Here is a 144179-nt window from a genome sequence, read left to right on the forward strand (position 1 = left end):
CGCTCTTCGGCTCGCACCGGGCGGACCGCTGCCCGGCGGCGCGGGGTTGGGGGCGGTGCGGCCGAGCCCATCATGCAGGCGGCGGAGCGCCCGGCGCCGGGACCCCCGCGGCGCGCTCGGGGCTCGGGCTGAGGCGGGGCGCGCCATGCCCGCCTCCGTCAGATGAAAGTTTGCGCCGCAGCCATGGAAGGACCGCGCTGAGGCCGCCCGCCCCCCCCCGCCAGGTGAGCGTCGGCCGCTCGCGGGGCCCCGCCGCAACTTGGCCGGGAGTTGGCGCGCGGCCGCGGAACGCGCGCCGCCGTGACCCGACGGTCGCGCCGGGCCCGAGGGGCCGCGCCGCGGTCCGCCCGGGCGGGACTCGTTCGGCCGCGGGGCCGCCCGGAGCGGCGCGAGAGGCGCGGGCAGAAGTTGGCGTCCCGGCGCGGGGCGGAGGGCCGCTGACATCTGGCCAGCATTGGAGCTATGCGCGCCGCCGGCCTCCCCCGCCCGCCCGGAGCAGCGCCGGTCGCCTAGCGACGCCATTGATTGGCTGCGCCGCCGCCCAATGGGCGCTCGCCCCCAGCCCGGGCGGCGAGTGCGGTGGGAGCGGTGAGCGGGGGCCGCCTCCCCCCCACCTCCCCACCCCGCGTCGTCTCAGCGGCCGCCGCGCAACCCAGGCGCCGCGCGGGGCCCCGGCTGCGGGCGGCACTGCGGATTAAAGACGTTCCCTCCGCCGCGGGCCCCCGTGTGAGCGCCGTTCCTTTGTCTGGCGGCGAGGAGACGCGGCCGCCGAATTCCTTTCTCGCGTCCGCGTCACCACCACCACCACCCCTCCCCTCCCGGGCCGAGCCACCGGGAAACGCGGCCCCGCCGCCCCCGGGCCGGGTACCCAGTGCCGCCGCGGGGCTCCCGCCCGGGAACGGGCAGAGCAGACGCCGAAATAAGCGAATTAAACAGAAAGAGAGCAGTGTGTTGCCATGGCAACGGCGCAGTTACATTACTTTACTGTCAGCGGTCGCGTAATTCCCTGTTCGGAAGCTCCCGGACGCAACTTCCATCCGGAGCCGGAGTTGCGCTGCGGGGCAGTGCCCGCCCGGGGCCGGCGGAGCTCCGGCGCTGCCCGTCTCAATTCCTCCGGCGGCCGCGGTCGTGTCACGGCTGTGCCTCTGCCGTGCCTTTCTGTTTCGGTTATGGCCGCGTCGATAGGAAGTGTTAGGGGAAAGACCAGAGGAACTTCCCTTTCTCACTTTTCTGAAAGAACTCCATTGCCTTTCATCCTTCGAACGGTTTTCCTCCCTTTTTTCGTGTTAGATACACCGCTTGTTTTGCTGCTAACTCTGCTTTTTGCCCATTGGCACGGTATTGGGTGTGACTGTACGTAACACGTCTCGAGTTGTCCCCTGATTGCAGGGGATCTCTGCCTTCACCCTACGCTTGTTCAGAAGACTGCCCGTTGTTGAAATACATTGATCCTCACCAATGTTCATTTCTCTGTTGGCATTGTCCTCTGTCCTGGCAGTTTTTCTGCATGGCAGGGAGGCTGTGCTGCTCCTGTAGGGCTGCTGCTGCTCACACGCTGCTCCCCGCCCTGGTCTCCCCCCAGTGTATCCATCCCCCTGTCCCTGCCAGCTCTGCCTGTGCTCAGCTCCCAGCACACGGCCTCCCTCCTGCCTTGGGCCACAGCTGAGGGCAGCTCGGTGCAGGTTAAAGCCCTCTCTGTTTACACAGACTCTTAAAGTGCTTTATTCCTCTGGTGTTTGTTTCCTTGTGTCTTGGCCCTGGTCCCGAAACTACTGTGTGCTGTCTTCCCGTGTCCTTTCCATCCTTCCTATTCTGGTTTGCAAGTTGTGGTGTAATTTTTCAGTTCTGCTGCAGCACTGCCTCAGGTTGGGTTTGGTGCCTGTCTGCGTGAGCCCTCAGGCAGTGCCTCTATCGTAGGGCTGTCGTGTTGTCCTCAAGGGTGAAACAGCTGAACTTAATCTGAAGCAACTGGCCCTAAGCCCCTCTTTTTTTTCTTCTTTTTTTTTTCCTTCTTAAATTTACATGCTTATTAAAGCGATATTGTCAGAATATTCGATGATTTGATACGCATATTCGTTATTAAAGGAGTGTGTCTCTAGGATTTCCTGTGTGGGGCTTCAAGTTCAGGGAGCACCAAGGCATACTGGCACTCGTATCATTCCATGCGTTGAAAGTTGTTTAGCTGCCCTGACTTTGGATTACTTTACCCAGCACTTTGGGAGTGAGCGTTAATTTAAGTCTGTCGTTTTTAAAACAGATGGCGGGGGGCCAAGCAGCTGGTGGGGAAAGGCTGTCAAAACGTTACGGGGTACCTTCACCAGCTAATAACTTTTTTCTCTGTTTCTTTCCCCCTCCCTGGTGTCAGACTCCCAGGAGCCTCTGCCTCAATGGGTCCAGTCATGCCGCCCAGCAAGAAGCCGGAGGGCTCAGGAATCAGTGTTCCCAGCGGACTGAGCCAGCGTTACCAAGATAGCGATTTGTCAAAGGCACTTCACGATGACGAGGACCTAGATTTCTCTTTGCCTGCCATCAGATTAGATAAAGGGGCCATGGAAGATGAAGAACTAACTAACTTGAACTGGTTACACGAGAGCAAGAACTTGCTGAAGAGCTTTGGGGACTCGGTGTTACGAAGTGTCAGCCCCGTTCAGGACATTGGTGATGACACGCCTCCGTCCCCCGCCCACTCGGACATGCCCTACGATGCCAAGCAGAACCCCAACTGCAAACCTCCTTACTCCTTTAGCTGCCTCATATTTATGGCCATCGAGGACTCGCCAACCAAAAGACTGCCCGTAAAGGATATATACAACTGGATTTTAGAACACTTCCCGTATTTTGCAAACGCACCCACTGGATGGAAAAATTCTGTGAGACATAATCTGTCCTTGAATAAATGTTTTAAGAAAGTGGACAAAGACAGAAGTCAGGTAAGCTTGCAGCTGTGGAAACCTGTCTGGCTCTGACAAAACTCACCTGTTTGTCCTAGAATGCATTCCTAACTGCGAAGTGCAGAATACACAGTGCTGTCCTTGGTAATGCAGTTCATTGCATTTAGAAAGCCAGCATTTCTTTCGCGTGGCTCATTCTGATTTTATTAAATTCATTGTCTAGACATCAGTAAGAAAATAGTTGGTGTGTGTGTTTTCTTTGCTCCCCAGCTGGTGTCTTCATGCATAGTGGTTAAATATTGTTTGTAGTTACCGTGCTGCGGTAATGGTTTCCAGCTCCACTAGATGAATGTAATCATGTTATAAATAGGCTGCTTGCTGTTCTTGGCTTATACAAACATATAGTGGAAGGGTATGCCTTATGTAAGAGGTCATCTTTTTTTCCTGGTCTGTGTTGTAATCAGAAAAGAGGGTTTTCTTTTCTTTTTCTTAAATGAGCAGAAGTAGTATTGAATGGTAAGGGTGAAGCTTCATTTTCCTTCGGGTAGAGACTCTTCCAACAGAGCAGAATAGGTCTGGCATCAGAGGTGAAAGTTACCAGAAACTCAGCTGTTCTCCCTATGGAGTTTTTGCCGCTTCTGAGAACAGTGCAATGGCAGAAGTCTGGGGAACAGATTGTTGCTTTCGGATCTCTGCTGTTGCTGTCTGGTTTCATCGCTGAATCCTCAGCTGCATCTGCAGAAAGAGGCTGTGAGCGAGGGAATGGGGAAATGAGCCACGCCGTGGAGGCAGGACTTTGCATAACCTTCTATTGCATAAACCAGACTGGGAGCAGATAGCACTTTCCGGAGGGGGCGGGCTCCAGAAGCTGTGATCTGGGCTGAATCTTTGGCAACGTATAAGTGTACTGATAAAAATACCAGCTTGCAGATTAATTTCACAGTCCTTCCCACAGGTTTGTGAACTGAATAGCAGGTAGAATCACGTCGCTGGCTGCTCTGTAGTTGGCCGAAGAACAGAAAGGGAGTGTTTTTTTTTCTGGCAGAAATAATAGATGCACTCAGCTGCTGTAGTGCAGTGAAGTTAGCGCTGTGATAGTCTTGTAACTGGTTACCCCAGAGCAAGACTTCTGTTGGTGGTGCTGTTCTCCCTGCTTTGAGTACGATTTCACTTTAAATGCTCTGGAACAGAAGATATTTTCTAAATGAACACTCTTATGTTACCCTAAGCCAACAACTTTTCATTTAAGATTACTTAACTTTCTTTTTCTTGGAGCTTTACTTTCTTAAAAGGCTTTTTATTCATTCATTCATTTATTTATTTATTCAGTGTCATTCCCTGAAGTCCACTGTCCACATACTGGAGATCACACACTGTATGTTGGTATTTTTATAAATTCGTTGCTGTGAACGATTGTGTGCAAGATTAAAAAACCTGTTCCTGAGCTGGATGTTGTTTCGTGCAAGCCGGAGCCTCAAATTCTTGTTTGGAAGCAAGACTATAATAGCAAGTGCCACGCCAACCTTTTATGATCCTGTCCCAGGCCATAAGAAACCTTAACACACTGCACACGGTAAAAAAAAACAACAAAAAAGAAAACAAAACAACCAGTACTGTTACTGGCAAGACATGTTCAGTGCTGCTGTCCTCTGTTTACAAGTGGTCTATTTAAACTACAGTTTCCTTCCTCTGAGGAACTTGTTGTCATGCGTATCTGTTGAATACCCGTAGCCTTTTCAGATCACAGGAACCATACCATGAAGCACTTCTCCGTGGGGAATGGGAGAAGCACAATGCATGAATAGTAATCTACGTCTTGAATTCATGATTAGAGCCACAGTTACACAGCGAGACAGTAAGGTATGGGGGAGCCCTTGAATGTGTAAGTAACAAGGTGAGCTTTTAGTCTTCCCTGGAAAAGCATAGGTTATGAGAAAGAATTCCTTCCATCTTTTCATGCTCCTGAGCTCTTAATAACTATGCAGTCACCCTGCTGGTAGCCAGCATTAAGGTAATTGAGAAGAGAATCTGAAACTTAAAATGCACAAAGTCAGGTCACTTAAGTCGCGTCCTGGCCAAGGGACGTGGCAGGTGGGGACGGGAGTGCAGAGCTGGCTCTGGGGCCGAGTTGCTGAATCAGGTGCCTGACAGCTAATTGTGGACTTGGAAAGCACTAACATCCAACTGCTGGCTTTGAAAAGACGTTCATGCGCTCACGCACACCTCCAGAGTTGGTTGGAGTGTTTTACAGCGAGCAACTCTGTTGTTGCCAGCAGCCTGCGAGTTTCAAAGGGTCCCTGGGACCTCAGGGTGGGGTTAACTCTCTGTTACAAGGAATCATTTTGTGCCACTTCTTCCAGTGTGCTGCTACATTCTGCAAGTTGCAGGTTTAGAATGTGCCTGTCTGTTTTTATGTGACAAGGCATCTCAGAAACACTAAGGAGCTGGGCTCTGAAACGTGGGGCGCAGGGAAGGAGTTAATCGGTGCTGGGAATGGCAGGCATTTGCTTGCTGATGTGTGCTGACACGCTGAAAAGCTACAAGCTTTCCTCTCCGAGTTGTGCTTCCCAGTGTTTGTTTGTAGAGCCTTTCAGTAATCGTTTTTCTAAAAAAAGTTCTGCTGAACGCTTAATTCTTTTCTGGATTCCCTCTGCATAGTAGTTCCCTCAGTCCTGGACTCACTCATTTACATTCACGGGGCTAAATATGTATTTAATAGCCTGCCGCTCCTCCTGCGTGTGTGTGTGAATGCTCACGTTTCCTGATGCGAGATCCTCGCAACAGAGGAACTTAGAGGCTGCATCGCTCTGTTTCCAGCTTGCCCTGTTGTGGGTCTTCTGGGGGAGCAGACATTTTCTCCCCAGCTGTGCTCACGTGTTGCTGCATTGCACGGAGCTGCCGTGCCATCAGGCTCCCCCAGCAAGGCCACGGTGACCGCGTGTAACTCTGCGGCGAGGCCGATGTGCTGGCTCGAGGCAGGCAGAAGGGCTGAAGAAGGGAAAACGCTGAGCCCTTGATTGTGCAAACCTCTTTGCATTGAGCTCAGCAGTTTAATAATAGTTGGCCGGAGTATGAAGTGTCACATGATGGGGAGCACAAGAGGAGTTCCCAGGCTTTGTTTATACTGCTAGACTTGTGAATTCAGTCATTCAGATTAATCCTATTGTGAGCACGCCGATCTAAATGTCCTCTAGTGTGTCCCGTTTAGCGCAGCCCTCAGCCCATGGTTTCTCTGACTTCCCTGCCATCTGGTCCTTGGCTGTGGAGAGGAATTTTTCTTGTATATGTGTCTCCATAGCAACGCGTTTGCAGTTGATATGGAAAGTAAGCAGTTGCCTTAGCAACAGAGTTACTGATGTGGCAGCTCCTCTGCTTGCAGGGAAAGGGCTAAGCTAGTTCAGACGCATTATGTAGGTTTGCTGTAATTATAGCTGCGCCCACTAGTGCTGCTGTAGCTAAGGGTCTCTTGAAATATTTTGCGATAAACCCCATTTCTTCCCCCTCAAAGGGTATTATTATCCATGTAGAGATTCCTGCTTTGAACAAAGGCCACTCAGGTTGTGTTTTCAGGGCGTGTGACCAATCTGTGCCTTTTACAAACGCAAACTTTGTTGATCATTATTATCAAATGAGTGGATGAAGGAAAAAGATGCTTGGCATCACTGACTTCTCTGCAGTTTTTTGGTCTTGCTTAGCAGCCCAGTTATGGAAGAGGAAGCTCTCATCCTGTGCATCGTGCTCTGCTGCCTTTGTCTGCCCGGTCTGTGCTGCTCTGGGTATCCCTCCTATGGAGCAGGCTCCTCTTTGTGTCTGCCCTGCTTGTCTGAGGCAGAGAAGTGTGCATGTGCTCCCAGCTGGGAGCGTACTGGGGAAATCCAGGACTCCTCAAGGTTTGTTTGGCACTTGTGCTGAGGGATGTCTCAATAAAAATGTCTCAATAAAAATGTAATGAGAGTAAGGGATGTGTCCACGGGGATGGGAGAAGAAAATTCTCCTCGGTTGATGTCAAAGTTATTCTTAGAAGTACATGGACAATAACTGGGTCATGGAGATCCAGCAAGGCTCCTCCTCTGTCTGGAGCGGGCTGTGGGACCTGAGGCCTCTTGAGTGTTACTGGCATGTGCAGGGTGTCCTTATCTCCTGCATGGCTTGGGCTGTGTGGGCTTCTGAGGAGGCCCTCCAGCGGGCGTGCTTCCTCTGAGGTGATACTGCCCAGGCTTTTGCAGATAAAGCCCTGCAGGAAGGTAAGAGCTAGCTGGAGTGAGACAAGGCAGCCTGGTTGTTCTTTATCTAAGATCTCCTAATCCAGTCTGCACAAAGGTGATGGACCCGTGGTAGTATCCCGCCTCTGCTAACATGGTTTGGGAAGATCTCCTGTGAAAGCTGTGTGGCCCTCTGGGTATGGAAAAGCTCTCCTTGGGTTCTGATACTGTTATCACCTAGCCTGACCCACATAGCACAAGCATCAGAATTTCATTGTGTCTGTAATGTCTGGTTGGACCTAAAAATGTAAAAACCCCCAGACTCATGTTAAGGACTTAAGTGATGTTGACGCCGTTAACAAAATGACGTCCTAAAGCAGCAGATCCAATTGTTAATTTCCCACGTGATTAAAAGAAGAGTGTGGGTTTTTTGTTAGAATTTGTTGTGTTTAACCTGAAATCCATTTTTTTATATCTCAGTCTGTCATATATGTGCTCTCAGCCACCGGAAACTTTCCCCTCAAATTGTTTTTAACACAAAGTCATCTCCTTCCAGAGAAATCATAGCAGTCTTTAGAACCTTCCTGTAATATGGGATTTCCAGATATCACACAGTTTGTGGAGAGCTTTCTTGAGCCCTTTCAATTTTGTTTTTGAAGTGCAAAAGCAAGGAATTATACAGAATATTTAAATAATAGATTTCCTAAAGCTCTGCATGGAAATGCTCTTCCATTTAACTGGCTTCCAGCTGGTTGACTACATCATCACTTACTCTTTGCAGTAGTCTGTGTCTGTGAACTGGTTTGGAGCTGTATGGTGCATAATTAGTGGTTTTTTTTCAAGTAGTGATAAGGAGCTGGTGATACCCAGAGACCTCTGGGTTTCCTATCTCAGTTGCTGGTGTTTCCTGACTCATAGGGAAGATGGGCAGTGGGCTGCCCCTGTCCTGGGGAGCTGTGGTGGGCTCTGACTGTACCCTGACAGGCAGTTGGCCTGCTAGTTATTTGGGGTAACTGATCCATGCAGACATGGAGTGAGGTGTGTTAGTGCTGCAGGGGCCTGGGTGTGAGGGCAAAGCTGGGGCTGCTCCCCATGCACTGGGCCTGGGCTGTGAGGGTCGGATGGAGCTAGTTGTGAGCTGCAGCTCCTCCCTGTTCTGGGCTGCATGCTCCAGCAGCATGCAGACACGCTCTGGCATTTCAGTGACCAGCCCTGGATCTGGTTGCAGATCGGATCCAGCTGGACTTTTTTCCTCTCTTTTTGAATTCTCAAGTTGCTTTTCAGCTTAGTTCCTCAATGCAGGTCACAGCCCAGCAGTCAGTGTGCTGACACAACCAGGGGAGCTGTGACAGGGATGGCTGGGGAGTACCTTTGGTTGAGATGCCCAGGGGGCAGTGACAGCAGAGGCCTGATGGAGGCCAGCCTTGCAGAGAAAGCAGATCTCACGTGGGATCCCAGGGTTGGGGCTGGGTGGAACCCCAGGGATCGTTCAGTTCAGCCCCTGCTCAGCAGAGCCACCAGCAGCACAGAGCCGTGGCTGGGCAGGGTCTGAATGTCTCCAGAGAAAGACTCCCTTTTCTTCTTCTGAAGATGTTGGCTTTTGGTTTTCTCCTGGGAGCAGTTGTTCAAGGAGCCAGTGTTGAGGATACTTCACAGCTGGTTTAAACTGTGAGTGTGGGCTGCCAGCACCGGGCACAGCCCACACAGCCTATAGATGAACCCTTTACCCCAGGCTGTTCTGTGAGCCCCTACCAGCACCTGTGTCACTGAGCACTGAGCTGCTGGAAAACTGTTCTCAGTGGGATCAATTTTCAGTGGGCTGATTTGGTTGGTTCTTTTCCAGCTCCCTGCTTAGCTTGTGGTCTCTGTGGTCGGTTGGTACCTGAGGCAGTGCAGCCATGGGCTGAGCTCCATTCAGGCATGCAGCAGCTGGCAGCTCAGAGCTGGGGCAGGGGGCGGGCAGGGCTGTGAGATGTGAGCAGTGGGGATGGCTCTGAGGGAGCTGTGCTGGGGGTCCACTCAAAAGCTGTCTTTATTTCCTCATTGCCATGCAGTGCTTCTTCCTGTGGAGCTAACAGAGCACTGCAGACCCACAGACCCAGTCTGGCTCTGGGGCGGTGCTCTGCTCTGAGTACAGCACTGGGCCAGAATTCAGCACTGAGCAGTGCCTTATGTGCCCACAGGGAAATGCCGACCTATGGGAAACTGCAAGGAATCTCCTCTGGGGAGGAGCTGAAATGGAGCTGATCAGAGGGCTGGGCAGTAAGGACTCACTGATCTCTTTCATCTGGCTGAGCATTCACAGTTCAGTTCTTCACCAAAACAGCAAAGAACTCTTTAGCTACTCAGTGTGCATCCCTTGGACTTCTTCCTTCTGTGAAAGGGAAGCAGAGTGCTGGCTGAAGCAGAGCAGCGGGTTGAGCTGCTCAGCCTCATTCCTGGGTAAAGGCCTCTTGAGAAGTGCTTAGGAGAGCTGATGGTGATTGAGCCGCATGACTGCAAGTGCAGCTCAGGCAGCCTGCGAGGTGCTCAGGAGCCTTCCTCCCTGTGTGCAGGATGGGCTGGTAGCAGGTTGCTGTGCTGCTCTGTGTTTCCTGTACAGTTGTTCAGATGTTGGTCGGCTGGGCCTGCAGCTCAGTGCTGCCTTCTGAATTATTTTCAGCTGTCTTACTGCCTTGTCTTCATGTTAAATCTAGTTCAATAGTCCAATCTGAAATCCTTGTGGAAAAGAAGCCCAGTCTGACTGTATTTTTAATTTTTGTTGCATCTGTGTATTGATCAGCAGTGGTTCATTGTGTAGAACCAGAAGTAGCTGACTTCTGTCCTGTTGAGACCGGGCAGAACACTGCTGGGTAAGGCATTGTGCAGACAACCCATGCAGCTGCAACAGCGCAGTGCACCGTGGTGCAGTTAGGTGTGTGGACACAGATTTCCCTTAAAGCACCCCACACAACTGTGTTTGGTTAAGTATTGCTCAGTAAGCCTCCAGGGAAGCACTGTGATGTGCTGGAGTGTATTTTTTTGAGCTAATTAAGATTTTCCTCTCTAAGCATTTGCTCTTATCGTTTGATTCCTTATCCGAAGTTTTGGACCAGTGCAGGTTTCCTGTCTGCCATGCAGAAGAAGTCAGTGAAGAAAGTTTGCTTTAATGAGATATGTATTGACGCTGCTGCTTTTCTGGTGCTTGTAGCTCAAGTAAAGAGAAAATGTGTTAAGAGCTGTGAGATTTTGCTTTGTTTGGAATCAGTAACTGGCTTGTTAATGATTCAGCACTTGTGCTTTGGTTCTCTGGTAGCTAACTGCTTTACCAGGAGCTTCTGTTCAGCCCAGTTTCCAGTTCTCAGCCGTTCCCCATCTCTTGTGCCCCAGCGCTGCCCAGAAGCAGGATACCTGCTCAGTTCAGGGATAGAAGATGCTGCAGACAGAAGGGAGGTGCCAGTGCTGTCAAGATTGATACACACAACAACTGCTCAACTTTGCCAAAGCCCTCCATATCTTGTGGACGCGAGTGGCCTCGGGCTCACCATTTCACTGAGGTGCATGAGTTGTGGGAGCAGGCAGGAGCAGTGACCCAGCTTCTTCAGCATTACTATTTTTTCCTGGTTTTGATAGGCTGTTTATAGCCTGGAATGTCACTTGCGTTTTTTCTGTTCTCCCACCAGTTTGGTCTCCTGACTTCAAAGGAGCTGCTTTTGGTTTACTCTTGGGTAAATACCAGAGAGCTGCGGAAAGAAGCAGTTGTAACCGTAAATGATGTGTCTGGCTCTTACTTGGTTATCCATAACAGTCATTCTGGAGACGGTACATTTTAATTTATTAGTTATGTTTTTCAAATTCCATTCTGGGTGTTATGGAAACTTTTCCCTGGAAACCTGTGTAGGAATTTGTGAGAGAACTCATTTCAAGGATCTTAAATGTGAGTGGGTTTTTCCTTGTTACAGTAGGAAAGAGACCAGATTGCTGTCCAGTGACTTAAGATACCCAAATGCTATCTCCAGTATGCTGAATTGCTGCATGTCATTGCAGCAGTGAACAGCAGCAGTTTGCCAGTAGCTGAGTACTAAGTTGCTGAAAGATGCCTGTCGGTAAGCAGAGGAATGAATGGGCGTCTGTATGGGGAAGTCTGAATAGCAAGGAAGTGTCTGTGGCACTAGATGGAGCAGAAACTTATTTATGGGATTTTGCACAAGAGAATCTGGTTGAATGCTAACAGCAGAGTTCACACTGATTCATGCTATCAGCAGAAAATTAGGCTCTTTTCCAGAGCTCTGTTTGTGAGATCCCATGGCTGCCTACTGTGGGAGGGTACTCGTTGGGATGTGGCAGCTACAGAAAATGTTTTTATGATTTTAAAGTGGAAAGAAAAGCCTCCAGGGCAACCAGTAGGAGCTGTGGGGGTAATACAAGGCTGGGGTTAGGTACTGACACACCTCATCTCCAGCTTTCATTTCCATATTTTTCTCTTTTCCTCGCCCTTTTATTTGAAAGGTGGGGAGTGGGAACACATTGTCCTAAGATGTTCTTTTTAGATTGGGAAGGAGTTTTTGAAATGCTCTGCTTTTAGATAAGGAGGAAGGAGGTCACTGTCATTAGGAGTAAGTGATACAGAATGTAATAAAAGCTGCAATTTTGCACTTAGGTCTGTTCTCCTTAGATTGTTGGGTAGAACGAAACATTTCACGTGGTTTGTCTTTAAGAATAAGATCCTTTCCATGCAGGAAAACTGCTTTTGCAAAACTTCTTTTTAGTGTCCCTATCTTGTACAGTCTGTATGTGTGCAGCCTTCTCCAACCCTACAGCAGCAGGGAAACCTCATGTTCAGGGATCCTCGCTGCTCTTAGGAACACTGCCAAGTCTTTGGAGAGGAATGCTTGATGGGTGTGAGAACTGCATGCTGCGGGCTGAGCTGGAGCTACAGTTATACCCAGACTCAGAGAGAAAATGGTATGGAGCTCCTGGGTCAAAAGGCATTTCATCCTGCAGATCGCCTTTACAGATTACGTGCAATTGTAAACTTCACTGAAAATAATGGTAGGATTCTTGCGTAGTTCCACCTTTCTTGAAGCACTTCTGTGCTGTAGATCGGTGGTGTAAATGATTCATTGGTTTACAGGAATTGCAGATGTAGGAGTTGTGTTGGGAAGGACCAGAAGTTATGGGGTTGGTGTGGCTGAGATACTGGGACATCAGGCAAGTGCTTTGGTTTTTTTTTCTATTCTGGCAATTGACATTACGTATTTATTGTTACATAATTGCCTCATTGCACTAATTAATTTGGCTTTTCTTTCTCTTACCCCCCTTCCCTAGAGATCAATGTTTTCTCTTAGGGCTCAGTGCTTAATATGCAGACTTCACTGTTGCAAGAGTAGGGCTGTTTTTTGGTTTTGTTTTTCCAATTTATTTCAAGTTCTAGTGCTTTTTAGACTTTGGGCTGCACGACAGAGAGGAAAGAAGCTGTCATAAAGAGATAAATTGCATTGAAGACTCAGTACAGAGCTAGCTCCCAGCTATTGAAACAAATGGGATTTTATTGTTCAGCTTATATCTCCTCTTCTGATTAAATTCATTTATTTTTGTATCTCTCTATCCCTATGTGTATTTGTATGTGTGTGTATATGTGTCATAAACACTACATAATCGTTTTGGTTTTCAGATCATCAAAACACTTGCGAGGTGAAATGGGAGCAAAAAGCAGTACGGATCTGAACTGGCACACAAAGCTTTCTACCTGCTTGCATCCCAGCATTAGGAGAGCAACGTGCTGTGGTAGTGGCATGTGCAGAATTTCCTTAGGACAGATGTGCTCTGTTGCTGCAAATGGTAACCAGTCAGTCTAAACAGATCGCTCTAAATCATGATACTAACTAACCTGATCTGTCTCTCTTAGCTTTTGTTTTTGTTTTTTCTTTCAGAAACCAGTGCTTACAGTGTAGAAAAAAACCAACATCTCTACTTCTGTTCATTTTTACACTTTTAGGTTTTGTTAAAACACCTGTAAGACTTGAATGCCTTTTTAGGCAGTGCTGCTTGTGTTTGGAGGAATAAAGTTCCTTGTTCTTAGCTTAAGAAGTCTACTTTGGTCTGTCATTTGTTATTGGCATTTGGAGCTGAGTAATTTTGAATTTGGGAAAACAGAGACGTAATTATGACCATCTCCATGAGGAGATGAGCTTTTCTGTCATCCCTCTTATTTGAGAAGAAATACAACATTTTCATTTAGAAAGCCTTGATTTTAATTTGTAGTATTGAAATGGAAAGAAAGATCTTGCTTTCTTATCCTGTTTTTCTGCTGACTTGGGAAAAAGCAGAGGAAAATGTATTCCCCTTCCCCCAGCTAAAATATTTGCGTTATTTTGGTTTCAAAGTAAACATGCGTTCGATTTAACTGCTTTTGCTAATTAGCATCTGCTCCTTCACCACCACTCGAGTCCTTCTCACCCTCCAGTGGCAGTGCTGCCAAAAATCCGTTTGGCTGTGCTTGAGCTGGCGGGACAAACTTCTGTGTCTTGATTACAGTACAATTACTCATTTGTGTGCTGCATCAACCTCAATTTATTTCCCTCACAATTTATAAATTAGGGGTCACAAACTTGATTTTGGATTTGCACTCCGAATCTTTAATTTAGCCATGCATTAGGAAGGGGAAGAATTTGATTCATCAGCGAGCTCTGTTTTTTCCTGTTTTGACTGTCAGTTCCTGTTGTTTGGCATCAGTTTGAACAGCGTGATGGTTCCAGAGCTTGCTTAAGTGGCTTTTCAATTCAAGCCATGTGTAACTTTGTCTCTGCTAGCAGGGTGGGATTGCTTCTCACTCTTGATGCAGATACGTAGTTCTCTTTTCAAAGAGAGACGTTTCTGTGATGATCCAAATGAGTGGCTTTTAAGGTAGTCACAATAATGCTAGTGTACAGATGGGTGTGTAAAGGTGAAAATGCATGTGGTAGGGGTGGAGACAGCAGTTTCTATATAGATTTGTGCCCTGACACTCATGAATTTGGCTCAAAAATCATGACACTGTTTAGAATAATGGGAGATGTCTTATTTTAGAGGCTTTAAAATCCCCCCAGTCTCTTTATTACAGAAATGAAGACAACTGGAAATGTTTTTGATTTGATGATTTACATCTTAGGCGTTTCTAATAAAAACACCTAATATCCCATTATGGTGCAGTGTCATTCATTGGCAGTATTGAAGCCAGATTCCGGAGGTTACCATCAAGCTGTAGGCTGTCAAGTTTCAAAAAAATTTTGCTGATGGCATGTTTAGCCTGTCCCCAGAGAGCTCTTTGTGGAGGAAACGCAGCAATTAGAGAAATCCTCTCCAGTACAGCATGCAGTTCAGTGCCTGCAGTAGCAGGACCCAGCTCTAAGGCCTGGGTCTGTTCGGAGGACTCCCTGGGAAGGGAGCTGCTGTTTTGGTTTCCTCTGTGGGGCAGGTGGGGGTGGATCTGCACACCACCACCATGCTCAAGGGCTGGCTATTGGTGTTCAGAAGGGCTTGGGCGGCTACTGAAGCCGCTCAGAGTTGTTCATGGACATTTGGGTCGATGTGGTTAATTAGAGGGTGCCCCTTCCTTTTTGCTCAACCTTGAGTAGGACCTTCAGCAACTTGGACCTCATTGTCTAGGTACACATCTTTCTCTATAGGTGAGTACTTTCTCACATTTGGCTATTCATTTCCTGTTGCTGTTTCTGTTTCTTTTTTCTTAGTTATGCCTTGCTTGCATCGCCAAATAATGGAGCTGTTCACGTACATGGGTGTGAGGACAGCATGGCAGGGTGAAGGGCTTTAAGTCACCCTTACGCCGTGCTGAAAGCTCATTAGCATCTAAGAAAATAAAGAAGATGCAGGCCTTTTTGAACAAAGTTTTTCATTTGTACACGGTGCTATTTCTGGTGTGTCAAACGTGAAGGCTTCCTGTGTGAAACCAGTAGTGAAGAAGATCACAGAAGACACGGAGCAGTGACTCAGGTCACATCAGGCCTGTTAGTGTGACACCCGTGTCATCAGAATTGCTTCATTTTAGCATCCTTCAATGAGATTTTCTTCTCCTTTGGAGGATATATTTGTTCAAAGGCACATTTGATCTTGAATAACTTGGAAGAAAACAATTTTCCATTTTCGGAGATGCCATAAATCTTTTCCACCTTTCTACTTCTGAACTCTTCACAGCATTAACATCTGATTTTGGATGGATTGTCAATTTTTGTGATTGCAGTCCGCTCAGAAATGATTTCTCCCTGTTTCATTCCACTTCAGGCACATGAAGTCAGATAAATTCATACACTGATGTTTAATCATTGAGCACTAATCACCTTTGTGCAGTATTGATCAGCAGCCTTTCTGTATACTCTGATTATAATGAATAATAGTCTGCTGGTAAGTACCAAGGAGTGGTGAAGATGGTGAGTTCGCTCAGCGTAGCACTGCTGCTACTTTTCTAATTTCCAGCGGTTCTCACTGTCATACAGCATCGCTTTCCTTTTCCCTTCCCCTGGCCCTTCCTTTTCCCCTCAGTTCCGTGCTGTGGCTGGGCCTAGCCCTTCCTGCCTTCCCGCACACGTGCTGTTCTTTGGCTGCACCATCTCACATGCCTGCAGTCACCCATGGGATCCATTTCCCAAGGGTCATGTCCTTCCTCCTCCTCCTCCTTGTCCTCCTCCACTCAGCACACTCCTGCTTTACAGGTGACTGTGTGAACATCGCACTTGAAAAGCAGTGCTTGTGAGATAACCAAGTTAAAAAAAGACTGGGGAAAACCCAAGTAGGCAGGTCTGTGGTGCGTGGGCTGAAAGCTTTTTTCCCCCCCTTCCTCCCACCCTTTCCTTACAGAGTAATAGACTCATTCTGTGTGTGAATATGCTGTTCTGAATAACCTCTCTTCTGCGCACACAACTGATTCTCACATCCTGTTTTCTAGCAGCTTGGCCAGAGCAGCGCCCTGAAGAGCGATGTTTCTGTTTCTGCAGGGTTTATTTCAGCTCTCACAGCTCTGCTGCCTGTGGTGCACATCCTCCCATTCTCTTGTGAATTTAAGGAAACCTGCTTTTCCTTTACGTCATTCTGGGATTTGGAATAAAGTGAAGTGGACTTAAAACAGAGGAAGAGTATATATCGAGTCAGGATCCTGAAAGTTATTTGGACTTTGAGGAACGCTTTGCTGATGCAGAACTGGTCTGCCTCAGAAGCAACGTAAATAAACCCACGAGCCCCATTCTTACCCATCTGCAGATTGTCATCAAGGACTTGCTGGCTTCCTTGAAAATAGCTAGGTGGAATTAGTTGTCCTCTTTGTGCTTCAAATCTACTCACACCAGTGAGTCTCTGTCATATTTGTCTAATGGAATCACTTTGCCTTGTTTAATAAACTACCTGCGTACTTTTCAGATCTGTTTCAGTGGCGGAAGTGCTCAGGGCAGCTGAAAGGCAGTATTAATTACCAGCTCTGAAATACGCTTGATGGAGTGGCTCATGCTGCAGAGGGCCCTCATGCCGAGCCGTGCTGTGGTGCATCTGCTGATGTCTGCCTTTCCCCATTTGCAGCCCGTTTAGCTGTGCTTATGAAAAATCAGGCACCTAAAAACCCAACTAAAACCTAAAATACAATTGCCTTTTTACAGCATTAATTAATCTTACTGTCAAATCTTCGTAGGCTAGGCAGCCTCATCTCTCCTTACTGTTTTTACAAGCCCAGCACAGGTGAGTGCTGGTGCTGAGGCCGTGGTGCTCCTGCAGTAGGCAGGTGCTGCCCTGGTTTCATACTTCGCTGTGCTGAGCAAGCGAGCCAAAGCTTCGGGCACAGCTGAGGCATCGTCTTGTTTGGGGGATGTTTGCAGTGCTGAAATGGTTTGTTTTGATCCATGTTTTGTTCAGCCATGGGGAAGAGAAAAAAAAAACAGTAAAAAATTGCTATTTTTTGACCTTGACATAGAAGTGGGATTGAAGGAGGGATCAAGACCTGCGTGCAGGCAGCAGAAATGCGTGTTGCTGCGTGCCGTGGCAGTGGGAGGTGAGCAGGGCCTGGCACTGGTGTGTGCCTGCTCACCCGGGCTGCACAGGGCTGCAGCCGCCTGCCTTAGTGCGTGCACCCACCTCAGAGCACTGCTGCCTGGCTGCCAATCCAGCTGCCTGTCACTGTGCCTGGATTTTCCTCTCAGTTCATCATGTGAACCAAATGAAGCACTAAGCAAGGAAAACCCCTGCATTAAACGGTTACAGAGAAAAATGGTGCCAATCCATTAGCTTTTGTCAGGTCTTCCTTATTTCTATTTTCATTTGTGGCTGCTAATGGAGTTAGTCCCACCCACTCCCTCCCACCGGTTTCTGTGAGCTGTTAACCCCTTCCCCTGGAAGTTCTCTCCCTGGCTCATTTCATCATTAACGCGCTGGCAGACAGTGCCTGACCCGCCAACCTCCAGCACTGATCTAAGTGTTGGGTAATTTTTTGAGTATCTGTTGGGTGAAGGGTTGTTTTAAAATCGTTGTGGGTTTTCAGATGCTTTGTAACTGTGTATTCGCAGGCGAAGGCACTGTTTTCTGTGGCTGTGTGAGGCAGCCCGGGGATGCTGTGGCACATTGGCTGGCCGGTAGTGGGATGCTGCATCCACGGCCCTGGCACGCTGCCTGCGTGGCCGCTGTGGGGCTGCTGCCCTGGAGTCTCAGGAATTTCTTTTTCTTCTGCCATTGACTTTACAGGTGACTTTGAGCACTTAACTTCTTTTGTATTCTTTTCTTTCTGCGTCTCCTCACTTTTCAACAGAGTGGGGCTAATTGCACTTTCCGTGAGTACACAGGAATTCTGTAGGCTGACGCAGCAAGTGCTTGCTATCTTATCTCCTGAGGCTCTCAATGATGGCCTGCTGACAGCCCTGTCTCTGTGTTCCCTGCTTATCAGCCCTGTGCCCCCTGGACCCCCGTGCTCCGTTCCTGCTGGGCAGTGCTGCAGCCTTTCCTTGTCCTGAGGCTGGCTGGCCTTGGTCAGGCCTGTTGCTGCCAGGCACTGCAGTGGGAACAGCATGCGGTGGCTTTATGTATGAGCCAGGCTTTGTTTAAGGGCAGCAAACAACACTATTCTCTTCAGGCTCTTGCAGGATTTCCATATGGCTGTGTAACAGTTTTATAGGGCTGTTTGCAAACGTACTCAGTGAGGAGATGCCTAACAGGCTGAGTATGGCTCCCAGAGAGAGGTGACACCATGTGCCATCTCCTAAGCCTGTTGGAGGAGTCTCTTTGTTATGACAGTGTGGGACACCGCTGTGGTGACATCCTGTGGCCTGCAGGCAGTGGTGGGAGCCAGTCCACGTGCCACTGGGCATACAAGGCTTGCGTGGCACAGGGGCAGTAGGAGGGTTGAGGGGAGCCATGGCTATGCTGTTCACACGGCGTTGTCTGGCAGAGTCACCATGGTGGGAACAGTGGCCACATGATTGAAGATCATGGGATCTGTAGCCCTGACTGTGGAGATGCCTTGGGTTTATGGTTTTAAGGGCAGTCAGACTTGCTGGGTGCCTACACCACACACTGGGAGGCATTACTGACTTCTCTATTCTTTAATTTGTATGAATCTCAACCTGTCTGTGCAGGCAGTCCTTGTGCAGGCACTGTGCTGAGGTATGACCTGCAGCCCCTCTACTCTGCCTGTGGCTCTGCTTTGGGGGCACTTTCTGGGGTCAGTTTGGGGCTGCCCCTGGCAGTACTGCTGGGAGGAGTGGGGCCCTTGGCACAAGCTGGGGTCTACACGTGTGAAGAGAGAAAACTTCAGATATCTTGAGCTGGTGGGACTTAAACTCCTCCTGCACTGGAGTGATGTTGGCTTTCTGCATGGCTGTGCGTTTGGGCAGTGCTTGCTCATGCTGCAGGAGCCTGCTCTGTGATCTTGCCTGTGGAACAGGTGAACTGACGAATTCATCCCATCTCTCCTTCTCTCCAGTTGTTACTTTCCAGCACTGTTCTGGCCTCTGTAGCTGGTTTAATCACTTGCTTGGCTGCTCCTTGTTCGGGGGGGGGGGGGTGGGGAGGTTATTTTATTTAAGGCAGAGTAGCTCTTTTCACTATAATCCTACTTCTCACTTAGGGGAAGCTCCTGTCTTGTGGGATCTTCCTCACCTAGCTCCACGGTCTGCCTGTGGTGTATGAGGAGGAACTCTGGGGATGGAGATGCTTATGGCCTTGCACTACCTGGGTAGTACCAGGCCACTGTCCCAGTAGCAGGACAAGGATCTAGCAACTAATGTATTGATGTGTAGGAGAGTTTGTGAGCAAATAAGCTAAAATAGCAGGAGATAAACATGAAAGCAGAGACGTGGACTTCTGCAATTTGAGCAAATGGATATTTTTACCGGGGGCAAAGTAAGACCTGAAAAGCCCCAATCTTTTGTTCTCTTGGGAATAGCAGTGATTTCTTGATGCAGCTGGTTTCCTTGGGGTGGAACACCGCGCTGCAGCAATCCTTCCCACCAAGCTACTAGTTTGGCATATCAAATGAGCATATATTTATGGCTGTGTAACTATGTTAAGAGCTCTTCTTAAGCTTTGTGCTTGATCTGTACTGTGGTAGGGGGCTTAGCAGAAAGGTGTTGAAAACACGCAGAAGCAGCAGGTGTGAGGGTTTTGTCATGTTGCATGCAGATAGGGCTTTATTTTCCCTGTGTTGTGTAAAACTCACATAACAGTGCCAGACTTTCCTGTGAAGGGCAGGGGAAGTTTCTAGAGTTCATAGGTTTGGGAGATTTTGTGTGAGGGTTTATGAAAATTAAATGCTTACTCTGCAGTTGTTACTGTCATTAAAATTGCTGTTAAGGTCTGTAGTGCAGCTCTCTAAAACTGGCTATATAGAATTGCACAAGTCTGTGCTAGAAATGTTTGAAGAGAATGAAGAAAATCTACCCTTAGACTGCATGATTAGTTATTTGTAATTTTGATGTGTTATTACAGTGGATCTAAGGAATGTGTTTTATAATAATAGCAATCATTGGCAGTGGCTTTGTTTTTCTTTCTTTAAGAATTCCTTAGCAGTTGTATTTCTTGCTTTCTTTCTTTTTTTTCTCTTTTAAACTAGCTGACCTCAGATGATTCCAATGCTCTGTTTGTGTCTTTCTGTGAATTACTTCATTTGTTTAACAATGAGGTAAATAGAGAACACACCATCCTCATCTGCATGGTGCAGAGCTGTTGAGGAGCATAAAGGTTTAGTGTTATCTGTGACTGTTTATAAAAACGTATTACAACCAGAGAACCAATGCAGGAGAGCAGAACAAGCAATATTCAGTCTGTCCTTACTGCCAAACATCAGTGAGTGAAGAACAACTAACAGTTTTAAATAGAGCAGCAGACCAACTCTGCTGTTTTCTCCCAGAGCTGGCATTTGTGTGCTGCCCCTGCCTGGAGTAAAGGAAGGAGCTGCAGCCCTGAGTGAGTGCAAAGTGGGGTAGGGTGGTGCCAGCAGCATGGCCCAGGGCTTCCTGCAAGTGGGAGCACTGGGCTGCTGGGCTGTGCCCTCTGAGTGCTGAGGAGTACCTGCCCTGGCAGCCCCTTGGGGCTGTGGTGCCAGTACAAAGCAGCTGTGATCACAGTGGGCTTCAGTCCTCCGAGTTCAAGTTTGTATCATCAGCTGCTTGTTCCCCATTGTGCCTTCGACTGTGTTTGCACAACTTCTGGAGTAGTGTTGTGTGATACGGTTCTAAATGTTGAGAAATATTGTTCCCTCTCTCCCCTTAGGGGCTGAAATCTCTTTCTGGTCTAAAAACACAGTTATTTGTTCAGATTCTGGTCTTGGCTGTAGCTACTTGAGTGGCTGCTTTACACGTGCGGAGGCATCACATGTATTTCCATCATCTAGTTATTTTATTGAAGCTTTCCTTTTGAAAACTGGGTCACTAAAGTTTGATCCTATAGAAATGCCTCTGTATTTGGGTGGCACACTTGCACGCCTATGGAAGAGCTGTACAGCGTTCCCGTGGGTAAACATGTTGGCAGATGTACGTGAAGATTTGCTTCAAGGTCTCTACTGCAAGGTAGCTGGGTGCAGTGAGCATGGGATAAATATTTATCCAGAGTAAGAACCTTTGATATGCAGTAATCTCACTGCTATTACTTGCAGAGGGGTCATTTGCTGTAACAATAGTAGGTTTCATCCATGCTGAGAGCAAATTATTATATGGGTAATGGGGATGACTGACACAAAATAGTTCCTCATTGTTGCAAGAAAGTGTCATTAGTGTTATTCAGAGGTCCTGTGTTAATGACTGCCAAAGCTCACACTGACCTCGCCAGGGGCTGATGTGCCACTGTCCTGTGATTTCAAGGTGTGATGACTTGGGACTGGAGATGCTAGTTGGAAAGGTCCTTTTTCAACCAACAGGAAGCTTCTGCTTTTTCTGCTCGCTGTCATAGTTCCTGAACTGCCCCAGTAATCAGGGCGGGATAGTGTTTGTGTGCGCTGCTCAATGTGGGTAGCAGTGACATTCCTAGTTCATTCCATTGATAACTTCAGTTTTGGAGAGTCTAGTCCTGAGCACTCATCCCCTTCTGCTTTGGCAGTTCTTAGGGGTAGTTGTTGGATACTTTTCTGCTGAGCAGCAAGCTCCTTGGCTGAAAGGATGTTGCCCAGCACGTCCCAGCTCCCCCTGTGTCCCCGCTCTCTGCCTGCCTGGTGAACCATTCCCAGCTGGTTTGTGCCCAGCCAGAGCCCCACTTTTCCTCCCGGTGCTGTGCCAAGGAGCACACTGCTGCATTGCCATGGCTTGTCCTGCAGAAGGGAACAGTCCCCTTGGATCTACTTTGTGGAAAGGGACTGGGCACCTGGCAGAGACCTGCTCTGGGAGGTGGGCAGCCCCCAGCTGCTGCTCCCCTCTGTCAGTACGGTGCCCTGCTGGACCCAGGCAGACAGGCAGTGGCATAGCCATGATTGTCCAAGTCTGAGCCTACGTGCTTTGCGGCCTCTACGTCTACTCTCTTCCCCAAGCTTTATGTGGGGCAGACTGTTTGTGTGGCATTAAGAAAGAACCACCCTTGAAACAAGCTGTTTTCCCAACAAATTTCAAGTCAGTGCTAAAATAACCAGGGAATGAAATTCCTCAAGTAAGTATTTGCCAGAATTTTTATATAGACAGGGTCTGTATTTTTCCCAGCTGTTGGTCCTGGAAAGAACTCAGCACACTGGTTTTCTATTGAGCTTTGGGCAGACAATAAATACTGAATAGGGCTAAGCAGTCAGCAGTGTGAGGTATATGGAAGCAAAATCTTTGTAATGAGGAGTTTTAGTAACAGCTAATGCTGTTAACTAATGATTGAAAGAGCTAACAAGCAGCATTATTATTTTTTTTAATTTCAAACATCTTTTTCTGCTAACAGAGGACCAGACATTTTTTTGGTTCGTTCTCTTCTGGCTGTGTAAATAGGATTTTAAAACTTAAGTATGCAGTCCATTTTGAGGGGAAAAGAAATTGGACACTGAATGTCTCGCACCTATTCCTGGTAATGCACCAGTTTTAATGGCTGGAGGGAAGTCATCTTTGGGTGTTAGAGCTATCAGAAAGAACAGTACCTCAATACAGCCTGTATGTATAGTAGACAACTCTCTCTAAATTGGAGAGGTATGGATTTGAAAGGCTGTTCGATGGATTAAGAACTGGTTGCCTGGTCACAGGCAAAGGGGTTGTGATCAATGGTTCTACCTCTGGGTGGAGGCCAGTCACAAGTAGTGTTCTCCAAGGGTCAGTCTTGGGACCGGTGCTCTTCAGCATCTTCATCAGTGACATAGCTGATTAAATCAAGTGCACCCTCAGCAAGTTTGCAGGCTACACCAAGCTGGGCAGTGCAGTTAATATATTGGAGGGAAGGGAAGCCATCCAGAGAGACCTGGACGGGCTGGAAAAGTGGGCCTGTGTGAACCTAATGTGAGGTTCAGCAAGGCCATAGTGCAAGGTGCTGCACTTGGGCCGGGGCAATCCCAGGTATTCATACACACTGGGGAAGAACTCCTGGAGAGCAGCCCTGCAAAAAAGCACTTGTGGGTCCTGGTGGATGAGAAGCTGGACATGAGCCAGCAGTGCGTGCCTGCAGCCCGGAAGGCCAACTGTATCCTGGGCTGCATGAAAAAACGGGTGGCCAGCAGGGAGAGGGAGGTGACTGTCCCCCTCTACTCAGCTTTTTTTTTCTACCCTGTTTGTAACAACCTGAAACACGGATACAGGAGCAGCCCCAGCAGAACAGGAGGTGCCAGGGGCTGTGTGCTGTACCAGTGAGCAGGAGGCACTGCTGGACAGGCTGCAGCACTCCAGTGCTGAGGATGCCACACTGGGATCCACTCCTTGCTCACTTGTTGCCTGGGAGACAAATGCTATCCAGGGATTTTTTTACTTTTCCATTCTTGCTGGCTCTTGATTGGAGACACTATTGACTTTTGGCTTGGAGGAGGTAGTGAAGCAGCACGCCAAGTGTCATAAGATGGAAATTAATCACTAACCGATTGGTCTGAGTTGCAGTGATTTCCTTTCTTACTGCTCTGTGTGTGGAAGACTAATGACACATCTTCACAGACAGCTAACGGAGCTGTTCACACCTCGGGCTGTCAGGAAGAGGTCTTAACCAGGGGACACTTCAGTTTTCTTTGCGTCTGTCTGTTGTGTGGTTATGGAAGAGTAAAGGTAAATATCTTAAAAAAGGAACTTCCCATGGTTGGAGAGCTTTGCTTTACATTGTGTTTATTGTTGCTGCTAAATTATAAATCAGCTCAGTTGCAGTGAAAATAGGGCACAGTATATTAGCAAAAAAATACAGGCACTGCCTTCTTAGTGTTTCTTCTACCGAGAATACCTTTCCAGTACCTCTTGTCTCAGTGCTTCTGTTTCCCAGTGAGATTATTTTTGGCTTTCACAAGAATACCCACAAGCCAAACAAATGCAGCGTAACAGCCATGCATGGTTTGAAGTCAGCCTTCAGCAGTGACCTCACCCTGTACCCCCATCAACTTGTGCTCGCTCTGGTGGGGCTGGGGGAGATCACAGCCAGGTAGATGACTTGGATGAAAGGGAAGAACACAGAGGCTTGGAAACAGCGTGCTGTGTTCCAGCAAGTACAAGTACACAGGGTGGTGTTGATGTGTAGTGTTTTTAAAGCTTGTCCCATGCTGTAAAGAGTAAGGAATCCAGCAAAGGTTTTCTCCTGAAAAAAAAAATGTTCCAAGCTTTGCATGTTGCTTGCTTAAAAGGAAAATCTGTGTTGCTCTTGCTCTGCCTCTTGGATGGAGTGTGGAAGTGGAATTTGAGAGATTTGGATTCTATTTTTGAGTCTGTCCTTTGCCTAAAAAGTCACTTCCTAGGCATACCATGCCAAGTCCCTGGGTTTCCATCACACATTTGAAAGCCAAACGTCACGGTCTCTTTGCTGCAGACTGATGTGAAGCATGGAGCACACAGCTCCCCGTGACACTGCGCTGGGTGGCACCACACAGTGCCTGGCTGGGCAGCAGCCCCAAGGCCTGCTTCTCCTGCAGCCCCCAGGCTCTGCAGGCCTGGCCTCTCCCTGTGCTGCCCCTGTGGGGCCATGTGGAGCCTTCTGAGCTGTCCCTGCCAGCCCCTGAGCGGGTCAGCTCCCAGCTGCTCTCACAGTGCCCTGCAGAATCTGGTTCTTTCCCCCTACAGATGGGTTTGGCTTTGATTGAAGGCCGCAACTCGAGCAATGCTGTGAGCTTGTGAGGTGCTCTCACATAGCAATCTGGTGAGGCTTGGGATGCTTCTTTCTTATTTTTCTGGTTTTGTTTGTGGGGTAGCTTCTGTCTGAAGAGCTCTGCAAGCACTAAGTGTTTCCCACTGGTATGTCCCAAAGCCACCCAGCAGCACCTCGGGTCCGTAGGGCTCCTTTTCACAAGGAAACAGGTGTCAGGTTTGTGCCTTCCTCATGGCTTTAGGAAACAGTCTCCCTCATTCGGTCTCATCTGTGGTGAGTGTGCTGGCCGTTGGACATGGGAGCACCATGATCACTGCTGGAGCTCAGCAAAGGGTGCTCTGGGCTGGCACGGGGAGAAAGCATGGCCTCCCTGTGCCAGCGTTTGCCAGAAGCCAATCCTGATGGCCTGAGAGCCTCTTGAGGAGCTCCATCCGTAGTGGAGACTGATGCTCATGTGACATGTTCTCGAACAGGGCTGCTCTGATCTGCCTGTGCGCTCTTGGTACAGCCTAGGGAGAGGTGTACTTTTGTGCATTTGAGAGCTCATAAAACAGCCCTGGGTGTCTGTCCTGACCTCTGCTGGGCCCAAGGACCGCTGTGGTGCTGGGGGCAGTGCAGCCTTACCACTGCAGGCTGCTGGATCCAGGTGTTCCCTGTGTCCAGGGAGAGGTCTGGCAGTCACTGCTGCTGGAACTGACTCTGATTTCACAACACCCTGACATGCTTTAAGCTCTGGTTTTACTGTGTTTGTTTTGTATTGGAGGTATTTTTTTTTTCCCTTAGGGGAGAACAGATAATTAATTTCTTCTTGTAGCATAATGGCACCAATGTCATGTGGCTGAAGGGTTAAATCCTTTTATTTTTAAAACAGTTGCTAGGGAGTTTTAAACCCTACCTTTTCAGCCCCGTTTCTTGTTAGCATAGAGGCAAAAGGAAAATAAATTCACTTTCAAAAAAGAATCAACTTCTCTTCAAAGTTTCCATCAATCAGTAATCATAGCTTTGTGTTGTTCCAGTATAGTGTGATGGGGAAATTGCCTGTTCAGTCATATTAACTAATAAGGGGTGGTGGGGAAGCAGCCAAACGTGTATTCTTAGGTGTTTTTTTCCCCCCTGAAGGTGTGATTTAAACCATAGTCACAGTATATATTAATGGAGCGATATCTCTGGCAGGCAAACTGTGTTCACTTCTATCAGACCAGGAACCCAACCCACTGCTTTCCTGACAAGTACTGCTAAATGAATAAGGCTGTGCCGTTAGATCAAATATTTGATTTTTTTTTAATTCTTTTTTCTTTGCAGAGTATTGGAAAGGGGTCCTTGTGGTGTATAGACCCAGAATATAGACAAAATCTTATTCAGGCTTTGAAAAAGACACCCTATCACCCATACTCGCATGTGTTCAATACACCTCCCACATCTCCTCAGGCATATCAAAGGTAAGACCTAGACGATTTTACAACTCTTAACTGTTTTCCTGCAGCTGCCCGTGGCGCGGGGCAGGGACGCAGTGATGCCGGGCAGGCCCGGGGGAGCCACGACCCCATGGGGTGCGGGGGGACCGCTTCTGTCCCATCCCGGGGCGGAGGGCGCTGGTTGTACTGGGCAGGTGCAGCCCACCTAGAAAGCTGCACGGTGCCTTACCGGGCCGGAGCAGAGCCCAGCACCCCGCCGGGGTTGAGCAGCGGCCGTGACGGCTCCCGCGGGGCTCCGTCTGTCCCTGCCCGGCGCGGAGCGGCCGCCTGGCCTCGCGCCGATTGGCGTGCTGGTTGCCATGGCAACGCGGCGTCTCCACGGCAACGCGTAGCCCGGCAGGTGCGGCGGCGGCGCGGCCGCGCGTAGCCTGGCGAGGGGACGGCCCCGGGCTGCGCGGCGGTTGCCATGGAGACGGTAATCCTGCCTAGCAACCGCGCGGCCGGAAGTTCGAGGGGCCCGCGGCCGGCGCGGAATGATGCGCGTTATGTTTTTAACTCCTGCTCTGAAATGTGGTCCGGGCCTGGGGCTGGTAGTGGGAGGCGGCCGCAGCATGGGCCCGGGACTGCTCTGGGAAACGTTCTCCACATTGCATTTTGAGAGTGTTTTCACGATGCCCGTGTGGATCTGTTCAGAGACTCTTGCATCGAGTAAAAGTGCACGGCCCATGTGGTGCACGGCGTGGGGATGCTGATCCCTTCTAACCCCACCAGCAGAACAACCCTAGAAATAGTGCAGGCAGGAGCTGGGGGGATCCCAGTGCTTGCCGGGGTGCTGCTCTGTATGGAAAACCATGGGGTCCCGCTCTTGTTTTTGTCTGAATATCATTGAGCAGTTCCACTGTCAAATAATGCTTAATCTTCCCGTTGCCCTCTGAAATATTCAATTAGTAGCCTACCAGTGGCTGTGGAACATCAGCGCAAGGCTGAGGCAGGCTAGCAGTAGCTGCTGAATTCATTTCCTTATTGGCAGCTACATGGCAAAGTCTTTTTTTTTTTTTTTTTTGTATATTTCTGATATGTCTGCAAGAGGTTGAGCATTCCCTGTGTGTTTAGGAAAGACAGTAATCCCATATGTGTATGATTGCTTTCTCACGTGTAGAAAGACTTTGGTAATGGGTAGAAAAATGTAAATCCGCTCTGCCATCATCGTATCTCCAGAGCAATACATTGTCATAGTAACAAATTCCAGGGGAAATTCTTCCGATAGCAGAGATGATAGGTTTGGAGAAATCCTTGGGTGGCAGGGTTTTGTCACTATCCATCAGCCTTATGTAGCTGAAGGCCACAGTAACAGAAGCTGTGTTTGAAATATGAATGAAAAATGTCTGGAACGGGAGGATTCACCAGTATGAGAGTGCCTCTGGGAGCTGGATTAATCGGGGGAATTACAAGGTTTATGAGGATCGGTTGCTGCGATTCCACGGGGGCAGAGCGACCTACTGCTTGTTTTTATCAGATGTTTTGGGAGAGTAAGGATGCACAGATTAATCACATGTTCAGTTTAGTATCTGCATAAGCAGCTTTGGGGTGAATTGAGCTTGGAGTGGAGGAATGTACAGTAAAAATAACCCGAGCAAGTTGGTCACCAAATGTACAAGTGCTCCTGTTCTGAGCAGAGTTAATTCCAGCAGATAATTTAGCTTTACAGCTCCTGAAGAACATCCTGCATAAACATAGCAGGGAAGACCTTTTGAAAAGGAGTTGTATATTGTGGACCCACACGTTTAGATGGCTGACTCAGTATTGTACTGGTGTCATTAAGATTAGACATCTTACTCAAACCAGGAAGTCTGGATTACAGTGGGAGCCATGGAGAGAAGGCTGTAGTTATGGGAAGGAGAAACAAACTTGCAGTGTGCGTACACAAGAAGGAGCCTCAGACTGCTGTTATCTGATTTGCTTTTGCTTCTAGTACAGTGAAGAAAGTTATCTGTAAGCCCTAAGAGGAAGCGTATAGTAATGCAAATTATTTCTCTGTGATTGGATCGGATGTGTATTACACTCAAAACTCATGCTGAAAAAATAAATGTTTTATTTCTAATTCTTTTGACTGAATCATATATCTTTTCACGTATGAGAAATTTCAAGGGTGAACTAATGCTCTGATACACACTGTGGTAAAGAAAAAGCCTCTCTGCTGGGTGTGGAAAAATGGGTGCCTTAGTCCAAGGGCTACAGTGTGTTTCTTTTTAAATATTTACAGTTGTGTTGGCAATAGCAACCTTGAAATGTATTTATAGACACAAGCTTTGTTGAGTAACTATGCAAGTCAGCGCCCGGACATTTTATCTGCATGTTTTACCTTTTTTTTTCTTCTTATTTGAACATAGGTGTGATTTTTCTCTTTTGATGGTGCTTGGAAATCTTGAGATGGATTTTTCTTTTCCCTTGAGTATGTTACAGCAAGAGAGTTCTCAATTATTGTCAGCATTTTCAGCAGCAGAAGGAGAAATATTATCAGGAAATGTAAAATGACAGAAATTATTAGTTTCACATATGCAGGGTATTTTTGGAGATTTTGATGACTTTCTGGGAGTGTTGGTTAGATCGTTTTATAGACTGTATGATGTGTAGAGCGTTTTTCTCTGCTTGTTGTTTTTAAACCAGGGGTGAGCGCTGGCACACGTGAGCTAAGCTGCTGTGTAACTTGTGAAATTGCAGAGGGGCCTGAGATGGGAACCAACAAGTATTTCCTCTTCTGCATTGCACCAGCCTACCTGTTGAGAGCCAATATTTGGTACTGGCTTGTGTCTGTCCCGCAGGAGCTGCTTGGTTAGCGTGGCTGATGCACTGTGTGTTGGTGGGCTGCTGAATTCCCAGCCCCATGGGGAACACTGAGCTTGATAAGAAATGGGCAGAGCCCCCTCTGCAGTGATTGCCTTCAGTGCAAAGTCACTTTTCAGAATGTGTCACATTTAAATGGTGCTGCTGCTAGATCCGATCTTCTCTTTCCTTTTGTAAGTGCTGGTGCAGAAGTAAGTTTATGGGTTACAGAGGGCTTGGAGGTCTTAGGAACTAGTCTTGGACACTAGTCTTAGGAAACTTCACCAGTTGGGAACTGGAAAGCTGGGGAGTGGCATCTGTTTTATTGAGGCTAGTGCCTCTTATTACGATTGCCTTCTGCAGTCGCTGGCTTTCCTAGAAATGTTTCCTCCATAAATGTTCATCACCTCTCCGGTGTCTTGCCCTCCAGGATCTGATAAGGATGTTTTTATTCTCTGCCCCATATTAGTACCACTTCAGTCAGAGATCTGTGCCATTGTAGGTGTTAACTGAAGAGCAGCTTCCAAAGGAGCTGGCTGCCAAGCAGCAGTGCTGTGTGCTCAGCAGCAGGCCTGGGCTGTGCTGTGTGGAGCGGCCATTCGGAGAGGGCGTGGGGCTGCTGCAGGGCCTCCTACTGCCTCCATGTCAGAAACTGCGCTCTGCACACACAGGCGTTTGTGAAACACTGCTATTTCTTCAGGCTACTGTAAAATTCATGTTGTGTGCTGTGGGTTTTCTTGTATTTAGGCTAAGGTAACTGCACTCCACGTGCACATCTCTTGCCAGGCTGAAAGAGCAGCGGCTGCAGCACACTGTGTCCATGGCCACATGCATTTGCCTGGGTGCTGCTCACCTCGCAGCACTGGGTGCTCCTCATTTAGGCAGCTCACACAGGAGAGGGGCTTTGTAATTGTAAACTCCCGTTTGACCTCTGAAATGTATTGAAGAGGTGCAAGAACTGGTGAAACTCTGATATCAAGTTTCTATTACTTTTGTCACTGCAAGCTGGTTGTGCCCAGTTGTTCTGCCAGGGAGAAGGATCTTTAGATGTTCCCACCTTAGGCTCAGGCCTGACCAGCAATGCAACTGGTGAGGTTGGAGCTGTGCTGGGGCTGCTGGGGGGTATCTCATTACTAGCTCTTTGTGCAGGGTAGTTTGTCTTCTTGCCATGAAAATTCTTTCCCCGCACTCCACAGATTGCTATCGTAGATCAGCTGCATAGAAATGTACCTCCAAAGAACTCCTTCCAATTTTGGTGGCTTTGGCTTTACTGCTCCTTCCCTGAAGCTGTCACAGGCTTCATCCTTTACCGTTGTTTATTGAAACCAGCATCAGTGGGAGCATATTGTAGGATATCATTCTGGACAGCATATAAGCGCTCTTTTTTTTTCCTACATGCTTTATGTTTTAAGTTGAGAAATGCTCTTCTCCAGCAATTCATGGAAGCTGATGAAATAAACCTGTCCTATTCATTGAACACTTTGAAATGCTGAAAGAGTCGCCCTGCTAGAAGGGACCTGGGGAATAAATTAATTGGTGGTCCTTTGTGATCTAGAAGCACAGCTTTAATTCTCTCTTACCAGTTTTACTTTCGGTAGGAAATGAAGCTGACCATAGTGCAGTCAAATATTTCTGTGCATGCCACAGCCTCTTATCAAGATCGATCTCGTTACTTTCCTTCCTGAACAGAGTTAGAAAGAGTTTTCTTCTTTGGTGTGGTGTCAAGGCAGAGTCTTTGGGGAATTCTGTTTTGCTGTTTCTGTAGTTTAGAGATCACAAAAAATACAAGTTCCAAGCTGTGCCCTCTGACACAGTAATATGTCTTGATTTGAAGATCCATCTGTGTTTTGAGACTATGCTGCTTGATGTCTGTTTTCTGGCAAATTAAAGAACATTGGTTCTGCTTGATGCCAGACAGGAATAGCAAAGAAAAAATAACTTGCTTGAGTGTGAATGCCTGTAATGCACTCAGCACATAGATATTTGGGGTTTTGCCAGTCCAGGACTTGTTTTCTAATCAGATGTATTCTAATCAGCTCTCCATCCAGTAGACTCCTGTGATATGGGATGTAGCCCATTGGCTGTTGTTTTGTAAAACAAACAAGACCAAGCTCTTACCTTTTAAAAGGATTTCTCTTGTACCATATAACATACAGAGAGGCTGAGGGCAGGGAGATAAACTAGGAAAGACAGCAGAAGATCATAGACAGAAGAATAGAACATTGAGTGCATCCTCTTTCATGCAGAAATTCTGTGTATTCTTTCTGCAGCACCCCTGTGCTCAGCACGAGTGGCTGGTGGAAATGCAAATAATCCTCTGATCGCATCTTCCTTCCTCTCAGAATGGTTTGAGTGCTTCAGAGCGCTCTCAGTTAAGATGTTTTCAGTTCTTTCTCACCCACACAAATATCTTGTTTCCCATTTGATGCGTACATTCAGATTTGGCTCTTTAGGTCTTTGTTTTGGTTGTGTGTTTGAAGGCCTTTGGTAAAGAACTGCAGAGCAGCATCCCTGGCCTGTCACTCATCTCTAGGAGATGCTGCACAAACACCGGCTCCTTGCATTCAGTTGTTGTAATTCATAGCCCCATTTGTTGAGTCTTCCTGGTTGCTTGTCTCTTTAGGTATTTTCTTTTTCTTTTCCCCTCTTCTGTGCCTTTTGTAGATAAATATAGCCTTTCTCTAGTGATAGCTTGAAATGGTACTATAGATATATCAGCTTTGGTTCATGGGAAAAGGGAAGTCAAGGGGTGTGTTTTTGGTTAGTTTAGTTGTTTGTGAATCCCTCTAGCTCTGGGCTCTTGTTTATGCAAAATAGTTGCAGTAGCCTTGTTGGTAGAGCTGTGAACTGGTGACTGCAGAAACCTGGAAGTACATGAGAGCAGTGCTGCTGAGATGGCCTTCTGCAGCACCCCGTCCCTCTGTGTGCTGTTGCATGGTTTGAGGACCCTGCTGTGATGTGGGCTGTGTGGTACTGCAAAAAGCAGGGGGCAGTGGCATCTCTTTGTCTTGTCACTTTGTAACGTTCAGTTCATCTCTCTGCCTTCATCCCATTCATGGCCATTGCATCACTCCTTCAATTCCAGCAGTTGAGTGGATGGGGAAGCTTGTGTAATGAGATTCAGTAACAGTTCACAGAATTGTTAGTAGCTGAAAATTCGGACTTGGAAGCAAGTGTCTGTGTGATGAGCATGAGCATCATACAGTGGTACAGCAGTAGAAATTATTTGATTTAGGCATTTGAAAACAGAAACAACAGGGTCCTGTTTCACTGTTGCTGATGGTGTGACTGTGGACAGCTGTGGCAGTGTGGAGTCCAGGTGACCAAGGTGGCCGTCTGGCCTTGGGCCACTTTTTGAAAGTACGAAACAGAACCAAGTGGTGGGCCCTTGGCCTGGCTGTGGGGCCAGCTGGCAGCAGGTGGCAGATCTTGAGCTTCTGGAAGGGCTGGTGGCGGTAAGACCTTGCAGACTGGCTGCTCTTTGTCCTGGACAAAATCCTCTGTGGTCTCCTTATCTGCCAGTCCCAGGAGCACCTACGTGCAGAGCTGAGCTCGTCACAGTACTGCTCTGAGTTGTTCTGTATGTATATTTAAAGGAAATCTGCAGTTGCATTTCATGCCCGTGTCAGGTATCCCCGTAATCCTTGCCTGATTACCTGAGCCAATATATTTGAAAGGCCTTTCTGCAAATGATGTATTAAAATGCACCCTAAACTCTTGGAGCCTTTCCAATATCTTGTTGCAGTACCTATGGCTCTAAATCTCAAAATGGCAGGCAGTTTCCCTTGGAAGCTGTTTCTTTAGTAAATATTTATTTTCAGATAGAAAGCTCAGAACAAGTTTCAGGGGATGAGTCTTTCTGAATCTTTATTAGCTGAGAGACCTTTTCAGGGATACATATGGTGTCTCAGCATGTGAATAGTGTACATACATACAGCCTGTAGTATATATTTTGGAGAAGAATGTTTGTTTATTTGTTTGTTGGAAGAAGCTAAGTCTAGGGCTAATTTTGTTTGTCAATGTTTGAATAATAAATAATTCAATTATTTATTATTTTCTCCAATAAAAGGTTTTTTTCACCCTCTTTCTAAGTTACAGGTTGACTTCTGTTGTCATACACTCAGGGGGTGTGTGTGGTGATTATTGACCATGTTTCTCCTGGCTCTTGGGACTCTGTTTATCACCGTGGTTCTTGGATTTCTCTGTATCCAGTTTTTGTGTGACTGAATCTATCCTGAGATTGTTGGGTCTTTCTGTGTAGAAATGGACTCCTATTTTGATGGAACTGTTTTTTGTTGGAGTTGCTCCATTTCATAGGAACTTCTGTAGCTCAGAGGAATAAAAATGGAGAGAGCTTAAACTGCTTTAAAATGTCTCGTTTTGAAGTTTGGGAACACAAAGCATAGAGCCTTTTTTCACACTGGGACTTCTTCACACTTTTGTTTTTTGAATTTTGACTTGGAAAAATCAAACCACTTGTTTCATTAGAACTAAGTCTGCTTATCTAAAACCTCTTCTTTTGGGGGTGTGGGGCATTGTTATAGAGAAATTTCCATCCTCAGCAAAGCCCTGAGTGGCGGAGAGAGACTGCCTTGCCCTTTTCCACTTCCACATCCACCTTTTCCCTCCCAGATGTACTTTATGCTGTGGTGGCCTGATCAAGCATTTTTTTCCCCTTTCCCTTTGTGAAATAGGAAGGGCTTGTTTTGCTCTTTTTCGATAAAGCTGTGATGAATCTCTGAAGGTGACAGCTTGGCTATCCATACCTCATTGCTTCTCGGATATTGAACTTAAGTTGGGCAACCTTATAGTTGTTTACAGAAAATCTGTCAAGCAATTTTGGTACATCTAAATGTAAACAAGAATTAAGAGGTCATTTTAGATACATTTTGAAAAGCTCTGTTGTTGGCTTTCCTTACATTTTGGATAGCCCCAAGAACAGTGTGCTGTGTGCGGGTATACGTGTGGCGGCTGAGGGCATTTGTTCAGTTTCTAAACCCTAAATCTGCTTTGTAAAATACAGCATCTGTATGGTGTTCTCTATTTTGATGTGAGTTGAAGGAGGGGAGTTAAGCCATAAACATGCAAAGGATGAACTTGTTTTCAGAGCAAACACAGACACAGCCTAGACGAGCACATGGGACTCTGTGGGGTGTTTGGGTCTGAATCCACCATTTCAGGCCGGCCTGGGCTGAGTAACAAGCACAGGTGCACATCGCTGTGCCCTTGCTAGGCTTTCTGGGAAGCTTTCATGAATCCTGGACTCTTCAGCCCCAGCCAGATGTGCGTTTCATCCAGCTTGGAGGTTCTGACGTTGCTACACTTTTTGATAAGGTTTCACGTTTTGATTCTGAGACTTCTTCCTGTGACCACATTTTAGTGACAAATGCGCAGACCTCTGGGGTTTGAGTGCACAGGTACACGCGCATTTCGAGGGCACTGTGTGTCTAAAGGCACGTGGCTGCCAGGAAAGCTACTCCCTTTTGCACTGACAAAGAATACGTGCTGTTTTCCTGGAGGTGACCAGTTTCCAATACAGCAGTATAAACACTCGGTGAGCAGCACGCAGCAGCTCTGTGCAGGCAGCTCACTATGTTGGCAGGCTGCTTGTGGCTGCCAGAGGACGGCCACACTGGAGTTTGTGGGGCTCCCCAGGACATGCATGGGCCTGCTTTGCAAAGCACAGAATTTAGACCTCTGGGTTTCCAGATTTTTTTCCTTTTTAAGAGGGAACAAGTGAAGTGATCAGGCAGCTCAAATACTGGCGTGGAGCAGAGCTTTGCACCCGATCTTTCCTTTCTTTTCTCTCTGACTCGTTTTTGCTTTGTTGGCAGTCTCCTCCCGTTAATTGCCAGAACTTGCTCTGTAGGCTCGTGTTGTGCTTCAGTTACGTACTGTAATTTTTCATTGCTCTGCTCTTAAGGCATCCGGGATTGCGCAGCCAGTGGGTCTCGCTAATACAAATATAAATGCATTTCTTTCTTGGCTTGCTGCGGCATGTGTGCAGTTGTTAAATTTTCTTTTTATTAGCTTGTATGACATATTTTTGGTATTAGAGTCAGTACTACACGGACTTCATTTGTGAAGGAGGAATAGCTGTAGTTCATGATTGTTGTCTTCTTGAAGGTAGCAGCTGGTGTCCAGCTCCCTACAGCTGGGGCTGATCTTTGCATTTGTTGTTTACATCCCCCTTTCCCCTCGCTGCTGCTGTCAGGTTTGTGCTGCTGATTTTGACTTCCCTGATGGCTTTCTGTTGTCTGCTCGGGCTCTATAAATTTTGCAGAGCCCTACACCTCTCACTACTTCTTTTCTGCCGCTATTTTTATCATGATTTTACTGTATGGCCTAAAAGAAATCCTGTTGGAACAGTAATTACAGGCTGCTCAGAAAGTTTCCTAAGGTTAGTTTGAAAAATCACGATGACCAGAACAAACTCCTTTGGCATTTGAATTCCATTGTCTGGAATTTCATATCATTCTGGATTTTAGTCCCTGTTTGTTGGTGCTTTTAAGCAGGAGTATGTGAAATTTGCAAGAACTAATTGTGTAACAGTGCAGGTACTGAAGATCAAGCATTGGGAATTCACGCCAGGTGCTTGCTTGTGCAGGGTGCAGGTCCTGGGGTACAGAGAGGAGACCTAAACTTATCAAATTGAGATTGGTTTGGGTTTCATTTATTTCTACATTTAATTGGGATTAGCAGGTGGAGAAAAATATGTAACAAAATAAAAAACATATTTAAAAATTGGGTTACTTTTAATTATGTAACTTTCCTGAAAAGAGATCTTTTTCCAGCCAGCTGTCTGATCCGTGGCAAAATTTATAGCAGCTCCCCAAGTACTCAGGATTTCTATTAATTGGAGTTCATTCTCTGTATGAAAAATGGTTCTTTGGTTAGCTGTTTTGCATATGAAAGATGAAGACCATTTTTTCTCATGAGATTAAAAAAATAAATAAAACAATTAATTAAAATGAAATCATATTCTAGACTTAAGGGAATTAATAACAAACAAAGCTTCTGGAACAGCCAGCTTTTATTTTCCTACTTGCAAGTATAGCATAATGTAAAAGGAAGACTTTATACAAACACATTTATTCCATGGTGGCTGAAGAGTCATAATCAGCTGTACTGCTCAAGCAATGTAGATCTTTCTTTTGCTGCTTTCTGTTGCTGTTTTTGACTTCAGAGGTAGAAATAGCTGAGATTTAGGGAAAAAGAAAATGGAAATTTCTGCTGGAAATGGTAGAAGTGGTTTCTGCTTTGAGAAGAAATGGCAGTAAGTTGTACTGTTAACTTTGGAACATGAGGTTTAGAAGCTCACTCTGTGTGACACTGACAAAGAAAAAAAAAAAGAAAAAGAAAAACGAGAGCTAATTTGTGCTCCTTTCCAGAGAGCACTGCTGACTGGCTGGTTGGATTTGCTCCTGAGTTGGCCCTCTGGCTAACACAAGACAACTGAAGCATGTGTATGCTGATGGAGCATGCAGTGGTGCCCAGGCTGGTCCCTGGGAGCAGCACCTTCTGATTGCTCAGCAGAATGTTATGTTCTGTATTTGTTTCTTTTCATTCTTCTTCCTGTGTTTCCTTTTTGCCCTTTGCAAAGTCTTTACAGGATGCTCTTAGTGCCCTTGCATGGTAGCAAGCTGTCCCTTCAGCTGTGCCGATGATGCTTGTGGAGCCATGGTGTGCCCTGGATTCTAGTTGCTTATCTTTTAAACGATTGGAGCTTTTGGAGGAGGGATGTGGGCTTTCTTAAAACAATCCTTCATGTGCTGCTGAGCTGTCATGTTCCTGAGACTGGTTAGATGGCCCAGTGCTGTGATAGGAAAATTGTGTCTTTGTCTCACTCCCAAATGTTTCTGCACAGAGGGGCATGAAGGCACCATTTAGGCACCTTTTGGCAAGTTAGTGCTCTAAAGCTGCTGTAAGGGTTTCCTGACTTGCAGACCCATGTTCTCAAATCACTTCCATGCTATACAAAGGTTTTTCTGTGTTGTGTAAAGCTGCAGTTGGGAAAGGAGTCTGCTACAACTTGATGATTCCCTAGCATTGATGGGCCTGGTGGGGTAGACTGATGCACATGGTACAGTTAGCAACTGCATCTTTATCTGTATTCAAGTGCGGTGTCAGTAGGGCTATTCCTAATCTAATTATTCTCTAACTTAATTCTTTACTAATCCTGAGCTGGCATGGGAGTTGGAATCACACCGAAATGGGCAAGCAAAACTCAGCAGTCTCCAGGGCTGGGGAGAAGTGGCTGCTGGCATGGGCTGGTGCTGGCTGCTTGCTCCCCTATAGCAGGACGGAGAAGGATAGTCGTTTTGGTGAAGCAAACAAATTACCAGAATCCCTCTGTGAAGGCAGGAGCTCAGCTTTCATGGGGATGTCTCCCTGGTTCTGCTGTGTTGCTTTTGCGAATGAACTTTGACACTCCGGTGGAAAACTCACCACTGTGAGAAGGAAACAAATACATAAGCTCTGTCCTGTCTTGGTCACTGAGCAGGCACAAATAATGACCTTATTAGCTGAATTAGTCTCTAAAAGGAAATTATTTGAAATCCATCTGGCAGAGTGCTGAGAAGCAGACTCAATAAGATCTCAGCAAATGGGCCATGGGAAGGAGTTTTCTGTTGGCAGAAAGTAGAATTGGATGACCCGAGGAGAGCCTTCCACCTCCAGATTCTGACACAGAGGCAAACAGGAGTGAGCAACAGATCCTGTACTCAGGGGCTGCAGAAAGCATTTCCCAGAGATGGGAAATTCAAATGCTCCTGTTCCAGCTGATGTGGAACACTGTTGCCTCAGCAAGGTGCTGTGCCAGGGGTTGCTTTTTGGTGAGGGATTTTAGTGTTTGTGGGGCAGGAGTGTACACGAAGCTGAGCCTCCTTACACCCAAACTTTCACAGAAAGCCACTGAGGCTCCCACTGATCTCGAGCTGTGGACTAATGAAGAAAAATCATGGGGAACTTCAGCATTGTGCTCAAGCCTGCTGTCCATTTGAGTGATTGGAAATAATTCATGAGATCTTTTTGTGTCTTTGTTGCATCTCCACATTGTGCACAGAGTATACTTGAAGTAACAGTTTGTGCTTTCTTCCCCAGTGACAGCCAGGCATTGTGTGTGAAGGAGGGTGCCAAGGAACGTACCTTATATCTCAGTGTCAAAACTCAATGCAGTCGCTCTGTGATGTAATTCTGCCAGCTTGAAGGACTTTAGAAGCCTTTGGTTTATTTTTCCTGAATCAAAGCTTGATGCTAGCCTTAGGTTTGCTGGAAATGAATATCCACTGGAGATAGCTTTTCTTGTTTGTTTTTAATGCCCTCGCTGGACTGAAGTTTCCAATTACAGAAAGAGCACTGGTAGCACTTGCTGAGAGGAGTCTTTATTTCGTTCTAGCACTACATGCAAACACAGTCATTAGCTGAAAAGTAGTAGGCTTGTATGAAACTCCTCTTTGCTTTCCATTTTTCAGGGATTCATGTTCTCAAATATTTCTTAAACAAAGTCTGTCTTATCACCATCCTGACCAAACCATGCTGCTTTCTGCGTTGCTCAAGTGCTGGAGGTGCACGGGCACCACGTGGCTCCCCATGGCCAGCTGCAGAAACCAGCATGCCCAGCCTGCAGATGGCCAGTCAGCCCCAAACAGCAGCGTGCCCAGCCTGCAGATTGCCAGCGAGCTCCCGGAGCTTCTCGAGCAGTGCCAGAGTGCTCCTTTGGCTCTGCAGAGCCTTGCAGTGCATGCTGTGCTATTTAAAGATGCAATGCTTCCTGCTAATTATGAACAGTTACTTTGCAGGAACAGGCTCATTATAAGGGCGCTGAGCCCTGGCCCACCGTCCTTTTCAGCACCTGAACAATGTGGGAGGGAGGGAGGAAGGCATGGCAAGAGGAACTGGAGCGCTGGCACCAATTAGTGCAGAGATTACTGAAAGAGGATTGTGATTTCAAGGCCAAAAAGAGTTGGGAGTGGGTAAAAGGATTTGAAATGAGATTATGGGACCTAAGAGCGCCTTTCTTTTGTTGGGGAAGTAATTCAACAGTTTTGCTCGAGCCAGTGAGACAATCCCGTTTAGTGGCTGAAGCAGGAGATCTGTGTCCTGTTGCTTTTTAAGGTTCTTTAAGTAAGTTGATCTCCAACCGCATTTGTTAGCTCTTCCTGCAAAATCAAAGTGTTTTCAACAAACAAACAGAACCAGAGGAAAGCTCCTGGCTCATCAGAAGGCCTGTTGTTTCTCAGGAAGCTTATTTGTATTCTATAGAAGGAGAGCCAAGGGAGGCAGATTGAACTCCTTTCTTTCCTTTTGGGAAACTTTTTCTGCTGGTTACCATGAGACAGGCAGCAGCCCCCTGCCACCCCCTGGTGCAGAGCTGAGCCCCAGGGCCTCTTGCTGTCTCGTGCAGCTCATGCAGCTCCACCACCTCCTGTCAGCGTGTTGGTCCAAAAGAAAAGGGGACCTGGAGCTATGCTGTCTTGCTGAAAGTACCCACTTATCCTTGTGAGCTCCTAGAGCTGAAGGCTGGAGCTTGCTTGGAGACAGCAGAGGAAGCAGGTTCTTTTCCTTCATTCTCTGTTTTGAAAGAGAATTATAAAAAGTAGAATTGCAGAGGAGAATTACAGGCATGGTGGGTTTCATACGATTTTTTTTCTGTTTAGTATATTAAATGTCTGCAAGACTGTGTGCAGTGGTGAATCTTTCTGCCCTTCCCAAGATGGAAGGTGGCTCCCTAGGGCTAGCTTATTCTCAAGCAGTGTGTGGAGCTCATGAATTCTTCTGTTAGCGGCCTTTGTTCCCTTTTCCAGTGGAGCTTCTCAGGGTGAAAAACCCAGGTAGGCAGGCCTGAAAGTGCCGCTTTGAGTTGGCTGTGCCCGCAAGTTTGGGGAGTGTCTCAGAATGAAGTAGTGAGCGCTGCCTTGCTCCTGGGTCCTCGTACTGCTGCATTTCACACCAGCCCTTGCTCGATGCGCTTTCACAGGCAGATTCTTAAAGCTGTCATCTCACGTGGCACTGAGGTCAGCAGGCATCATCTTGCCACTCAGGCATGGCTGGATTGCACGTGCAGCATAGTGCTTGTGTAAACCTCCCTTTAGTTTGTGGGGAATGTTTTTCTCCATACAGAAACATCAAAACAGGAATTTCTGCATATTGTTTATGGAGGTGAGCTGTTTTCTTGGACTTGTTTGTGTGAAAGCATTTTAATTCTCATCCAAAGCACTAGTTAAGTGCTATATTTTGTCCATTTCAGGCTTTGTTCTCCTGTGCTGCTCTCATACAACCCAGTGAATGTACCCTGGTGCTTCCTATGCACACAGCCTATTCTAGGCACCCTCCAAGAAAAGAGGAGTCTGAGAGCTGAACCTGCCACTGTTGTTCCCACTCAAAAAGCAAGAATGAGGATTGGGGAAGAAACACAAACTCTCTTGTGTTCTCACACTTTTGATTCAGTTTGTCTAATTGGGTTAATAAGGCTTTAGACGTAAAGTGGTCAATGAGTAGGAAAGCGAAAGGGCAAAGGGCCCGCTGAGATGACAACAATTTCTGCTCACAGCCTGCATCACTTCATGTTTCTCTGTGACGTAAGATCAAGGCTCAGGGATTTCCCAAAAGGATCTGATGGCTCAGTGTGCTGCAGCTGAGCCGGGAGCTGCAGTGCTGCTGGCTGCATCTCATGGCAGGCAGCTGGGGGACCCGGGCTGCACAGGGATGGACTTGCTGCTTCCCAGTCCGTGCATGTTTGCTTACAGCTGTTTGTGTGCTGGAGAATTTAGCAATATGCTATATGTGACTGAATAGAAGAGAGTTGGTTATGAATGAAGTCACTAGCATGAGAGTTAGCTGGAATGGTGTGTGGCAGAGCAGCTTGTTCCATTTTTTCCCCCGTGATTTGTCAGAAGTTACATTAATGTGTGAAGAAAATATTTTTGCTTAATTGGTTGTAGTGAATGGATGCTCTGTAAATTAATTGCGTCTTTAATGTTTAAAAGGTTATGTCCCATTCATTTATGACTGATTAGGGTCATTTCACTAGAATGAGCGAGCTTGAGGTCATCTGATATCTGAAAAGCAGAGTTTGTTACTTTCTGTGATTTGCTGCTTTAGAGGGCACGAACGCTATCTGGATATGTCAGGGTGTCAGTGTCACTTTCTAAACACCAGTGAACCATAATTAATTGTTTCCTGTAATCTAACTCATTGATTTTCTATATTTGAGGTGATCTGAGGAACAGCTTTACTCCAGGGATTAATTACGGAGAGAGAGAGAGAGCAGATACACTCATGAACATATTTTTGCTAGTTAATACTAATGAGGTTTTCTTTGCAACCACATGGCAGATACTGAGTCAATTGGAAGGGGAATTGCACAGTAGCTGACATAACCTCGGCCATCCTTAACAGCTTCTTTTGGTGCCCTCAGAGATGTTGCTCTTCACTGGTGAATTACCCCCTTTTCAGGGTTGTCCACCAGCAGGTAGACCTTACAGATCATCTTAGCTCAGTGAGGAGAAAGCTCGCTTTCTGCTGTTAAACCAGAGCTGTTGAGCAAGGAGCACAGAGGATCTCTAAATTGTCATGCCGGCTTTTGTTTTTTTTTAACTTTCTTGAGTTTTACCAAGAGAGAATAAATGGCCTAGACTTCCTCTCTAGGCTCTGTGTTTTCCCACAAGATTATTGCCAAACTGCTGTCTAAATATACCACGTGGAAGCAGTAAATTAAGCTACTTGCAGATTTGTGGCTTTTTTTCATGTTTGCAACAATTTTTTTCAGCTTTCCCTTCATGAAGTTGCAGCTGATAATGGAGAGATTTAGAAACCAGAATCTCAGATAAACCTGTCAGACAGCACAAGCAATCGCCATGCCCACCTCCATGTTTCCTCATGCAGCCTTTATTTCTGTACCTCTGCTTTGTCTCCTGCAAATCTTGGAGTGAAGAACAGTGCTGAAGTATCTTACTGGTCACTTTCAATTTCTGTACAAACAAATGAGAGGAAGCAGCCAATGGAGGAAAGCATAGACCAGATCACCACTGCTGAGGAAGCTGAGATTTGTTGGAACAGCATTAATATAAGACGTTTTCTGGAAAAATAGTCTCCTTCCTGTTAAAGGTGCAACTTCATCTGTCACGCAAAGAATTGCTGGCTTAAGAGTAGATGTGTGAGTTGTTGCTATAAATTAAGGAAAGGTCAGCTTTTCTTTTCCTCAGCGAGTTTCTTCATTCATGCAGGTAGAACTGTAACTTGAGAAAATTATTACAACGCTGTTAAGTACAGGGTTAGTATTCTCAACAGGCTGAACAGCTGCTCTGAGAGTTAAGAATTTGGGATAAAGATGCACACTGAGTGTTATTTCCCACTACAGGTGGGAGGTTTATTTTTTGCCAAGATGAAAGTGGCTAAAGATAATTCAAAAAATGAGTAAAAATGAAGTCCTCTGAGTATTTGTTTACTGTTAGATTTGCAGAATGTGTGAAATGCATTATTTCACAGCTGTGCTTTGAAAAGCCTCAGCGGAAGATATGGAGGGTTGGATGCTCGTTATTCTTGCTACTGTGGAAGTAAGTAGAGTGCAGTTGGTTTGGTGCTATACAGGTGCTTTACAGGTCCCAGCCAAGGGGCAGCAGGGGCTGGGAGCTGGATGTCCCTGTTCTGATGTGGCCAACTGACTCTTAGAGGGCACATTGATACCTCTGAGGGAAGTTTTCCTTCCTGTGCATGGAATTGGTGTCTCTGCAGCTCTGGGTGGCAGGGCTGGTTTAGCTGAGGTTTCAGCAGTGCTTCTAGGCACAAAAAATCCCATATTCTGCTTCCACCCAGGCCATGATGTGGAGCAGCCCCTGTCAGCTGCTGTAGCTTTGTGACACGTGTGTTGGTGTGTCCCTTCCCAGGCCTGAAATAAAGCTCTGGATTCTTCAAGCTAAGTGATTACAAGAGTATGAATGACTGAAACCAGATAAATTTTGATAGTCGTTTTTTTATGCCTTAGCAGCTCCTTTCTAAATTTGTGTATCTAAGGGTCACTTGAAGTTTATACGTTAAACTTGTGTGTTGATGATAGAAGCACCCTCAAACTGTGTATCCTTCAACTTTTGAACACTTCTTACATTGTGCAGTGCGGTCCTCGGGCAGTTCTCTTCTGGGGGTGGGGAAGTCTGTGACCACTGAGTGCGGAGCTCTCGTAGCCAATACTCATGAAGAAGTACGATCAAAAACTGTAATTGTGGCTCTCCAAATATGTGAGTGCTTGACTTCACCATTATTAATATTATCATCACGTTTTCTATGTTTGCCTAACTTTCCAGTATGCTCATTGAGCAGTTTGTTGCACAGCCCAGTGCTGCACATCACTGCAGCAGAGAAGCGTGCCGTGCTGCGGAGCATCTGAGCACATTAAGCTTCCCTGGGAAAAATACCCTCAGCATCTGGGGGAGGTTAAGTGTTCCAGGGGAGAGGTTAAACATTCATTTTGTCCTCTGCTTCTGTAATTCCAGAAGCCAGATTAGTTCTGAATCGTCTGAACCACATTCATTCAAGATTAATGAGAAAGACCAAGTATGGAAAATTTCTGCTGGTAAACGCCTTGGCTTTGAGAAAGCGATAGAGGGGAGTTCATATTGGCAGCAGCCTGCAGGTCATGCTTGGTTCTGAGTTTTGCTGGTACTTAAATTGATGGAATGAGGAGTCACACCACAGCAGATAAATAAGAATTTCAGCAAGTGGCAAGAAACATTTTGTGTGGGAAACTTGAAGGCCTCCTCTTCCTTTTTGCAATCTATTCTTGTTTTGTTGGAGATCACGTTCGCTCTGCTGTGTCCATGTCTATAACTGCATGTATATTCAAGGTAACATCAAGGTGTTTAACAAGAAGCACGTTCTCACTGATGGATGACAAACTGTTCCTAGCAGAAAATGTGTCTACTGTTTATCTCAAGTCTGACTGCTGGATGGGCCGTGGTCACGCCATGGGTGGAAATGTAATGGGAGCCTCACACAGAAGGAACTGTGAAATCCAGGCAGGTGTGCCAGCAGAGCAGCTGGAATTCTGCAGCTGTAATAAGTGGAACACCAGAGTAACAGAAGTGAATTGAGTCATCTTAAGCTGTGTTAAATTTTGATCCCCACTGACCAGGTCAGTGTTTGATGCAGCTGCAGCCCAAAAGGGCCAGGCCACAGCAGTCCCAGGGCCCTTGGCTGTCCATAGTCAGGATCACCTGGGCTTCAGGGGGCTGGCTCTCCGTGCCTGCATGAGCTGGTGCAGGCATGCTTCGTAGCACATGGACAGCTGTGTGCAGCTCTCAAGTTTCCCAGCCGACTGCCATTGGGATTCCATCCAGTGATAAATAGCCTAGGAGCCAGGTAATAACAGCTGTGGATTAAGGAGAAAGACAGCCCTACAGTTTGTGAAGTGACCTGCAGTGTTTTTCCTTATTTGAAAATGAGGAAAGCAGGGGAAAATAACAACCAGTCCTCTAGTAGAAATGTGCTGTCTTGTTCCTTCTTTAGCTGCATGTACTTCAAAAGACTTTTTCCTCATCTAATGTGTTGTTACTTAACAGATCTTTATTCCTCCCGGAGGTATGCAGACTGTGTTGGTAAGGATATATTTCTCCTTTTCCCAAAAGAAGGAAAATAAAAGTGGGGAAGAAAGAAATGACTTGCCTGGAGTCACAGGGTCATTCAGAAGTAGAGGCAGGATGAGAATTTGAGGCCGATAGCCAGCATCTCCTGATTCCCACTGGAGACAAGTCTGTTTTAATTGAAAGTAATGTGGGATGGTTGTTTCCCCACGAATTTCTAAATATATCTGGACTTTTTCCTATTTTAGTGTTCAGCCTAGAATTATAATGTGCTCACAATAGATGTGTTAAAATACTCAAACCACAGATTATTAGTGGCAAATCTGTATTTGTCTCTCGGTTTCATGCTTCAAATAGCCATACATTTGAAACAACTCAATTGAAATAAGGATATTTTTAAGATTTCTTTAAAGAAAAGTTCTTCCATTGTTGTCCACAAATACATACTCGACTCTTTGCAAAGGCTGAAATTCTTGCTGAAGGCTGCACCAAGGGATGAGGAAGCTTCATATATCATTACTTCAGCACTGAGAATGGGCCCTTAAGTACCACAACTGAGTCACTGACGGACTCCAAAGAACACATGGCTGTGTTTTTCTTTAGAACAGGCATCACCCTTTTTATCCCACATCTAAAAAACATGAGATTTTTTTTTAATTCCTATTTTTTTCCTTCTCTGCTTGTTTGCTTAATTACTTACTTTAAGTGGAGACAGTGGCAAGAGAATGGCTTTGGCTATCTGAGGAATGCGAAGATCTGGCCAACTTTCCACTTTATCCTTCACAAAGAGCCATTAAATTTTATTTTCAGGTGTTTCATTTGTGAATAGCCTTCCTGTGCAACTTTTCTTTTGTCTTTAATAAAAATTTAGATGTAATCCCTCTGGCAGTCCTAACATACAGAAAACTCATTTAGAGTGCGCAAGAGATCAGAATCTTTATTATTCACTCGCAAATGTGTTAGGCACCCTGAGGGAACCGGGAGAGCCTCCATCCAGGAGCTGCAAGTCTCTGTGCTGCCTGTCGCAGTGACTGAGAGATACCGAGAGACAACAGAAGCCTGAAGTGCAGGGGGAAGAGGAGCATTACCAGAATATTAGATCAGGCTTCATAAATTAAGAACTAGTATTGTGAATTCATAAATCTTCTTAAGAATAATGTAGTGTCGGTTATGGAAAATCTGAGAGGATAGAGTAATGGGTTTGTATTTTTAAAATCTCTAAAGTAATCAGATTTCATTAAAATCAGGAAATACCTTAATACGTCCCTTCCAGTTATTTTTTATGTACTGTCATTAGGCCAGTTTGGCAGAGTTGTTTTTTTTTCCCTTTGATTTGAGAGGAAGCTTGCTTGACTGTTGCTAGGCGATAGCTAATTGTGATATTAACTGCCAGCGAGCTGCTGGCAGGGATTATGCGGGTTTTTTCCTTGTTAACAAAATGCAGTGTTAGAGGTGCAGCAATATATAAATGCTTCCCTATCGCTCAAAATTTGTAACACGAATAGCAGATGCGCAGCACCGAGGCCTCCCTGCAGCGCTGGGTGGGTACCAGCTCCTGGAAGACACAGCCCAGCACTCACATCCAGGCTGGACAGAATGCTGAGTGTGATTTGGCAGTAGTGCAGGGATTGAAGAGCTGACGAGCACAGGAGCTGCCTGGCAGCACGAGGGCTGTGCCTGTCTGCTCTCCCGTTGCCCACTGGAGAGCCCAGGTTGTTTGGCCTGAAGAAGCGCTGCTCATCTTGAAGCACTGAAGGATACCGAATTCCCAGAAACAATATTCCTCTGAAGTTTTTGTCTCAGTCAGCTCCTCATCCAAAGCCGACTCTCAAGAAGTGGTACAAATCAGAGCCTTGCAGCTTGGCTGGGCATCCATCAGCACCTTCTGGCAGCAGGCTGAGTCCAGCTTGCTTCTGGAGCTGAACACACATTCCAAGAGCAGCATTCCCTGCTGCTGCTGCTGTAAGGTTTCATGGACTCCAGCCAGACAAGAACACCTATTGCTGTTTTGAACGTAAGAATGATTGTATTTTTCTTGCTTTTCAGAAGCTTTGGTGAGTGGGTTTCCCAGCCTGCAGGATGCTCTGCTGGTTTTGACAAGGCAGCTCGTTCTTTCTAGGTTTGATGCCTCCCTTGGTGTCCTCTTCAGCTTGCTGGTTGTCAGAAGTGCAGGTGAATCTGTAGTGAGGAATTCAGCTGTGGAGTGGGTTGGCGATGAAGGCCCTGCAGCAGTGCCTTCACTCCTGGGAGGTTCAGTTACACTGCAGTGCTGAATGCACAGCCAGCCCCAGGCACAGGGCAGCCGTGAGCTGGTGTTCTCCCATCTCTCCTCAAGTGTCACCCTGCTGGTCAGGAGGGGGAAGCTGCATTTCTTCCTGCCGCAGCTTTTCACTGAACTGTTGCCGTAGCTTGGGTGTAGAGATGCTTCAGTCACTCATCATCTGGGCATACTGTTTGGTCACCCCTTCTGTGCCCTCCCTCCACCTCCCGTTGTGCCCCGGTCAGGCCAGGAGCTCATGTTCTGCTCTGCATTGCTCCCTCTGTGTTTTCATCAGCCCTTAATTGTGGTGGACAATCCCATGCAATTGAGATTGTTTTGAGTTTTCAGTTGTTTGGGGTTTTAAAGTCTATTAATCAGGGCTTTCTGTCAAAGAGGCCTGTGAGACATTTTGGCATGGTTGTGAAATGCTGCAGCTATGAAAGAGAATTCATACCCTGGCTTTATTGTTTGTTTTAGTGCTTGGCTTTAAGAACTGCAGTCCCCTTGCTTTAATGTGAATTCCAGAAGACAAAGGATATACATTTCCTTTATTAAGTCCCTTAAATCTTGCACACCTTTGAATGGTCTCATAAACATGTACCTGCATTTGGTAGCACAAGTACAGGGCTTGTGTGTGGGGTGACTTCTGTGCGTCCAGGAGTGGCCAGGCAGCTTCCAGCGAAGCTGTGCCCAAGCCCTGGAGTGTTTCAGGTTTCAGCAAAGCAGTATTTTTCAATGGGAAAGCTTTTCCTCACAGCATCTCTGCTACCTGCCCAGCTCAGGCAGCTTCCCGTGCCAGGCCCTGCAGCACTGAGGGTTCCTGCTGGCTGGGTCTCCAGAGGAAGAGCTGCCTCCAGCAGCAGTAGGCGTTTGCAGCAAATTGGTGCCTCTGCAGCAAAAATGTCTTTAATAGACAGGACAGTTATCCAAATGGTACTTGCCCTGACCTGGAAGTCCAGGACGGGGTGCATAATGCACCCCCTGTGATTCAAGCAGAGACGGTCAGAGATCTTCTCCTCCATCTGAACTCCCACAAGTCCATGGGGCCAGATGGGATCCACCCAAGGGTGCTGAGGGAGCTAGCAGAGGTGATTGCCGAGCCACTTTCTGCCATCTATCAGCATTCCTGGTTATCTGGAGAGGTCCCACAAGATAGGAGGCTTGCTGATGTGACTCCCATCTTCAAGAAAGGCCGTAAGGAAGACCCGGGGAACTACAGGCCTGTCAGCCTGACCTCGGTATCAGGGAAAGTTATGGAACAGATGATATTGAGGGAGATCACACGACACGTGCATGGCAATAAAGGGATCAGACCCAGCCAGCACGGGTTCACCAGGGGCAGGTCGTGCTTGTCCAACCTCATCTCCTTCTATGACTGGGTGACCAGACAGGTAGATGAGGGAAAGGCTGTTGATGTAGTCTACCTGGACTTCAGCAAGGCCTTTGACACGGTCTCCCACAGTATTCTCCTAAGGAAACTGGCAGCCCGTGGTGTGGACAGGTTCACTCTTCTCTGGGTGGAGAACTGGCTGGAGGGCCGTGCCCAGAGGGTAGTGGTTAATGGAGTTAAGTCCAGCTGGCGTCCTGTAACGAGTGGTGTCCCCCAAGGGTCAGTTTTGGGGCCCATCTTGTTTAATATCTTTATTGATGACCTAGACGAGGGAATTGAGTGTACCCTCAGTAAGTTTGCAGATGACACAAAGCTGGGAGGATGTGTCAAACTGCCTGAGGGTAGGGAGGCCCTTCAGAGGGATTTGGATAGGCTGAACAGCTGGGCTGAGCAAAATGGGATGAGGTTCAATAAGACCAAGTGCCGGGTCCTGCACTTTGGCCACAATAACCCCATGCAATGCTATAGGCTTGGGGCAGAATGGCTTGAAGAATGTAGAGAGGAAAAGGACCTGGGGGTGTTGGTTGATGCTCGGCTCAACATGAGCCGGCAGTGTGCCCAGGTGGCTAAGAAGGCCAACAGCATCCTGGCCTGTATTAGAAATAGTGTAGCCAGCAGGAGCAGGGAGGTGATCATCCCCCTGTACTCAGCTCTGGTACGGCCGCACCTCGAGTACTGTGTTCAGTTTTGGGCCCCTCACTACAAGAAGGACATTGAGGCCCTGGAGCGTGTTCAGAGAAGGGCAACAAAACTGGTGAGGGGCCTGGAGCACAAGTCTTATGAGGAGCGGCTGAGGGAGCTGGGATTGTTCAGTCTGGAGAAGAGGAGGCTCAGAGGAGACCTTATAGCACTCTACCACTTCCTGAAGGGGGGTTGTGGTGAGGAGGGGGTAGGCCTCTTCTCCCTGATAAGTAATGACAGGACGAGAGGGAATGGCCACAAGTTGCGCCAGGGAAGATTTAGATTAGACCTGAGGAAGCATTTCTTTTCTGAAAGAGTGGTCAGGCACTGGAATGGCCTGCCTAGGGAGGTGGTTGAGGCACCATCCCTAGCGCTGTTCAAGAAGCGTTTAGATGAGGTGCTAAAGGACTTAATTTAGTAGTTGGGTAGAGATAGTGATAGGAGGATGGTTGGACTAGATGATCTTATAGGTCCTTTCCAACCTTATGAACTTATGAACTTATGAAATGGTGCTGCACTGTGGGGTGTTCCTTTGGCTGAGGGTGTGTTTCAGTTGACCGTGTTTTCTACAAATCAAACCAACAGGTTACTTTTGAGGTTTTTGTATACCCTCTTATCCTTAAACTATGCTAATTAGTGTTCTTTCAAGATGTTTGTTTGCAATTTCAGCTCTTCGCTATTGATCCAAGCCCCAGAAAAGCACACTGTGTTTGTCTGCTGCTGGGAGGTTAAGTCAGTCCAAACCCACACAGGTCATAGGTCTTCTGCAGCAATGCAGTTCAAACCAACGGCCACCTTTCTTCACTAGCAGTGTGGGGATGGATTAGAAATGAAATTTGACTTCAGTCTGTGTGTTTAGTTCATCAGGTTGGAGAAAAACTTCGCTGTTAGCGATGCCAACTGCATAAGCATTAATCTTACAGCACGTATTGATTACAAATGGAAGTTCACAAAGCAGGTTTCATATTTTTATGTTACAGCAGAAGCAGTCACGGTTCTCCAGTCTCTGAACTGAAGAAACAGTTCATTTGGAAAAATGCCTGGGATGGACCCAAAGGTTTTTTTATTGTAGATGGTCTTTAAAAGAATGAAGTTTTTGAACTGTTTTTTAAATCTGGAACAGGGAGAAGATGATTCTGAACACTTTAAAGATAGCTTAACTTTCATTTCTTAACTTGAAAAATGTTTTAATAATTAATGCCATCTGAGACTTTATAGGCAAAAGTTTGGGAATGTAAAGATGATTTCTCCAGCATTGATCCAGCGTAGCTGAACTCCAGCAAAGCCCCACAAACACAGGATTTGGTTGTTTGAAAAGCTTGACCAGTCACTGCCTGTGTTATTTACATGCTTGAATTCTTCAGCTTCCTTCCCTGGGAAGGCACAGTTAATTTTCTCAGCTTGCAGATTTGTGCTGAATCAGATTGGAGTTTTTTTTTTACAAGAGCCTTGGGCCTTCAAATTGGAAAATAAGATAAATCACTATTGCTTTGTTTCTTCGGTGGAGACAATTTGTCTATTCAAATACATGGTTTTCCCTCTCCTCTTTAACCCTCTCCCACCCACCCAGAAGCATGCAGCAGTCTGGGTTTCTGCCACTGCTCCTGTTCTCAGCTCCACCAGCGCTGTTTGGATTTGGAGACACATGTTGGTGTAGCACTGCCAGTCTTTGTTCCCGAGGCAGCAGTGGGTGAAGTGAGGGGGGTGCAGTCAGAGTGCTGCTCCACCACTTCCCACACGCAGCCTGTTGGCTCCTGCCCCACACACCATCCCGACTAGCCATCATAGAAAGCATCCAGCCTGTTCAGCAGGAGTGCCAGTGCCCTCAGCAGCCCTTGACCTTCATGTGAGCTGAGGAGCTGCACTTGAGGAGCTGGCGCTCACTATAGGAGATGCAAACAACCGGTTATATTGAGTCCTGTGAAGTGAGTGTGTGCATTCAGATAAGTGCACGCCCCAGTGCACTCTAGCACTTCTGAATGTAGGCCTACTTAACTTCTTTTTGGTCGTTTCAGTCTCTCTCTCTGTGTCTCTGAACTCCTCTTTTTGTTCAGGAGTATTGAAGGCTTTTATTACTCCTGTAATTGCCACGGATCCTTTTATGGTCTGTATTTTAACACTTTATTGAAGTAAGCCACGCGCTGAAGTCTTTATATGTTAGCACAAGAGTCTCTGCAGAATGATTGTAAAAATAGCAGGTTTCTTTTCAATGTATGGCATTTTATCAAAACTTTGCTCATTCTGTACATGCAGTAGACAGCATCTGCTTTCCATTTTGTTGCGTTGTAATGGTAGACAGAGGACAAAGGTAACAGCACAAATGGCACATGGGGCTTCCTTACATTGATCTTAATGAGGGATGTTTAGTCTCTTGCTTTTAATTTCTGCTAGAATTTGGGAGCAGGGCAATTACTGCTGTATTGATCGAGTACTTTGGTGATATAATTTTAATAAAAACTCCGTGTAGTAAAATGCATATGATTGTCTTCAAGCTTAGAGGGCTTATTTGGAAGCCTGTTTCCTGACCATAGGGGAACTCCATGGAAGCTTGTCTCTTCACCTGCCTCAGAAATGCTGTAATGCCTTTCCTATAGTTTTAGCTATTTCCTATAGGTGTTGCCAGGGGCTTTCCTGGGGCACTGAGCTTAGCAAAAGGAGGATGGGCTGTCAGATCTTCAGGGAAGTAGGAAGGTGGCCTTTTCTGTCCAGGAAGCTTTGTGTTTGGCTGTGGGTTCTTGCTTTGTTTTCAAGGGGTCGAGTGTGCTGTGAAGGTGCACGTCTGGAGCTGCTGCTGGTGCTGGGCAGGGTCAGGGCTGGTTGGGGAACGTGGAACATGGGGATGTGGGCTCTGTGGTTCTGGTTGGGGCCTCTGATTAATCTCTGAACCCTGAGCTCCTTGCTTTTCAGTGGATGAGATTGTAAAAAAAAAAAAAAACAACACAGTTTGCTGAGAATTTGGTAAAAAATTGAAAACATTTTGAACTTGGTTTGTTTTTTATTATTGTTTTTTCCAAATAGCCTTTTTCTTTTTTCCTCTAAATGGTAGCGTGGGTGTGTGCTGTGCTGAGTTGTTCTTATGAAGAGATTGCATCTTGAATAAAATTAACCTATTTTTAAAGAGAAATTTTAGACTCTTGCTTGAAGGCAAAAACACCATGAAGTTGCATTAGCTGTAAAAACAAAATGGAATTCATATAAATAGTAACTTATAATTATTTAATGTAAATGAGATTTTCTTTACACTTATTTCTTATTACCTTTAGCACATCAGGTCCACCCATTTGGCCAGGAAGCACCTTTTTCAAGAGAAATGGAGCTCTTCTGCAAGGTAGGTGATGGATGCTATGTCTTGGACTAACTGTTCTTCTTAACCTGTGCCTCTGCTTGCAAACTGGACAGTTTTTGTAATATTCACTGGGCAACAAGTAACCAATTGTTTTTGTTTCCTTTAATCTGTTTCCTTTACTGTGCATCTGGTGCCTTGAAAATGATGATTCACTACATAAAGTGAGTGTAGTCTATAAAAGTTGCTGCTCTATTTCTTTCCTCAGATTATTAATTTGCTTAACAGTATTTTATGACAAAGGTTTTTTGGGGTTTTTTTTGTACCTTTGTGTGGAATAAAAAATGCCCAGTATGAAATGTTCCAGTAACACTGCTTTTATCTGTGTGGATGAAGCAAGGCTATTCTTTGTGAGATGTCCTTTCTTTTACCCCCTAATTGTGCTTTATCTGAAGGTGCCCAAAGGTAGGTAGCCAAGCTGTAGCGGATAAACAGTAACAGAGTATTTGTCTCCAGAAAGCTACCATGTGTAAGGGTGCTTATCTTTGCAGAGGAATTTGAAATATCATATTTAGATGGACAATATCATTACTCACTGTGAAGTGTGTTTATATTTCTGCTGCTGAGCACGTGGAACTACCATCATTCTTAGGGGAAGTGGCTTAAGAGCACAGGCTCTGTACGTTTGTGTATGGTACAGAAACAACTTAGGCCGTGTAAGAAGATTTTATGGTCTTTGCAAGCAGCTGTCCATGAAGTGTCTTAATTTTGTGTTTATTCACATGGTGCCAACAGTTCTATGGCTTCTTTTCTTTTTTTTTTTTCTGGCAGAAATTGCTGTGTAATGTCCTCCAAACATTTATCCGAGTTACCTAGAATGAAGCCTTACTCACAACTAGGCCCACAGGTGAATAATTGGCAGGCTGCACTGCTCACCTGCTGCACACCAACCTAGTCCCACATCTGTAGTTCACCTGAGAATGTTTTTCACCTGATTCCTTGCATGTATCTAAGATTTCGCATCATTCTGTTATACTTACCCTGAGATTCATTCATACATATTTTTGATACACTGAGACATTTGGATTATTTCTTAACAGTATAAAATAAGAGCTTGTTAGCCTTCAGGTTTGATTTCAGTAGGGTAGATCTGCTGTCTTTGCAGTCTTGGAATTCTGTTGATTCTTTTTTAAAGAAATAAAGAAACTATTGCCAATAGAGTTTTCTTCACCGTCAGTTGCTCAGCTGTTCTGGTTTTAAATGTCTACCTGTGTATATATATATATGTTTTTTTTTTTGTTTTTTTTTCAATTCATAACATGTAAGCTGTTCTCTCATGTTTGTATGGCTGTTTTACTTCTTCAACTGATGCAAGATGTCGAGGAGCTAGGTACAGCTATTTTTGTAGTTCTCACTGTCTCAGTCGTTGCTCAGAACCTTCTGCCAATAAGAAAACATGCTGTTCTCCACTCTTTTATCCTCTGCTCTTCTTTGTTTATCCAAATAAGAGAGGAACAATTAAAATAAATCCTTGTATTAAAGAAATAAAGAGGGAGATGACTGCTTTTTCAAGCAGCTGACCTCAGGACCTGTGAGTGAGTGGGCATCCTGTGTAGCTGTTACAAGTGGAAAAGCCAGCCAATTTGAACCATTATATGCAGGGTCCAGCAACGAGGCTGGAAGGATGAGAATGTGAAGATAAACTTCTGAAAGTTATCTTTTAGCACTTGGTTTTGATTGTAAAACAGCAAAATAACAGTCTTTCTTTTTTCCTTTCTTTTTTTTTTTTCCCAACAATGAGATCTTCCATGCATGGACTTCAGCAGGTTACATGGGAATAGTACATCCACCTCTTTGCTGCTTCTGTCTTTTCCACAAGACTTGTGTAGAGGAATGCTGTCTCTGCAGGGAGGTTGGAGGTGAAGGGGTGGAAAGTTTTGTGAAGTCCCACCTTACGTGGCCATCTTATGTCTTTTCTGCCAATGCTTATATCCAGCTTAATTTAAATGAAGGAATGAAATGTTGACTTACACACCAGTTTCAGGTTATATCACTGCCATTTGATTATAAAAAGCTTAGGTAACAAATGGATTTTGAAGTATTTTTACTTGACAGATATAGTACTGCATGTGGAAAGAATGTTCAGTGAGTGTTACAGACAATAATATAGAACAATTCTGAAATTTTAGTAAATGTAAATATGCGCTTGTCATACCACATTTCTTCTGAGTTGAAGATAATTTTCTTTTTTGGTTTGGGGAATGAAGAGAAAACAATTCTGCAATGTAAGTAGTATTTTTTGAGCCAAGAAAGACTAGCAGACTCTCCTGGTTTTCATATGTTTTATGCTTGACCTGATAGGCAAAGTAAACTCAGCTTTCTGTGAAATATTTAACGTGCCTCTCCAAAGATAAAGAGAAACCAGTTATCTGTGTACCTGCAAGCAGCAAATGAGGAGAAAAGGATGCTAAAATTTGTTGCAGCTATTCTGCGTCATTAATGTCTTTGATGTGAGCAAGATTAATTCTCTGTTCCTTTCTGTCTTTCTGTGTACTGCGTTGAATAATTTTGAACACATCTCCCAAAATATATATGCTGTGGTCGTTTTGACTGTAATTTTATTGAATTTGAGATAGCTACCTCAGTTTTTGTTTATGAGAATCATGATACTGTGGATCCTAGCATTCACTTTCATATCAGAACAAACAAATGAGAAGTCTACTGTTGAGTAAGTTACTGGTGCTATTTAAAATGTTGAGCTCCTTCTACTAAATGGGAATTGCACCCTATATGGTTTTGCTCCTTGATTTTCTCATGAAATCCCATGCAGTACATAATATAGGTAGGATACCAGCCATACCAGGTTCTGATTCTTCCTCTCAGAACTGATTTATACGTCCAAGGAGCTTACTGCATTCTAACCTTCAGAATTGACAAGACAAAGAAATGCAGCATTTTGCTGTTGCTGCTTTACCTTTCCTACACAGGAGTTGGGGGATGACCTGCTGGAAGGGAGCTCTGAGGATTGAGACCTGGGTGTCTTGGTGGATGAAAGGTTGGCTGTGAGCCAGCAGTGTGCCCAGTTGGCCAAGAAGTCCAATAGAATCAAGGGAGGTGATCCTCCCACTCTGCTCTGCCCTGGTGAGGCCTCATCTGGAATATTGTGCCCAGTTCTGGGCTCCCGGTACAAAAAAGACAGCCATCTCCTGGGAAGAGTCCAGCAGAGAGCTGCGAAGATGATAAAGGGCGTGGAACACCTCTCTTAAGAGGCAAGACTGAGAGATCTGGGGCTGTTAAGCCTTGAAAAAAAAAGACTCAGAGGCAATCTGATCCATGTCTATAAATATCTAAGATGCAGGAGGCAAAGGGATGAGGCTGGACTCTTCTCAGCAGTGTATGGTGATAGTACGAGTGGAAGTGGTCACAAATTGAAGTGTTGGAAGTTCTGCACAAATGTGGATGAGAACTTCACAGTGCAGTGACGGAGCAGTGGCACAGCTGCACAGAGAGGTGGTGGAGTCTCCTTCTCTGGAGACATTCAAGACCTGCCTGGATGCCTACCTGTGCAACCTGGGCTGGGGAGTTGCTTTGGCAGGGGGGTTGGACTCGATGATCTCTAGAGGTCCCTTCCAACCCCTACAATTCTGTGTCTTTGAGTTTATAACTCACTTCTGCACATACTGTGTTGTTTGTTGCAAGTCATAGTTTTTTTTTCTTACCTTCTTTATTGATAAATTTTGTTCCCACTTTTTTTTTCTGTTTTCATCCATCTCTCATATCTCTTATTTCATAAAATGTATGGCATGGTCTTTAATGTGGATGTGTACTAAACTCTTCAGGAACTTGAGCTGGGTGAGACAAGTGCAGATATATTGTCATTAACTTCAAGGTCTTGAAACTAATGCATTATGTTCAGATAAGATCTGTTTTGTTTCCTCTGCATGAGTCTTGAGTTTTAAGCTTAGGATATCTCCTTGGGGATAGAATTGTTCACAAATCAATTGCAATAATATAACTGTTATGCTCTCAATATATCTAATGTACTCCCAGAATAAATTAAAAATACATCTTCAATATAACTTTTAGCAGCAGTCATACATAAATTTCAGCTGTGGGAGTGCCACCTGTAAGAAGATGTATCTGGTCTGTGGAGGGCTTTTGTTTGTTTCTTAAAGATCAAACTTCCATTTTGGGGAAAAAAAAGTCACATTTGGAACTCACTGTTCTGTTTTCTTTGCTCTCACACTAAATCTAAACACACCGTATTACTGTGTCTTCTTGTATCAAATTTATTCTGAACTGAGTTTCAAGGAAGTGTCCAGAGGGGATCCCTGTGGGTATAATTACAACTGTCAGGAAAACAGGATGCTGTGCTTTGAAAGCAGTGGTTTTTGGATGCAGTTCATACCCTGCTGAGGACTGAAGTGGGAATATGAGAGCTGCAGAAGCTGCCCTGGGAGATGCAGGAGCCCTGTGGCTGGTCAGCACACCAACAGCACAGTGTCCTCCCTGTGCTTTAAGGCAGGCATGTGCCTGCCAGGCTTAATGCAGTGCTTGAGTCTTGGGTTTCTGGCCAAAGCCCAGCAGAAGCAGACCCTTGTGGTAGCAGGGTGAGTGATTCTTCATCTCCTAGCAAAAGGAAGTGATCACCTAGGTCATCGGTGTGCGATATTGCTCCTGAGGCTGGAGGCAGGGATGGTTGTCCTCAGTGTGACTGGGTCACCACCTGGGAGCACTGCTTCCAGCAGTTTCGGTCAGCTGGAGGCACAGCTGTAATCTCCCTGTACAGTCTGCTTATGGTGTGAGCAAGTTCCTCCACTTGCTTTGCTGATGACCAGTGCCATTTAAATCTGCTGCCTGTGGATGCGACATCAAAGTTGTGTACTGTTATTCCAGTGATGTGAAAAGACCTCGGCTTGCATCTGCGTGCAGGGTTGCTTCATTCAGTGAGCTGCCGTCCTTTCAGTGAGCTTTCCTTTAGTAAATCATTTTTAATTAGAAAGAGGAAAGAAGATTGACAAAAATCCTTTCCTGTTCACAGAGCATGAGAGGGGAGGAGTGAGGAGTCCTACATGGTCTCTGGTCTCACCTGGCTGGGGGAGCTCTGGAAAGCAGGGGTTGTCTTCCTCAGAGCTCACACGTTGCTTTGTTAGCTGTGGCCACCACCTGTCAGAACAGACATCCTCATTCACCAGAACACAGCAAGTGAGATATTTTCACACAGGGATGGCACAGCTGCTGCTCCTCTGGGAAAGCATTTTACATGATACTTCCATGTCTGACTGATGCTTCCCCCGATGTGTGCACGACCAGCCTTGGTCCAGCTGCCCCAGCTGTAGCTGGAGATGGCGGGCGCTGCCTGTGGCAAGCTGTTGAAGGAGGGAGGTGGAACACACCAGCAAGTATCACCAGGACCAGTAGGAGACAGCAACTGGAATTTTTTGCAGAGTGGACATGGAAACTCTGGGCACTGCTGCTGCAGGCAAGGCACTGACACTTCATTCCCTCAATTGAAGACAGTGGCTTTCACGTTTTAATATACTGACATCTGATATGGCTGTAACATGAGACTGTCAGGAGATGGCCAAAGTGTAGTAATATACCTGAGAGAGCAAAAAACTTGTATCTCTTATTTAAAAAGTTTATTTGTTAAAAATATGTGCAGACCTGTCCTGAGAAGACCTATGTAAGAGTTGGGGACCCCACTCATTCATGAGCACATCTGCACATTCTTACAGAGATGTTTTCCTTCTTTAGTAAACATAACAGTTATTGACATGAGTGAACTGCCCATTTAATCCATTGTCCAGTGAGTGAATCATTGTGAGAAATAAGAGAGCAGATTTGGGACTTCACATTTCCAAGTATTGGCTATTAATAGAAGCACTTACTGAGGTGGAAGTAAGCCAGTGGGAGGAGGGATAAGGGTGCAACTGTTCCTGGTTTCCCTTATAAAGGCTAAATTAGAATTGTCTGCTCTTATAAATCAAGGTGTAGAGCCTGCTTTTTTGTGCTAGTAGTGACACAGCAGGAAATATATAACAGAAGAAGAGTCAGATTCTCTGGAGAAGTGCTGCCAATGGCAGCTACTCAGTCTGGAGAGGCCTGGGGGGACTTGCTCTTGGTACCTTTGAGATGGAAGCTGGCAACGAGGCTGTGAGAAGGTGCCTGTGTTCTCTCTGTAATACCATGAAAAACTGGGTGCATTGCACCAGCAAATGCCACAGGGACCGTTGGCTTCTTTGTAGAGGTGGAAATTGAGTTCACCTGCTCTTCCTGTTGCATGAGCAGAGCAGGTGTGATCCAAGACAGTAGGGAGAGGTGCATCCTGTCTTGGGATACAGGGCTGCAGATGCTGAGGTGGTGAGGGCAGGAGCTGGTGAGAGCTGGAGGACAAGAGAAGTCAGCGTTGTGTGCATGTAACTTAAGAATTGCTTGTCTTACAGCTGAAAAGAAAACCAGTCTTAGAGAAACATTTTCTTCTGCTACCTAGATGCACAAAGGAGATGCAACATGGCATGGTAACATTTCTTTTACAGATATTTTAATGGTGATAGCGCATGAATGTTAGGATGACCATGAGGAGGGAGGCCCCCAGTACTATAAAGGGGATGCAGATAGTCTGTTGACCGGTTCAGGTGCTCTGATCTGTAATACACCTTGGGCAAGATCCTTATGCACAAGTGTAACTGAACATTCATTTTCTAACATGTAATTGAGAGTCTCATATTTCCCAGCAATATGAGTACTTTGGAGTGGGGTTGTAGTTCATTTCATTCCTGGTCTTAAATGAGGGTGGTAACATCAGTGCTTCTCACTGCCGAGAGCTGTCAGTCTACAAACACTGGCTGTGTCTTGTTTGGATGTTTCACTAATGGGAGAACCTTAAGCAGCAGGGAGCTTAACCATTCAGAACAACAGTGCTGGCTGTTAGCTTTTGCAGAGTGGCTTTTTTCTCTTGACGTTCCATACGTCTGCAAATTGACTCTTAACTCCATAAATGACTGTTTTGCTGAGCTCTGGAGTTCTGAGTATCCAGCTGAGCTCAAGAGTGTACTGCCTTCATCAGAAGAGCACCAAATTTGGTGGCTTCACCACGTTTTCTCTTCACGTTCTTCTTTTCTGAGCACCTGTCCCCACCCTCCCTTCAACTGTGGTATCTGCAGATGCTCTGCATTTGCTGACATCTTGGCTTTGGTCAGCCCATTGAATTAACAGCAAAGCTACTATCTTGTTACAGTAAATCAGTTTTCATTCACAGTGCATAATTATTTAAATCAGCTTCCCCCCTGCCAAGTGAAGGGGACCTGACAGCTTCTTCAGGAGTTCCCTATCAAGAAGATGATTCACATGCTGCCTCTGTGGAGACAGAATATTTGAATAATTTATTTATTATTAGCATTCAGTGTGTTTGCAGTGGTATTACCAAAGAAGTGAAATGAAGTTGAAGGGGTTGTACAGCACGTCCCAAAGGGAGTAATTTAAACAGCAGAGCTCGCCTTTGTTTGAGAAAGTGGGTAAAGCCCTGGCTGGGCTGCTGGGGTCCTGAGGGTGCTGGCAGGGACTCGTGTTTGTGTGCGGGTTTGGAAACACTGTGTGCATTCAGTAGACAGTACCAGCCACAGACAGCATTTTGAAGCGATCCTTACTAATACAGTCACTTTGGCATGACATTTTTGTCTGTGTTCTGTGTAGTGCACTTGTAAACAGGGTACTATGCATTAGGTATATAGCATGTAGATAATCTTTTTATTCTTATTTTTCTACTTAAGCATGTAAGTCAGTGGCCAAAGCTGTGATTTCTTAAGTGCTCAAAGTGTAGCATGAATGTCAGAGCTGTGAGAAGTGTGGCAGCTGCCTGCTTGTGTTGTCCTTGTGCAGGACGCCTAAGCCAACTTTGGCTTCAAAGCTGAAGAGGAGAAAGGCCGATGTGCAGCAGACAGGTTTTGTTCATGTTAGCTCACGTTGCAGAGTATGCCAAGATAAGTCCTACTCCCTTGAAACTTGGTGACCTGCCTTTTAGATCTGCACAGACATTTCTGCTATCTTTGCAGATAAGTTCGTGTATTTTGCAACAGTCCCTCACAGTGACTTTGAAGTTCTCACTCCTGAGCGACTCTGGACAAAGTTTACTGCCTTTGTTTACTTTCCCTGACAACTGGAGGGTGTGGGTGCCTGCTGCAGACCAGTCATGCTGCCGTGCATGGGCACAGAGGTATGGCTGCCCTGCTGCCTCCAGTGGGAGCAGCAGCAGTAAAACAGCACTTGGAAGTACATGTGGGAGGGAGGAATAACTGCTGCTACAAGTCCCTGCAGCCTGGCCTGGCTGCCCCGGTTAATAGTGTGAGGTAGGAGAGGTCAGGAGAGATTTCTAAAGCCTGGATGGGAGGTGGGAGGGGCTGCTCATTACCCAGATCAGTGCTGAGCTCATCTGCAGGTAACAGTGCTCCAGGAATGCTGCTGAATGATTGAGCTGAACTTAGCAAGCTCCTGCTCAGTGCCCTTCTCCTTGCCAGCCTGTATACCCCAGTGTTCACCAGTTCCCACGAGGAGCTGTTCCCAGCGCAGAGCTCAAGGCTCACGTGCCCATGCTCAGCGTTTCTGCATATCCGGGGCATGGTGAGCATTGCCCAGGGGCTGCTGGTAATTGAGAAATGCTGGGCATGATCCCCAGGAACACAGAGAAGTCAATCATCAGCATGTGTCAAACTTGTCCTGGCAGTGGCATGTGGGGCCGGCCCACCTCCAGCTAGGCTGGGTTGGAGCAGGGTGGTTCAGCAGTAGGACACGGCTGACTGCCAGCTTTGCAACAGCAGTGCTCTGGGCAAGTCATGGTTAAAAACAAGCAGTAGGATGTGTGCAGGAACGTGGGACACGGTACAGAATGTAAAGATTTCCAGAACTGTAAAAAATTACTGTGATTGTTGCCATCAGGATCTTTGGGCTGATGAGCTGGAGCATATGCTCCATGCTGAGTGCCTGCTTCTGTTTGTCATTCCTTCACTGTGAAGGTGGCTTGTATTAGAAGTAATTGTGGCTTTCATAGCTGTAGATTCTGTTCAACAGTACAGCTACAAGAGAGCTATACGTCTGTGCCTTGCACGGAGATGACTAAAATAAGAACAGTTTTGCAGTTGTGTCACTGAGCAGTTCTGGTGATGTATTTGAACACTAGAGCAAACTAGAGAGTATCTTAAAGTGGTATGGTAGTTAGCAGCACGTACATTTCACACTGTGTTATTTAAGCTGAATGTGGAAAAAACGGTTTCAGATACTGGAATAGAACTTAACCACTAGAAATTCTTCATTTGTACACTTGAGAGTATGCAGAGCTCTGGGGTCACTGAAGTTTGTTCTCACACATTGCTTTATTTTGCTGCAATTTATAGCAGACTTGAAACTGAATTGGGACTTCAGGAGGGAAGGAAGCGGGGTTTTTCCCTTTATCAGTAGGTGTACAGCCTGTTCAAAACCCCAAAAACCGAATCTGAGACTCGTTTTGGGGGTAAGTGATCGTTACACTATCCATGTCACTCTGCTTAAAAGTGTACCTGCTGGGGCAGTAGACTGAGAAACATGAGTCTGTGTTAGATACAACACTTATTCCTCCCATTCCTGTCTCATTTAAAGGAGAGATAAGTTGCATTTGCGTACTGAAGGATAAATTCTTTAAGCAGTCCTCTCAGATCAGCAGGAGATAAATTCCCATTTTTGTGCATAAGTGATTTCTGGCAGAAGTCCTTAAGACTTTTAAGCTGGTGAAATAATTGATCTTATTGTTAATGCTTTTAATACTGACCACAGATTAGCAAAGAAAATATGAGTTTATATTTAAGCTGTCTTGGGATGTCTTCCATAAGTTTGGAAATGCCATTATAAGATGCTTAGCTTCTTTTTATGTGTTTTTTCTTTTTTTTTCCCCTCAAAGTTTTAGTTCTTATTGAAGGTTGAAGTCTCTCAGTGGTTGCAACTGCATAAAATAAAGCTAATATGTTCACCGTCTCTCTGACAGTGTTTATTTCTGTGTCTAGTCCATCACGCTGCTCTCTAGTGCAGAAAAAGGATATGGTGAAATTGCAGTTAAAGTTGTTCATAGAACAATGGGAAAGTCTGGTCCTGAATTTTACACATATGCACAATTGTAATGTAGATATTAAGAACACTTACCTGCATGTCTTTTAATTTCATATTTCTACAGTATGTCCCTGTACTGAAGCTTTTAAACAGAGCTTCTTTGTTTTATGTAGATGCACATGTTGTTTTTCTTTATAATAGGATCTGCTGCTTTGTGAAACATATGTTGAATTCCATCATTTGGTTTCTGATACTAACAAGTAACTTGTTTCTTCTGAAACAAGAGCAACAAATTGTTTCTCTTGGGAGGCAAAGATAAAATAGCTAAGGCCAGACAGCCTGATCAGCTGTGTGAACAAGTGTCTGTGTGTATATCTGAACAGATGTATTTAAGTATAAATGTGGGTTATCAAATATATTGAATATGTAGTCATATAGGAAAGTAACCCTTTTTGTGCTGTATCTGGTTCATCTCCCCTGCTTCCTTTTCTGTGTCAGCAACTTGGCTGCTTCTTTTAATAGGGTGCAGTACCTTGCACAGATACAGTTGCTCCTACTCTTTACCTGCAAAGAAACCCTCTGTAGTAGGTGTAAGAACACGAGGCCTGAAATATGTGACCTGGTGTCTAAGCAAGGGTTTGTTGCGTGTGGAGAACAGCACTGGTTCTGGAGAAAAACACTGATGTTTGCTCTCAATGGTGTGACTAGAATTAATCCCAAAAAGGCAACCTGTGTGCACATATGGGTATTCAGAGTGCAGTTCATACCAGAAGACGAGAAGCAGCTTGGTACTGTCTGCTCAAATTGGTGCCAATGGCACCCAGTAAATCCTTGGCTTCCCAGTACTACCTCGTGAACTGCTTAGTGCTTGAAGGCAGAAATGGCAAGGGGCAGAACTTGATGGGAACAAAATTCATCGACTAAGCAGTACTGCAAGGTCATGGCTCCATGGCTTTTCTGTTTGGTCACCATGGATTAGCAAAGCTCCAGTGACTCCTGAAGAACAAGACCCAGAGTTACTGGCACATTTCCAAAATGAATCCTTCTGAAATGAATCCTTCTGAAATTGTGTTGCCAAGATCAGCAGTTACTGTCTTACCAGAGCTGCAGTTGCATATAGGTCAGTGGTATCCAAATGTGTGTTGTAGATGTTTCATCAGTTGCCAGCTGTCCTTAGGGGTGCCCCCTCTGCCTTTCACATGAGTATTTTCCCAAAGAGTGACACCTGAAGTTCTTCCAGGTAGCCCTTAGCTCCTGCTCTTGGGAGGACAGTGAGCAAAACTGCAGAAAAAAACACTGCTGAATTTTTGAATGATACTTTACTTCTGCACGGTTAACTGCAGAAACAAAACTGAAGTATTTATTTTTCAAGAGGAGGAAAATGAAACGTAAAAGGCCCAGATGAGATGTGCGAATTTAAAAGACTCTGAACGGCTCTTTAGCAATCCACAGATGGAGTGTAATGGCTTAAGATGATGATAGTGAACTATTAGCCCTAACTAAAGGCATCTCTTTTTATTTGAGTTCATCTAAACAAATGGAGATGTTGTGGCAGTACTTAGATTACTTCACTAATAATCTTTTCCACTGAATATTGGCTTACAACGATAATAAGGAAAAAATGTACTTTAGAGTAGATGTGTTATGTGAAAACAGATCCTAAAGTAATACAGTTTTTCTGTACTGAAGTTTTCGTGTCCTTTCAGTGGTTCCAGAGCAGAGTTTCCCTGGGCAGGAGGCTGGAGGCCTCAGGTGGTGTGGCTGGGAGCTGCGGTCAGCACCGCTTGGGGGACGTTGGGGTTCCTGGTGCCAGGAGTGCCCCACAAAGAGTAGAGCCAGATGACCTTTCAAAAAGGGAAGAGACATCCAGACTCAGGGAAGGAGAAACATGGTGCTGAGGACTGGGTAGGATGAGTTACGGTTTGGATTAAAGATGTTTTTAGAAATGCCCGGTTGTGTCCAACTGGCCTGTCGGATTTTAATGTACATTCTTCTCCGCTTGGATTCTGTGAGCTGGAAAAGAACAATTTTATGCAGAGCACTGAGGTTACAAAATGACTCACGATTTAGCTAATACTAATGAATTCAGGACAAATTGTGAAGTTGGGGGAAGATTTCAACATGCTCTTCTTGCTAGACACAACACAAAGATTTATCCCAGCTTTCACTGTACTGCTGTGTGGCGTTGGTTTCACAAGTTGTATTTCTTCAGCACTTACTGAACCATGTCAGCCTGCTGTTGTGCCATAATGTATTCTCCTTATGAAGCTGACTGTCAGTTAGGTTAATTAGCTAGTGGTAGTGATTTGTCTACTATAAGTAGATGACAGGTCTAAAAAAAAAAACACAATAAGGCTTATGATTTTCAGTGCAAACTTAATTAATCTCTCCTGCTTTGTGTACTTCAGAATGCAGTTCATCCTGTTATATAATCATTTAATACATTTTTTTTATGTTAGTCTCCTCCTTTATTCTGTGCACGAACTAAATAATAAAACTGAGAAATTTGACTAAAAATTACTAAAATAAAACTAATAAAACTAAATTAATAAACTAATAAAACTAAAAGTTACTAAAAATCTAGTTAGAATCTTGCATGCTAAGGGCTTCACCTTTCGAGTGGATTTAAACTTTGTTATTTTAGGGAAATTCTTCCACCCTTACGACTTCTATTTAGATTCATTATTTGTAAAGAAAGTGTGAACAGTGAGTTCTGCCATGCTTTTGCATGCTGCGTGCCAGTTCTGCATAGGATGGCATTAGTTTGCTATTTTATTATCATAGGTGTTATAAAAGTGAAATGGAAAAGAATTTTTGAGTGCCCATTGTAAAAGCTTGAATTTTCACAGTTAGAGACTAAGGTATCCATTTAAAACAGGCAGTTTGTTCTTCTGCTTAGTTGTGTATTCAGGACTTTGTTCCACTTGCCTCTGCCCATTATGCATGCTAGTACCATAATTTATGGTTTTCTTCACTGAAATTGAAACTCTGGGTCAATTTCTGCTCTCAAAGAAAACTCACATTTCTTTGGAAGTCATAATCTGGTCACTATGATAGAAGTAAAGTATCTAAGTTTAATAGTCCATATTTCAGACGTGCATGGCACTCCACAGAAAGTCATAATGACAGTTGTTTGCCATACAGTGTATAATATCTGAATGTAACATACGTGTAATATATGTATATTATATGTATAATATGTACGTGTAATAGATGTAGTCTTCAGGGTCTGTGTAATATTTCCAAGAATGATAAACTATACTTGAATTGCGCTAACAACTCTGAAGAGTTATCACGTATCTTCAGAGTACGTTCATGCTTTATCTAATGAGTTTGCACAGCATTCCTTTCAGTAGCTTTGGGTGAGTACTGGTACCCTGGGCTTAAATGGAGACTTTGAGCCCATCAGGTGTGGCAAGAGCCACAGAATCTCTGAACCCACCTTGATTCATTGATCTCAAGAGAAATTCCCATCGTAGTCAAGAAACAGTCTGCAAAATGAAGTGTCCACCTCCCTGTTTTGGCCACTGAGTTTGGGAGGCCTGAATGAATACTTGGGTGGTAAGAAATTTACCATATGTTTTTGATGTCAGTGGTGGGTGTTTACCACACTGAGATTTCTTCGTAAGAGTCCAGAAGTATGAGATATTAAAGGGGATGCAAAAATATTCAACACTTGACCAAGGGAAAAAGGACACATGCTGAACAAAGAGTAGGGAAAGGAACTGGAGAAAAGACAATCATCTGTGTAAGGTGACTGTAAATCCCATTAATACTGCCATGTCCAGACAGCATCTTTTTATCCCTTGGTCATGTGCGTGACTCCTCACTGCAGGCCTGGCTGTTGAGTTGGGTTTGGGTCAGCTTTCCCTGTGACACTGTCCACTGTGGGTTGTGCAGCTTCTGCACGTGAACTCTGAAATTTCAGCCAGGAGACTAAGGGTTTATGGGGTGTCCTTGCATTCCATACTGTTGGCTGGAGCATGCAGCTCACTCTGTCTGTGCAACTATTGGAGCAGTCACATAAGCAAGTCTTTAATTTCCTGCAGTATTTTTTCTATTTAAAGTACTGGAATCACAGAGCACTCAAATTAAGCAGTTCATGCACTTTGGAATTGAAGAGAGTGCCTTGGAGAAACTCTCCAACTGCAGCTGAATTAATGCTAACTGGGGCCTGAGGATTGCTAGCAAAAATGAGTGGATGAGGGGCTGATAAACCTGGCAGAGTTTCAGGAAGCAAGGGTGGGGTGGCTGGGGAGCATTATCTTATCTAAATGGTAATTTCTATTCTGTACGTTAATTAAAACACATAGTGTACAAACGAGCATTTAGGAAATCTTTTGGAGGATCTTTTCCTGAGGGGGTATTTTGGAAGTAAATTGCAAGCTGTACATGTCTACTCGGTGCAGCCTCCAAGAATGGTACAGTAGCAAATGATCCAAATTATATTCCCCGTTCTGTCAAGTTTTGTTTATGTAGGTATTTGGGGTGGAATTTGCTTTATATTGTACTTAATCATGCATTTTTGGTATCTCGATTCTTTGATCAGTTAAAAGATTTTACTTGTTTATTAATTCTTCTTCCTGAAGACTGCTTTAACATATCCAGGAACCAGTTTGGATGAGTTAAACCAGTTACAGGAGGGTCTGATTGGGTATTTAAGTGTGGAAACAAGGTTCCCTTTCTACTATTTAATGTTTACATGAGAGGCATGTTTTTCGTTACTAGGTTGGTTTTGCTTTCTTTGCTGACTTACTGTGCATTCATGTCTGATCTGTTTGCAGTCTTTCTTCTATGTAGCATCCCATGTTTTGCTTTTTGGGTGGAGCGATCTCATGCACTGGCAGAGGTGGGTACTGCTGGTATTTTATTTGCTGCTTTGCCTTTGTAAGGAACATCAGCACACACCACTTCAAGAAATAACAGCATATCTATTCTCATGTGAAATGTTCCTCACCTGAACAGCGATAGAATTTATCCTATTCTTGATAATTGCAGTGACCTCAGGTGTAACAAATGAACAGTAATGAAAGAGAAAATAACAGATTTAGAGGCACTGATTTTGGATTTTAAACTTTTGCAGAAGAATAAATATTTCCCGTAATGGGAAAAAGAAGTTAGAGATGCTTGTGTGGAATTAAAAGGGATTTGGAAATGAAAAGTAACCCTGTCCCCCAAATATGAAACTGCATCGAGTTTTTTTGGGCGTTTCAGTCAAATCCACTCTCCTAATCTAGTCCTAATAATTAGCTTTTGAATTGAGGTAGGCTATCTTCATCAGAACCAAAACAGATAGAGATAATTTTTGTCTAGTCTGGCCCTTCTCTTATTACACCTTGCTTTGTTTTTCCATTTATGGACCTTTATATCTTCTCCTTTAATGATTATTCTACAGCAGAATGCAAAAGATATTAAGGATAGAAGCAGAGAAGATGACAAATGCTGACCTTTCTAATTGGCTCTTGAAACTTGAAATATTTACCACTCTAAGGATTAACGATGTGACATGATTTGTCATCCAAACCAAGCATTTCTTGCTTCTTCATGAAGCCTACCCTTCAAAAAAAACATCTGCTGGTGCCTCCACGTAATGGATTTTTATACATTGTTATAGAAAAAAAATCTTACTTCCAAGTGATTCAGAATAAGCTTCAGTAGCCGAGCAGGCTGCTCTGTTGGCCCCCTTGCTTTCCATGCTAAGTGCAGTCCTGGGTGGAAATGAATGGCTCACTTCTGTATCTGAAGTCTTTGGCACCAGGAATTAAGACTTAATCATGCCTTGCATTGATGGGTAGCAGAGCAGAACGACTCTCTGCGAGCTGACAGGATGGTGTGTTTTGTTCTTTGCTCATGCTCTCTGGAGGTAGTGGAAAGGGCTCTGAAACCTCTGATTCGTTGCTGCACTATGGATTAGGGGTTTTCAAGCATAACTTGGAGATTTTTTTCTCTCTGGTGGTATTGAGGATGAGAGAGATGTCTGGTAGTATCCTAGTAATGAAAACGCCAGTAGGATCTTGCTTATTTTTAATGTTTTAATGTGTTTTATGAACTACCTAGGATTAACTATTTGCATTGTAGAGTTTTACAGTGAGTTTATTAGCAGAGGGTAATGACTTCTGCATGCCTCTAGCAAATCTGTGGTCTCTTCACAATATGGACTCAGAAAATCTGATGAAACAGAATGGTTTTGTTTGGAGTGCTGGTCTGTTAAAAGTGCCTGTGAAAAGGATGCCAGAAAGCACTGTACTTTTACAAAGACAACAAAGCAAACATATAAAAACAAAGCGACCTTTCCTGTGGCTTTGTTGCTGGGATAAATACAGTGAGTTCCGGGAACTTCTGAAAGGGAGTCTTTAAAACTGATCTGACACACGAAAGTGCAAACACTGAGCTAATCTTAAAGAGCAAGTAAAATCACATTGTATTTGACTTTAAAAGGGATGGTAAACTCTGTCCTGCTGGGTCTCTGTGGGATGAACGAGTACTGATGTTTCAAAATCAAAGTAGCCCATGTAAATTCAGTCTTACGTGTTATATAACAGCTGAGGGTTTTAGGAGAATTATGACGTAAAAGCTTGGTGCTTATTTAATAAACTGATCATTAATTACTGTTCAGCAATTTGCTTCTGGAGTGAAATGAGGAGTAGCTGTACAGCCCTTTCCATTTTAATCACCGCATCTGTCGTGAGGATAAGTTTCTCTCCCCTTAATGGACATTTTGCTGTGTTGGTGCTGTATGCGTGGTGTTGGCAGTGTTTTAGCAGAGCTGTTTATTTTGTGGGGGTTGGTATGTGCCCCCTCTGTGAGACACTGACCCATTCACTCAGGGCAAACAGCACTAGCTAATTGCTGCCCGCTGTAGCTGCTTTTGATCTTGCTATCCTAGCTGTGCTTTCCCCCTTTTTTCCAGTCTCTCTTCTACTTCTTCCAATTAAATCATGCAGTTGTAGAGGAAGGCAAGTGTCTTTGTACCAGCATTATAAAGCGATGACTTTGTAGGCTGTTTGTACTCGAATCTACTTAGAAGCTGTTTTGTAGGTGGTGTGGAGGTCCATCAGCAGCCATGAGGATCTCCAGTCAAAAACTTGAAGTAAGGTACCTACTGCTTAAAGTTTGGGACCACCTGTCAAGACTGCCTATGAATCTGCCATGTACCATGGCAGCCACTTCCACATTGAAGCTAAAACCACAGCTTGGGATTCTTTCTGAAAAAAAAAAATCCAAAATATTTCCCAAGAGTAGTTAACCCCAAACTGCACTGATGCACAGAATTTCTTGCTGGTCAGAAGTATGAACAAAAATTGCCATTTTCCGTGGGGTTCAGTAAGTGCCAGATAACGATGCTCCAGCCTTGATGCCAGTTCATGCAGTCATTTTCTCTCGTGGTCATCAGCAGAATGAAACCAAATGGGTTCCTCTTACTTGTACCTCTGGCAAAGTGTTCTCAGCAAGGATTATTGGGTGTTGGTATCAACAGGTCCTTGGGTCAAGGTTTACCTGTTCTTTTTAGGAGGAAAATGTGATGTTTTCATCCATAACTTCGTTTGCTTAGGAGGAAGTCCTAATTTCATACTAGAAATTTCATACCAGAAATTTCATACCAGGGACAGGATTGCTATGATGGCTTGCCTGAATGTAGGTTTTAATTACTTTCCTTCTTTTGTACTGGAGCTTAAGGGAGCAGCATATCATTCGATAAAGCAGAATAAAAGCTTTCATGAACACTGTTCATGAGTGCTGGAACTAAGCCTGTGTGGCAGCCTGGTGCAGCACGGCATGCCTGGTACGATGCTGGCTGCCCATTTGCTGGTCTGCATGGGACAGAAACTCCAGTGGTGGCTTTCAGCTGCATCACACAAACTGCCAGGTGTACCTCTGGGAGTCTGCTGCTCACAGCTGCTCTCACCTAGGAGCTTCAGACTGCCCCTGTTCTTGATGAGTGGTTATCTTCGCATTCCAATCTGTAAAGAGGAGAGTTTACTGTAGGAGCTGAGTGCTGACAAGTCCCCTTTCATATAGCCAAACAAGCGCAAAGAGTTCTTCCTGAAACGCTAGCATAAATTGAGAGCTTTAATCGTGATTAGGGCGTGTATGTTGCAAAGCAAATTGTAGGAGGAAAAAAAGTTGCCACCTTATTTTTAATTATATTTGTACAACTTTTTATACAGTAATTATGTGTTTTACCCCGAACATCAAGTTATATTGGGAAATAAATGGTATAGGCTGGGCCTGAATTTTAAGTGTTTAAAAAGCAATTAGCACAGAGAGGTGTACTGACTGATAAATGGGGGAGGAAAGCAATTGAAAGCGAAATGATCTTGCTCTAACAGCTTTCTGTTCATGAGATACAGTAGGGAAGCAGCTCATGCATCGCATGGATTTCGGCTGGGCTTTTGTGCAAGGCAAGTTCCATGGCAGCGTGACCTTCACACGCACAGCTCCAGCTGGGAGCTCCAGCTTTCCCAGTGGCTTTGATTTGCTCACGGTATTGACAAGTGCTTAACTGCATAAGCAGTGCTCCCTGAATATGACATAACTTTAACGACAAAGAGTTTAAATTTTATTGTGGTTTTGGAAGACATTAAGAAAGTGAGATTTCTGTCAGTCCAGTGTTTCCCCACAGTGTCTCACAGGACTGTGTGCAGCACTGGTAGGCGGACACTTTACAACTTCGGCATGGTTCTAATGTGTTCAAAAGAAAGCAGACTGAAGCTGACAGTAGTGCTACCATGTTATCCACGGGGCATTTTGACTACTAATCAACGTAAAGTATTTCCTTTCTATGCAGTTTTCTCATCTGGGCTGTGCCTGACGGCCAGGCACATTAATGAGAGCAGTGCATGCACAGTAATGGGAGAGCAGACTCACATGACTGAAGCTTTCAGTCACGCATTTCTCTTCCTTCCAGAAATTACAGGTAAAAGAACTGGAGTAATAGAATTTTGGAAGTAAATTTAGGGAAGACTGTGTGGGTGATGAGTCATTACTTCAGCACAGTTTCTGTATTTTGAAATGTTCGTTTTGTCTGTAACATAAAACTCCTCCCAAAGATTAGGCCGGTTTTAATCTCTGCTTATGTTCAGGACAGCAAGTGATTTACTGGAGTTTGGGAGACTCAGTTAACAGTTCTGATTCCGTTTTCCAAAAGGAATAAAGAATGTTAAGTTTCTGTGGTGTTTTGAAAGCTCATTTCTTTAAAGACCTTCCAGATATTTAAGCTTCTAATTTTTAGGAGTGTGGTGGAATTTGTTTTATATGCAAAACAGCAGTATTTTGATATATGAGTGAATTGCTTTACTGCAATTGCTATATTTAAAAGTAGCACTTATTTACTAATTATGAAGGGTAGTTTTTCCTTTCCTGATGGGTTGTAGTCTTATTTTGTTCTACCAGAATTGCAGCTGTATAGCTATGCCTCCTAAATGTTGAACTGGGGTGAACTTCATGTTGAGGAGGGTTTGTTAATGTAGCATTACAGGTAAATTCTCTCAATAATAGCATGTCACTGACAGGTGGGGTTTTTTTGCTTTGTTTTGTTTAATTTTTTGTTTGTTTGTTGGTTTCATAGTTGCATCTATTAATTATTTTGAGGCATCACCAAGTCCAGCTCACTGTCAGCATCGCTGTGTCAGTAGTTACATGTTGCTTCAGAATGGACGTGGTGGTCTGGGCAAGTGGGGTTGTGGCTACTAAAGGTGAAGGCTGTGCGCTGTATTCTCATGAGTGTTCACCCTCCCACCCACAACCTCTCATGCGTTTCAAATCATGTTCTGACGGTATCTGGGCAAGAACTTGAAATTGAAGTGTTTCAATGTATTATTTATCCTTATCAAAACTGGAAAATTTCTTTGCGCTGTTACTGCTAAACAGCGTCATGGTTGTGCAGATAAGAGTGCCTTTTGGGGAAGAATTACCATTAATAAAACATTTCAGAGCTTGGTGACAGCATCAATGCTAAGGAGACCTCTGTAGCTGAAGGTCAGAGCACACTCTGATGGGAAGCTCTGCTGCGAAGGGCAGTTTGTTCTGGCATTGTGCTGCATGCTTTGCCCACTCCTTGATGTCTCCCAACAAAACCTGTTCCAGACCACTGTTGCTACCACTGGAAATGGAGCAGGAGTTTGGAACCAAAAGGCTTTTTGGATTTCAAGTTGCAGCAGTCACAGAGGAAGGCCAGAAATCAGTGGGAAAGAACAAAATGGGAAATAAAACTGTCACCAAGACTCAGAAGAGGAGATTGCAAGCTTTGCCTGTCTAATAGCTAACATTATTTTTTGTTCAGGAATGAAGAATCCATGTACATTTGTAACCAATTGCTTACAATTCAGATTACTTCTATTCTGTGTACTATTCAGAAATGTAAGTCAGAATTTCTTTTCTATGTGGAGGGTCCACTAGTTTAGAATACTGACATAAAGGAATAGGACTTGGGGTGGGTTTTTCAGGTCTCTGTTTCTTAAAAAATTGCTTACATCAAGTGTGTATAAAAATGTTTTGTTTTATATCACCAGTTTGAAGTGGGGGTCAAGTCAGCACTATAGCAGCCACCATGTGCAGCCGTATGAAGAGCATCCTTTTGTAAATATCAGTCAATACAATACATCTTTGAGTGTTTTATGGAATGTAGCATAAAAGGCACATTCCTTGCCAAAACATCTTTTATGCTGGGCTTCTCTCTAATGTCATTTCCATCAGTTTAGGAATAAAGAGAGAGTGTTTTGGGGTCCGTTTTGCTTGGCAGGGCACAAAGGGAAAAGAAGCTTGAGGTGGGGGGAAGGAGTATTATTTCTCAGCTACTTCACACAAAGAAATACTGTACTGCTTTCAGAAATCCCTCAGTACAAACGCCTCCTGTCATAGGCAATCAGTGTTACGCCATTTTGACACAGCTGTACAGGATACTGCAGTGTTTATGAAATTGTTGTCCTGGACTCAGTACAGGAGGGCTGCAACTGAGCTAAAGATGTAAGTCTGATTTTCAGTGCTCATACTGGTGCTAATTGTGAAGCAAGAACTGCTTTAGTGGGTAGTTGTAAATCAGATGGCATCATTCAACACAGTGCCCTTAAAGGATGAGGCTGACCAAGCACAGAGCTGCTTGGAAGGACTGGGGCTGTCTGTCTGTCTTTGGGTCTGTGCAGCTGTGTGTGCACAGGAAGAAGTAGGAACATTCCTCCATCACTTGCACGGCACTTGCGTTGACTTTGTTAGCATGCCTCTGTCAAAACCCTGGTAGTGTTTCTATGTTCTTTCTGTAACTGGAACTTAAACCTGCTTAGTTGAATGCTCCATCCTAGAATGGATCCAAACAGTGTGGGAGGGCTGGGCATTTTGGAAACTTCTTATTCAAGCCTTTATACCCATAACAGTAGATATCCTACCAGCATATTACACTGTCCCAAAAAGCCTGACTGTAAAACACCAAGTTCTTGCCTCTTTCTTCTGTTGTTAGAAGTGGCATCTGCCAGATCTCTGCACCAGCAGATGAAGTTTGACTGGGAAAAGTTGCTGGACTCTCACATCAGTGAGGTGGGGAGGGAGGGAAAGCTGTAAACCCTATCTGGAGCAGGTAGTGCTGCTGCCAAAGAGGTGATGGCCCCGGCTGGCAGCAGTTAGCTTAGCACAGCTGCTGCCTAAAGGCTCTTGTGTGAGGCTTGCAGCCCTGTGCCGACTGCTTGATGTGTGTTGAGGTTGTTCTGCTGCTGTAGTCTTGGACAGGGAAAAAGCAGAAGGTAAAAAGCTGTAGTTCCCTGCTGTTGATAGCATAAGCATGTGCATAAGAATGTACTTCATGCTTGTTAAGCTCACATCGCAGTTGCCCTCTTCTAAATGAGCTGTGTAATATTGAAAATGAGATAATAGTAAATAAAATGTTCAACCTACTTTGCAGCTGTCAATAAACACATGTATCTAGGTTGTTTGCACGCATTTGGTTATGAGGTGTTCCTACAGACCTGCTGCTTGTTTTGCTTTGTATGTATCCTCTTTTGGGAGTAGCATATGAATTTTCTCCTTTAATTATAATTCTGTGCTGCTTAAACTAGTTCAGTAATGATGAGAGTGGCTATTATTTCGTTAACGTGTAAGAAGAAAGGATTCAACTCCCTTGACTTCTGCTGGTCACAGGTACTTTGATGGTAGGTGATATGACGTTATTCTCATGCTTAACTTTTAAGTATGTTACCTTTTCTATGCTCCAGATATCAAACTTCCTCCATAGTGGACTGTGAGAACATCCTCTAGAGCTGGCTTGTTGACTTAAAATAGAAAGTGAAAATTTTATCAAACTTACTGGGGTTACACCAAATTCCTTCAGATTTCTTGGTTTCCTTACATTTTTCAATTTTCATGACAGTACTTCCTTTAAAATTTAGTTTCAAGAGCTCATTTCTTGTTGGTTCAGTAAGGCAGCCTGTTCTACGTGTTTCCATTTTATTCACACTGAGCAAGGGAATTCTGATGTACAAATGACAGTTGCTCTGTATTTGTGAGAACTTCCTTTTTTGGTCTTTCAGTCTTGCTTCCCTCAGCCCACCTCTGCTATTTTGTTTCTCGTGGGCATTGACGTGCACAGTTTAACCGTTTTTGTCAGTAGTTTCTGAGGTTTTTCAGTTTCTTTTGGGTTCTTGCTCTTGTATTTCCATTTAGAAGTCTTCTCTTCTTCCATAGATAATTTTGCAGGTTTGCCTGAATTAAGACAGAACAAATTCTACATCTTAAAGTGAACTGTAATTTTGTGTTAAGGACAGATCAGATTTTAATTCAGTTTTCTTGAAACGTGGTTTGCTGTAAAGGCACACTGGGTATTTTAGTGCTGGTACACCTTGTTCCTTTATGTTTGCTGTTGGTGTGGATGTGGGCTACTGGCAGTAAGAATAAGGATTTTTATCGATATTTATATAAGGTGTGTGGTTTATTTTTCCCCACTGGATGTGTTGTTAAATAATAACTGCCGTAGTTCAGTGTTACTCCCAGGTAAGTTTATAAAATACACACATCACTTGAAGGATCAGGGTTTTTTTCCCCCAAAACTGTTGCATAGAGAATAGAGTTCAGTATATAATGTGTTAGACCATGACAGGAAGAAATGTGTTCTTTAGGTGGAAAGAGGGAGATGTATGACATTCTGGTGACACATATATAATTAGTTTTGAGGAAGTGAGGGAGAGTTATGACTTGTGGCCGTCTGTGTATTTAAATGGGCTTTGTTATTTCCTTGGGCAGATCTAGAAGGCTGGAGCAGAACTGAGGTCCTCATGGCGTGCTTCCCCTTTGCAGCAGTAGAGCAGGCCGTGCACTGGGGGGCAGACAAGACGAGGTGTGGGTCACCCTGTCACAGCACAAGAAGCAATCACTCATTGGTTTTCAGTTGTTCTAAGCTTTGTCTCAGCTGCAGCAAGCTGGAGATGAGGACATGGGATGGGCCTTGTGCTTCCTGAGCTGGGGCTGGCTCCTCCATTCAGGCTCTGATTTTACCCTGAGCTGGAAGATCTTTGAGGAGAGACGTACTGTCAGAGTTGGTTGGTTACTGCTTGAAAGGTAAAGATAGGCAAGTGCTGAAAAGTAAAGCCTTCCTCCTGTCTGACTGGCCAAAACATGGGAAATGAGGCCAGCCACATGCAAACCAAACACTTCCTCTGTGATGTGAGAGGGAGAGGCAGCTTTGAAGCATGGCAGCACTTCCTGAGGCGCTGTGATGGAGCCACGTGGGGTGCGAAGTGATGCTGCTGTTGTCTTCCCTTGCTCTCCATACACACAGAGTTTCAGGTAATCAAGCTGACAGACCAAGGCCTGTATTTTTATAACTTCTTTCACCTCTTCTAGCTTGCCAAAATACAAAATGCAAACAGTGAAAGGGATCTTCCGTAGGGTGTGTTTGAAAAGCCTTTATAATAGTTTATTTTAAATCCTTGCCTCTGTGTGGGTGAGATGTAATTAAAGCAAGAACTGCATCTCTAGTTCTGAAAAAATATGTGTCATCAGATTTTTTATTTCTGAAAGCTCTAATTCTGGAAAGATACTGGAAAGCAACTGACACAGAAGCCTGGATGCACTGTGAATAGTGCAAAAGTATTTTAGCAACTGTAGTACTAACAAGCAGAACTTTTTTTTTTTCATTTAATTTTTTTAAATGGCATTAGTATTCCAAACAGCAAAATCCCTGGCTGGAGAATTGTAGAAATGATGATTGCTCATTAGCGAATAGAATACAGATGTTCTGTTCATTTTGCCTGAGTGCTTCACATAAACACCTTGGGGAGTGACTGGCACAGAGTACAAAACTTGGTAGCGTGACAGCGTGCTTGGCACTTTGGGGCTGACAACAGAAGCATGCTGTGTAATTTTGTAAAATTTCTTGTTAAATTTCAGTCATTTTTAATGTTTGTGTAATGCAAGAAGCTTTGGAGGAGGGAGGTGTCTGTGGGGCTGTCATTGCCACCAAAAGCTGTAGTGGGTCAACGCTGTGGAGGGCTGTTCGTGTCTTTCTGGTTGACTTTGTACCCTCTGTTCACAAAGGAGCAGGTTTCCATCCACCTCCAGGTCTGTGAATGTTGTATCACCTGTAGGTTTCTCTGTTTGCCTTAGCAATTGCCCAGAATTTCCGGGCCTCTGAGGTGGCTGGCATCCTTCTGTACCTTCCTCATACATTTCTCAAAGGGGTTACCAGGTGAGGTTTGTCTGCCCTTTCATTGCTTCATCCTCTCTGCCCCAGCAATCTGAGTTACTTTTTTTTCCTTTTTTTAGAGAGAGAAGTTTTTCTTCTGCACTCAGGAAATCGGTCTGTGTGGGAGCTGCTTTATTTTGAAGCATACCTGACTGCTGTTGAGCTCATGCTGTATAGGGACTGGAGCAGTAAAGCACCGCTAGGGACTTCATGATAGCTGTATGTAAGAGCTGTGGTGATGTGCTTCCCAGCATGGTGTTGCTGAATTAATGTTTTTGTGCGACTGCCTGTAGTGCAGATGGAGGTGTTGGAAGGGGAGATGCCCCTACCCTGGTGGCAGAACTCAGGGGGTTATGCTGTCAGTGTCCCTTGCTCCTGTTTTCCACTCCCTGCAGAGTAGACAGGTCCCTTTTGGTGAAGATGCAAGAATCATTTTGGTTTTTTTTAAAGTTTTGTTAAAATAGCCAAATTTTGTTCTTGAGATCTTTGTGGACTTTTGAAGAAATGAGATTCCTTGCTGTGATACTGCTCTGGCCTCTTGCCATGGTGTGTGTTGTGCTTGTTTAGTTGCCAGGCCAGGCTGGGGAGGAACTGAATGAGCTGGAAAAGTTTCAAAATGCATTAATTTTATTAAAGAATATATTGACTCTGATTGTTTATTTTCCCTATTTTTTTTAATTGGATGGGAAGTCTTCATATTATGACCATAAAGACACAGAGTAGTAAAGGTGTGCTTCAAAGCAGAACAGCCTCCCTCAAATTTCAGCTGAGCTGCCATCTTCCAGCCCTAACTCCTGTTCTAGCTACTCTGCAGAATTACTACACAGAGTTACATCCTTGTGGGATTTTTTTAGACCTTTTAATGTAGCTTTTCCACCTTAGTTAGAAAAGTCTTAAAAGATCTATCTAAAACAGCATTGGTACTGAGAAATGGTCAGATGATACTGATCAGAAAATGGGATTGTGCACTCTGAGAGATGGCTATGGCCTCAGGGTTTGTTGGTTCTGAGCCTCCACCTTCCTTTTAAGCAAATACTCAAAATGAAACGGAGCTTATTAACGTTATTTTGTCCTGCTGGCTTGAAAACAATCTGTCTAAATGCAAAGAAACCATAGTAGGTATCAAAGTCAAACTGCTTCTAGCGGGAGAATCAAATTAAAATGAATTGAAACAAGTTGGATCAGCATGAACTAACTCTGTTTGTAAAGAGTACTTTGCATTTCTATATCTTTTCACAGCCATAATTGAGAGGAGAATATCATCAACTTCACTGACAAAGCTGCTGTTTGCTTCCTCCTTTTGCCCTAAAGCAAACAAAGTAGTCAGGCTCCCAGTTTGGAATCTATTGAATGAATCCAAATCATTTATTTGCTGTTTAGTTGTCGTGGCAGCAAGACAAATAGATGTGAAAAGATTAGCCAAACAAAAAGGCAAAAACCTTGGCCCCCTTGTAAGGATTTGGAAACACAGCTAGTAGTTCATCAGTTGTTGAAGCTGCAGAGTAAAGACATTTTGGAAAAAGCAAGCTGAAAATAAAATATCTCAACTGTGTGGTCTCTAGGAAATCGGGGAATTCTTGGAATGAAGTTTTAAGTTTGTTGTCATCTCTTCCTTCCTCATTTGTTTTGTCACAGCTGTGATGCATATTGAAAATCCTGTGTAACAAATTGCAAGTAAGAAGAACAGCATGTTAGAGGAGAAAATTAATGGCTGTCTTAGCTTAATGACTGAGACACTACCCTGTGTGGCAGAGATGTATCTGAGAAAGCTGTCAGTGAAGACATTAAGTTTCTTATTCAGTCACATTAAAACCCTGAGAACCAGTATGCTTTGGGACAAACGCAGCAATTATTGCCAACCAAGATGCATGTCGTAGGAGAGTCTTTGCCTGTAAAAGCTTGCAGGCTAACTCCTCAAGGCAGGAAGACCATGCAATGGAGAGATAATAAACTTCATCCGTTCAGAGGGGAGAATGAAACACCCTGCCTGAAACCACGGTGTCTGCGTGAAAGTGGGGAGTTTAATGTGAGGCTTTGCTGCTCCCAGGGTTCTGCTGACACAGTTTTGTGGGCATGGGGAGAAGAGCCATTTCCATGTGTCTCGCTCTGGAGTCAGACCTCGGGTATGGACCCAGGGCTCAGTGGGGAGTGCAGAGGGACAGAGCAGCTCTGTCCCTGCCTGCGGTCTGATGTACTTCTCTTTGAAGATGATAAATGGAGTCACAGAGAATTGTTGCTGTGATATGAATTATTCCCTCTGTTATTAAATAATAAACATGACCACAGTGACCTACTCACTCTCCAGTCTGCGTTCCTTCTGTGGCTTAATCTCAGTAATGGCTTAGTGTTTGAACTAAGTAATGCCAGGGGTGGCTGAGAGCTGCTGAGAAAGGGGCAGCAGAAGGGAGTTGGTAGATTGATACCATATCGCGTGTATTGTAAAGCAAGGTAGTAAAAAGCCTCAGGAAATTATATTTCTTAAGTAATGCAGTCAGAATTGCACTTAGACAGAGGAGATTGCTTTGTATTTACTAGCTGTGTTTGCTGCTTTTTCTGATGTGCCTAAATAGGAAAAGCGGGTATTCAGAAACTTCAGGGAATGGAAAATGGAGTTCTAGACCCGAATCTGCACAGCTACTTTTGGGAATAACACAGTGAAATGAGTGAGCTTGATTTGCTGCACAGCAGACGCCAGGATTATATGATGTGGAAGGAATTTTTTACTTTTAAACCCTTTCAGTGTGATGAAATGCAGGGGAGTGGAAGGAGGGGCTGATAGAAGTGCCCTCATTTTGTTAACCTCTTCTGTGCTTTGAATGCAAGACGTACCAGTTGATTCATGTGAGCACAGCTCATCGCGTAGGTGGACTCTACCAAAACAGTAATTAAATGTAGTCTGTGTTTCTGGAATAGAGCTAAAATGGAGTGGAAAATAGTATTATTTATTCTGTTGTTTAAAGCCTTGCTGCTATAAACAGAAAATGCAACAAACAGGGAATCAAGTTGGCATGAAAATTGATGAGGAGTACAGTGTGTCTTTTTTTGTATTTATGCATTATTTAAAGCAAGTTTAGCAGACTGTAAAGCTTTTGATTACAGTCAGCTTGTGTGTTCTGTTGCAATTGTGTAGCATCTCAGACTAGAATGAACCAATGGATATTGACAGTGCTGAAGGCCCAGGGCAGCTCACGGGAGCAGTGGGTGATGGTTGGCACTGTGCCGTGCTCCCCCAGTGCACCCAGTGCCATACTGGTCTCGTTCATGGAAGCGTTTACAGGGGCACCACCACTGTCCTTTTCATTGAGAGAAAAATATACTTGAATGAACTTCCTTGCCGCTTGTGCTATATGTAGTAAACTCCGTTGAGTGTTCTATTTAAAGAAATGCCAAGAGTAGCCACCCTGTCTGTGTTTGGGGGGCTGTCACCGGGCGTAGCAGCGGTTTCAGTGCAGCTTCAGTTCACTGGGTGTGGTTCAGTTCTGGTTCTGGGGGTGAGGTCTGGGCCTGAACTCTTGGTGCAGCCTTCATTGTGCAAGTTCGTGCTCTGCAAGGAAAGGGAAGGGCTCCTGGTGCTGTGTGGCGGGAGCAGAGCACTGCACGGCCCTGAAACTGAGGACAGAGGTGAAAGCCCAGCTAGCCAGGCCTGTGCAGCTGTGCCCTTTGAGGCACTAATAAAGCTGGAGGTGACTTCATATTCAAAACCTGTTGAACCTGTTGGCAAAACCAGAGCCTTGGATCCTCGTTTTGTTTGTTGCTACCAACCACATGCCAATTGCCTAGCGATGGTGTTTGTTGTCTTGGAGCAAGCTGCTGCTCTCACGTGCAGCCACTGCCCTGTGCAGGAGTCACACGGCCAAGGTTCGCTGAGCCTGGCAGGAGCAAGAGGAGGAGGAGGGCCACGGTGCTGAAGGGGCTGAACTCAGGGAACAGGGAAACCGCAGTTGTTTCCTCCTCCCGCTGGCAGGCACAGTCAGCGTTAAACCCCTTGCTTTCGTAGGAACAGGCTGACCTACTTATTGCAGCATTGGATTTCAGTTGGGCTCTCGTTGTCTGGGAGCCTTTCTAACCCCACCTCAGCTCCAGCCCCAGCAAGCTGGGATGGCAGCTCATGGGCCTGGCCAAGAACATGTGAAAAAGTGCCTAAGTAGGGAAGACGGAATGCCTGTGCAGGATCAGCAGGTAGCACTACGGCCATGTAAGATCTGTGCATAGCTTCTCCTGGGGGTGATGGCACTGGCCGCTGTGTCACGAAGCTTCCAGTCCTTCAGATGGGCACAAGAAATTTATGTTTCTGTGGGTGGGTGAAAAAGGTGGGTCATGGAGAGGACAGAGCAGGCACACAGCAGTGTCCATTCTGCAGCAGATCCGCTGCTCTGCCCATTTGTCTGTGCCAACAAGAGGTATCTGCTGCCATCCATCTGTGATAGTGGACTTGCATCCCCTCTGCTGGTCTGGAATACAAACCCTTACATGGTTTGCCAGTACATCTAAAAATTTGCTACTAACACAGAAGCCTTCTGCTGATTTTGAAGAAAATTCCATGCTTTGATATATGGAGCTTCTAGTGCCTGTATGTGCTTAGCTTTCCGGCCCAGAAGGCCTGGTCACAGCCTTCCTGGAGGTTCCCTGCAGTTCTGCCCCTGAGAAGCTGTGACCTTCAGCAATTACATTTAGTTGTTACCTTAACTTTGAGGGCCATAAAAACTCAGCCATGGTGTTTCCAGAGACTTTGCTGCAAATTCTTGTCTCTACCTTTTACACATTTTTCCAGTGCCATTTAGATGCATTTGGTTTTTGTTTTGTTTTGTTTTGTTTTTTTGTGCACTCATATACCCTTAAACAAACTACTTAAGCTGAAAGTTTGGAAAGAGAAGAGAGAATTTCTGTTTAAATTCTTGAGAGGCACTCTGCTATTGTAATGCTAGGACTGTAGGATTATCCTGAGATACAAAATGACACACATCATAGTTAATACTCATCAGCATCCTTTCTAGCAATCTCAAAGCAGTCTCATCGTTAAAAAGCCTCAGCAAGCTGTGTTACACTATCATGCTCGAGGGCCAGATAAGATTTGATGTCGCTGGCTGATAAAAGAGGAGTTGGAAAGGAAGTGTTCCCACTTCTGTAACTAAATTTATAAATGAACACTCTTTAACATTGTAAATGCATTATCGTACTTCTGATAAAATACCTAATAATGGCATGAAAACAAGCCTCAGATGTGTTCCCAATATTTTGCGCTGAAACTGAAATGAGGACAGCTGCTTAGCTGCATTCCTGTGAAGGGAGGCCCTTCCAGCTGACATGAGGTCCAGCGATGGTGCTGTTTAATCTGACACTGCTTGGTCTCCTGAAACAAAGGAGAAATGCAACTTCTGCCATCTTAAGGCATCATACTGTTCTCTGTTATAACACTAGCACATGGTAAAATCTGGCCCTTGGTTTCTTACACTGTGGTGTCCTATAGCTATCAGGTCTCTGATTTTACTAGAATTTCACTGAAGGTTTTCCATAAAATATTTCATTAGCGTATTACCAATGTGAGGATATTAGTGTCTTTTGTAACTAAGGCTGTACAAGGACTGTAATGCATCCATTCAGCATCCATCCAGATGAAATATTGCAGTAGATTTATGAATAATTGTTTTTAAATCAGGCATCAGGTCTGTGTGAGTGGAAGGAGGGCATCCCTGGAAGATTTTCAGTTCTGTTCTTGACTGTATGCAAGACAGATGATTGCTTATAAAGGATGGAGTTACAATGAAAACTAGATAGAAGCTTTTTCCTTTTCACATTTGCTCTTTTTTGAGGTCCACCACGCATATACTTTGAGATTTTTCTAACCCGTACTGGACACAGAAAGAAGAGAAACAGGAGGGTGAAGAGTTGAGAGGGTAACCATCTATGAGACTCTGGGATGCAGAGAGAACTTCCATCTGCTTGTGGAAGAGTCAAAAGGGCCTCTTAGAGTGGTTGTTAGTCCATGCCTCTCTCCTCTGAGAGGGCAGGTGATCAGTATTGGTTGGCATTAAGAGCAACAGAGATAGGGATTGTGGCAAGGTGTCTGTTGTCTGTTTTCTTTGATGTTATCAATATAATTGCCAAACTCATTTGTTCCTCAGACAGATGATGCCTTGCTCTCACAAACACACAGATCATGCTAGTAAATTTAATGTGTCAGTGTTACTGTGAACTGTCCCCTGCATGTACATTAAGGACTCTTTAAGAAGAGGTACTTGTGTGCTGTACTGACATTACAGAAATTCATGGCTGAAGTCATTTAACCATGCCTCACTGAAACTGGGGAGTACAAAAAGAAAGATGGGGCATTTTCTTATTCAGTTATGAGAGCGGTATTGACAAGAAGCCTTCATATTTGCTAGCAGCAAGCTGTCTCTTTCTTCATAGCAGCTTTCATTGTTTGCCCACCATGCTGGGGCATCCACCACCCCTCCAGCCTGGGTCAGAACTGCACAGTACAGCTGCAGAGGAAACAAGACCTAGGATGATTTATTTGGCTGTTTCCTCTCCAGCTTTGCTCTGTTCTCTTGAGAGTGGTGCAAAACATACTTGTGATTCTTGTTAATGAAGCACTAATACTTCACAAAAATGTCCTGAGCTGTAGTTAAGCTGTCCAGCTGTTTCAGTCACAGGTTCAGCCCTGTAGGGTGCTGATACTGTAGTCCTCTTCTTTGGGGACTGTGCCTTCTTGGCTTGTGTACACATCTGAGCGCCTTCCTGGATTACAGCTACAGCTCTCACTGCTCTGTGGATAAAGTCACTCAAGTGATGTCTGCTCTCAGCACATTTTGGTTCATGGCATTTCATATTTCCTTTGGTTTTTTTTCATATTTCCTTTGATGGTACTAGGACTTAGCATTTGCAGATTGTTTTCTGGAAGATATAAGATGCATATGCAACTGAATTCAAGAAGAACTTAAGCAGAAGCATGTGTATAGTTCTTTCAGGTTTTAATTGCATCTTCTACAATATCTCTTTGGTGAAGTACTGAAGTAAGAAACAGCAAAACCTAAAAACTAAGCGGAAGTGATTAGTCTAACCAAAATATGTTGCAGTTATTTTAAATCCTATTATTGTGTATGCTACTTAAGATAAGTCAAAGCCCTTGCCTAAGGCTGACTAATTTCACTCCAAGTCTCTTCAGTGTTCAGCCAACCTATGTTCAATGTATTGCTTTCAATAGCAGCTTTTAAAAAAGGCTGATGTGGTCTCCGAATGTTAATTGTTGGAATTAGACAGTAATTATACTAATTCATTGGTTATGTTACGTCATATTGCAACAGTGGGAATGTCAAGATCTTCAAAGGCTATCTTTGTTTTCATTTTTCATGATGATAATTCTTCAAAAATGGCATTGCTTCTGCATTGTCTTCCCCATTGGGCCGGGTTTCTTCCCTCAGCCCGCTTGGATCACTCTCCAGCCTAAAACAGTGGGAGATCCTAAACACTGGATTCCTGCTCTTCTCTTATTTTCTTTATTTCAAAATGGAAGAGTTGTAGAAGAACTAGTGTTGCAGGAAGAGTGGAAGCAGCTCTGTTGGAGGATGGCAGTGCTTCTGGGACTGCCTTCCCCACTCCATTGATCTGCTTCTGAGGAGCAGAAGGGCCAGCTGTGGTAGCAGTACTGAACACTGCTGCCCACTGAGAATGCTCAGCGTCACACAGGGACCTCTTGTAGGTCTTCAGCATCTGCATGTATGGGCTGGGGCTGGCTGACAGCAATGCAAAATATTGATTGGCAAATGCTCTAATGGAAAACGGGCTTTAAGCTGCTTCAGTGTGGTTGGGTAAGCATGTGTCTAGTCCTGTTGGTCTTTAATGGTATCACTTAGGAAGATTCACAAGGGAGAAAGAGCTACCCCAGCAGGGTTTCCTGTGTGTTTAATGATTATTATCTAAAACTAGTAATTTGATGTATTTATCGATAGATTCACACTAGTGGCTGCTCATTGGTCATAGCCTGAGGAAGAAGAGAACGGTATTGGCTTTTATTTGTTTTACTTATAGTATGTTTGTCCTGATCATAATTCTACAAACAGAAAGTGTTCTCTGTTCTCTACAGTGTGATGCTTCTCAAGACTAACCTCCATTCGTCATCTCTTTCTCCCTGGAAAGATGAGAGAGACATTTAATCTAGACCCAGAGGGCAAGGCTGTGCTAGGTTCATGTGTGTGCAGTATGGAGCTGAGCCCGGGCAGACTGCATGCACACCTGTCTGTACTCACTATTTGGTTGTGCTTATAATGGTGGGCTTTTTTTAAACATACTTCTGGTGTCAATTCTGGCTGCTCGGCTACATCCACACCTTGTAATCCAGGACTACGCAGTGTCTACCTGGGAGGAGGCTCCTGTGCATGCAGCAAACTTTCTTCACCTTTCCTAGATTGTTGAAAAAGCCCCTCGGCACAGACTGACATAAGCTGATGGGCATTGAGTCTCACCTGATTCCCCACATGCCCTGTCTAAGAGTCTGGTCCTGCTGGCAGCACCTCCTACCTGCACCTGCTCTGCTGCCCTGCAGAGGAGAGCAGAAGGGAGAAGGCTGGAGTCTGAGCAGGAGTGTATTTGCAGGAATAAGTGTACAGCAGAAGAGGTGAGTTTGCCTGCAAGCCAAATCTCACACAGTTTGCTCACTGGCTTTTCCTTCATTGTGTCTCAGCTGAGGTGCTGTGACTGGAAGTTGCCAGAGGCCCACTCTTCTTCATTGTACCAGATGTCATGCTTAGATGACTATGGTACCTGCCACAGAGCTTAGACTGGCTGTATATGATAGCTCTGAGCTTGCATCACCACTGCAAACTGGCAAGATTGCATTGTCTTTCAGTTTTGAGGCTCCAGTTGTCACTGCTCTCCTTCAGGTGCAGATGATCATCTCAGTTCAGGCATCCAAGCACAGTTCAATAGCGTGAGGCTCATTGTGTGCTGGGAGCTGCTAGGCCTGGGTGCTGTGTGTTTGTAGCGGTGCTGGTCAGCATTTTGCACGTTGGCTTTGTCATTGAATAAGAAGTGCGAAATCTGGCCCTGGGAATGTCAAACGTTGTCCTGACAGTTTCATGGGTTTGCATAGATGGAGAGCTGAGCTCTCCATTTTCTCTCCTGAAGTAGGTTTCCAAGTCTGACAGCTGTCTGGCTTTTTCTTTTGAATGAATAAGTGGATCTTTCCAACTTTTCTTGGGGTGCAGGTTTGAGTGAGGTTTTTGCCCCTGACCTACAGAAATTGCAGATCTCCTCCGTGCTGAAGTTTAGGATTCCTCAGCCAGTGTGTCTTACAGAGCTTCCAGAGAAACCGTTCCGTTCATCAGAACTTTGTCTTTTGAATTCATAGGTCTGAAGCAAAATTAGGCTTGCTGTTATGCTTCCCACTTTTTAAGTGGAATCAATTTGTGGTCTCTTGTTCCAAAGTTGTCCTCATTACCTAAGAAAAAAGAGCAGAAAAGAATCTATTCTTGTTCATTGAACAACGTGGATAAAGAAACTTGTCAGCTGTCACATCCAGGAATAACTGGCCTTTCCGTTGCTAATAACATTTGTTCTGTACTCCATACTGCAAAATTAGTCTCTTGTCTTGACGTAATTCCCATTTCTTTAATGATGCAGAGCTCTATCCACATCTCGATCTGAGTCTGAAGTCTAGCAGATGCAGTGTGACTGTCTTAGTGTACTTCTTTGACCATCTTTTCACAGCATGATTTTAATCTAAACATTTTCCATTTTCTTCTCTTTATTTCAGAAGCCTGCTATTCCATTTTTGCATGACAGTATCCTACCATATAAAACCTACATTTCTTTTCCTTGAAAATCACAGACCTTTTGACACCTGTTTCAATATTAATTGCTATTCCACTATGTTTGTGAATTTTCCTGTAATAACACTAGTACTTGGAGATCCTCTTTTATTACATCAGTCTGCCTGCTTTATTAGCACACAGCTATTCCAGGTTTCGGGTTTTTGTTCACCTTTTTTTGCTGTTGTTTTTGTTGCATTTGGCTCCCTACTTATAACATGTTCAGCCCTTTCCCTTACAGTGTTATATGCCTGATTCCTTTCCAAACTATTAGTAGCTTTTTTTTTTTTCCTTTCAAGTTGCTGAAATGCTTTTCTCACTGTTTTCATGCTTATGTGACATTTTGCTCACTGAATCCCATGTGGAATTTTTCTCTGCCTTTCCAACCTTGTGCTGTCACATCGTGGGTTGTGCCATCCTGATTCTAGTAGGTGGGATGCTGGAGTGAAGCCCTCCTGAAGACATGCCTTGCAGTGAAGTTTATAGCTGCCACCTTTTCCTGCTATTGGCTGAAAGAAGGGGGAAATGCTTGCATTTCTTACACTCAAGCTGTGTAAGAGATGGAGATCCTTTTCCATCCAGCATACTCTGTGCTTGCTGGACTTAAAGGCGTGTGTGTTTCTCAAGGTCTGGCCAGTTTGAGATGGACACAGTTGTATTTTGAAATAGCATGAGGGGGAAATGGGTGCTTAAAGGAAACACTTGTCAGGCATAATAAGGTATGGTATATTTGGTTTTAAATAGCCTGAGTTTTATAGAGGGCTTCTCTCTGCCATCTGTCCTCCAGCTTTACTGGAAGGAAAAATCATTGTTAGCAGCAAGGACCTCATGAAAGCTTGAGCACTGGTGACCTTGATGTCCTCCTTAGAGATATAATATGTATCTGTAACTGGGAGTGTGTGTGTCTTGTTCCATGAAAAAAAAATGTGTGTGCAGACTGCATGGCTGCAAGGAGTTAGAGCCCTCATAATCCCATGTTCCAGTGCAGAAGCTGAGGCTGCAGCAGTCAGTTAAGAAGATGGTTGAAATTCCTGATCACAAATTAGGTAAGTACGTGATGGAACAGCACATGGTTTCCCTCCTGTGCTGAGCTCAAGGCTAGTGCTTTCTCCATCCGATACTTTATGTTCAGTACCATGAGGTGCACAGGATGGATGGATGGAGTCAAGTAAGACTTTATTGTTGCCTTTGCAATGGGTAAATTGTAATTTCACATCCTTCAACATAGAAAACGAAGCTGGCAGTAATGCAGAACAAAATGAAAAATTATTTTGAATGTAAAGAAATAAAAACAAAGCAAGCACCTCCCCTCTTTTTGACCAAAGAATGTATTGTAATGTTCCATTTTTGTATAGAAGATGTATATCTGATATCTCTTTAGTCATCTGTCTCTGCAAGATTTTTATCTCGCACTGGTAAAATACGTATCAGTGTTGTTAGTCTCTCTTTTAACAGTTAATTGATCTTAATCTTTACTGCTGAGATGAAAAGTTATGATGGTATGTTTTGGTTTCATACAGCTTTCCAAGTGATAGATGAACCTTTCTGTGAATTTGGGTACATGTAAGACCTTAACTCTTTCTTCTACCCTTCTTTTTATTAAAACTAATATTTTTAACAAGAATATATGTCATAACTGTTTGTTTACACAGCTTTTCTGCTGATAAAATGATACTGTTAGAAAACGGAAATTGTATGTCTACATCTGTGATGATAAAAAATTTAATAAAACTGAGGAGCAGGAAGAAGGGTTTTGTTTTAAATGCTCTGCATCGTTTAAAATTCGGCTTTTATCTGTTTTCTCGGATTCCTTTGTTCAGTAACTTATTTGGCAGTGCCAGAAATGAACTTAAAAAGAGGAAAAATGAATGATTCATTTAGACCCATGCCTTGCTTCTTCTGTGTCTCATACTAGATCTTTTCAAAGGAGTAGGAGAACCAACGTGCCTGTTTTGTATTACTCCTAAAGTGCCTTCCTCTTGGCCTCCATAGTAAGCTTTCAAAACTCCTCTTCTTGGTCTTTTTGTGCACTGTTATATGAATATAATTTCATGTTCCTTCCCAAGATCTTGGTTCTGATTTCTGTTGGTTTTCAGTACATTACCACAAGTACTCTGCTTGTTTTAAGAGCTTTACTCAACCTTATTGAAATATTTCAGAAGTGGACTCAGTGACATCCCACACCAAGGAGTTTTGCCAAGTTACAGTATGTACAGTTCTCTTCAGGTATTTTCTTTCTATCTTGCACAGTGTGGTTTTATATAAATAACTATATTATTACTTTGTTGTTAGGCAAAAGAAATAAAAATCAGAATTAAAAATAAACATAAAAAAGCCTTCACCCCATTAGTTATTCGCCACATCTTTGACTTAGACTGACTCATACCAGGGTTAACCATCGTGATCTGGGAAAGAAATAGCCACATCTGTTAACAGACAAGTTAAATAGAGGCAAGGTGATATTTGCTCTCTTCAAGTTTTATAAGCCTAAAGGTAAAAGATGCGTGGCAACATTGCTTTTGTGATATTTTCCTGCTGGTGAAAACTGAAAATATCAAAGAATCAGACCATTAAAAAAGATATCGAGGCTGGGGCAGGAAATATAGAGACCGATCCCATAGAAAGAGAATAAACAAGACTGTTATCTCCTGAATAGTGGCAGTAAGTATTGCCCATCCCAGATACAATAGTGGATTTTAATGGAGAACAACAATGGAGGATGCTGATGAAGAAGCAGAAGGGGTTGAAAGCTTGAACACTGAATGATGAAGTAAAATTCTGTACAAAAATAGTTCTGGTTTAGATGTAGTAACTTTAAATTAAAAGAAGATCTTATAAATTCCTTCCATAGCCATGGTTGTGGTGTACAGATGGTGCAGTTTGTTTACTAACAGCATTTTTTTACGTCAGTTGGCAGTAACATTTTAGTAGTACCTAAAAATGCATCTTAAGTGATTCTCCGTAGGCATCTGTGCTTGAAAATTCAGGCCATGTTTGGTTTGAATTGCCTAAATTACTATTTTCTTTAAAATTGTGTAGTGTAGCTGTGGAAGTAAATACCCTGTAGTAAAATCAGGAGGGACTATGGTGATCTAATTTTTATTATGGCTTAATTGGAAGGAGCTGGATTTGAAGGATTCAATGAAATCGTATAAAAGTTTGAAATAATACCAAAAATAATGGAAATAATTGTATAACACTTCCTCTCTCCATAAAATGAGCTCGAACCAGTGGTCACAAACATAAATGGTTAGCTGTCACAGCCAGCTTTCTCAGGTACCTTATTTGTTTTTAATTACTTCTTGCCAATTCTAGAGTAAACAGTCTGTTACCCAAGGGCTGTCCTATGTGTGACTGAATGCCTTTATGTAACCTCATGCCAAAATATTTCATGCTTGCTGGTTTGCCACTTTACATGTCTATCCAGAATATATTCTCATCTTTTTAGGTAATATGCAAAGTGCAATTAGGCTCAAAACACATCTGGTCAATATGCGCTTAATCATAATTTCACAAAGTGATGCATTTTAGATTAGTTCCTCAGTAAAAGAACTGCATGCTGCTTACAAGTTTGGTGTCACTTTTCAACACTTTGCCAAGTGGGACCTTGATTCTAAAATGCAGCAAACAGACTTGCTGTGAGGTTTGTGACTTGCCCTTTTATTGATGTTGTCTTCCTCAAAGGAAGTTTTGTCTTTGGAAGCAGTGCTAGCAAAAATAGTGCTATGCTTCCGCTGCTAATTCAGTGGTATTGGGAGTTCCTCCACCATGTTGGCTTTGAACTGCCTTGGGATGTATGCTTTTGTGGTTCGTGAGTTCGGGTAAGTGGCTAAGGTTTCTTCCAAGTCCTTTCTGATAGTCTGCAAATGTCACTTGGCCAGTAGGGGACCAAGAAGTTAAACCTTAGTGCTTGTGAAGCGCTGAGTAAACAGACAGCTGTTGTCTGTTAGGGAGAATGTGGCTGCTGGCAATTTTTTGTCACTATCTTTTTGTCACTATCAGTTGTGACAAGCTTAAGGATTTGTTTCCTCCTCCTTGGTGTACAACATCCCCAATCTTTGCTCTTCTTTGTTCCTTACTTTCCTGTTTCGCTGGGAAAGTTGGCCCCTTCTATTTTCCACTAGCAAAAAATGAAAATGCAGTTTGTGTACCGAGTCAACTCTCCACTTATTTTAATTAGCAAAAAGAAACCAAAGAGCATCCATTAAAATATTTATTTAAATTTCATAGCTCCAAAACCTTGAATGTAGTTATTTTTAACCTGGTTTCCTAGGGAAAGATGTTCCTGCAATCATTTTTCACTAACCACCCACTGTTAATAACTTCAAAAGCCTTAGCTTTTGATCACAGACGCTTCAGGTGGGGTAGAGATGTCAGCTTTGAAATCCACAAGCCTCAGAAACAGGGACAGGTGGGTAGAAGAAACCTTTGTGGCTGTGCTGGACAGGTTGCCATGCAAGGTCAGGCCTGGCTACCAGATGTGGAAGGGTCTTTGTGGGAGAGACTTTAGAAAGACCCCATCTCTTGGGAAGGGATGATCATCATGGGGGCAACTGTTGGGAAGCAGGAGTCTGAGCTGGAAGCAGTGCGTTGAGGAAAGGCTTTCACCTTCCTTCCATGCTGCTGCTCCTGATTATGTCTTTACCCTTGACATCCTTCTCAGATTTGCACCTCTGAATTACAAGCATAACCCATGGAAAGAGTAATCTGTCCTTTTGTTGTACCCTCAGATCCTACTTCTGCACCATTTTGTTTGGTCTGTTACTGTAGAGTGCTGTGGCTTGGCCTCAGCCTTTGCCTTCAGCCACAGTTCTTGTCTTTGGCTTCAGCCCTTGTCTTCAGCTGGTGCCTCACAGGTATCGCAAGATTTCTTCCTTGAGCAGGTGTGACATACTCGTTCTCTGATCTGGCTGAGGCTTCCTGTGCAAGCAGTCCCCTCTTTTTATCTTTGTCTGCAGAAAGATGACCCAAACCACATTGTCTTGCATCCTGCCAGTGCCGCCACAGTACGCTTCTCCAAGCCCTCTTACCTCAAACCTCTGGGAGGCCGTATGGAACAGCTGTCTGGTTTCCTCAAGAGCATACCAATATAAACAGTTAGGCACCATGGCAGGTGTGGATGTGCTTGAATCATGGTTGTGCTTTGGAAAACAGCTGCTGTGATGCAATGGAGTGTTGTAAACAGCTTATATTAGTGTCATGAAGTCATTACAAAATCACGGTGGTGCTGTCAGTGGCCCAAATACTAAGAGTACACCTGTCAGGATAAATTAGTTGCATCATTCTCTGATTCTTTTGTATCAGAATGCTGAGTTTGTTAGTCAAACAAAAGCCAAAGACAGTAGGAAATGTGGGTTTTTTTAATTCTGGTTGTATCCTTTTATTCTTTCAACAGCGAAATTTATATTATGCTACAATGTTATGTAGCAGTGGGACTTCATTTAAAGTAAAACAAGAAAGTACGATTTAGGAACATCCCATAAGGAGGTGCTGAAGTGGGCTATACAAATTATGATACAGTAGATACAACTGTATCAGTCTTCGGATTTTATGGTATATAGGAGGTGGAAGAATTGTGGTTTAGTTTGACTTTACCTTCTTGGGCTTCTTTGCTTTTCCTCTTTCTTTCCCCCTTTTTATTTCAGGTAGGTTATCCCTCTTCAGTTTGACTAAGGGGAAACTCTTTGCTGTGCGGTCTTTGCGGTGTCTGGACCCAGTGCAGCAGAATGGCACACTCAGGAGTTAAACTCTTTGGGAGTGGCATCTTCAGCACAGATGCTTGCAGCAGGAATACTGCTTTTGATGTATCTTCAGAGCTGAAAATGGACAGAAGTTGATAAAGCTGCTTTTCTGAGAAGTCTGCTGGTGGCTTTTGGAAAACAGTACGCTCATCTGCCCAACACACAGACACGAATCTGCTTCTCAGTGTGTGGGCACCTTCTCTACGAATTTCTCCTGCTACTCTGACTTCAGTTCTCCGCTTACTACGCTGTTGATGTTTACTGCTTTAGCAATTAATTAATTCTGCACAAGAACTTCTTTACGGTGAGGGTGACGGAGCAGTGGCACAGGCTGCCCAGGGGGGTTGTGGAGTCTCCTTCTCTGGAGATATTCAAGACCCACCTGGACGCCTACCTGTGTGACCTGGTGTAGGGAGCTGCTTTGGCAGGGGGGTTGGAATCGACGATCTCTTGAGGTCCCTTCCAACCTCTATGATTCTATGAATTAAATAATAGAGTAGTCATATTACGATTGTATTTCCATCTGCATTTTCATGGAAAAATAGTACGTACTTAACCTAATAAAAAATCCCCTCATATTTCTTAATGGTTAAAATCTTCCCTGTGGTGTTTGTATTGTTCATAACTTGTAGAGCTTTACTCCTCATCGCACTACTCTCAAAGAAATAGCTTTGAAATATATAGATATACAAAATATAAATTTTTCTAACAGTGAAAGCTAATGTTCTGACATAATAGCCAAAATAAAGTGCCGTGAAGCTATTAGCAGCAAATTGAATTTTTTGGTACGTAATTTAGTATAAACACTGACAAGCTGGAAAAAAAAATATATAAAAACAGCAAACCCCCCGTACTCATTAGTAATTCTGTTTAGCAGCACAGAGGCAGCAGTCGGCAAGGGTGTGCGTTTTTATGTCTGCTTCAATTGCACACTTCATTTATTCGGACATGGCATAGGCGGCTTTCTCTGTCACTCGGCATCACGGCGCGATTAGCGAGTTGTGCCCCGGGGCAGCTGGGACGCTTTGCTGGGGCAGATGTTCTTTTCAGCTTATTCAGTGGCCGTTCCTGGGTTGTTTACTGTCGTCATAGCTACCTGCATTTCCATAGCAGCCGTGCTGCTGTGTGAGGAGCAAGTGAATATAGTTAGAAAAGGATCATATTTTGTTCTGTCTCTGTAACTTACCATCTGTCAACTGATCGTTGGTGATGGATTCAGAGAGCAATTTAAGAATAACAGCAGCCTGCTGATGATTTTTGCTTATATTACAGTGACAATGGATGAGGATGCAAGTAAGTTGATGCTTCAACGAAATGCTACCTTCACTTTTCCCTAAAATGTAGTTTTACTCCCAGTATTTTCTCAAACACATCTGAAATCCTTTCTGACAGATCAAAAAGACCTAGCATCATCTTCTCTACTTGCTCAGGTGTAGGTGTTTCCATATGCTTTCCCACCATCCTGTTTGCTCGTCTCAGTGTGTTGATTCCGAGTTGTGATGCTGCACCTGCTTTCACAGAGCCTTTGTAATGAAATCTAAATGCTCTTCTCAAAATTAAATAGCAGATTTGTGAGGCTGACAGAGGCTAACATGTGCTACCGTGTGCACACGTGGATGGTTTGGTGATGTTCCTCGCTGTGCTCTGCTTAGTGGCAGCACAGAGAGTACATGCAAGTTTGGGGGTGAATGCATTGTGGGATCAAACAGCCATCTGAATAATGAGCTCTTACACCGTCTCACTGAAGAAATTCGATTGAACCTACAGTTTAGCAACGGGGGCAGAAGGATTAGCCCAGTTGTAAATAATGTATTTATTGATTGATTTTTCCAGATCCTGACATTGATGCTGCCACTGCCATGATGCTTTTGAATACTCCCCCTGAGATACAAGCAGGTTGTGAGTAGATATTTCTATAGCATATAGCAACATAGACATGTAAAGTTAATATTCTTTTTTATAAGTATACAGCATATCAGATAAAAAGAAGGATTTAATGAAGAAATACTACTTCCCTTGTAGACCCTTAACACTTCCTTAACCCTTACATGAGTATGATTTTGTGTTTCGTATTACATTCATTGTTACATGAATAATAGTAATCCATAATCTCTAATATAAAAGAAGGGTTATTGTTATTCATGAAATACACACAATTTTGTAACTTCCTCTCATCCATACTGATGGAAAGACCTGGGGCAACAGCCAGGAAGTCAGAGAGAGAAAGAGAGCAACGGAGTGAAGGGTACATGGCATATGGTTTTGTTTTCATTTTGTTTTGATTTGACTCCTATCGTGTGAGTTACCACAGCCATCTGGATACTTTCCATTCACTTGGGCAGCATTTCAGCTCCTTCCTTGCACACTTCCTGCCCGTTTTGCTGTTTTGCACTACCTGATTCAAGGCAGTAGGCAGGCTCCAGGGAGGGAGTAAAGGTCTGGTTTCCTGCCAATAGAACCATTCTTGTTCTGGGACCAGACCTGATGGTTTGATGCTGTATATTAACAGAGCCTTGGAGATGCTCTGGGTCCTGCTGTACTGCGCTGTGCTCTTGGTGGGAGAATCATCCTGTCCCACAGAGCTTGCAGTAGAGGTATTAGAGGAATCCATGGAGAATATAGCTTCACAAAAGCAGGGAGTACAAGAAAACAAACATATATCTGGTCAGCAAGCACAGTAGTAATGCCAAGTGACAGCCAACTCTGAAGAATCAAGGCAGAAGTTAAAATAGAAGCCATTATAAAGCCTGTCTAGCCTCACTATTGTTCTAGCTCATGCAACCAAATCCACATTCTGGGGGAAGCCTTGGTTCGCACTTTGATATTCTGCCTGGGGAAGAGTCAATTACCATCAAAGCATCTCCTGCAAAACCGAGGAAAGCTATTGTCAGCCTGCTTTGTGACCCTGCCAGAGAAATATCTGCTGAGAAGCTCCTGTGGAGAGACAGTGTGATGTACCAAGAGCCTGTCTGTGCCAGAGAGGGTGGTCCTTGCCCTCCTCTCCCTCAAAGCTTTCAGGAGCTGTGGGCCATAAAAGGGCAATCAATTCCAGCCCCATGTGCAAGTAGAAAAAAGGAAAGTTTTTATCAAGGAGGGGAGGCCATTGGTGAGGTTAACAGAGAATGAAATGAGAGATCTTTCAAGGATCAGAAATCTAAGTAAGTCAGAGTTGTGGACAAAAAATGGATAACAAGAGTTTGGCATATAAAAGTGGGTGAAAGACTGAGTGTGTGGGAGATGGAAGAAGAAATACAACACTGTGCACAGAAAAGGATGGAGAAAACACACAATAATCCAGACTTCTGTAGGAGTTGGAGAGCTGTTGGAGTGCAGCACAATAAGCTGCATGAGCTAAACGCATGCTGCAGATGTTTATGTCATCTGCCTGTTTCCCAGTATCACAGGTGTTTGTGTGGATGCGATCCAGAGACCTGGCCACTTTCATGTCATAGAGATGACCTGTGGATTGGCAAGTGGTTTATTGCTATTTTAGTCTGTAGAAGTCATTCTGAGGAAGAAAAGTGTAATTTGACATGTCTCTCCTCCCCGTCACCTCCCCAGTGGGCTGTTACATAGGCTGCCTACTGGGTAGAATTGCCTGAAGTCAGGAGGAGAAGTTAGGAACGTTGATCATAACATCAGAGCTTTTCTGAATTGCAGCAAAATGTTTGTGTGTGCAAACGCATCCTTGAGAAGGTGAATTAGCCCACCCTGTGTACTGCAGTGAGGTCTACCTTATCTACCATGTTAGGAACATCTTAGACAACTTAGTTACTAGCATGCATGAAGAAACAAGTGCTTGAAAAAATCACATCTAAAAATAATTTTCAATTAAAAGGCAAGTGGGCTATACAAATTTCATAGCAAGGTATCTCCTTGAATCAAAAGCTGCCTTCCCAACAGGATAAAAACTTGTGTTTCTCTAGACAGTGTGGATGCTAAAAGTGTCTTGGGGATCAAGTTAGGTACAGCTATCATTCAAAGTTATAATAGAAATTATTCTTTTAATGTGATCTGTCAGAAAGGTATCCCCATCTTGGTAGCATTAGAAAATCCAGTGCATACTACTCCTTCCCTGTAACAAAGTGATTTAGGTGTTAAGCGAGCATTTAAAATTCTGTATGAACATCTCAAAGACTCCTGACAGCCACACAGGTCTTTTAAAATTAGCATTTGTTTTTACATGACATCATGAAATTGTGTCTGAGCTGACACAAGCATTGCTCACCATTTGCTTCAGTCACACTGTGCTTTAATTTCCATGCAAAAAAAAAAAAATTGCAAAATAAAAGAGTAGAACACTGCTATTTGAATATTTTTTTCTGTTTGTGGAAGTTTTGCTTTATAGACTTACAAAATTGATTGTGTTGTCACTGGAGGTTAGAAGAATGCAGTTATAGTGAGTTGTTGACAAGTAATGTCGGTTTTCTAACCTGCCCGAGTTGGCAAGCTTCATTCCTGGATTTTGGTGACATTAGCATCAGAAACTTCCAGACAGTTTCTAAAATAGGAACACCTTGCCATATTTTTACAAACCAAATAATCTGAGATTGTAAATAAAGACAGAAGCTACAAGTAGCCAGCTTTGTGCAGGACACTATTGAAAAGCACAGTGCAGCTGGCACCAGGAATAGAGCATTGAAGGTACTGTGATGTGCTAAGAAGGGACAGGTAGAAATGTAGTTTTAATGCTTATTTTTTATTTCAGTTTATCAAAGTCTTTGCTTTTAATCAAGTTTTATATTATTTGATTGTGTAAGAAAAAAAAAAAAAAAAGGAACACCTGCCTCCTTTAGTAGCAGCTATCGCAGGTTATGAATGCCTTGGATCTCATTAATAGTGGAACATGAATATTCATGCCTGGTTACGTGACTTGCATTGAGAGCTGTGTTTTTACCTGGAGGGGACTCAGTTTTGGCTGGGCCATTGTGGGCAAGTTGTGCCCAGTGGCTGGGCTTTTGTTCTCTGGTGGGAATCTGGCTCACAGACAGGCCAAGGGCAAAGATAGCACGCAAGTGATGAAGCTGTATCTAGAAGCTGTGGCTACTGTTAGTGAAGCCCATGGGTTATTTTGTATGACTGTTGAGATGTTCAGTACTTCACTTCCTAGCCGTGTCTTGGCTGTGAGTGCTACCAGCTGGCACTTTCAGTGGCATATTGTCCTCAGCTCCACAGTTGTATCATCCTGGCATGCAGTATAGTCCTGCCAAACTGTGTTGTGCCATGCAGAAACTGGACATAGTGTTTGGTGGTTCTACAGTGCATTTGTTCTTCCTGAGGTTCACATTGCTGTTAGCATTTTAAGTAGCAATACCTTTTTTGGTCAGTGGGATTGTTGTGAACTTGAAACAATTTGCTCACTTTGCAAGAACCAGTCAAAAGTAGTTGTGCATAACCTATTGTTGACAGTATTGATGGTGAAACACACCTAGGTCAGAGATGAAAAAAACTGGAAATCTTAATGTGAGTAGCTTCTGGCTCAGCAGTTGTAGATACAGCTTCGAATTCAGGAGCAGTCCTTTGCAGGGTGCTATATGATTTGGGAGCTGCACACCAATGCAAGCATGTTACCCAAGCTGCAATTTATAGCTACACACAGCTGTAAACTGCTTGCAGATGGGGCTTGGGAGGAAACCAGGAAACTCCAGGAGAGTGCCCTCAGCTCCCAAATGTATCTTCTAGTTTGATACTACTCAACCAGATTAGCTGGCAAGTGATGGCATTCAGGATACTTTATGGTACTGTTTTTAGTCTTGGTTCCTTACTGGAGGCTGAAATGCTCTAAGGATTTTTGGGATGATAGGAGTTTTGCTGGGTTCTTTTTAAAAGGCAGATTTTTCAAGGGTGAGATCAGCACCACTCTGTTATGGAAACCTTTCTTCTCTCAATGCATCTATAATCCAGCCTCAATACATTTAGTACACCTTAAATTCAGAGGGAAGAAGAAATTCTTGAAGGAGATCTATTTCAATACTGATACAATTGTATCTCAGTGAAACTCAGTTTTTAAATGAATGTGAGTGGATTGAATGTGTGGGATGTATATTTACAGAAATGAAGGAAAAAATGATATAAAATTGTCTTAAGAACAAACAGAAATCCTGCAAATAGGATCAAATAGAAAATGCAATTTTCTTGGTACCTTTTTATTGTACGTGAAATTTGTTAACTGCTGTGGACAAATTACTTCTTATAGCTGATGAGGCAGCTTCCAGTCTAACTTTTTATATCAGAAAATGATAAATCATAGACAATCAAGTATTTCATAAAGCTATTTTTGCTGACAATTTTGTAACAAAGCAAAAAGTAGAAAAGCATTTTCATTGGGCTGAAACTTTCCATTCCAGTCAGTTTGAGGGGAATGGCATCCTCAACTTCTGTTAACACAGATTCTGTCTTTTGACTTTTGGTTTTTCAGTGTTATGTCATTAAAGTAAAGAAATGAAATTGGAGAGAGAGCTTACTGTTCTGATGTACTTTCTCTTTTCTTCCTACTCCTTGTATTTTGATTTAGAAGTATGCTTTGTTTGTTTTAGGGAATTTGGGGGCTGGGGGATTGTTAATTTTTATTCTGTTCCAGTCTCTGCATAAGCAGTGCTGTTGTCAGCCAGTTCCAATATCACCGAAGTGGCTGGCTGCATTTTTTGCTTAATGCAAAAAAATAGCTCTGAAGATTAGATTATTTTTATTAAATGCCTTTACTTAAGGTTTGAGTGTGATAGGATTATCAAGATACACTTTTCCCTCCATGCTTAAGTTTTTGATTAGGGTAAATATCTGCTTGGGTGCATCCTTGATTTGCAGTTCATTAGAGCTGCAGACTGGAATCTGAGTTCTAAAAAAAATTGTCTTAAATAGTAAAATAGAACATGCTAGGGAAACAGCATCAAATTTATGCCTGGGATAAAGAGAACTGAAGTGAACAAAGTTACACATTTTGCAGATAATACTTGCTTCTGGCAACTTCTGAAGTCCCATCAATTGCACATCATCAGCAATTTCCCATTTTCAGTTCTTGTATCCTGAGATAAAGTATTTTGCTAAATGCTGTCCGGGAAGAGGAATTGGCAGAAGGAAGCTGAAGCTGACAGATATTAGCAGAGACTCGGTATCTCTTGCCTATAGTAATTTCTTCTGTGCTACATGAGATGACTCAGGGAAGAGAGGCTGACATAAATGCATGTACCACATGATGACAGGAGAGGCAGAGAAACCAGTGTGTCCCTACAGAGTACCACCTTCATGCTTTGAGAAGTTCATCTTCAGTAAATTCATTTTTCCTCACTACTCTTAACAGTTGGCTGCCTTGAGCTAGGGAGTTTAACAGAGCGTGCTTGTTTCCTAGATGATGTAAAGAACATGTCTGTTAGCCCTTTTCTTATTAGCTTCTTTAATTTACAACAAGTTACGTTCAATGCTGATTTAACTTCCCCATGCAATATTTGACCAAGAAGTTAGGTTCCTTATTTAGTGAGGAGCTGGAGCGTCAGCATGCCTGGTGAGTCTGTCTGCTGTGTATTTCCTCCTCCTTTTCCGCTTAAGTTTTGCTTATTTGATACACTGTGTGCTGAACAATCTTAATCTTCAGAGAAAGACCCAGTCCAGCATGGGTTTGGTTTTAGTGAAGGGCTTGGACAAGGTTGTTAGCTCAGCTGGCTGGGAGGAGTTTGTTTCTCACACACGCACTCTAAAAGATTATAGCTGTCATCTGCCAAGGATTGTGATGAAAGAAGTCCCACAGTTTGAGACGCTGTACTTAAGAATATGCTCTGAGTTGAAACAGTCCTGCACCAGCTGTGGGATGGTCGTGCAGCCACATTATTATTTTCCACCTCCAGCTGCTGGGTACAGTCTACAGAGCAGCACTGGATTTTTGTATGCTTCTCTTGGATCTTTTCAATGTCATCTAACATTCTGATGAATTCAAATTACGGTATGTTTTGCCACATGGCATTTACTTTATTGTCTGTTAAATTTGTTAATGTAAAAGTTTGCTGTAGAGTATAAAAAACAGAGAGATTATTTCCCCCCTTGGAGAATTTCAGAGATGCAGCTCTGATTTTTGATGTTACGTGTATTACTTCTCCTCAGTCAACCACTTGAAATTCCACCAAATTCTGTTCCAGTTGTGGAATTTCACCAAAGCTGTGCAGGATCAAGAATCATTTGCCTCCTTAATGCAGCAGATTAGAGGCAAATTCTCTATATGGTTTATCTCTCTTTACTCTAATTGAAATATTTCTTGGGTTTTAAGCTTTCTGAGAGAGAAATGAGATCCGCCGCCTCTTTCAAAACAAAGCAGTGATGGAAGCTGAAAGGTGAATAATGATTTTAGTTTTTCAGACCCTTCAAGTTTCAGTAAGAACGTTTTATGAAAGAAGAAACCTTTTATCAAAGAGGTGTACTGATCTTCTTGCATTGTTTGGGTTTTTTGGGGTTTTTTTTTGAGTTGTATTTCTCAGACATCAGTGTCTCTAGGCACTTGCACAGAAAAGGTGTAAATTACATTTCACACTTCTGCCTAGGAATGTGGATCCATATAACCTGCCTGTGCCTTTGGTTAAAGAAGCGTTACAGAAGAGGAGCCTGGACTGTAAGGTGTTAGTACACACCAGCACTGATTTTTGATATGGTTTAGAGTAAATTATTTTACCTCCGCAGCTTGAATTTTCAGTCTAAAATATAAATAACTACCCTCAAAGTACGGTTTCAAAAGTTAATTAAAGCTAGGAAGACACAAATTTATCTCTGGAATGAAAGCACTACGTGCTTTCCAGTAAATAATCCACAAGCCTTCAAAAGTGCCAACATGTGAAAATAATTCCTTGGATAATCAGTAACCATCTTCATACAACCAAAGGTGGGATAGTATCTGGGTACCATCAACAGCGTAAATATTGGCAGGTCGTAGGTATCAACAATTTAAAACAAATTACTGTCATCTAGGAAGGGATGGGTGTTGATGCTGCCTGAAGTATGTCCTTCAAGTAGAGATGTGTAAGAAATAGGTAGCAATCATGCAGTGCCACACCAGTGGTGTGGGTAACCTAGAAATTAATAACATGTATGAACAGATACCAGTGCGTCAGAGGGTATCTTTGGGGATAGTTCCAAAGGACAGCAAACTTCTTTTTATTTTTTTCTTCTCCTTGACATTTGTTAATCAGCGAAAAGAAGTGGTGGAACACATTTGTGTGTTGAGAGTGGGATGTTTTCAAATGCAAAACTTTGAAGAGAATATTCCCAGGTAGCACAGTGTGACTTATGGATGGAGGAACGGTATGAATGTGGATATTAACTAATAGAAACTCCAAGCTACAGAATGTGGTGTACTTTATGTACATAAGAGTGCAGAAAATTGAAACTCTGAGGAAGTCAAGAGGAAAAGACATGACCAAATGGTTTTGGAGAAGTGATGGGTAAGAGTGAACAGGATTTTTTTAAGAAGCAATGGAGGTTACAATAACACAGAAATAGGGAGCAGGAGAGAAGAAGGGATGAGATAAATAGCAGCTAAATAGCCAGCAGACTGGGATAATTAAGTCACTGTGGAAAGAAGAGTTTGGGCGTCAAGGAGTCTGTTGTTCCTTTTCTTGCAGTAGAATTGTCAATGTGTTTGCTTTGAAGTTGTGTATGTATATTTATTTAGTCAGCACACATAGCTAACTGACGAGTGAGTGTGTGTGTGCATGCCTAAATGGTTTATTTCAGTATAAAACTCTGTGTCTGAGTAAAGATGAAATTACCGTTATCTCTCTAGGTCAAATTTCTTGGTTCATTTCTTTTAAGGGGACTTTGTAAATACACAGAAACTGTACTGCATAGTGCAGAATGAAATCTGTCCCTCCTGTAAGTCTGCTGGGAAACCCTGGCTGTTGGAAATCATGTCTTTTGTTGATCTTCAGATATTTAGCACGTTTAGATGTTACTTCAGATTTGCCTGTTCTCTGTGCTTTTTCTGCTACCCCTATCTTTGAGCAGACCACTTTACTTTTATGATGTTGTTACTCTGGCCTTCTTAAGGTCATACTGTTGAAACAAATAAAATAAAAAAAAACTTCGGAGTTCCTAGCAAGAGAACATTCCTCTGTATTATCTACAAACCCAAACACAGAAACATTGAAAGCCCTGAGTGAAGTGTACGTGATCGATTTCTCATAATCTGGTGCTGGAAGAAAATGTGCACAAAGTAGTGAAGTATAAATAGCAAAAAGCAATTTTAAAATTATTTTGGTCATTGAAAGATGACCCCAGTTGTTACAAAGTATGTTCTCTAATTTTGGCTATTTGAGTCTGTACTTAAGCACCTAAATATAAATGACCTATTCTTCAGGGGTTCTCAAAAGCAAGGGTGGTATCACACAGTGGCAGGATTTGATTAAGGGGTGATGTGCTCTCACCAGCAGGAGAAAAGAAGATTATTTTCCCAGAACTAATCTTTGTGGTCTGGAATGAAGCAAGGTGAGCATCATGATGGCAGGAAGGGGAGTGTGGATCTGGCTTGGTGTTGATAGGATGGGGAAATGTACCTCAGCAGCTTAAAAATAATGTGTTTCTAGGTATATTTCCCTCCCTCAGAGCACACTAACATTTTTGAGTGTGAGCATTTGAATTCGGGCATGTGAAGTGTGCGCTTTGATTCTTAGTCTGAATGAGTTTCCTAGTCTCTTCTGTAATTTGTTTAAATACAACCTTTAAAAGCAAAATTCTGTAGCTGTTTGTATTTATTTATATGTATTTTTATAATATCTATATATTTAAAAGTACACAGTAATGGTAATCATTGTCTTTTTGGGCGTTCCCCATTAGGGGAAGGTATGATTCAAATGCTGACTTGTAGTAAGCATAAAGAAAACTGGCTATGGATGTTAAAGAAGCATGATCAGGTGAAGGCTGTTAGTGGTTATGTTCAGTCTGAAGGGAGTTGACAGTTGTGCAGTTATGCCCAAGTCCCTGGTAGGCACTGTGTTCAGCAGTCTCGAAGCCCAGGGAACAAGAAGAAAATGCTGAGGACATAGAAAAACACCTCTGTAGAAATGAAGTATTCAGATATTGGTTAAATTCTTAGTGGCTGGAGCTGCAGTTCTTGATGCCCAGCGCAGTACCAAGTCCATAGTGAAACCTCCTATTGCCCGTGGCCGGTGTCTGTGCCCCCTCACCAAGGCCTGTGGGCAGGCTGCATGCTGCACCTTACTGCTGGCTGCTTACATTCTGTTCGTCTGTAAAGGGTCATTGTTTCTTACAGTCAATTAAAGTTACATCTGTGCTCAGAGCTGTTTTTGACTCTAAGCACATACATTCCCAGAAGAACTGTGATTATAAAACTAGTGATTGGGTTGCACAAGGAATGATCTGCAGCAACTAGGTCAGGCGGTGGCTTCCACAAGCCACTATATCACTAGTTGCTGTCAAAATGTTTGGTATGAACATAGCATTGAAAATAGGATGGCATTCACAAGAGTGGAGACGAGATGCTGGAAGGTAAGCAGTGCACTACACAAACCTCTCTGATGTTTTCTCAAGTCATTGAAAAGAGTCACTTCCACATTTTGCTCACACACTTTGCTGATGTATTCTTTAAAAGGAAAAAAATGTATTCTTCTTGTTTTCTAGTTCCTCCAGGAGTGATACAGAATGGAGCTCGAGTTCTGAGTAGAGGAATATTTCCAGGAGCCAGGCCATTGCCAATCAACCCTATAGGAAGCATGGCTGTTGCAGTAAGGTAAGAGTGGCTCGTTGAGAGATCTTTATGGAATAAATTATTTTGTAGAGAATGTATAATTATGCATAAGCTTGGAAGATGAGAAAATTTACTGCTCGCTAATACTTAAGAGATTTTAAGCAAAAGAAACCTTCTGCCATCCAAAACACATGGGTTATCATTCTTTGCAAGATAGTCATGGCATATCTGTCTATCTCATAGGGGCTTGTAAAGAACATCATTCTGTTTTCACTAGCAAGTAGAAGGCAGCTTTCTATAAGAAGCTCCTCAGGTGACCTCTTTTTTCTTAGAGCAGATGTGTTTTCCCACCCCCCTTCACCTCCTTTAAAGACAGTTTTCTGATTTTTTTTCCTGGGATTAAATACCTATAGCTGTCATTTTGTTATTAATGTAGGTCTTTGTGAGATGGTTTCTTTCATTACAGATTCTATTTCAAGGTTATACTGAAACCTTCAAGGGTAAAATGTTGTTTGAAGATCCTCGACTGTTTTTTTTTCAGAAAGCAGGGCACTAAGGGACATCTAGTGATGGTAATAAGAACTGTGGTTCAGTGGTTTGCTTTGCTTAAAGCAGCGATGGTTTATTATTGCACAAATAGTTTGCCTCAGGTGTAGCTTCATTTTCAGTCACAACAGAGAAGAATTTGGCCTAGTGTGCTGCCAGTGCTCTTCTCTTTCAAACCTCACATGATCGGTAAAAGCCATTCCAGCTTGGGCTGTTGGATATTCTGGGTGGGGTTTCATATTCAGTGCTGGCGTTGCTTTGCTGGGCTGTTCCAGCTACACACTGATCTCAGTAAGTGGTTACAAGGCAGAGAAATGAAGGAGCTTGATAGCTTCTTGTTCCATCGTTATTTACTTGGGATTTTTTCCCATTTGCTCTTTATTTTTTATCTCTTTTTAGAATTATTGTCTAGCTCTTTGTGGACATTTTTTACATCCAATAAATGGAAAGAGAGAGAGAGAGAGAGAGAGAGAGAACCTCTCTTCATCATATTCATATAATCTTGATGATGAAAAATGCAGAGAAGGGGAAACACTAACTTAGATGAGCAGCTGCTTCAACTATTTTTCATAGAGTTTTTCTGTGCTGCAGAGATACAACCCTGGGGGTCATCCTTCAGAAGTCTGCAGAGTTTCTCTCCATCTCACTTTTCTGCAGTCCGGTCTTGCTAGCAGTGGAGGGCAGCCATCTTCAGTAGCTCTGCTGCTGTTTTTGGCCAGGACTTGTATTCTGCTCCTGCAGAGCTGTGGGACTGCTGGATTGTATATTGTATATGTACATACATTTAGGAAGTGACCAAGCTAAACAGAAGACGCAGTGGCCTGAATATTCTCTGAATTTGCAGCTTATCTGCCTTTCCAGCTTAGAGCCCTTCCTTAAGAAGAGGAGACTTTTATGTTCTGTAATGAGGGTTAACTTCAGTAGGAGGTAGATCTGTTTTTTTCCATCCATGGCCACTCAAAAACTTTCTTCTATGTAGACATCTCCAAATTGCTGCGTTGTGAGGCTGAATATAGTTAACTTCTATACATTGTTGAGGACAACTTCTCTTTGGATGGGGGGGGGGGTGTTTAACAGGACCTTCACCAGCTACCTGCTAATCTAGATTTGGGAGATCAGGGCTTTTACCCCTCCCTTGCATCCATTCTTTTTGCTCTGTATCAGAGAAAAGCATTTATAATTTGTTATCGCAGACATATTTCTAATTCTTTTTGTTCTGTTCTCCAGCCTCAGGCTATATTAGAAATAGCCTACTTGGAATATATTGCTGGTCTGCATGATGTCTGCTCATATTTTGGAGCTTCTGCAATATCCTCTCTACTTGTTCTTGGAAGAAAAAAAAAAGTGCGGGGGGAGAGCAGGGAAGAAGCTGTAAAAGATTTGGATAAGTTCAGGGACTCTATATTAGAGTCTGTATTAAAGTTCAGAAGAGAGTTTTGTCTCATGCCTACTGGGGATATTAAGATTCAGAATTTCTTCAGGAAGGTCGGTTTGGATGTATGGTACCTCTTAGAACATCATCTGGTCCTCTCAAAACTGGATATTTCTGTTACTGTAAAAGCAATGTCCTGTTTCTTGGTGCTTGCTCCTCTCTTCAGATATGCAGAGCTAAATGGAGCTCATCCTGCTGAGATTTTTTTGGCATCTCGTGGAAATCCATACAACTTCTGCTTATTGTGTATAGCAGAGGGAGTTTATCAGAGTGTCTGTGTAGCCTTCCTCTGTTGCAGTGAAGAGTGGGAGTAGTACTTATGCAGAGCTGCCTTCCCTGCGTGGCGGGAGTTGCCCTAGCAGGGGATGTTTTCAGAAATGTCCCCTTCCAGCTTTCAGCAGCAGCAGGTCTGCTGGGCACCCATAGCAAGTGGGGGAGACTCCTTTTCCAGTTAACCTGCAGAAATTGTGTCTCTCAGCCTATGTATTCAGGGAAGGCCAGGCAGCTTCATTCCAGTAAGATTTTACTAAGTTGTGTGTTTTCTGGACAAGTGTTCATCTGACATTCTAAAAGAAAAAGCCATAATCCAGGTTTCTGTTAATTGAGTTCTGTTATACTGTCCTTTGCCTCCACTTAGGCTTCAGTTTTGTGTCATATGCTGAAGAACGCAGCAAAGTGAAAGATAAAAGTCTATGCAGCTACATTTGTTATCAAGCAGACCGTGTGCAAATAGCATACTGTATGTCAACCTGTTGTGCAGGCTGCCATTACTGTCAAAATAGAGTAACAGGTTTGATCTTGGGTTAAATTCGCAGTTGTAATTAGGCAGAATGTTTTGATGAATCTGTTAACTCAGAAGGGAGGCCAAAACCACAGCACAGAACTAACAGATGTTGATATCAGTGATTTTTGATATATTAGCTCCCATTAGTTGGAAAGTTAACTGTGCAATTCTTGCTGTTCTGTCCCTGCACAAGCTATCAGTGCGTTGTGCCCATGTAATTACATACAATTTCGTGATCCTTTATAAATAAAACAAAATATGATGGAGTTAAGCAGGGTGAATTAAAAAATTCTACTAAAAAGTATTTAGAAGCAGCAAGTCCACCGTTTCCATAAATAAAGAGTAGCAGTTGAAGAGGGCACCATTATGTTGTAGTGCATTTGGCTGAAATTGCACAAACAGACCTTTCATTCCTAACTATCCTACAGACAGAAAAGGCACCCCACACTCTTTTTACTTTGAAAATCATCTGCTGGTGTTAAATCTCCATAGCAGAGCATAAGTGGTTGTGTTCTGACAGCAGCTTTTTATTTACTTTGTTCACACCACTTTTAGCTTGTTTATCATCTATATTTTCCATGTTGTGGCTGACAAGTCTAAGACCCACCCAAAGACAGCAGGGGAAAATAACGCTTTGAAAGCTGTGTAGCATGTCTCTAACATGAGATCCATCATATATGTTTTTGGCAGACCATATCACCATTCACCCCGAGTGAATCTAAAAGTGAATGCAGTGATACTCTGAATACGTAGAAAATAAAATACTGACTTAAAAAAGGTATTCAGTGTACCAATTACGCCAACCCTTTGGAAGAGCTCAAGCTTAGAAGAGCTGTTTGGACTGTAATGCATTCAGCAGAAACCTCACCGTGATGTCTGTAAATTGCCTTGGTTTTCTTTAGCACATGCATGGATTGTGTCTGTGCACGTCCTTCCTGCAACACAGTAGACCTGTTAAGCCTAAGCCTTCCTTGCCTGCAGTGGGCAAATCCACTGAGGGGAAGTTAGTAGAATTTCACTCCAACAGCTGTGTGGCATAGGCCTTGACATTTGGTCCAGGTTAGTCTGCAAAATATGTTTTGCTGACTATCTCTGGCAGTATTTATGTAACAGGCCTTTTGTTGTTGTTTTCCCCTGCTCTGAATGTTCACAGTGCTGCAGAAGCTGTTTAACAGTGTCTGGATGGACTCTCATGGGACCAGGGCTTTATGGCACTGTAGTCTTCAGTACTCATACTGTGTAGGCATGCTTCCCCAGTTTTTGGTCAGATTCAGATGGTATCAAAAGTAGGATTGGATTGTGAATTCTTTCTTTATAACCTGTTGGTTCTATATTCTGTCCTAATCCTGCTTTTCCCACTGAATTAGACAAACCAGAGCTGATGCTTTTAGTTCCAACTAATTTACCTTTGGAGCTGTTGCTGCATGTGGGCAGTTGTTGCTAGCCTTGGCCCATGAGGCTTTACAGTCTGTTCAGCAGCCAAATGGAAACCCATCCCGTGTCACTCAGTAGCCAACAAATTCACCTGAGATGCAGGCAGAAAAGCGGGAAGCAGAGTTCACAGCTACCTTGGTGGGAAATAGGAAGGAGCAGGTAAAACCTTTAGGATTTGGGATGAATTGGGTTGCTGAGCGGAGCCATTCCTGATAAAGATTCTGTGGCTGAACTTGGCTTTGTTTGTTGTTACAATTGGAAATTTTAGGATGGAGTATAGTACTCACCTTCTTTTTGCTAATATTTCACCAAGGTGAACCCAAGGTAGAATTATGTGTTCTCATATCTGTAAATGACTGTTTCTGCTTAAAGGAACTGGTAGATACTTCCTTTCATGAATTCTGAACTGCATATTCTTAATGTTCTTATGTATTACTGATATGATCAGCTTAATAAACCCCACATCATCCCTGTTGCATTGCTGTCCCCTTTCCACCTCAAGCAGGCAGAGTGTTATCCTTGGCATGACTGAAGGACCAAAGATCTAGCTGATAGTTGCTTCTCTTGCAAAAAGGAAGAGGGCCACATTTGTCTCAACTTCACATTTGCTGTTGCTATTGGCAAAGTGCTCTTTCTGCTAACAGTTTGCAAAGAACCATAACAAGTATGAATTGTATACAATTACTCTGTGAAGTATCTCTGTAAGAGCTTCCATCAGTAGTTTAACTGACTTCTTGTTTTAACTCAGTAACCCCTGATAGAATCTCATGACACAGCAAGTATCACTTGTCCTCCACATTTGCTTGTTGTCCTATCTGCTGGTATGTAGTCTTTATAAATAACAGTTCAACTACCTGTTCGAAAACTGACTCTCCTGAATTTTCCTCTGAAATCATATTACCTGTACAGTAACAGAGTGTGTTAGCAAACTGGGAACTTGTCAAAATGTGTACACTCAACTTACAGTACCAAACTACATTGCTTTCTTCATCTTTTAACTGGGTGTTTCCAAAACTCAAAATACCTCTCATCCAAAATGTTCAGAGGGAGTTAAGCTGGTACTTAAATTTCACGTAGGTTTGTTTTGTTCAACAATGGAATATACCTGTCTCTGATGTGGAATACAGTAAGTATTTTTCAGCCAAACTTTTTGCTGTGTTGCTGATGGAACAGAGACTTTTGCTGCATCCCGAGGAGGACCCCTTTAAAAGGCAGAAGCAGTGACACTGTGCAAAAGCAATTGTTTCATTACTGAATTGAGATCCAGCTCCTGTGGGCTCCATTTCACTTGTGATGAAATTAGTAACAGAACTCATAGCAATTTACAAGGGGAATGGAATCAGGCTTTCAAAAGGCCAACTTATCTCTGCAGACCTGGAGGGTTGTGTAATTGTGCTACAGCCAAATTGAAATATTCTTAAAAGAATCTGTGCATGGTACTTTTAGGTGTATAACTGTGGTTAAGAACCCTCAAGCAAATAAGAGTCTGGAGGATGAAAAGCTCCAGAGACTGCCCCATGGCCTTTCCTGACAGAGGCAGGCATATTTGAGAGCGTGGCAGTTTCTGGAAATTTTGAAATGAAGCACTGAACTAGAAAATGGGGAAATAATAAGGTATTACTTTAAATTTTGCCACATTGTTATACTGTCTTTAAGTATTTTTTCTTCTATAGTTTAATACTAATCCAAACATCAGAGCAAGTGCCTGTTTTAAAACACTGCTGTTTCAGTGACAAAGTTAGAGCTGCAACCAGAATTTTGAGCCAAAATAGATTGGGTTGGCCAAAATCTGTCCCCTGAAGCCTGGGAGAGTTCTGTCCACTTATGATCTACATTGAACTTAGTAGGTTTGTTTGTCAGTGAGCGCGTGACTGGATGAGAGCACAGTATGAAGCTTGGCAATGTCTCTGAAGTGTGTGCAGATTATTAATTATTTAGATAATAGTTTATTCAACTCTTATTTGTGTACTATATTATTTGTATAATATCAGTTATAACTAATTCTTCCTGTGTTTTGATCTGTTTCTTATCGGCTGAACTTACTTTCAGGCTACGTGAATTTTGACCTGATGAATATCCTAAATCTCTCTGCCTGTATAACTCATTTTCATCTCTGCAGATATCCTTTGCTACTTCTCTCCTTGACCTTCTTTCTCTTCCTTTTTTATTTCCCCAAGCAGAACTGGTTGGAAATCTTTCAAAATGTAAGTGAAAAACATAAAGATTTTTCTGAGATGCAAATGCTGTCCATTTCCTGACCAGTTCCACCATAGCTCCTTTTCTTTTGAAATGCATTGTTATTTCCTATCTCTTCTCACTTATTTTAAATTGACTTTTTTTTTGTCCTTTCTGTCTTTCTTTGCCATCATCCCCGTTTGCAATCATTCCCTCTGGGATTCTACCCCCATAGTAGTACACCTTCCCCCAGGACATTGCTTCTGGAATCCCTGGGCCTTTTCGTTCAGTTTTTCTGCTTTTTTTAAGGGGTTGAGGTCTGGAGTATATCCTTGGGGCAGAGCTTTTGAATCCAAAGTAGAGCCCCTTAGTTAAAAAGCAAACACTAGACTCGAGAGGGGGCAAACCAGGGAGGTCTTTTGACACGTGGTTGCTCTGCTCCATGGAACTGTTGTTTTCCTTTTGTTGATAGTTTCTGAGAACAAATAGAGGTAGATCTAATAACACAAAAATGGACATCTTCGTTTAAATCCCATCTGTCAGAAGCCTTGCTTGCTAATAACCTAATCCATAAGAATTCCACTTGGGTTCCTACCTGTTCTGTCCCATGTTTTTTTTTTTCCTTGGAGCGAGAATGTATTGGTGGTTTTATACGGAGAGCTAGGAGCATGTGATTTTTATTGAGCCATGTTTCCCTGACTATTAGCTGCCTAATAAAATCAAGTAACTTTAATTTTATGCTAATTTATGATAATTTTGAACATTTTTAAATGTAAATTTACCCTAAAAATGAAGAATCTGTCACTTAAAATGCATCACATGCTTCCTTGTAATGACTGATCTTAAGGAGTTGGTTATAAATTCACCTTTCAACTAGTTTAGTATGGATGATTTCTTCTTTTAAGCATTTGGCATCCTCTAATGACATCCCCTGCAGTGGGAAACCATCACAGAGTAAATGCAGCTGGCTTGCTGCACAGTCATGAATGACATTGCATTTAGTTATTAATAATTGAAGGAGCATTGTGTATTCCTTCTGGGTTTTGTATATAATTTATGGATCGTAAAGCTACTTGAAAATCTAAGTGAAAATAATTTTATTGAGCAGAAGTGGCTGCTAATAACTATGCCTTCTGTTACATACATTAATCTGAAAGTACTGTAAATAAGAACATTTGGAAATACTGATTAATGCATTACCTTTTAGCATTGTCCTGTCACTGTTTCTCAGAAGCTGTTTCTTACTTCAGTGAGCTCCACAGATAAGTGCATTGAGATGAATAGGAACTGAGGGATTATATTCCTCTCCTGGATTTTCCACCTTTCAGCCATACCTATCTAAAATGGATAATACTCTGTCGTTCATTCTGTAAAGAAACCAAACCTGGCATCCGCTCCCCGAAACCTAAAGCACTTTCCCATTTTTAAAGTAGAAACAGGAATAGTCTGGTCACTGCCACATTTGTATAAAGAAGTACCTGTGTTCAGTGTGCATTTTTAACCAACGCAGTCGTGACTGTGTGAGAGCACTGTGGTGACAGCATGAAGGTGGCAGGACCAGATTTTAAAGTGGGTTGTCATGTGACTCATGAAACAGCCCTGCTTGTTTTTGTTTTTTGTTTTTATTGATAAAGGATTTCAGGGCTTGTGAACTGGCAGGGAAAATGATGATGCCTATACTCACAGAACAAGCATCCCCCTCTCCTTTTCTCAGTGGGAATTAAACACTGCACAGGAACAATCCCTTCTGCAACTGACTTGTGAGCACCGTGTTCTGTACTGTGAAGTCATTGGTAGTGCTATAATATTTTCCAGTGCAGAATGAGACACCATTAGTTGTATGTTATGGTGCAGTAGATCCCCCAGCACAGAGTGCCATAAAAACGAAGAGGAAAACGAAAATATCTAAAGCAAAACCAGATTTTTTTGCACTGTTTGTTTTTGAACACATTTTAATATTTTGTTGGCAGTTAGTGTCTTAAGATCACGTTGTTTTCGCCATCATCCACAAACTGATCACAATCAGAAATGTTGTCAAAAATGTCCCATCTGGGACCATGCAGGTTCCAGCTGAAATTCTCCTACCAGGGAATGGCAGAGCTAAGAGAGTCTCTGAGAAGAGGCAAAGGCAGAACACCAGAAGGCTGGTGTCTTTTTCCCAACATTTTTAATAGTATCGTTTGAAAAGGTTGGAGGATATTTATACAACTGTTCAGAACTTATTCAAAATAGAAGTAAACCTTTTTTTTTTAGTTTTTGAACACAGATCAGGACTGTTCAGACATTGCTTATTATGGCCACCCTGCTTGCTCCTGCCTCTTGTGCTTCATGTCTTTTGCCTTGACAAATGGTGTAGAGTCCAATTTGCAAGCAATTAGAAAAAGTCAGGCATTGAAAGCGGTCTGTGTGGATGTTACTTCGATAATCATAACTTTTGATTATCTGTCAGTTGTTTTTACCTTATTAGCTTTTGCACTGAAGCAGAATCACTTCTCTGGTTTTTACAACTACTTCAATTTGCTCTTCCAGGAATGGGATAACAAACTGCCGGATGCGGACAGAAAGCGAACAGTCGTGTGGCTCCCCAGTTGTTAGTGGCGACCCGAAGGAGGATCACAACTACAGCAGTGCCAAATCTTCCAACCACAGGAGCACGTCACCTGCTAGTGACTCCGTTTCCTCTTCCTCTGCTGATGACCAGTATGAATTTGCAACTAAAGGTAGCCAAGACAGCAGTGAAGGAAGTGAAGTTAGCTTCCAGAGCCACGAGAGCCATAGTGAAACAGAAGAGGAGGACAAAAAGCAAAATCGGAAGGAGACCAAGGATTCTTTAGCTGACAGTGGGTATGCATCCCAGCACAAGAAAAGGCAACATTTAATGAAGGCGAAAAAAGTACCAAGTGACACACTGCCTCTTAAAAAGAGACGTACAGAAAAGCCCCCTGAGAGTGACGATGAGGAGATGAAAGAAGCGGCGGGATCTCTCCTGCATTTAGCGGGAATCCGGTCCTGTTTGAATAACATCACCAATCGGACGGCAAAGGGGCAGAAAGAGCAAAAGGAAACCACAAAAAATTAGAACAAATCATTGATTTGTTTGAACTTACAAAGTTTTGTTTCAGCACGTCAGGTGAATTCTAATGATTTGTGGCAATATCAGCAATTTTTTCCTTTTTTCTTTTTCTTTCTATTTGGTTTTGTTTCTTTCCTTTTTTTTCTTTCTTTTCCTTTTTTTTTTTTTTTTGGACCCTTAAGATTTTTATTTTTAAAGGAGATTGAAGCCATAGAACTCATACTGACACTCAGCTAATTTACAAAAGCTTTTCATTACCTGAAGACAAAAAGTTAACAACAACAAAAAAAAGCCAAAATCGACATTGCTTTCTCCGGCTTGTCAAAAAATGCATGGTTGAATACGCAGTGACATCAACATTATTGTGATGGGATAAGATTGGGCACTTGGAAATCTCTCTTTCGCTAGAAGAGATTGCATAATTTAGTAGTCATTCAGGCCTAGCCCTTAAGAATTTTTTTAACGGCCTTACAATTGGGTTGTAAGGGAATGTGAATAAAGAGATTTGGGGGAAAGAGAAGGCGTGTACTTCTCACACCAAACCACAGACCATCAGGTGGCACTTGGATTCACCGTGCCATACACGTCTTTGGACAGCCACTGGTGGCAACTGCGCATACCGGAATGCACTTGTAGTGCTTCGTGTTCTGTATGTGGCTAATAGCGTGAAGACTGGTGACTTTTAAGTTTTGGGAAGTTTGAACTGTGTATGCAATGAGTTTCAGTGAAATAATGAAAAGGAATGGAGGGGTGGGGGGGTGGCATTGTTAATAGCACTGCTGATCATTGAATTATGTCTTCTATATTAAATTAACTGAATGTTCAAAAAGCCATAAGCCCGAAGATTGGCACTGCGTGCAAAAAATAATAGTATAGGGAAAAACAAGCTGTCTTCTAAACTGCCTGAGTGAAAACCAGTCAAGTCTAAGAAATTACAGTAGATATTAAGGAAGAAAATAAATCAGAATCCTTTTCTGTGGATCAAATATTTGACCTGAGGGAAAAAAAAAAAAGCTACAAAGCCTGCCATTAGTGTTATTCTGTAATTTAAAAAAAAAAAAAAAAACAACAAGAAAGCGTATTGATGAACAGTGAAATGAAGCTCAACAAAACAGCTCCTACACTGCCCTCAGAAGTGAGCGTTGCAGTTAATGTCAGTCAGGATTCATCTGTGCAAAAACAACAGATTTCCAGATTCAACCAGCATAGCCAGCAGAAAAAGATCCACACTGCATGGATTCCTTTTGGAAGAGGGGGGGAATACAAAAAGCAAACAATTTTTTTTATTCAAAGATGACAAAGTTCTTGTAAGGTAAATAATGTATTTAGCATGAAGCATGAATTATTTTCATATAAATATAGAAAATAGAGAAAAAGGCTATGCCTCTAATTTTTAAGCCCTTAGGCTTAGAGTTTGGTTGGTTTATTTTTTGTTTTTGTTTTGGTTCTGTTTTGGTTCTTTTTTGTTGTTGGGTTGGTTTTTTTTTGTGGATCTTTTTTTATTTTGATTTTTATTTTTTTGTTTGAAGCAGGTGTTTAAGGTTTAACCTTCTTCAGGGACAAACACTGACTGTTGGGAAACTTACTCTGCAATATTAAAAAATAAAATCTTCATGCTCTGGTAGGGCTTGGATGGTTGAATTATACTGCCTTGTCTGCACATTCAGCCCCCTCTCCCTACTTCTCTTTAAAAAAAAGAAAAAAAGAAAAAAAAAAGTAAAAGTGTGTCCTTTCTTCGTCTGTACATGTGTAACATGACGCAATAATCTGAGGGCAAGTTTAGTAGTGAGTGTGTATGACAGAATCAAGAGAATAATGGGAGATTAATTGAGGAAAACTCTCTGATTTGATTCAGGAATAAGTAGACAAGAAAATAGCTTTGCTAATTTGCCATGAGAAAATGAAGTTATTAAGAGCCTTATTGAGGTGTCCCGAGAAAAACCAGTGCTACAGAGGGTGTGATTCAGGTATAGTACTTCTCTCCTGGCACGGTGATCGTTAGATTGGAGATCCCTACAGCCGAGGGAAGCTGTGGAATAGATAATGCAGTCTCTCTCACCTGGATTCGTCAGTTTGGCATGAATGAGTTCCGTACATAGAATATCCTAGAGACAAGGGACTGAAAAACCCTGCCACTTAACAGAATGAAATGGTCTGTTTCTGTTAAAGCATATAGGTCTATATCCCAAAAACTGTTCCAGTCAGCAGCACCGCTGAGGCGGATCTAGTTGATGATGAATGAGTTAGAGAAAGATCTGACTTCCCACTCAGTGAATTGTAATGTGAGTTGCATTTGGTGTTACGTGCAGTTAGGAAGTGAAAGACTGTAGGCTGGGCTGGATCTGGCAGCCTGCTCATGCTCCGCAAACATTTTGTAAGACAAAGAACAGGACCGCACTGGGGACAGCGCACCAAAACTGTGCCTCTCCTCCCATCTCACTCAGTGTGCCTTGGGATCCAGGACCTGCCTTGTCAAGGGTTGTCTGACAGCTGCTGGAGCCCAGCACAACTGCCAGCTATGCAGACAAGGAAGGAGAGAGCCAAGGATGGTGCAAGGAGCAGTTCTGTGCTCTCCTGTGCTGGTCCTGGGGCTGAGGCACGCAGGGCTGATGGCCAGCATATTGCAGATGGAGTACACAGGTATGAAACCTGTTGACTGCCAACAGACTTTTTGATAAAGTTGGGGAAAAACAAAAGTTTTCTGCCAGCCATGGAGCACGGAGATGGATGAGCCATGTCTTTTCGTTTCAGTAGAGCCCTCTTGGTGTGATTGGACTGGGACAGTCCCAAGGCACTCCGTCTGCAGGCAGAGTGCACAGGCAGTGAACCACAGTCCTGCGTAGGAGAGCTTGGTCTGTCATTGTTTCATGGACTTGGAGGGCAGTCATTTGAAATACAAAGTAGCACAGTTCCAGCTTGCCACCAGCTTTGCTTATTGATGCATAAGTTGTTCCGCAGAGGTCTTTCATATATAGCAGAAAGCAATGTTTGAAAGTCAATTTCAATTTGACTTTTCAAATTTAGAAAATGCACTGAAAATGGGGCCCAGCCATTTCTTTCCTCCAGAGAAAGCAATGCAGTTGTCTGCTGGTGGCCAGATCCTGTCCAGTCACAACACTAATTCCAAAGCATTTTTACTGACTGCAGTACATCAGTGCAAACAAGATCAGTGTCCGCTGCACAGCAAGTACCATTCATTAATGGAGACTCTTGGTGGCTAAATATATAATTACCACTAGTATTACCTTAAAAATTGGTCATTTTGCATAAATATCTAATTAAGCAGGTTATCTTTATAATTATACACATATGTAATCTATCTAAGACTTCAACACCTTTTTATACTTGCTGGTAAACGTGAACTGTTGGCAGGTGTCTGTTTGCATGTGAAATGTGTTCCTCCTCATTTGATCTGCTGAGGAGTTCACAGTTTGGCTGAGTGCTGATGTCATCAACAGATGATTTCTGGAGGTTAAAACCAACTTGTCTTACCGATGCTTCCTCTAACTATTGACAAGTGTACAATTTGGACTTGTATAAATTATTTATGAGTCACCTTTTAAAACATTTTTGTGGCTGGCCAAAAATGGCAGCCTTGTCAGAATTGGTAATTCTCCATCAGAAAAGTTCATTATCTTTTTTTTAATAAGAATTAATTGAATTTTTTTTCCAAAAAACAACAAACAAAAATCAGCTCCTCAACCCAGTTGTCTCTCCTTTCAGTGAGTCATGCCAAAACGGAGCAGTAATTGCACTGTATTACAAGCTCTCTCACTTGCCAGACATGAGGTGGTTGGGTTTTGCTTGTTTCCTTCCCTTACTAAGCCATTTTTGGGTGAGAAGTTGTAGCATCTCTTGACTTCCCGTTTCCCTCACTCTATCAGTATTGCCAAATTAATGGTTCTCCAAAACAGGTGTGGACTAGAGGAATCCCAGTAGGTCAGCGAGTATTTTGTGACAAATTTCATATGGACGTGTGATGTAAGGGTGACTCGGGATTAACCAGTAGCTCCCTTGGAATATACCTTCTCCAGGGAGAAGCTCTTGCAGTCCTGGGCTAATGCCACAAGCAGATTTTGCAGGAGTCTGCACAGAGGTGAAATCTGTTGGTCACGTTTGCATGCTGCAAGCAGTCGGATGTCCTCCAGAGAAGCTGTTTTGATGCAGATTTTTGCCTGCTATTTAGAAATGTAGGCACTGTTCTTGAACTGCTTTAATACAACATTCTGTAGCTGTTTCTGAAAGCAGTTTGATGCTGAACTTCTAGTAAAACCAGCAGTAGTTCTATAAGGATCCTCAGAGCTTTGTGGAGGAATGAGGCATGCTGTTTAGGACCACAGAACTAGCCTGTGACTGTACTCTCACTGGTAATTCAATTGATGTCCATAGGCTGACTCTGTCTTACCTTAAACTGGGAGAAAAGAATCCCAGAGGAGGTGCATCAGCTCCCAGTGTTCAAGTGAATTACTGTCTACCTTTGCAAATGATACAAGGGAACCCTGTGGGATGCGTTCTTCACCAGAGTGAGGTAGAGGGGTGTCAACATACTTGAACATACTAAATCCTAAGTTGTATGCCAAATGGCACCATGGATAAAATGGCCATTTTCTCTGTAGCCAAAACATAGAGACCCTGATTTTTCTGGAAGCTTTTCCATACCTAAACATGTAGATAGACACAGTCTGGGGTTTTCTAGGAGCTCAAGGTGTCTTGTCTCCTTTGCAGTCAGTGGAGCTGCCGACACCCAAGTGCTCTTGAAAATCTCCACTGCTTTGCTATTACCATTTTTCCTTTGATTCGGCCCAAGTAGATTTTAAAACCTTACTTTCCTGTGCTCCGGGATTAAAGTATAGAGGGAATGCATTTACAGTTCCAGATGCAATGCAGTTTACTTCACTTCATGGAGAATGCAGACATTCCTTCGGGTATGCACTGCTGCCTGAACAGCTCATGGGCATACCTTATAGGAAATGTTTTTAAAACTTTTTCTTGACTTTGCCACCAAAAGAGCATTTGAACCATGCATCCTCTTGATTGTAACAGAATATCAGTGTTGACTGTCTGACCAGTTAAGTTTTAGTAGTGTTCTTCACAGCCCTCCAGTAATATATCAAACACTGTTATGCACATAATGCAGCACTGTGATCTAATTTAAATAATACTTTTTTATTATTTATACTACTCTATGTAATATACATCAACACTTTGCTATATAACCTAAGTGATAACCCTCTTCTTAGTTATCTGCCAAACTTTGAATTTCTGTTTGGTTTATATTGCATTTAGCACAGTTACCAAGTTGTAATGATGTCTCTTTTCCTTTGGAATGGAATGTGTAAGTCAAACTATACGTTTGTGTGTTTCTGTTTTAAGCTGGAGTTTATAAGGATTTACACACAACATTCGGTGTTCTGTATAAATCTGCATCCATTTGTGAATTCATCTGCTAATCCCCTTTTATTTAGAAAGTATTAATTAATGGTGGTTTATTAGGGTTGTTTTTTGCATTTTTACTTCTAGTACTGGTTATTCTTGAATTAAGCAGAGACTTGTCAGCTGGGTTGCTTTATCGTGTACATGACCTTACAATTCTTCCACAGTTCAGCCAACAAGTACTAGCTTCACTGACCAAAAAAAGTCTCAACCTAGTGTGTCTATGGTGCTGTATTTTGCTGGTGTACATGGAAAACCAGAAATGATCTGAAGGTCACTTTAAGCTGTTCTAATAAGTAGCCTTTCCTGGTTTGGGGGAGCTTGGGTTTTGTTTCTGTTTTAGCATTGAAACAAGAAGTATTTATCTGAAACTGTATAATTGTTTTTTCTACTGTACCATGTTTCCTCTTGCAAAAAGGGGAAATGTGCCTGATGGAACAGCCTCTCACAGACAACGGAAGGCGTTTTTGTTTCAGTCTTTCATGTTCACTTAATTTCATTGGCCTTTGGATCAGGCCAGCAGTCCGAGATTTCGTCGTCTGAGGGCTTAAGGGATAACTGCAACTTGTGCTAGAATTACATGTTGCGTTTCTGCAACTGCCATCATCTAGAAATGGGAATCTCTTTACTCTGGCCTAAAATCCCAATGCTTTTTCTTTCAGATTAACCGTTGATCTTCAGTACATTTTTAAGTTAATATAGCATTGTACATCTCTGACTATGTGTGTGGGATGACAACTGAAAGTAGTACCCGTACCTGATAAACAGTTCCATGCCTGCATCATTCACACTCACTACTTAAAACTGCCATGATGTAAAATGTCGGGGGAATGATTCGTGTGTGTATGAAAAGCATTATGGACTTGTACATTTTTTTTTATACTCTGATCTGTAATTTCTGAAATATTTTGTTTTACAGAAAAAAAAAAAAAAGTGATAAAGCAATCAAAAGACCAAGAGATTTATTATCAGTGCTTAAGGGTCACAGGACCTTAACTGGCCAATACGTTAATTTAGTACAGAGATAAGCCAATTTTTTTTCCTGTACTTGGCGTCTGAAACTGCCAATTTCATCAATATTAAAATACAAACTGTGATGGGGAATGAACAGTGATGTTAAGTTGTATTTGTGTTTACCTAAATGAGCAGTCCGAAGACAAGTGCAATCAGCTGATCTTTAGGGAATATGAAAATGTTGATTTAGAGGCATACTTGCATTTTACATTTTCTTGATGTGTAATCATATTGCCAAAGACAAACTACTTCATCAATTATTATTGTAAATAACACTTTCCCAAAACCTACCATAAAGTTTCTGTGATGTATTGTCTTCCAGTTGCAATAAAAATTACTGAGTTGCATCAATTGAACAATTGCAGTTTTGTGAGTGCTGTCTTCAAAATACGCTCAGCTATTATAGAGGAAAAACAGTGATTTTTTTTCCCCACAAATGAATTGCTTCATTTTTAAGCAGTTCTAGCCCCAGTGGGATGTTTCCCCTATTTTCACTGCAGCAGGAATCAACTCATGTTAATTTGCTGTCATATGCAAATTATTAGGCATCATATTAAATTGTTGTTAAATTTAGGGCCTGATCTTCCTTTGTCATCAGTTTTGCAGCCTGGAAACAATGCTGATTTCTGGTAATTATTAGGAAAAATTTCTTCACAGGTTGAGCGCTGAGGTATTGGCACGGGCTGCCCAGGGTGGTGGTGGAGTCACCATCCCTGGAGGTGTTCAGGAAACATGTAGATGTGGCACTGAGGGACACGGTTAGTGGGCATGGTGCTGATGGGTTGTAGGACTAGATGATCATAGTGGCCTGTTCCAGTCGTTACTGATGGCACAGCCATCACCATGCCACACGCTGCCCATTGCCTCACACCCTTGCAGCGCCTGGGGCTCAGAGAACTGCCAGACAGGAAGTGCCTGGCCCTAACAGCACGGCTTCCAGCTTCTAAATTGTGTTCTCCTTTGGGGAATTGCGGGAAGACCCCATCCGTTCGCCTCAGGGACCTCCACGAGAGGCAGGCCGAATCCCAGCCATGCTTTGGGCTTTTTGCGCAACCTTGAAATCTGTCTGTCGTGGGCAAAACGGTCTCAAGTGGCAAATTTTACTTTATTGTCAATTAACACAAACTGCTGATCGCTCATTTGGGTATTTAGGAAGCACACAAGCCATCAGCCACTTACATAAACACCTGCCCTACCTCCAGCCTCAGCATCCTATTCACCACAGGTTACACACAGCTTGTCAGAACGCCTCTGGCAAGCTGCAGGGCAGCACGAGCAGCCCAAGGGACTTTTGAGGGGCTCACTTGCTGCTCAATTCCTCTTTCATCAGGGCTGTCCATGACCCAAAACAGGCTGCTATGGGGCAGAGAGCACGAGAAACATCCAAGCTCCAGCAAGGGTAATATTATAGGCTGCAGCCTCTCTCAGAGATGCATGTACCCTTTTGCTATGAAATTGATTTCAGCCCCCACATGTGCTAGATCCCTCATTAAACGCACCTGTCCTACTCTGCTCGATTGCAATGACGGTGCCCAGCTGGATCTTCCCTGCCGTTTACCTCAGCCCAGAGCTGGCTGTTTCTCAGTGTGATGGGCTCTAGGCTGCAGTGTAGCTGTGCCCTCAGGCTGAAACCTGGGCTCTCCTGGCTGTCACTGCCCCTCCGTGGCTGTCTGGGGGCCGTGGAGCCACATCTGTAGGTTAGGGTTCTCTGGGCCATACCTCAAGGGTGATGTAGGGGCATGTACCCACCGAGGCTACTGCTGCCACACGACAGCACGCCCTTTTGAGGGCCTCGCTGGCCCTCTGCTCACCACCTTGCTGAAGCCCCTGCACAGCTGCCAGTGTGAGGATGAGGGGGCCCTGAGCAGAGCAAGCAGAGGAGTCCTAACTGATGGGAGGTGGTGTGTGCCTAGCCTCACCTGGGTGGTCTGCAGGAGTCCACGGAATGGGTAAGTGCAAAATGCCTGTCTGGGTGGTCTCTGTGTTATATCAGGTTCTTTACATAGCAGTATCCTTTACTGTCGATGTGCTTATGAGGAAAGCTACTTGTGATGCCACTGCTTGCCCATGCATGTTGTCTGGTGAAACTGCCTAGAAAAAAATCAGAGACTGTAATGCAAGTAATGATAAATGGCTTTTTTTCTTTGTACTGGAGATCTTTTATGCCAGGAAATCAAATAACAGTTTCTGTTGCGTCTGCTTTGTAAAAAGCTGCTATAAATGAATAAATCTTCAGCTTTAATAACTCATGATGCTATAATTGGGCATGTTTCCCACATAAGATAATTAAAGCATTTTAAAACTTCATCTTAAAATTCAGCTGATGATTGATTAACAGTGGTGAGAAACTCTATGAAAACATTGTAAGACAAATGTTTGTCTGAGTTAACAACAAACATATACTGTGCATTTTATCTTGTGCTCTTTGACATAGCTCTGATCGCCTATAAACATGCAGGCTTTGTTATGTTTCCATTTGTGTTGGGATTGGCTGCCTCTTTATATTTGATCAGCAGTGCTGCTCTCCACTGTGGTGTAAGAAATCAAATAATGATGGTAAATACAGCAATCTGAGTGTTACAGTGCAAGAGGCTGTAAACACAAAACTTTAAAATCTCTGCTTATCATCATAAGCAGTGTTCTTGCCAAGTCTTTAATGTCAGTCAATTTCTAGAGGCTTTTTCCAAGTAGCTGTGATTGAAAACGACAGCATTTTTTTTTTTTTGGTAGCTTGGTCTCCAAATGCAGAATCTTCAACAAAGTGATGAGTGAACGAGTGAAAAACTTCTGCTGGAGGCACTGTAGGTGTCAGTGCTGTGCATGAGGGGTGCCCAGTGACTCTGCTGAGTGCTGGAGTGTGATGCAGCAGATTTCTCCCGAGCCCACGTTCCCAGAAGTGCTCAGCTGGTCTTAAAAAAGAAATGGCTTCTTGGCAAAATGCTGCCTAGAAAAAGTAGTATGAGTTAGAAGAGGTTGGTGACACAGCTGCTTTGCATTTTGTTAGGAAATGCAGAGAGAGCCGTTTAAAATAATGCTGTCTCCTCTCATTCCTCTGTGACTTCATTTTTGTACCTCTAAAACATAGATCTGTCTGTGATGCAGGACCTGATTTTAATCATCATCTTACATAATTCTGCGATTATAGTATAGAGCAGTGCTGTTTGGCGATTTTAAAAATAGCTTTATTCTGATATTGCCATACTCATTTATGCACTTGCTTATTCTAACCTAATTCATTCGCCACTTTAGTTACTGAAGCCGTGCTACTTGAAGTTGAATCTAATACAATTTGATTTGTGTAATGCAGCGATGTAAGATTCACTGGAAGGAGAGACCAGGCCTGCTGCAGGTGGGCACTGCCTGCTGTCCCTCTTGCTACAGCAGTGGGAAGGGGCCATGCCTGTACAGCTAGAGATCCACCCTGCATAAATCAGATTTGGGAAATGTTGTCTAAAAGTTGTTGAAGTCAGCCATTCTGAACTGCTGAGCTTTGCAAGGAGTGGGAAAGAGTAGGGAAGTATTCAATGACTGCAGAGAAGAAAGAGGTGGCAGCACAGAGGTTCCTGGTGCTGGCTGAGACATCCCAGAGTCCCGAGCAAAGGAAGCCCTGTCAGAAGCAAGTGCTAGGGTCTGGAAATCAGGATGGCTTTGCCTCTGCAAGACCTTTTGATTTTTTTAGGGACTTCATTCTGGTGGCACAAATGGTGATTTGAATCACATTTCAGGATGTTGAAGCTATGCAAGTGTGCCCTAGGCAGGTTTGCCTGGCCAGGGTTGACTACGAACCCTGCTCTGGGCTGGGTCTCCACATAGATAGGCTCCGTGTTGAGCTAGGGATCTCTGAAGAAAAGCGGGCAATCCAGAGAGAGCCTGAGTACCCTGGGAAAGACAGCCAATCCCACTTGATTCCACTGCTTCTCACAGCGTTTTACCTGCTCTAAGGCATTCTGGCTGCCTGTCCTGTACCTCCACAGCCCTTGTCCCAGCTCTGAGGGTGTTCCTGGAGACCTGGGCCACTGCTGCCTTGTGTAACTTCTTCCTCCTGAGAAATGAAGTGCCATCGTCTGAACGGTAACATGCAATTACAGTGACAGAGCATTCACTTAGTGTTTGTACTAGATGTGAAAGTGAAAACACAGGACCGATTTTAGTATTAACTTTTTATGGGCAAAAGTCAGATCTATTTTAACATCTCCTAACTATAAACATCTAAAGCAGTTGCTCACAGTGTGAGGTGGAGGCTCCCTGGGTGTTGGAAGAGCTTCCGTAGGTGTGACCTCGTTGCTCTCGGTCACCATCTGGGGGCTCTGAGGATGCTCAGGATTACTGGTTCCTCACCAGCTACCAAAGTTAAGCGATACTAACATAATGCCTGGAGGGCTTTTCCTGATCTAGTTAGCCTCAGCATCACTACATCCAGTGGCCTGGAGGCTGGTGAATGCTGATGTGAGTAAGAACAAAATCACAGCCTAGAAATTGTACCACTTATGAGATGACTTGGAAGAGAATTATCGACTCCTTGGTACCGTGTCAGGATGCATTTCTACTTCTGAAAAGTCATGTCTCCGTTCTACTTTCTCCTTCCTCACTGTCTTGTTTTTCTTCATTTTTGGCAACTACAATATATTCTAGATGACGTTAGGCTGACTGCCTCTAGTAGAAAATCTGGGTACCAAGTACCTTTCACGTTTCTTATCTCCATTTTTGTACCACTCGCTATTTACCTAGACTGAAGCCAGAGTCTGACCTCTCAAAAAGGCATAGGCTTACACAGGTGTTGTGTTTGTCTTAGTAAGCTGGAGTGCCAACAGATGTGAAAATGGGGCTGCTTAAATTCAAGGAGCGAGAAGCCTAATTGCTTGGGTATCCTGAGCTCTGTGCAGTATGTTTGCTTGCCATGCTGCTTCCCCACTCCCTTCAAATGAGCCTGCAGTAAAATTAACAGCCTGTGACAACGTATCTAAGTGGAAGAAAATTACTCATCTCCACCAGGCTGGTAATATAATCCAAATCAGCTGTACTCACAGCTGCTGGAAGGGTTGCAGGGGGACCCCAGGCTGTGGAATGAGTGGTGGCCAAGAAGCAGGGCCCTGCTATGGTCCTCACAGGGGACCTTAGGGCCTCGAAGTCTATGTTAGGCTTTTCAGCATTAAGTGTCAGTGAGGGAAAAAGGAGTTAATTATTTCATAGAGTTGGCAATTTTTGTAATATATATTTTTTTTAAGCAATTCATCTTGAAACAGCCTCCTGCTTTGGCTGAATGCCTCCTAATTTGTCCTTCCGTGATCCTTATTGGAGGGAAACTTTATATGTCAATCACCAGGCAGGTATGACTGTGGAGCAAAGCAAGAGGGGCAAAGGTGAACCCATGCTCTCCCTCATTACCATAAGTCTCGATAGGGAGTGCTGTTGCATATTCATATTCTCAGATGGGCAACAAAATATCATGAAATTGTATTTTTGGCTTTTCTCAGGCATGGTCTAATGTTGAGGCTAAAATACATCTTTTCCAGCTGAATTGTTCACAGATAATAAGACTCCTCAGCAGATCAAGGGCTGGCCTTTAACCTTGTTTACACTGGATACAGTGTTCCAGATTCTGGGGACAACATTCAGTCTTGGTACTGTTTTGTGGAGAGCTCAGCGAAGTTCACTAGGCTGTTAAAACTGTAGTATTATAAAGAGATTATGTAAATGGTATAATCTTATGGGAGTTAGAAAACCCTAAATACCAGTTGGCACTTGTACCTCTTTATTTTAGTACAAAGAATAGTGTGTGGTTTGACGCTGGCTGTAGGTACATTATCAGTAATCTTTTTAGAGCTGCCGCCATCCAGGTAACCAAACTATCAGCCTTAATTCTGTGGCAGCTGGTGGGAAAACTGAAAATGGCTGCTGGAGGGCAAGACCATGCCTTTAATAGTGCATCGATATAAATTCATCTATTCACTGTAGGTTACTTTTTAGAATTTTAGATTGAAAGAAGATTCGGTTGCTCTCCCAAACCTGTAATTTCCTAGTTGTTCCCCCTTTCCCTTTTTCCTTGCACAAGGTATTTCTTACAGCCACTGCAAGTAAGCTTTGCAGGCGTGCACAAAACATGGCAATGATTTTGCTTCTCCCCCCACCCAACCCCAGCATGTTATCTCATTCTCGAGGACTGTCTTCCAGGCAGGGTTGCTGCAGATCCCATTAAATATGCTTCTGTATCAACTGTGTTCCTAAGCAAAATATATTGATTGGTGAAGCTTTGGACCTACTTTAATCAAGTAATCTAAACAGGGCTTAAGCTTCAAAAGCCTGGTGATGCTCCTAGCTTCAAAGCTTTAACTTACCCTGAATTAATTTATCCTGAATGTTCTAATGCTCCCAGCCACCCTATGGATTATAATGTTAGAGGTTGCAACCGTGGCTCTGGTAATATTCCCTAAGCTTAGACTGTATTGATTACAATGTAAAAGCAGAAAGAAGAGGGGGAAACACAAGGAAAAAACAAAAAGCTTTGATTTGAAGGAAGAGTGATTCTGTTCACCCCTGCAGCAGGCTGCTGGGGAAGGATTTCAGAACATTTTAACAGCTTTTTTTTCCCTTGACTGAAGAGTTTTTTGGTATGGACTGTGTCAAATGCTTATTTCCAGGCGCTTCCTTGCCTACGTTTGTAGGTGAATTATGTCATAAATACAATTCCTTGGTGAAAGAAAGATTGCTTTGGATATCATATGCAGTAGCTGGCACAGTAATGCTTTGCATCAGTACAAGTTACTGTATTTATCTCAGTTCCACTCAGAGAAACAGGAGTGGCATTTTTCCCAGTCCGAGAGAGAGGAGCCGTGTTGTGTAGCCACAAATTGCAGATATGATGCACACTCATGGTATAGACCTGTAATGAATAGTCTCATCTTTACAAAGCACAGGTGTCCAGTTGCCTTGCCTGTATCTTCCTGCCCAGATGATTGGGGTACATTTAAAACTGAGGCAAAGAACAGAGGGATACTCCTGAGAGAACAACTCTGCACTCAGTGCTGGCTGCACCAACTCCTCCTCAGAGTTCCCTGCATTTCTTCTTCCCTGGCCCTTCTTTCTTCCAGAGGTTATTGTGGAAATAGCATATTGGTGAATGAATTAAATGATGATATACAGCAAAGATGGCTTTCAGGTGGCCAGGTAAAGAGCTCATGCTATTTTTGATACAGAATTTTTCCTGCTTTTTGAAACTCAAGGCCTGTGAAGCAGTTTCACACAGAATTCTGATTACTACAGCAATATTTTTTTCTAACAACTTTTCAAATGCTTGTTAATAGGAAAAATATCACTTCTGACTTCTGTCAGAAAAATATCACAGTCTGACTTCCCATTACACAGCAAATATGAATGTTCACAATGTGAACTTTAAAACCTTATCTGATCAGTTAATGTCCACAATTATTAATGTGGTGTCAATCGAGATTTGTCCTCCATTGATTTCATTCTCTGTGTACTGTGCAGTGCATTTTGCTTAAAATGTAATTCACCTGTGCTCATGGGCTGGATGATTTTCTGTCATGCTGTCAGCTGGCAGGGAGAAAGACAGGGAACTTCAGCATTCCTTCCTGTGATGGGATCCCTGCAACACCTCTCACCTTGTTGCAGCATCAGTAGGGATAGTAAAGGATATAGTCGCAGGCACAGGAAAGTGATAGCAAGAGCTGTGCCCCTTGGTTATGTTTTTTGTACGTTTCTCTATTTCATTAATGTTTGGTCACGTGCAGCTTCTCTGTTTTAAGCATGACAGAGATGTGAGAAAAGACACAGAGAAGCTACAAGGCCAATTGTGTGGAGTAGGAGAGATACTGATGGTGCTATACCTGGTACATGGAAACTATCAGTGCTTCTGAACTATTGCTTTCTTTTAGTCTGCCAATGTCAGTAATAATGCTTTTCATGGAGAGGTGAGATGAGCGTTTTGATATTTCTTCTCTCAGTCCTAATTAAGCCTGAATTGACTACATTGTAGGGAGCCTTGATACACTTTGGTTCTATCTTGTGTTGAATTATTCTATGGCCACTGGATTCTGAAGCAGTTTTAATACTGGCTGTAGCTGCCAAAACTGTGAATGAGGGGAGTGCAGCAGCCCCAGGCTCTCATGCAGACATCCCACTCTATGCCCCATGATATCCAAGGATCAAGACACTTGCAACCCAGAGAAGGGAGGGCCTGGCTGAAAGCGCACAAAGCAAAACCTACCCTTCAGGTCTACAGGGGCTGGAGGAGATGGGAGACCCTGTTCAGATGACTGGTTTTACTTAAGGTCAAGTAACACAGCCTCAATCCTGACTACATCTGATCTCCTTGCACTTATTTCTCACCTTGTGGCACAACATTTCTTTTGCCCTGCTTTATTTCCGAATCCCTTGGAAACTACATAGAGAGAGAGCAGACATCTGGACTCCCTGTTTCCCCTGCCCCCACCAGAGGAGTAATCCCTTTCAGTGCTGTCCACAGGAAAAATGAGCCCACTTCTACCTCTGGAATACCACTGCCATTTTATGTAGGTATCCTTTGCCGCGCTCCATCTCAGGACAGAATGCCCTGTTGGAGCTCACTGCTGCCTTTAATCTCTGAATGTAAACACACAGATTACTCTTGCTGTCACCAGCATCCAGCAGGTTGTGGGTGCATTGTCATAGCCGTACTGTTTTCCTGCCTGTGGAGCACGTGGCTCTGGCCCATTTGCTGTCAGTGGTACAAAGGCCAGAGCAAGCCCTCTCTGCCCACTTCCCATGGCTTTGGTGCCTTAGGTTGGTTCAACCAACCCTCTGGGGAGAGTTTTGTCAGCATCCTCATCCAGGAAGGAGGAGACCATTGCAGTGGGCAGGCTGGCTTACCAGTGGCTGTGGTTACATTTAAGAGTCTCCCCTCAGTCTATAGAGTTTTCCAGTCTTTTGCCTTCATGGCAGCTTACCCAGAGTTGGCAGCAGCTGGAAGAGACTTTTGTATTGAAATCCAGCCACCAGTAACATACTACAACAGGTTAAAGACAATGCAGCCCAAAGACCACAGGTGACCCAAATGGCACCATGAGGTCCAACAGCACAAAGATGTTCAGCTCTCATATCAGCACTGCCCCCAGCCTGGAGAATAGGATGACTTTCTGTAGTGAGGGGATCCAGCAGACTGTTTTTACTTAATGCTGTTGCGGTGACCCCAGGAGGATGACCCACGGCCGCGCCGGAACGATCTTCTTAAGATGCCGATGCAAGGACTCAGAGAGACATCAATATGATTATGCAGCTGAGCCAACTTTATTGCGCAGGTTACATACTTTTATACCCCTTGAACATATGCTATTTTTAGAATAATTGTTAAGCAGTGGTTCTTGCTCTGTCCTTGCAAGATAAGTAGTGTCCAATTAGTTCTTCTTTTCCCACACATACCAGGGCCATCTGGTTCCACCGCAAACTTACTCCCTCATCGTTGCCTGGTCAACGGTGCACTACTTCTCAAAATTCAGTGATCTGAACATGCTGTTTTGTTCGCACTGCTACAAAGATAAGCACACACAACCTCCTTTCCCAAGCCAGTTCTCCACAATTCCCCCTTTTTCTTTTTGCGCTAACAAAACAGCAGAAAGTAGTTTGGACAGTAAGTGTTTTACAATGTCAAGTATAAATTTACTGCAAAATCACAAACCGCATTAGTAACATAACTACACCTTGTACACAGCATCCCAATCACCTGACCTTCAGCTCTCTTCGTTTTGTGTAAAACTTTGTAACAGCATTGAAAGGTTCATTTAGGCTATCACAACTTAGTCAAGGTTTCAATAGTTAACACGCTGAATGTAAGAAAAGATACAAGGCAATCATATCATAATGACAAGAAATACTATTAAACTTATTAACAAAAGAACAAACATATATTCTACCTACAGCTTAAGTTCCTGCAACCTGAAAAAGAGTCCCTGAAGGTATCATTCTATGTGATTCAGTAATTGATTAGGAAGAATCTTTTAATTTTTATATACTTTGATATAGTGGTTTTCTAATGTTCCCTAAGATTCATATAGCATGTGCCCTTAAAATCTTCACCATCATACCTTTGGTTAATAATGGAAGATCAGTGGTGGCACAACTTTGTTAAGTTGCCTGTCAAACAGAATCAATATCAGTGGGTAAATCTGCTAGAGCATCACTGGTGGTATAATTTTCCTTTGCTAGCTAACATCCTAACTTGGTGACTGTGATTAAAACTCGAGTGGTGCTGTTTCAGGAGATACTGGATCTGAGAAACAGGACATCTTAAGAACAGGAGCAAGCAGACTGCACATTCAGAGTAGCACAAGGGGTTAAAGTTTAAGTCAACATACACTCAGACACATGCAGACATTTATTTTCAGATGGGAGCAAGCACGAAGCAGAAACTCCTTAAAAAGGTGTATTTTTAGCTATTAATCCTTAAGAAATGACAGATCACCAGAAAGAATAGAAAAAAGGAACATACCAGCGGTGGATGCGAAAGGCAGTGCTAGCAAGGCGTCCCCTGCTTCAAGGTGCACTTTTCCTCTCTCACCCACCACAGATTTCCTTCAATTTTAATTCTTCTCAGAGTTTGCAAAGTTTTTTCCATTTGTACACTGCATATGCGTGGCCAGTGCATGATGCAGAATCCAAAAGGAACACCTGTTTGCAAAGCAGAATAAACTATCAAGATTAGCTCTATCTAAAAATATTTACAGTCATAAATATCAATTGTCCTGATGCTATCAGAATACTTTGTTCCTTCCCAAGATCATTCCTTTGCCTGGGATTCTTTTTCAGGTTTGTTTTAACAAATTAGAAAAGAGCTAATTGATAGGCTAACAACATAACTGCGTTCTAAATACATTAAAAGTGCTATTTCCATAGGTTACAACATTAGTAACATCAAATCCTATCTAATTCACACTCGATTCACTACTAAAATAGAAAAAGCACACAACAACCTAGATAATGCCTAATAATTCTGATTCTTAAGGCTACATTGGTAACACAGAAAAATCACCCATTTTTGTCATACCATGATCAGTGTTATTAGTGAGATACCATTCAATGGCTAATCCAGCTGTTCTTCATCACATACTATGGCATACATAAGTTATCAAAAAGTACAACAATCTGCAAAAAAAAGAAAAAAAAACAATAAGAAAGAAGCACACAACCCCAGTCCGTAAGAGGGTTGGATGCTATTTTCTGCCTTGAGATAAGGCCAAATGGTATCAAGCCGGAATCCATGTAAGGTACTCATGTTTTCCCGTTGATCCATGCAATGTAGTTATTTCTGGTCATGCCAAGGGCGAACACAGCGAGCAGGAATCCAAATTGGTCCATTCTGATCTGTAGAAACACAAGAATAAACCCTACCGGAGAAGATTAGTGTGGCTGGTCCAGACCATTCTCCTGTTGTTGGATCCCTATACCAAGACCTCCATTATGATGACTGCATTGTGGACATGTTTGTACAAACAGTCTTGCATCAGCTTGACTGATATGAAACTGCCACTGCAATCCTTTGTGGTGAATGATATTCTCTCAGCTTATTAGATATAGGTAATCTGTCATTGCCTTTCTCTTTGTTTGTCAATGGCATCCTTCTTGGACATTGTAGACATTGCTGCCTAATATCCCCCACATCCCCCTTTTCTTTTTGCCATTGACGAACAACTGCAAAGGCATGAGTACTTTGGACATAGATAACAACCAATAACCTAAGGTCTGGACAATACCGATAAGATATTCCTGCTTTGATTATTTTGCTGATTTCCTGCAATGTATCAGTAGCTTCCTTAGTCAAGGTAATTTTAGAATTGGCAGACCTTTTTCTCCTAAGTAATTGTACCAATGGTTCTAAGTGACGATTCGTAATTCCTACTGTAGGTCGTAACCACTGTATATGGCCCAGAACTGTTTGTAAATCAGTTACATTGTGTACATTCACATCCAGCTCTGCAACTTGCGGTCAGATCATTGCGTCAGACAAAGACCAACCAAGATACAAATAAGGACTTGACCGTTGAACCTTCTCAGGAGCTACCTTAAGGCCGAATTCCTTAAGATGTTCAACAATGATTTTTTTCCCATTGTTTTGTAATGATTCCTGCTGGCAAAAAAGGATATCATCCATATAATGATAGATAATAGTATTGGGATTTTGCTGCCTGATTGGTACCAACGCTGTAGCTACAAAAAGTTGACACAGTGTTGGAGAATTTTTCATGCCTTGCGGCAAAACAACCCATTCGTATCTCTGTGCAGGTTGCATTTTGTTTACGGCAGGTACTGAGAAGGCAAAACGTTTACAATCTTGCTCTGCTATAGGAATCGTAAAAAAGCAATCCTTAAGGTCTATGGTCAGTATATGCCAATTTCTGGGCAACATACATAGGGATGGCATACCAGGTTGTAAGGTTACCATAGTCTCCATCTGATCATTAATTTTTTTTTGGAGATCATGTAGCAAACGCCATTTTCCAGTTTTTTTTAAGGATTACAAAGATTGGAGTATTCCAGGGGCTTGTAGAGGGACGAATATGCCCTGCCATCATTTGTTCTTGAACCAATTGTTGTGTTATTTCAATGCGCTCTTTTGTCATAGGCCGCTGTTCCACCCGTACTGGCTTGTTAGTTTTCCAACTAAGAGGAATTGGTGGCGGCGCAACAGTGGCCACTATCCTAAATTTTGATTTGTTAGTTGCACACCCAATTGACTGAGTATGTCTCGTCCAACCAACATTTGTAATCCTCCAGGCAGAGGGGCTACATGCACCAAGCATGGCACTGGTCTCTCATGTACTATTTTTACTGTTACAGGATTAACAGCCTGTTTAGTTTCAGCTGCACAGCCCACCCTGCTAATTCCAGTCACTACCTTTGTCAGCCAATCCAAGGGCCACTTGTCTGTTGCCACAATCGAAATGTCAGCCCCAGAATCGAGTAATGCTGTTACCTGAATCTGTTTTGATAGCATAACGTGACACTGATGGTAGGTCGCTCCCCTAGATCAGTGACTAAGCAGACCGTTGCCCCTGTGGAACGGAAAGCACCTGACCGCTCACAGTCCATTCCAGGATTCTGAGGAGTGGCCGGAATGGAGATAAGTTGCCCAATTCGAGTCCCTTTAGGGATAAAGACTGGAGCATTAACTGTAAAAACCATAGCATTAATCACCCCTTTATAATCAGCATCAATTACCCCTGGTATTAGAACTACATGTGATACTCCGAGAGAGGACCGTCCCATTAGTATCGCATGTAGTTTACAAGTGGTAGATAGTGGTCCCACAGCATCAAATAAAACTTTTTGCATCTGTGTATCTGTTATATGAACATCTACTGCTATTGCCACATCCACTCCAAGGCTTCCTCGGGTTTGTGGATGGTGGATATCGAGATATCCTGTTCCCTTGACCCTGATATTTGTGTCCCTGCGTGACGGGGTTTCACGCTGCACTTTCCGTTTCCCTGCTTCCTACAGGTTTTGGAATCGTGTGTAGGTTGGTTACATTTATCACACCACACCTGTTTTGTACACTGACGCCTCATATGTCCAAGCGATCCGCACTTATAGCATTTAATGTTTTCCCAAATTTGTGATTCTTTCCCACCTTTGCCTATTGCTGCTTGCACAGCAGCGGCAATATGTGATGCTTGTTGTCTCTGTTCTGTTCTCGCTATGCGTTGTAACATAACCTCTACCGACACACCTTGTGGAAGGGTCGCAAGAATTGACTTGGTAGCCGCATTAGCATTATCATGAACCATTACTCGAAATAATTGCTGTTTTGTCTCCTCTGGTAATTCACTATCACGAATCGCAATCCACATACGATCAACAAAACGTGTAAAAGGCTCAGTTACCCCTTGGCGCACAGAAGCGAAAGCTGGCTCTCTCTTTCCAGCTGGTATAGCAAAAATAGCTTCTAGCGCTAGTTGGGCAGATAACTGATGAAAATTCCTTGGGAATGTGAGCTGAACCTCCCCACTACTGTACTGCCCAGCACCTATCAGCATATCAGTGGTAAGACCATAAAGGGGATCATTGGGCTGACGAGTTGTCTCCGTGACTTTACCTGCCCGATCTGCCCATTCCTGATTGAATAGAAGCAGTTCAGAAGGGGTTAGTAGCAAACGCGCAATATTTTTGACATCAAGTGGTAACAAAACATCTGCAGTAAAAATCCACTGAATAATTTGTTTAGACGCCTCAGATTTTAAACCGTATTCAGTAACAGTCTTTCTCGCCTGCTGCAATAGCTTCCAGTCGTGCGACTCCCATCGAGCCGTACCAGCCTGATCATAGATGACTGGACACAGTACACGGGAGGCTGCTTGCCATTCCCCATCTAATATCGCGTCCCGTATAACTCCAGACCAACGAGAAACTGCTGGCCGGGGCCCTGCCGGTGGTATCGGCAATAGTGGAGCGGATGGAATGGTCATCTGAGACCCCGGCGCTGCAGGTGTTGCAATCTTAAGCTCCAGTTGCCGAAGTCGTTTTGTTAGGGATTTAATCTCCTTTTCTAACTGCGCCGGATCTGTATGAGTCTCTCCGTCAGGCTCAGTTTCCGAGGGTGGCATGACAGCGGCTTGCGGAGGGGGGGGGGTGCGGAGAGGGTCAGCTTGCGGGGGGAGGGTGGGGGGGAGCGACGAGCGGCAACGGCGCAGGGTGGAGGGGGGGGAAGGAGGCAGGGGTGCAGCAAAACGTGTCGAGTTCCCTGCTACCCGGGCGGGGATGAGGTTGGAATCCGAGATTGAGTCCCGGCAGGAGCTGCTTTCCGTGCTAAGGGGCGGCGGCGGGGGTGGAGGGGGGGGGCATGGGGAACAGTCAGAAGAATTTGCCCTTTCCCGTTGAGTTAGTTTGAGCGCTTCCGAATCAGGGCTATCCTGCTCCTTTACTCGTTCAGTACCAGTCATTTCAGCAGACTGAGCCCCCTCTCTGCCCTCTACAGAGGAAGATTCCAATGCCGCTTTTACTTGGGCTGCTGTTGAACAAATGGGGTGCCCTATGCCTGGTGATGGAAAGTCTAACAGGTTTATCGTAGTCGTTGGAGATGTAGTTGGAGTGGAGGGAGCAGACAGGGCTTGGACAGCCGCTGCTACAACCTGACACTCTGCCTGCATATGGTTCAAGCTATTGATAATGGCCCGCCAGGTTGGGCCTAGCGATACTAATTGTTTTCCCTCTTTTTTATCTTCTGTAACTGCGTTCCACATATAATTTCCAATCTCACGCCACTCAGAGACACTGAATATCAGTGCAACCTCTGATAAATGTCCATTTTTTCGGGCCCATTTTATCAGCTCCGAAATGCCTTTTGGAGATGCCTGCTTGCCTCCCTTAGAGAGAATACATAGAAGCAGTTTCTCCGCAGCTTCCCACTCCATGGTGGCACAGAGGGCAGGTCGCGACCCCGCTTCCAGCTACCGCAACACTTACGTCGTTTAGAATGCTGCAGTGCCAACCGTCTGTGAAGCACCGGTCACCTTCCTCACGTCCCAAGCTCGGCAGTGGCTTCAGGGTCCCTGTTCGGGCGCCAGATGTTGCGGTGACCCCAGGAGGATGACCCACGGCCGCGCCGGAACGATCTTCTTAAGATGCCGATGCAAGGACTCAGAGAGACATCAATATGATTATGCAGCTGAGCCAACTTTATTGCGCAGGTTACATACTTTTATACCCCTTGAACATATGCTATTTTTAGAATAATTGTTAAGCAGTGGTTCTTGCTCTGTCCTTGCAAGATAAGTAGTGTCCAATTAGTTCTTCTTTTCCCACACATACCAGGGCCATCTGGTTCCACCGCAAACTTACTCCCTCATCGTTGCCTGGTCAACGGTGCACTACTTCTCAAAATTCAGTGATCTGAACATGCTGTTTTGTTCGCACTGCTACAAAGATAAGCACACACAACCTCCTTTCCCAAGCCAGTTCTCCACAAATGCCAATACAAATCTCTAAAACTTGAGCTGCCTTGAGCACGCTTGTCAAAACATAGTAGAGTGAAGTCAAGGAAGTCTTAAAACCAGAGAAATGTGTTTATTATATAGGTTTCTACTGGGTCACCAAGCTGTGTTGGTCGCACTAGAGAAAATTTAGTAGTATAAACAAATCCTGAGTGACAGATCGGTCTGCATCCCAGACTCTGCTCTAAATTGCTGTTCACTTTCTTTCTAAATCTTCGTCTTTCTCTCATTTTCTCTCTCTCTCATTTCTTTTTTCTTTCTTCATGCAGAGAGGAGAAATGATTGCTAATGAACTGCAAGCATGGGGTATGGGAAGATCAGTTAATATGGCCCAAGTATTCAGTAATACAAATACATTAAAGTGATCAAACAATGAATGAAAATTGACCCAAAGAGCAGGTTCCACTGAGAAAACATGTGAGAATGTAAATTAATGTGACTTGATGAAACTTGAAATGTCATAACACAGCAGGGCATGCAGCACATCAGAGGAAATGTGAAAATTATACTTTTTCCTGAAATCATAGTTTTCAAAAATAAGTGGCTTTTAAATTCTTCTAAAAAGATAATAAAGGAATTAGTGTCAAGAAAAAGGTTATTGTTGTTTATCAGACTGCAGGCTCAGTCCATGGTGGCTTTTCACAAATAACTTCTTTTATTTCTATGGCTATGCAGAGGGAAAATACTGAATTCTTTCTATTTGTCTGGATCCTTCTTCTTTTTAACTTTGCACAAGGGAATTTTTCAAGTTCTTTATGGAGTAAATGGCATGCTAATCTATAGCTTTGTTTTTTGCCTTCTGGCCATCTACTTTCATACAAAAGTTCTAACGCTTATAAACAACCAAACAAGACAAGAAGAAAGGTCATTTGAAATTAGCCTGCCTTTTAATAAAACTTACTTAAAAGGCATGGATAAAAGCATCGTGAGAAAGAATTAAAGAGCAATGCTGGCAAGTTTCCAAACCCAAATGGAAAATGTAACGTATTCTTCCCATCCCACGTGTCTGTGATAACTTGATGGTGTTGTGACTGGCCTACGTGCTCAGTAGATCTTTTCTCTCTTTCTATGTTGAGAGGCAGTGTTTTTTTCTCCTAGCCTCCATGCTGGAATATAGCACTCACAGAGACCTAAACCATGAGTAGACATGTCCAACAGCAGCCAGTCAGCGGCACAAAACTGTTATTTAGGACCTCTGACTTTAGTGACCACGTGTGGAAAAGAGAACCTCTCCCTCTCTCTCTAGTTCTGGATGCTTCCACTGGAAGACTGTGTGCTGGATTCTGGCTGAAGGTATCATCTGTAAATGTTGTGAGTGCTGTAACACCCTCTCTGTCCAAACCACGTCTCTGATTTGTTCCAGCTCAGATGCATTCCTCAGTCTGTTTCTCCAGCTTTTTCTTCCCTTGTCATCCTAACCAGCTTTTTCTCAATTGAGTTAATATATCTGTAGGAAGAATTAACTGTGTTGTGGTTGGCAAATGAAAAGGAGTTATTCCACAGAAAAGGATGTCTGATAAGAAGGCCAGAGTTACTAGGGGATACCTGAGTGCAAGGTATTCTTGGTGAAATCCAGTACTGTCTCCTTTCATGGAGACCTATGCAAGAGTGGGCTGGTACTGTCCAAAGAGAAAGCTGACAGGATTCTGTGTAATGAAGCCTTTTTGTACTTGAAAGAAACAGCGAAAGCAGAGAAAAATTCATGCAAGTGGTACACACAGAAACCAGAATAGAAGGAAGAAATAAAACAGGTCGCTAAAGCTCTTAGATAACTACTTTAAATAGCATGGTACCTGATCTCGTTTTCCTGTTGCTATATAATAGAGAATATTAATTTCATGAAATGTCATGATAATAACCAGAAATACTATATTTTTTTTTAAAACTCACTGACGAAGCCTGTGGTCAAGAAATTGGAAAAAAACAGCCTGAAGGACACCTAACCATTTGTAGTTTTCTCAGCAAATTTGTGAATGAAGCATGAATAATTTAGCTTTGGTGCAAATAAGCAGAGCATGAAGCTGGTTGGTACATCTTCATTGAGAGAAGTAGAAGTAATCAGTGAAATGGGTGAAAATCTGCTACTGCATAGGCTAGGTAAGGCATTTTTCCCTATTTGAACTCCTACCCTGAAACACAAGGCCACTGTGAAGCATCTGACTAGCAATACAATGATTTTGCCCTTTTAGAAATAGTTGGCACTTCAGCTAAAGCAGCTAATGTGACTAAGTAAATGATAAATAGGAAATTATTGAGTAACTTCTTTTCTGAACGTTTTCTTGGCATGTCTTATCTGTAACTTCTCCCCTTGGGTTGCAGGGTAAAGTTATTTTTCTTGGTGAGTTTTTTTTCCATGTTCATAAAATATTTACAGTTCACACAGAACTGGGAGCCTGAGGAATGAGACACCAAGTAGTCCTCTGTCTTTTTATTTTGGGTTGAAACATAGAGAAGAGCCCTCTACTCATTCGCTGCAAGTCTTGAGTGTCAGTGAGAAATAGAATAGTTTAGTGTTGTCTGCTTAGGATCCAATTACAGACTGCAAATTTGTATTAACTTATAAAATGCACATTAGAGATCTCCAAGAACAGAAATGAACTGAAACTGGCTGAGGATCAAGTGGAAAAATTATGTGTTGCGTGCCTTATGTGGTGGAGACTACAGAGAAGGGGTTAAAAAATTAAGGGCATGGCTATTTATGCTGCACAGTGCAGGCTGCTTTAAGTTGTGTTGTCACTCAGCAGACGTACAGCATGCTTTATCAGTGCTTTACATGCATCTTCCATTCAAAATGATGGCACGAGGCATGAATGTCAGGCAGCATTTATTACATTAAACTTTAGTGCCAGTTTTGTTCCTCATATTTGCTCTTGTATTTGCCAAAAAGCTGATGGAGGGGATGCTGTGCTGAGGGAGCTCCCAGGCAGGTGAGGGAAGCCTCTGGAGTCACATGGGAAGCATTGAACAGCTGCAAGCTTGCAAGCTGACATTTGGATGCTTCTCCCCTACATGTGCAGGAGCTGCAGTGGGGGAGGAAAGTCTTCTCCAAAAGAGACATCTGTTGAAGAATACAGTTCCTAACTCCATATACAGATCAGAAGCAGAGAATGAAGTGAAAACAGTGAGCTAGAGCCCCATCCACTTGGTAGAGTTGTGCTTAAGAAGTCAGTTTGGTTTTGCAGTTCTCAAAACGTGATCTCTCTAAGATCCCTCTTCTTTATCTACTTGTGTATTTTATTGCTAAGCATGATAGTTAAGATTCCCTGTTCCTACCTGTCTTTGACTCAGTATGCTGTTTTATTACTTTCTTCATCCTTCACCGCAGAAGCCTTCACAAGGCTTCTGAAATATGTTACTGTGTTTCCTGAAGAAAGCACTGGGGCCTGTGGAAAAGGCCTCAGAAAAGCACTAAGACTTGGCAGAATGTTTAGTCTTGCACTGGTCTAAACAAACCTTACAAATGACCTTTCCCTGCAGGTGTAGGCTCACTGCATAGAGTTATTTCTAAAACAGTTTCACATTCTGCAGTTTGTCTGTATTTATACTGGAGCCCAATTTTTCTGCTTGGATTTGAGCTGTAGGAGTGCTGCCCACTTCATTATTTTTTTTCAGGTAGGATTAGATATGTGTGTGGGTGGGGAGATACTGCTATTAGGAATTTTAGAAAAAAACTTGATTCTGGCTAGTTTCTCATATCTTTTTCCTTCTTCTCAGCTCTGTTTACACTTTTCCACTACTTTCACACTGTTTTGGGGTAGGAGGTTTTGTTTGTTGAGTAGAACCAGAAATGGTGGAAGAAGAGTCATTAACACCTCTAGTGCAATCCTGTTTTTAAGAAATAAATAAACCAGTTTCTTTAGTAGGAACTGTGAACTACAACTGGAAGCTGAGCCTCTTGGCAAGCTGCATCTTGAAAGAACTAAAGAATATCAGCCAAAGGGGAAATTTGGACCTATCATACAAATGCTTAGCTGCATCATGCTGGGCTGTAAAATTTTGACAGTGGTCACTTGTCCTATGGTCAATGGGAAGGACCGTCTCTCTGAAACCTTCTCACCAGGTTAGCTAATATCTAGTCACAACAACTATACACTGATGAAATCCTAGGACTGGTTTTGAAAATCATTCTCTGTAGGGCTGCTCTCAAGGATTTATTCCCCCCAGTCTGTACAAATACCTGGGAACTTAGTGATAATACAGTTGGAAGTAAGACCCAAGTCTCAGGTAACATTTTGTGGTGCTTAATGCTTGCAGTTTTTCAAATATTTTGTTGCCTTGCTTCATAGGGTGTCGGTAAGACATATGAATGACCGGGGTCCTGCAGTATGGTACTGGAGCATCTTTGTCTACATCAGTAGGGAAATCCTGCTGCCTAAACTCATCACAATTGAAAGTGAAGGTCTCAGTTTAAAAATTATTTTTAGAAGTTTCCAGTCACCTTCATTTTACTGTCTCCTGCCTGGAAAGCAATTAAGAGTACTGATAAAAGTGACTGAATTGTAGGAGTAAATGTAGGCAAAGGTCAGGCTGTTTGTTTTTTTTGTTTTGTTTTGTTTTTTACCTTGAGAAAGTGGACTAGAATCTATAAAGCAAAGCTGGGGAGTATTGGTTCTCATCATCAGAAAACACTATGCTCCTACTGCAGTCTGTACAAAATGGAAAAACTATTTTGTAAAACCTCTCAGTGTCTCATTCTCCAACCATTATCTCAATCTTAGCTGTTGTTTCATGTCCTTGTACCACGCCTCCTTACCACATTTTATTTGCTAGCTACTGCTAGAGGTATCAGCAGTTCCCTCTCTGCTCTAGGCCATGGGCCTTTCTGAAGTAAGCTTTGTAGTGATGCTGTCATGTGCACCACAAATGGAACCTCTGTTTTGTGCTATCCCCTCACCCCCAAAACTACCTCCCTCATTTTCTTCTGCTCTCTAACTTTGTTCTATCAACTTAAATATTCCTCCTACATATAATTTCTCGCTATTTTTGTTTGTGTGCTGTTACTGAGCTCCTGCTTACCACTTAGAAATCTTTTTCTTTCTTCTCCATGGGAGGCCAACAGTGGGATTTTGGTTCCTGGTGGCAGGAGTGTTATTGTACTCAGATGAGTTAAGAGATATCACCTGGCCTCCCTTTGTATTCCTTTGAAAAGGATATGGGTCACCTGAGTAACATTTATCATCATCCTGTGAAATGTCTCAAATTCCTAAAGGATTCTGAGGCACTAGGTATCTGTGTTAGAGCACCTAAGTGGCTCCTCAGCAGTCAACTTATTTCTCCACAGTATTGTGATTCTGTTTCTTACCAGATCTTCTATCTTCACTGTACCTAATATAGCTCACAAGAAATTTAATAAGCAACATCTTGGTGGTAGGAATTCTCATTGCTCAAATGAAATCACGGAATCTCAAATTTTCTGAAGCCAAAGGAACTTAGGCCAGCTCATGACATGACCTGCTGTTGTAGTACATGCATCTTCTCACTCTTTGTGTGTGTCTAAAGAGTAAAATCCTTGGAATAGGGATGTTTTTCTCAGTAGAGAGCAGTACATCAAGGTGTGAATAAAAGAATGTCTGAAGTATATCTGCAGAAGGACTGTACAGTGGTCAATTTCTGGCTCAGCTATTTGTCACTTGCTTAAACATTTGGTAATGTTCTGTTTGGAGGTTATGTTATCCATTTGAAAATCAATATTGTCTTTAATTATCCAATTGCCTTGAATGGAAAGTTGCCTGGATTTTAACTGGATGTCTATGTTACATATAATGAGATTCCTTCTGACAACCTCCCAATTTTTCCCATTTATTCTGGAGTAGGTTGCAATGTACTTTATCAATAGGAAAGTGCCAAATTGCATCAGATTTGGTCAAACTTTTCAAAAAGATTTTGAATTTGTTATCGAGTACTGTATTCTTATATTAACTAATCAGTACACATACTATGCAGCTACGTATTATCATATCTCCTGCATAAATTATCATATCCCAGTAACCATTTGTGTTATAACAATGTATTGTACTCAAACAGCCGTTTATTTCATTTCTTGTATATTTTATTCTGTATTTCTTTATATATATCATATACTTATTAGCTGGAACTGTCAGGAAAAAAAATGACTTATGAGTGGTAAAGGCAGACAAGAGGTCAATAAGTTATCCTGAATTAAGGTCAGTGAAACCATGCTGCTGCATGGAGGTAGTGTGCTATATATATCTCTCAGGAAGGCTGGTTTTGAATACCTCCAAATTACATATGGGGAGTACTGTCCACTACATCCCTCCTAACTCTTGTAAAGGACTTCTTTCTTTTGCCTCTGCATGCGGCATCATGAGAATTGTCGTGCTCTCCACCTTCCTAGCCTACCTATGGCTACAAAGGCCACAGAAACAGAGTGCTGCTCATCCATTTGTAGGAAGGAGACATCACTGATTAGCAGGAGCCCCTTTTGTCTGTGACTTGTAAGATCTCTGAAGAATGGCCTGTCACTGTACTCATTATAAGTGTGTAGCATTTAGCACAGGGGGCTTGGCCCACTGGAGGCCCACTTGTGGTACTGCAATACCAGTGTTAGCCATGCAGATCTGTGGTAAAATGATAAACTGCACAGACTTGTAGTATCATTTATCTCCCAGCTTTCACTTCAGCATACAAAGTCTGTAATATAATAGTCTAAAGATGTATATTACTTTTTCCCTTTTAGTCTTCTTTTGGGGGGAAATTTATACAACTCCTCAGTAAATCATGGCTTGGAGAGTTGGTAGAGTTGGAAAACAGCTGCAGAAAGAGCTTTGTTTGAAGATACCAAAGTGCTTAAGAATGCTTCAGTAGAAGAGGCAGAAAAATACCTGATGTTAATCTGTGCTATGAAGAGTAAGAAGATGCTGATAAAGTAACATTTGAAACTTGAGCATTTGTCTGTGTTGTTGAGGTTTTTCAATTAACTGAGCACATTATAAATTATATCTGTGTTTGCATTTAGTCACTGCAGATAGTAAACTGTATTTAGCAATCTTGCCTATTCCTCTTCTTGACAGACAGAAATGAGCTGTGCATTTGTCTTCAGCCAGAGAGATCCTCTCTTGCAGGACAAAACCTGTGGTTAAAAACAGGCTGACAATAATGGTCCCCCAAGTTCAGTGGTAGCAGTGTGTGGGAGAGCAGCACGGGTCCATGGCAGCTCAGGAATGCCAAAATAAGGTCTGAGAATGAGATGGGAATGGTGAATCTGAAATGTGGACCAGGACCAACAAAGGATGGAGAAGGCATGTCTGACATCTGTGGGAAGGAACATGGGTAAGTGGGGCTGTTTCCCACAGACCTGAACACACAGATGACTCTTGTCTGTCACTATATCTGTGTCCCACAGGGGACAGTCTGTCATCTCATCTCCCATGTCACTGGGAAGGAGGAAGCTTGCCAGTGTGTGTGGCTGGTAGCTCCAGCCCCTCCTCACACCACCACTTCGCTACTGAACGTGCTGTGCACTGTGCCCTTTTCTAGCTGTAATTTGTTACATCCTTATACAGAACTTTATCAAACCTCAGAGAAAAACTTTAGTTGTAGAGTTGAAAGGCTTGTTCCAAGTGTGAATATTCCACATGAAAGAATTTCTCTTGTTTCAATCCATTTGCATTTTCCTTACATGTTATTGATCTGATTGAACAGTTCTCAGATCAAAGGCATGATGGTAAATGAGCAGCAAAGGTGGCAATATGCAAAGTGGGTAGCTGTTAAGAGAGTGGCTTAAATAATTGCTCAAGGATGTATTGGGTAACATGATTAATGATTATGGAAATATGATGGACATGATACCAAAGCATAGTGTGCAGTGATTGATGGGGAAGTTGGATAAGGCCAAATTTAGGCACCAGAGTATGGGAAACAGTAATATAGCTTGTACTGGTGGTATATGTGATGTCAATTCATTAGGAAATGTTAATGTTCATATTTATCTTTTGATAGGAAGTAAAACTGCAAAATACATACTGCCTAATATTTCTCTCATGATGAGGCTAAGGAAAAAAACCTCTTGCTAACAATGCATTGTAATAGCAGTCAGATTCAAAGAGACACCCTCAACATTTTTTCTTTCCTAAAAAATCTTTTAAGTCCCCACAAAATGTACTGCAAGCTCATGCTGCCATTTTAATTAACACCTGAG

General features: G+C 43.4%; 1 protein-coding gene across 4 annotated transcripts; it reads left to right on the forward strand.

The window, feature by feature from the left end:
• The first annotated feature begins 2332 nt into the window (after positions 1 to 2332).
• Positions 2333 to 115221, forward strand: FOXN3 (forkhead box N3). 4 transcript variants are annotated; one of them, XM_065751573.1, is made up of 7 exons: positions 2333 to 2930; positions 26063 to 26199; positions 52168 to 52232; positions 94307 to 94369; positions 94665 to 94718; positions 104087 to 104195; positions 113054 to 115221. In XM_065751573.1, exons 1-7 carry the CDS (start codon positions 2388 to 2390, stop codon positions 113601 to 113603), a joined length of 1521 nt encoding a protein of 506 aa, XP_065607645.1. In that variant the 5' UTR covers positions 2333 to 2387; the 3' UTR covers positions 113604 to 115221. The 4 variants fall into 4 exon arrangements, with proteins under 4 accessions (XP_065607645.1, XP_065607654.1, XP_065607661.1 ...); XM_065751582.1 differs by lacking the exon at positions 94665 to 94718 and having other exon boundaries at positions 2334 to 2930; positions 94307 to 94372; XM_065751589.1 differs by lacking the exon at positions 94665 to 94718 and having other exon boundaries at positions 2334 to 2930.
• The last annotated feature ends 28958 nt before the right edge of the window (positions 115222 to 144179 follow it).

This window comes from Cyrtonyx montezumae, unplaced genomic scaffold (genome assembly GCF_038088225.1).
Source record: "Cyrtonyx montezumae isolate F1298 unplaced genomic scaffold, pur_monq_1.0 scaffold_10, whole genome shotgun sequence".
NCBI lineage: Eukaryota > Metazoa > Chordata > Aves > Galliformes > Odontophoridae > Cyrtonyx > Cyrtonyx montezumae.

Coding starts and splice junctions, on each gene's coding strand:
- FOXN3 (XM_065751573.1), top strand. CDS start 2,388: ATGGGTCCAGTCATGCCGCCCAGCAAGAAGCCGGAGGGCTCAGGAATC. Junction 2,931..26,062: donor TGGACAAAGACAGAAGTCAG/GTAAGCTTGCAG, acceptor TTTTCTTTGCAG/AGTATTGGAAAGGGGTCCTT. Junction 52,233..94,306: donor AAATGGAGCTCTTCTGCAAG/GTAGGTGATGGA, acceptor TGATTTTTCCAG/ATCCTGACATTGATGCTGCC.